Genomic DNA, 136,636 nt, shown 5'->3' on the forward strand with positions numbered 1-136,636 from the left:
TGAATTGGAGTCACAATCGTGATGTGAACTTAGCCTTATATAGATTCTATTTTGTTTGATTATTTTTTTGTAGAGGAGTAAATTAGAGCACAAAGCTCCAGCTAGAGATTTTTTTCTAGGAACCAGGCAAAAAAAAAAATAGAAGAAAACTGCTTGTATTGACTACCTGACACCTAGTTTTATCTAGCCCTGTCATAGAGGAAAGGGGTATGAGCCGTATGCTGGACACTTCGGGCCTTTTACACGGGTTGATTATGGGCCAAATGAATGTTTGGAGGAAGGCTTGTACCCAATAATTCACCTGTATAAAGGTGGCGGCAGTGAACTGACAAATTAGAAAATGCTTGTTCATTGGCTGATTGTATTGTTTATGCAGCCTCAAAAACCATTGTAAATTGGCTTATAATGTGGCCTGGTCTGCACAACGATTCATGTAAAAGGCTCCATTAAAAAAAGGATCAGTCTACTAAATGATTCTTGTTTCTTGCACACATTGGCCCTTCCTCACCATTTCAGATTAGGCAAGAACAAAAGCTAGCCCCTGAAAGGCAACACAGAAGTCTTAGTGGTCTTTTGGCACCTTTGATTATTTTATGGGTAGATCCTGTCAGAAATGTGTTTTGGGTTAATCTTCTAGCAGGAAATTAATGGATACTAAAGGGCTTTTCCAGGTTTTCAGTTGTCTAATGAGAAAAACTAAAATACATATTATTTACCTTTTTGTACCTTTAAAGGGGTTATCCACCATAAGGCGATTTTAGTACATACCTGGCAGACAGTAATGGACATGCTTAGGAAGGATCTGCACTTGTCTTGGGGCTAAATGGCTATGTTGTGAGATTACCAGAACACTCTGGCTAGCTTTTTGTGAACTGGTATTTCCTGTTTGAGTTTTCCCCACATCAGCCACCCCACCCATTGAAACATAAAGGAGCTGCATCCATTCAAAAGACCTGTGGTTTTCAATCAGGTGCCTACAGCTGTTGCATTAGTTGCAGATTGATCTCTCTCCCACCAAGCGATCCCTCCACCCATTGAAGCAGACAGGCTCCCTGTCATCAGTTGACTAGTAAGTCAGATCTCGGCCGCATTGCAAGCTGGGAAAAATCTGAGACAGCAGTCATCTTGTATGCTGTTAAAAATAAATATTGGGGTGAAAATCACACAAGAATTGTGAGAAAACCGTCACACACAGGTACAGACACTATATTATGAACTTCACTAACTTTACTGCCCCTGTAGCATAGTCAAATAAAAAAAACTCCTGGAATACCCCTTTAACTCACCTGATTCCCCTGTTACTCCAGCACCATTGCATTAGTACTGCTCACTGGTTTAAGTTCAGTTGGCTGCAGGGTTGACATGCCTGTATGCCCACGTGATCTCAGCAGCTGAGGACAGTGATTGGCTGCAACTGTGCATATACAGGGAAGTAAGCAAAGTACCGAAAAAGAAGAAAAACTGTAGAACCGGAGCAGTTGGGATAAATTAAGAACTTTAAAAACCCCATTAATGTGTGTTAGAATCCTTAATGGCAAATTAACATAGTTATGTGTCAATACATTACTTGCTGGATTCTTCTTGGCAGTAGATAAAGAAATAAAAAAGTATAAATACAGTATTTATACTTTTTATTTATTAACTCCTCTTAATTCCCCCCTCTTTAAGAGGACCTGTGGCTGAATCAGAAATAGCTGTTTTTTTTAGTATGTACAGATAGGTTAGTGGGGGGCACTTATCACATATACCTGATTACAGTAGGTTGACCAGCCCCTCGTTCCCAAGATATGGGGGGGTCTAATTTCCATCTGGTGGTCTGCCAATCTGTCAGGTGGACAGGCACTTTATTACAATATGAGCCGTCTGTGCAGGCCATAAAAAAAAAAAAAGGGGGGGGGGGGGGCGTATTCCGCTTCTAACTCTGTGCGATCCCCAGGTCTGCTTAGTCCACAGCGCTGTATGGTCCCCAGATCTTCTCCACAGTGCTGTGCAGTGCTCTTTTGTCACCACACAGCGCTGCGGACCAGGCAGACCCAAGGACCGCACAGCACAGGCAGCAGAGAACCACTGTGACCAGTATGCCATATGGTATGATGAAGAAGGTGTTAATGAATGGGAGTGTGTCAGCAGCTGCTGTGTGTACGTATATAGGGTCTCAGTACAGGCAGCTCTGATACATCCCCACATGCATGCCTCCCCATGATCTCACATATTTGCAGACCATCAGTTGGAAATAAGCCCCCCCCCCCCCCCCATATATTTGAAGGGGGGTTGGGCTGATCCTCATAATGTGATCAGTCAACCCCAAACCTATCTGTACATCCTAGAGTTGGAATTGTGGCCATATTTGTTGTAAAACAGCTTCTCCAAAATAGTCATAGAAATTACTTAAAGGAAAGACTCATTAAAAAGTTTCTTCTAAAGTATTTTATTGACATGAATTTATTCTTGGTTTTACAATATTTACATTTAAATTCAGAATGTTCTTTTTACAGATAGCAGGAAGCGGTTATGAAACAGTATACACATTTTATTATACTTGATTAATCTCCACTTATATATCCGCAGATAGAAATCCTCTTATTGAAATGAATTTTGGCTTTTGCTCAATATGATTGTGTTTTCTTCTTTTTCTTGTAAGAAGGTCTCATTCTTTTCCTCAATCCTGAGTGGAAACAGATTTGCATTTTTACTATATCATCATGTAGAATTCTTGAAGAATAGAAATTCTCATGTACGTCTGAACCCCATTCTGCTTACAACTAGTACATAGTCATTGAAATTCGGGCTTTGAGTGAAGTTTAAGAAACATTTTATCTTCTCTTAATATGGAAACGGAAAATATCATACTTAAAGGGGTTGTCCGAAGATAGACACTTATCACATATACACAGGTGTCTGAACCCATGTCCCCCGTTTAATGGAGCGACAGCTAAGATTGCATGCTGCCGTTCCATTTCTCCTCTATAGAGCTGATGGAGACAGACAGACAGACATATCTGAGCACTGTATCCTGCTATCAGTCCCATAGGAATTGAATGGAGTGGCAGTGTATATATGCAATTCTACCACAATTCCATTCTTGGGGAACTGAGAATTCCTGTTCTTATGATCTGTGAAGGTCCCAGAGCTGGGACTGCCCTAGGGGCATACATGTTAGTGCCTATCCTGTTCATAGGTGATTAAAAGGGATGTTCTAAGATATTCCCTTAAAGGGATATTCCGGCCAAATACATACAAGCTGTCTGAACGTGGGGGGCCCACCGCTGGGACCCCCCGGCGATCTGTCATGCCATGCCCCCTTGAGCCGCCACACCCCCTCCATTCATGTCTGTAGACATGAATGGGGGGCATGACGTCACGCGGGGCCGGGGCGTGATGTCCGGAAACGGAGGTTTCTGAGACTGGAGACGCAGCCCTGCATATAATGTGGGTGCTGCACGGCTGCTGGGATCAGACATCTTATTCCCCCCATCCTTTGGATAGGGGATAAGATGTATTTGGCCAGAATACCCCTTTAGTTTCCAAGTTGAGTGATGACAAATCCTATACTAGTACACCACGACAACATTCATGATATCATTATGCTCCAGTCCCTGAAACGCCCGTCATTGCACACAGAGAGAGTTTGCTCTGTTGAGTAATGACAGCGGGGTGCAGCAGCTGAGATCCCGGGGGTCCCCAGCAGTGGGATCCCCACAATTAGACATGTCTAGGGACAGAGAAGCTCACAATGCTCTCTGAAATAATCTAAACTGACAAAAGTAATAATGAATAAAAAATTTACTGAAAATTACCTGATGAAAATCAGACATTGCTTTAGAATTGTAGTTCAATTTTAAATTTTTACAAGGGGTAATAGAAGAAATGGGGTTAAATGTTTGGGGTCATTTTCTCCTGAGTATGGAAATAGCCCATGTGTGGACGTCAAGTGCTCTGCTGGCGAACTACAATGCTCAGAAGAGGAGGAGTGCCAATGAGCTTTTGGGAAGAGAATTTGTTTGGAATGGTAGTCAGGAGCCATGTGCATTTACAAAGCCCCCCCGTGGTGCCAGAACAGTGGACCCCCCCCCCCACATGTGACCTCATTTTGGAAACTACACCACTCCCAGAATTTAATAAGGGGTGCAGTGAGTATTTACACCCCATTGGCATTTGACAGATCTTTGAAACAGTGGGCTGTGCAAATGAAAAATTTAATTTTTCATTTTCACAGACCACTGTTCCAGAAATCTGTCAGACACCTGTGGGGCATAAATGCTCAATGTACCCCTTATTACATTACATGAGGGGTCTAGTTTCCAAAATGGGGTCACATGTGGGGGGGTCCATTGTTCTGGCACTATGGGGGCTTTGTAAACACATGTGGCCTTCAATTCATGACAAATTTTCTCTTCAAAATCCCAATGGCGCTCCTTCTGTTCTGAGCATTGTAGTGTGCCAGCAGAGCACTTTACATTCACATATGGGCTATTTCTATACTCAGAAATGGGGTTACAAATTTTAGGGGGATTTTTTCCTATTTTACCTTGTGAAAATGAAATATTTTGGGTAACACCAGCATTTTAGTGAAAAATATATTTTTTTCTTCATTTTCCCATCCAAATTTAATGAAAATTTGTCAAACACCTGTGGGGTGTTAAGGCTCACTATACCCCTTGTCACGTTCCGTGAGGGGTGTAGTTTCCAAAATGGGGTCACATGTTGGTATTTATTTTTTTGCGTTTATGTCAGAACCGCTGTAAAATCTGCCACCCATGTGCAAATTACCAATTTAGGCCTCAAATGTACATAGTGCACTCTCACTCCTGAGCCTTGTTGTGCGTCCGCAGAGCATTTTACGCTCACATATGGGGTATTTCCGTACTCAGGAGAAATTGCGTTACAAGTTTTGGGGGGGCCTTTTTTTTCCTTTTACCGCTTGTGAAAATAAAAAGTATGGGCAACACCAGCATGTTTAGTGTAAATTTTTTTTACACTAACAGGCTGGGGTAGCCTCCAACTTTTCCTTTTCATAAGGGGTAAAAGGAGAAAAAGCCCCCCAAAATTTGTAGTGCAATTTCTCCCAAATACGGAAATACCCCATATGTGGCCCTAAACTGTTTCCTTGAAATACGACAGGGCTCCGAAGTGAGAGAGCGCCATGCGCATTGTAGGACTAAATTAGGGATTACATAGGGGTGGACATAGGGGTATTCTACGCCAGTGATTGCCAAACAGGGTGCCTCCAGCTGTTGCAAAACTTCCAGCATGCCTGGACAGTCAGTGGCTGTCCAGAAATGCTGGAAGTTGTTGTTTTGCAACAGCTGGAGGCTCCGTTTTGGAAACACTGCCGTTCAAGACATTTTTTTTATTTTTTATTGGGGGGTACAGTGTAAGGGGGTGTATATGTAGTGTTTTACCCTTTATTATGTGTTAGTGTAGTGTTTAATGGGTACATTCGCACTGGCGGGTTACGGTGAGTTTCCCACTAGGAGTTTGCGCTGCGGCGAAAAATTTGCCGCAGCCCAAACTTGAAGCAGTAAATTTACTGTTAACCTGCCCGTGTGAATGTACCCTGTACATTCACATGGGGGGGGGGGGCAAACTTCCAGCTGTTTCAAAACTACAACTCCCAGCATGTACTGACAGACCGTGCATGCTGGGAGTTGTACTTTTGCAACAGCTGGAGGCACACTGGTTGGATAACCTTCAGTTAGGTTCTGTTACCTAACTCAGTATTTTCCAACCAGTGTGCCTCCAGCTGTTGCAAAACTACAACTCCCAGCATGGACTGATCACCGAAGGGCATGCTGGGAGATGTAGTTATGCAACAGCTGGAGGTTCGCAACTTTAACTCCCAGCATGCCAAGACAGCTGTTTGCTCTCTGGGCATGCTGGGATTTGCTGTTATGCAACATCTGGAGGGCTACAGTTTATAGACCACTGCACAGTGATCTCCAAACTGTGGGCCTCCAGATGTTGGAAAACTACAAATCCCGGCATGCCCAAACAGCAAACAGCTATGTGGGCATGCTAGGAGTTTTGCAAGATCTGGGGGGATATAGTTTAGAGACCACTATATAGTGGTCTCAAACTGTAGCCCTCCAGCTGTTGCAAAACTACATATTCCAGCATGCCCGAACAGCTGTCTGGGCATGCTGGGAGTTGTAGTTTTGCAACATCTGGAGGGCTAGAGTTTTAGAGACCACTATGTAGTGGTCTCAGACTCTAGCCCTCCAGATCAACTTACCAGCTTCCGTAGGATCCAGGGAGACGTCCTCTTCTGCCGCACGACATTGCCACCGGCCGATCACAGTCGCCCGCTGCCTCCAGATGGGTAAGTGGACTTCAGCATTCGGTCCCCTTCGCTTCCCCATTCTGCCCCGCCTATTGTGGGTGGGCAGGACGGGGAAAACGAAAGTTAACCCCCCCCCCCCGCCCCCGATCTGCTATTGGTCGTCGCTTCTGACTAGATATCAGCAGTCACCCCGGTCTGGTCCCCACCCGGCGCGCGGCGGGGGCCAAAATTCCCACGGGCATATGGATACGCCCTGGGTCCTTAAGTACCAGGACGTCAAGGCGTATCCATAGGCCCCAGGTCCTTTAAAGGGGTTCTCCGGTGCATAGACATCTTATCCCCTGTCCAAAGGATAGGGGATAAGATACCCCTCAATGCAAGTCTATGGGAGGGGGCGTGACAGCTATCACGCCCCCTCCCGTAGGCTTGCATTGAGGGGCGGAGCGTGACATCACATGGGGGCAGCCCCGTGGTCGCCGGTAATCAGACCCTGAGCGAACACGCTCCGGGGACTGATTACAAACGGGGTGCTGCATGCAAGATCACGGGGGTCCCCAGCGGCGGGACTCCCGCGATCAGGCATCTTATCCCCTATACTTTGGATAGGGGATGAGATGTCTAAGCAACGGAGCACCCCTTTAAGTGGTTAAAGGAGTACTCCAGAGGAAAACTATTTTTTTTTTTAAATAAACTGGTGCCAGAAAGCTAAACAGATTTGTAAATTACTACTACAGTGAGGATCAAAAGTTTGGGCACCCCAGGTAAAAATTTGCATTAATGTGAATAAAGAAGCCAAGGAAAGATGGAAAAATCTCCAAAAGGCATCAAATTACAGATTAGACATTCTTATAATATGTCAACAAAAATTAGATTTTATTTCCATCATTTACACTTTAAAATTACAGAAAACAAAAAAATTACGTCTGCAAAAGTTTGGGCACCCTGCAGAGTTAATATCTTGTACTGCCCCCTTTGGCAAGTATCACAGCTTGTAAATGCTTTTTGTAGCCAGCCAAGAGTCTTTCAATTCTTGTTTGAGATATCTTTGCCCATTCTTCCTTACAAAAGTCTTCCAGTTCTTTGAGATTTCTGGACTGTCTGTCACGCACTGCTCTTTTAAGGTATATCCATAGATTTTCAATTATATAGAGGTCAGGAGATTGTGAAGGCCATGGCAAAACCTTCAGTTTACGCCTCTTGATGTAATCCCCTGTGGATTTTGAGTTGTGTTTAGAATCATTATCCATTTGTAGAAGCCATCCTCTCTTTAACTTCAGCTTTTTCACAGATGGCATCAAGTTAGCATCCAAAATTTGCTGAAATTTTGATTCCATTTTTCCTTCTACACATGAGATGTTCTCTGTGCCACTGGCTGCAATACAACCCCAAAGCATGATTGATCCACCCCCCCCCCCCCCCCCATGCTTAACAGTTGGACAGAGGTTTTTTTTATTAAATTCTGTTCCCCTTCTTCTCCAAACGTACCTCTACTCATTCCGGCCAAAAAGTTAAATTTTAACCTCATCAGTCCACAGAACTTGTTTCCAAAATGCATCAGGCTTGTCTATATGTTCATTTGCAAAGTTCAAACGCTGATTTTTGTGGTGAGGACGTAGAAGAGGTTTTCTTCTGATGACTCTTCCATGAAGACCATATTTGTACAAGTAGTGTACCACAACTGCAGTGTCTGCCAGATCTTTCTGGAGGGATTGTGCAGTCAAACATGGGTTTTGAATTGTTTTTCTCACAATTCTGCGAGCTGTTCTGTCTGATATTTTTCTTGATCTTCCAGATCTTGCTTTAATTTCCACTGTTCCTGATGACTGCCATTTCTTAATTACATTCCGAACAGAGGATTTTGACATCTGAAAACGTTTTGCCATCTTCTTATAGCCTTCTCCAGCTTTGTGAGCGTCAACTATTTCTAGACAACTGCTTAGAAGAATCCATGGTGCTGATTGTTGGGGCAAGGTCAGATGAGTCTGGGCATTTAAAACCTTTGAGATTGACATCAACTGGTCTTCCCAGATGATGCTTGAGAACAATCCATAACACTGGCAGGTCTGAGCTTTGCAAAGGGGGCAGTGCATGCTATAAATTCTGCAGGGTGCCCAAACTTTTGCAGATGCCATTTTTTTTGTTTTGTTATTTTGAAAGTGTAAATGATGGAAATAAAATCTAACTTTTGTTCACATATGATAAGAATGTCTAATCTGTAATTTGATGCCTTTTGGAGATTTTTCCATCTTTCCTTGGCTTCTTTATGCACATTAATACAAATTTTTATATATAGATAAATATTCTTGTTAAGACACAGGCATATAGGTCAGATAGTCCAGCAGGGGTCACGTCTCCTTCATACTTGAAAATAAAGCACAAACCATACCTCGTTTCAGCATGATTATAGATCTTACACATTCGTAGAGGATGTCTATTTTGTATATATTACTCACAGGTCCGTTCCCCATAGTTTAGTTTCCTAGGGAAAAAAAAATTTATACATATACGGACCTGTCAGAATTTGTACTCCGGTACCTGAAAAAGGACAACAGACCGCTATGCGGTACTTACGATTCCTTTCGCCTGGTCAGGATCCTTGGACAGAGCAACACCCGCAGTGGCGGGGAGCTGGCTTGTTTTTGTGGCTTCCTGTGCCTCCGTGCCAGGGATCCCGGTGTCTGTCATCATATCAGGTCGCACGGTCATGACGTCACTGTAAAACGCCCACCCGTGATGATGCAGTTGGGCGTGTTAGTTGTCAGGACGCGGCACTGTTGCTAACCAGAGACTAACTATCACGTGATTTCTGGCCAGATAGAAGTATACTGGTTACTATTTATATTTTTAATAGATTTAACGTACTGTCTAAGAGCACGGAAGTATGGCAGATAAATACATAATTGCATCTAAAAGATGCAAGACACATCGGGACAAATTAGATAACCCAAAGATGAACACGGAGGGGACGGGGAAGGAGGAGGCTGGAGAAAAGAGGAGGGGAGGGGGAAAAGTGTTGGAGGGAGGGATTAACTAGGGCGATGTGAACTCAAGGTATTCACTATTCTCAGACGAATACTGGGTCCCTGGAAGTAAATAAGATCACATAGCCCATAAAGATATTAATATTGAACCCCTTCCTACATGTGTCCCCTATCCCCCATAGATCAGGATCACATCAGTAACTCAATCTCTTCAGGTGGTTAACCTCTCAAGTGTACAACTGACGGATGCACAGGTGAGGGTCCTTGGTAGGGGACTATCATTTGTACCAACAGTGGATTTTGACCCCTTTGTCTGGACCAAGGACCTCCACCTGTTCATCCGTAAGTTAAAAGGGCACAAATACCATGTATTAAAGTCTAGGAGAGAATGTCAGGAACTGGGTATAGGGTTAAGTAATCTACTGGCTGTCCGGGAGTTAACATCACTACTCGGGGATAATGAGAGATCGAGAAATGAGGGACCCTTCTCTGACTGTAAAAACAAGAACAAATCAATTCCCCCAGTGAGTGATGCATCCTATATGGATGTATTCCTTGAGCTGGTACTCCAAGAAATGAAAACCTTGTCTGCCTCTTCCATATCAGGGATGAAACAGAATCTCCCGAATGATGAACTAATAGCGATGAAACAGCTATGCTCAAATGAAGAACTAATTATTAAAACAGCGGACAAAGGGGGAAACATTGTCGTGATGGACCGGTCTAATTATGTATCGATGTGTAAAAAATTATTAGATGACAGGGCTACATACGAGATACTATCACAGGACCCCACACATAGATACAAGAAAGAACTGACTGATATCATTACACAAGCCAGAATGAAAAAAATTGTGAGTGATCAGGAATATGACTTCTTGATACCCCGTAACACAGTCGTCCCAACCTTCTATGCCTTGCCCAAGATACACAAGGGAACAGTTCCCCTAAAGGGATGACCTATAGTGGCAGGCATAGGGGGGTTGGGACAGAATATAGGTATATACATTGACAAATGCCTGAGAGACTTTGTACTAGCTTTACCGTCGTACACTAGAGACACTACAGATCTTCTAAAAAAATTAGAGGGACTGACAATAGAGAAGGACACATTATTAACTAGCATTGATGTAGAATCACTATATTCTTCAATCCCACATGCAGTGGGGCTTCAGGCAGTATCATATTTTTTTATCTTTTCGAGACACATTTGTATGAAAACAATCAATTCATTATAGACCTGTTAAGATATGTTCTAACACATAATTATTTTCTGTTTAAAATCTTCCACCAGCTTAGGGGTACTGTGATGGGGAGCCCGTGTGCCCCCACGTATGCAAATTTAACCCTAGGCTGGTGGGAGGCAACTACCGTTTTTGCCGGCCCCAGAGAGATATATAGCGAATCTGCCCTTGTTTGCACAAGGTTTATAGATGATATTTTGATTTTATGGCAAGGTTCTTCCACGCAGTTTAAGGACTTTATTTGTTCGCTAAACCAAAACAAACTAGGATTATAATTTACCTTTGAGATTCAAGATCATTGCTTACCCTTTCTGGACATCAATATATATAAAAACAGTGATGGTTCCTTGCGAACTACGATCCATCGCAAGACTACAGCTACGAACAGCCTCCTGAGGTGGGAGAGTTGCCACCCGGGCCCCCTGAAAAGGTGCATCCCGCGGGGGCAATATCTCCGCCTCAGGAGGAACTGTTCTGACAAACAAGATTTTGTCACTGAAGCCAGAGATATGAAGAACAGATTTCAGGAAAGGGGTTATCCAGCGTATATATTGACAACAGCATATAAAGATGCACTATCCAAATCAAGGGAATCCTTATTGAGGCCTAAACCAAGAGTAGAAGACAATACAACACGTATAATAGCCACGTACGATCAAGGCTCGTTTTCCATGTGCAGTATCCTGAGCAAATATTGGGATATATTACGCATGGACCAAGATATTCGAGACAAGCTACCAGAAAGTCCATTAATAACATCGAAGGGGACGAAACCTTGCAGATTTACTCACACAGAGTCACCTAGGCCCAATTAAATCGAAGGGAGGCACATGGTTAGAAAATATCCAAGGGGCTGTTGGGAATTATTACTGTGGACATTGCAAGGCCTGTTGTAATATCTTACAATCCAAGGTCATTAAGAATGAATATACAGGGGAAGTTTTCAATGTACGGGACTTGCAGCACTAGTGGTGTAATCTATATTGCAATTTGCCCATGTGCTTTAAAATATGTGGGCAAAACAAAAAGGGCATTGAAAACTCGCATACTGGAACACCTGGGAGATGTCAGACATAAGAGGGATAAACCCCTTGCACGACACATAAATTTGAGACATCATGGTGATGTGAGGAATCTCAGATTTATGGGTATGGAGAAAGTATGGCCCTCACCTAGAGGGGGAGATATGGACCAACTCCTACTACAAAAGGAATGTCGTTGGATTCACAAGCTGGACACAGTAACTCCGAAGGGCTTAAACGACCATCTCAACTTTGCTTGTTTCTTATAATTATACATCTATTGACACCTTCCCCCCTCACAGCGGTATAATTAGGAAGTTTAGTGGAGACTGTAGCTAGTCTTGAGGTAGAAATACCGCTTACGATAGGGTCAAGTTTGAGGCAAGTAGGAGGCATCCGAAGCGGGGCCACCCTTTTTAGGGCATCATACTCCGCCTAGGTAGTTAGGATCATTATAGTTAGAAATAGGTACAGAGGTAAGGTTCACTAGGTCCATGTCTGATATCGCCCCTCCTCATTTTCTCAATAGGGATAACCTCCTTGGGGGGACAGGGTCTTCGTTTAATTATCTAAATAGCAACCTCGGATATATATGTGTATATACAAATATAATATTTAATGCTTCTAACAAACAACTCTATTCCATACTGAGATTCACCACATGATATAACCTTGTGTCGCTGCTATCAACTAAAATCATAGAACAACAATTTATCTATGGGGAATAGGGGACACATGTAGGAAGGGGTTCAATATTAATATCTTTATGGGCTATGTGATCTTATTTACTTCCAGGGACCCAGTATTCGTCTGAGAATAGTGAATACCTTGAGTTCACATCGCCCTAGTTAATCCCTCCCTCCAACACTTTCCCCCTCCTCTTTTCTCCATCCCCCTCCTTCCCCGTCCCCTCCGTGTTCATCTTTGGGTTATCTAATTTGTCCCGATGTGTCTTGCATCTTTTAGATGCAATTATGTATTTATCTGCCATACTTCCATGCTCTTAGACAGTACGTTAAATCTATTAAAAATATAAATAGTAACCAGTATACTTCTATCTGGCCAGAAATCACGTGATAGTTAGTCTCTGGTTAGCAACAGTGCCGCATCCTGACAACTAACACGCCCAACTGCATCATCACGGGTGGGCGTTTTACAGTGACGTCATGGCCATGCGACCGGATATGATGACAGACGCCGGGATCCTTGGCACGGAGGCACAGGAAGCCGCGAAAACAAGCCGGCTCCCCGCCACTGTGGGTGTTGCTCTGTCCAAGGATCCTGACCAGGCGAAAGGAATCGTAAGTACCGCATAGCGGTCTGTTGTCCTTTTTCAGGTACCGGAGTACAAATTCTGACAGGTCCGTATATGTATACATTTTTTTTCCCTAGGAAACTAAACTATGGGGAACGGACCTGTGAGTAATATGTACAAAATAGACATCCTCTACGAATGTGTAAGATCTATAATCATGCTGAAACTAGGTATGGTTTGTGCTTTATTTTCAAGTATGAAGGAGACGTGACCCCTGCTGGACTGTCTGGCCTATATGCCTGTGTCTAAACAAGAATATTTATCTATATATTTTTGCATACTATGAATTTGATAGGGGTATATCTATCTCTCCTGAGGACGTCACATTATTGTGATAGAAACGCGTTGAGAGTTTATATGAGATAATTATTAAATCCACATTCATCTGAATATTGCTCACATCTGTGGGTATACAGCCTTAAATGGATAACTGATTTGAAGCTATATATGTTGGTGTTCTAAGTCGTCTGAATTGGTCGATGTAGTAGATCTACCTAATGCTTATATATAGGTTGCTATAGGCAACGACCTATGTTTGATTACTGATAACCTGGTCAGTTTTAATAATTTGTTTTTTTTTTGGTGAGAGGATATTTCGAGCACTAATTGGTGTTATTTTATGAGATCTTATTAAAAGTTAAGTATTCGGCACTCTCCTTTTTAAGTTTATACTTATATTTTTGATTAGTGTGGGGGGGGAGAAAGCTGACAGTTTTCCTTTTAACCCCTCAGATGCCGTGATCACAACATCTACAGCACTGTGGTCACTAAAATGGATTATCGGATTGCCCGCAGCACTGCCGCGGAGATCCGATCATCCAGAACAGCAGACGGAGGTCCCATCACCTGCCTCCGCTGCCTTCCACGGGTGTTCTGCTCTGGTTTGAGATCGTGCAGACTGGAGCAGAAGATGACCAATGACACTGATCAGTGCTGTGCCCTATGCATAGCACTGAATAGTATTAGCAATGGAATGATTGCTATAAATAGTCACCTATGGCGACTATTTAAGTGTAAAAAAAAAAAAAAAGTTAAAAAAATGTGAAAAATCCCTTCCCCCAGTAAAAATGTAAATTGTCCCATTTTCCCCATTTCACCCCCAAAAAGTGAGAATAAAAAAAAAATAAAAATTTATAAACATATTTGGTATCACCACGTGCATAAATATCCGACCTATTAAAATATAATGTTAATGATACCGTACGGCAAGAACGTAAAAAAAAAGTCCAAAATTGCTGCTTTTTTTTTTTTTTATTATAACATTTTATTTAAAAAAATTTGATAAAAAATGTATTAAAAGTTTTATATATGCAAATATGGTATCAAGAAAAAGATCATGGCCCAAAAAATGAGCCTTCATACCGCTGCTTATACGAAAAATGAAAAAGTTGTAAGTCTTCAAAATAGAGGAATTTTAAGCGTACTAATTTGGTTAAAAAGTTTGCAATTTTTTCTACAAGTGCAACAGTAATAGAAAAGTATATTATCATGGGTATTATTTTAATTATATTGACCCAAAGAATAAAGAACACATGTCATTTTTAACCGTAAATTGGATGGCGTAAAAACAAAACCTTCCAAAATTTGCAAAATTGCGGTTTTCTTTTTAATTTTCCCACACAAATAGTATTTTTTTGGTTGCGCCATAATTTTATGGTAAATTGAGGGATGGCATTACATAGACAACTGATTGTGCAAAAAACAAGCCCTCATACTAGTCTGTGGATGAAAATATAAAAGAGTAATGATTTTTTGAAGGCGTGTAGGAAAAACGAAACCTTTTAATATAAAATTGAGTCCTTAAGGCCAAAATGGGCTAAGTCCTTAAGGGATTAATAGACATGTTGAAGTGGACCTAGCACTGACCCCTCTGGTACCCCACTTGTAACTGTCACCCGATTGGAGTATGTTCTATGGTTAACCACCCTCTGTTTTTATAAGTCTTTGAAAAAAGCCGGATACTTATGCATATTCTCTCTCTATATAATGCTTATGTTTTTCATCTGTATTTAAACTGGAATAAAAAAAAAAAAGTACTACCTGCAGGAAATCCAGTAAGCATGTTTATTGTATTATTATTATTTTTTTTTTACTTTCTGTTTTTTTTATTTTTTATTTTTATTTTTTAAGTATAGAAAAACCTAATCTTTTAGGAAGCAATGACCTCTTTACACATGAAGGACAGAAAAAATGTCACATCGTGACAACTTTACAGCATGTGGTTCAATACTGTTAACAAGTGACAGACCCAATATTAGCATTTAATCGGAAGAATGTTTTCAGGATCTCTCCTGCTGAAATGTATACATTGTGTAATGCTTAACCAGTTCAAGATCACGTTCTGCAAAGCTACAGCATTAGGTCCTGAACTTTAAACCTGCACTATTGTAAATAATATTACTGGTTCAAGAGACAAACATGACTTACAAAAGACTGATGAAATCAGTGGAGGACTTAATGAAATCCATCCATACCTAACGTTGAATTGGTTGTTACATTCAGAATTGTCTGCCATGTGTTCTTCCTTTGTCCTAATAACACTACACTAAAAGGAGTCCTCGCACATGAGAGCCCTGAATGGCTCCTTGGTGCCGGTCATTCAGGGCTCCCGGCGGGGGATTTAAAAATGAAGGTTTACACAGTAGTATATACATCGCAGTGGAGCGGAGCATGCCGCTCGCTCCCCTGAATTATAACTGCTGATCGCATTGGGTCTCAGAAGTGAGAACCGGCGCCATCCCTTATCCCCTGTACTACTACCCCCAACATGGAACATACTCTGTTCCATGATGGGGGTAGTAGTACAAACACTAATGTAGCCTCCCCAGCCACCTGCAGACTCCCGCAGCCAGGGAACTACTACTCCCATCATGGAAAGAAGTATGTTCCATGATGGGAGTAGTAGTAGTCCTGGATGCGGGAGTCTGCCGATGGCTGCTACTAACGGATGAAAAACTGATGCAAACGGATGCCACTAAATGGCATCCCTTTGCATCAGTTTGCATCGGTTATTAGAATGGTCCGTTTAGGAGGCAATAACAGAGAAAATATGAACGGGGGACAACGGCCGTGTGAACGTAACCTAGGTGATGTGAATTCTATTCACATCACTGGCCGGCTGGAGTATAGTGTAGTGATGCAAGCGCAGGAGAAAGCTGCTCCATCTCTGCAATAGAAAGGACAATCGCATGGGGCATCAGGAGTGATACCTGCTGTGATCTGTCCTCAACTGCAGGTACTACTGCTCCCAACATGGAGCACACTCTGCATCATGCTGGGAGCTGTAGTACCTGCATTAATAGACAGATGGCAGCAGGTGTCACTTCTAACACCCAATGCGATTGTCCTGTATAATGTATAGATGCAGGCGGCCGGCCGCTCTTCCATGGTCCCACTGTAGTATGAGTATATGATGTGTATGTATGTATATATATATATATATATATATATATATATATACGGGGTCAGTACTTTCCTCAGGGAGAGGACACCTCTTCAGGTGTAACGGAGATTCAGGTTAGGCCATTTAGCACTCCGCAGGCATTCTGGGTAGGGGAATATGCAAAGCAGCTCATTACACAACCTTTTCAGGTAGTGTTCCCTGGTATCAGCTTAGCTCCTGTTAAGGAATATAAAAAGCTGACCGGGAGTTATGCCAAGCCAGACTACTCCCCAAAAGGGAAGTTTCGACCCATCTGCAGACAGCTGTTTCGGGTGATTGAAAGCGCTTTATTGTCCGTTCAGTCATTACAAGTCATACAATAAATTACAGTCACACAAAGCATGACAGTACAATACACAATGTCCCAGGGAACAGACTGTAAAGCACCGAATGGTACGATAGGCAGCTCCTGGGTACAGAGTCTCTGAGTTCATGTTCCAGGGCGTCCAACAGACCCTGTGCAAAGGGGCACTGCCAAAACATGTGAAAAGATGTTTCCTCCACGTAGGGGCACCGGGGGCAGTACCGGGTTGTGCACAGGTTGCGGGCGTGCATGAATGACCTGAGAGAGAGTTCTCCCTTGACGGCCATCCACGACAAGTCCTTGTGTCCATTTGTAAGCCGCTTTGAGGCCACATTAGTCCAAACTGTCTCTACAGTGGCTGCGGGGAGTCCCGGAACCAGCTCGGTCAAGTCCTTAGCTCGGATGAGCTTGTAGATTGTCTTCGGCTTCCATAGGTCGGGTTTCAGTCCTTCCAGCTGGTGCTCCTTCACAAACCGGACAACATCCCCATAGAACCAGGGAGTGTTCCAGTTGTAAGGGATGGAGCTGTCCCACTTGTTCCAGCCCAGCTGTCTCCAGAGGGGCATGAGAAACAAGCGAGACATGGACCTGCCCGCTGAGCCAGTCTTTTCAACAAGAGTCCGCTGCATGGTGACACATGCAAAGGAGGCCCTCAGCAAAGTGGGGATATCGGGTATTCCCTTCCCACCCTTTCAGGGCTCCTTGTACATCACAGTCCTCTTGACTCTGTCCATTTTGCCCCAGATGAAGCAAAACACTGTCCGGGTGATGGCCTTGCAAAAGGTGGTATGGGGAGGCCAGGCCTGTGCGGTGTACTGGAGCACAGGCAAAACTTCACTCCGCAGGACAAGTGCCTTGCCTTCAATTGAGAGCTTTCTGGAGCTCCACAGTCCGATCTTCGAGTTCATCTTTCCTAGTCGGTCTTGCCAAGACTTAAGGGCCGCTCCTTCCTTCCCGAACCAGACTCCAAGAATTTGAATGAAGTCCGGCTTAACAGTAAAGGGGAAGGGGGCGGAAGAAGCCAGGTGCCATTCCCCGAAGAGCATGGCCTCCGACTTCCCGCAGTTGACTTTTGCCCCCGAAGCTCTGCCGAAGTCCTCGCAGGTCTGGACGAGCGCAGTCACCGTACGCTGGTCAGCGCAGAAGACGGTCACGTCGTCCATGTAGAGCGTCTTCTAGTGCGGAGATGCAAGTGCATTAGAAAACTGCTCCATCTCTGCAATTTGAAGGACAATCGCATCGGGTGTCAGGAGTGATACCTGCTGGGATTTATCTATTAGTAGAGGTACTACAGCTGCCATCATGGAACAGTCTGTTCCATGCTGGGAGTAGTAGTGCTACCTAAAAAATATATAAAATAGAGAAAAAAAAAGTGAAACACACACACACTTTTTATTAAACACAATATTAAAATGCATTACTAATAAAAAGTAAAAAAAAATGTATTAGAAAAAATATATTATTTTTACATTTAAATGGCCCCTTTCTATCTTTTTATTATTTTCAGCTACATTTTTAGGTCCCTGCCTGCCCACATAAATTGATCCCTGTTTAAAAATGAACATTAACATTTCTCTTTTTGTCTTTCAATTTTCGAGAGCGGGCAGGGACCTGTAAATTAAACGCTCAATATTAAAAATGGGCCTAAAAAAGTACAGTGAAAACAAAAAAATTATGATTTAGAACTAAAACTAGAAAAAAAAATTATGAAATGCACTCCTCATTCATTTTTAATATTGAGCGCTGAATTTTCGGGTCCCTGCCCTCTCCTGAAAATTGAAATACAAAGAAAACTTACAAATCCGTTTAACTTTCTGGTACCAGTTGGTTTAAAAAAAAAAAAAAATGTTTTCCACCGGTGGGGTACTCCACCCCAACATCTTATCCCCTATACAAAGGATAGGGGATAAGATGTCAGATCGCGGGGGTCCTGCCGCTGGGGACCCCAGGGATCTCGGCTGTGGCACCCTGATTTCATTACTGCACAGAGCAAATTCGCTCTGTGCGTAATGACTGGCGATACAGGGGCCGGAGCATCGTGACGTCACGGCCTGCCCCCTTAATGCAAGTCTATGGGGGCATGATAGCCGCCATGCCCCCTCCCATACACTTTTATTGAGGGGGCGGGCCGTGATGTCACGAGGGGGTGGAGCCGTGACGTCATGATGTTCCGGCCCCTGTATTGCCCATCATTAGGCACAGAGCGAGTTTGCACTGTGCAGTAATGAAAGCGGGGTGCTGCAGCCGAGATCCTGGGGGTCCCCAGCGGCAGGACCCCCACGATTTGACATCTTATCCCCTCTACTTTGGAGAGGGGATAAGATGCTAGTGGCGGATCACAGCAGGTATCACTCCTGACACCCGCTGCAATCGTCCTATCTATTGCAGAGATGTGAGCGCAGGAGAAAGCCGCTCACATCTATACATTATACAGGAAGAAATTCTAATGAAGAAATTCCTTATTTCAAATTGAGTCCGGATTCGGTCTGAATCTAATTTTTCATGAAATTCGGAACGAGTTCGACTACGTCCGATTCGATTCGCTCATCTCTAGTGCCTAGATCAGTCCTACATATCCAGTTTGGTATCCAAGGAGGAAAGAAATTGACAACCATTGGACAGTGATACCACCTGGAAAACTTTGTAGTTACGTTCCTGAGCTCACACAACAGGAAGAGAGTGAGACAACATAGAGATCAATATGTTTGCCAGTTATGTTGAGCTTTAAAGGATTGGATTAGTCAGTTGGAATAAGAAAGTATATTGGTAAAGAGGTTTGGTCCAGAGGAGTGGAAAAGAAGGGCTTCAAAATCTGTGAAGAGTGGGAAATAAGATGTCTCTGTAAACTGGAAGCAGAAAACATAGCAACTGTTCATGTTCCAGAGTTAAAAAGATTCAGACATTTAGTCATGAAAGCCTAGGCACAGCAATCCAGGTACATTCCCACTCCAGGTAAGTAAATAGAGAAGTCTACTATAGTGTGACCATTTGCAGATCATATGATCCCATAAAGGATCAAAAGGATAACAGCAAAGAATGAGTTCCATCTACTTAAGCTAAGGTACATATTGTACTGTAGTCTTCTGATGTCACCCAAGGTTTATCAGCTAAAATCGGGATTGTCTAGAAGAAATATGAAAAATGAGGATAAACCAACTATCTTTTAGTAAAGTAATTCCAGAAGAAGACAACATGGCTTTAAAGAAGTACTGCTGCCATAGAACGCTTATCCCCTACAATCTCCCATACAGGAACCCAGCATTGCTGCGGCTAATGCTCATGCAGTTGACCTGACCAACAGTTCGACAGACACGCTCCCTCCATTCAGCTCTATGGGAGAGGTGGGGATGCACGAACGTTGCATCTCCGCCTCTCCCATAGAGATGTATAGCACAGGGCACTGTACAGGAGATAACGGGAAGCCCCAGCAGTCAGACGGGATAAGTGTTCTATGGCTACATTACTCCTTTGGAGGTCAGTGGATAGCTTTCAAAGTATGATGAGGTAGTTTAGTAAGTAAGTCAATGTTCACACAGTGTATTTTGGTCATATTTAGAGATGAGCGAAGTTACAGTGATTCGATTTGTTACGAACTTCTCGGCTTGGCAGTTGCTGCCTTTAGCCTGCATAAATTAGTTCAGCTTTCAGGTGCTCCGGTGGGCTGGAAAAGGTGGATACAATCCTAGGAAGCATTATACATAGAGGAACAAGCATTTGAAAGCCACAAGCAATATAGATTGTATTACACCAACCACTTGGTTGTGCCAATAACATCACAATTGTCTCTCCTTCAGCATTTATGGGAACCTGTGGGCAAATGGATTCTAGCAAGGCAAATACTGTATGGATCAATATGAAACTTATTTTCTTAAATGGCCACTGACATTAAAGGGGTACTCCGGTGAAAACCTTTTTTCTTTTAAATCAACTGGCTCTGGAAAGTTAACCCCTTAAGGACTCAGGGTTTTTCAGTTTTTGCACTTTCGTTTTTTCCTCCTTACCTTTTAAAAATCATAACCCTTTCAATTTTCCACCTAAAAATCCATATTATGGCTTATTTTTTGCGTCGCCAATTCTACTTTGCAGAGACATTAGTCATTTTACCCAAAAATGCACGACGAAACGGAAAACAAAATCATTGTGCGACAAAATCGAAGAAAAAACGCCATTTTGTAAATTTTGGGGGCTTCCGTTTCTACGCAGTGCATATTTCGGTAAAAATTACACCTTATCATTATTCTGTAGGTCCATACGGTTAAAATGATACCCTACTTATATAGGTTTGATTTTGTCGCACTTCTGGAAAAAATCATAACTACATGAAGGAAAAGTTATACGTTTAAAAATGTAATATTCTGACCCCTATAACTTTTTTATTTTTCCACGTACAGGGCAGTATGAGGACTCATTTTTTGCGCCATGATCTGAAGTTTTTATCGGTATGATTTTTGTTTTGATCGGACTTTTTGATCACTTTGTTATTCATTTTTTAATGGTATAAAAAGTGACCAAAAATGCATTTTTTTAATTTGGAATTTTTTGGCGCGTATGCCATTGACCGTGCGGTTTAATTAATTATATATTTTTATAGTTCGGACATTTACGCACGCGGCGATACCACATATGTTTATTTTTTTTACACTGTTTTATTTTTTTTATGGGAAAAGGGGGGTGATTCAAACTTTTATTAGGGAAGGGGTTAAATGACCTTTATTAACACTTTTTCTTTTACTTTTTTTTTGCAGTGTTATAGGTCCCATAGGGACCTATAACACTGCACACACTGATCTCTTGCACAGATCACTGGCGTGTATTAACACGCCTGTGATCAGTGTTATCGGCGCTTGACTGCTCCTGCCTGGATCTCAGGCACGGTGTAGTCATTCGCCGATCGGACACCGAGGAGGCAGGTAAGGGCCCTCCCGGTGTCCTGGAAGCTGTTCAGGACGCCGCGATTTCACCGCGGCGGTCCCGAACAGCCGGGTCACTTTCACTTTCACTTTAGAAGCTGCGGTAAGCTTTGACCGTCGCTTCTAAAGGGTTAATACCGCACATCGCCGCGATCGGCGGCGGGTCCCGGCCGTTGATGAGCGCTGGGACCGACGCGATATGATGCGGAATCTCGCTTGATATCGTGGGAGCCGGCGCAGGACGTAAATATACGTCCTGCGTTGTTAAGGGGTTACACAGATTTTTACATTACTTCTTTTAAAGAATCTTAATCCTTCCTGTACTTATTAGCTGCTGAATACTACAGAGGAAATTCTTTTCTTTTTGGAATGCCTGATGACATCACGAGCACAGTGCCTTAGTGGGATTTGAACCCAAGGCCCCAGCACTGCAAGGCAGCAGTGCTAACCACTAAGCCACCATGCTGCCCTTAGCATACATCTGCTATGCACGGTTGCTAAAATGGACGGAGATGTCAGCAGAGAATACTGTGCTCGTGATGTCGTCAGTGTTCCAAAAAGAAAGGAATTTCCTCTGTAGCATTAAGCAGCTAATAACTGGAAGGATTAAGATTTTTTAATAGAAGTAATTTACAAATATGTTTAACTTTCCGGCACCAGTTGATTTAAAAGAAAAAAGGTTTTCACCGGAGTACCCCTTTAAAATAATTATTTGTACTGCATTCCTTTATTAAAAGTATTAAGGTTTTAATTTTTTTTAACCTTTTATACATTATTGAAGCAGAGCTGACAGCTTAACAACCCCCCCTCCGCAATGTCCCCACATTGGGGAATGATTGATATGTGACCCACGGGCGCAGCTCTGCTTCTCCTGCCCCCGCAAGCGTGATCCACATAACGGGGAATGAATGAACTGTCGGCCGCAGCGCCCAAAAGTTTCACCCCCGATCTCGGTGCACTCTATCCCTCTGAGTAGTGGGGATCTTGGGGCCAAGTAGCAGCGCTGCACATATTTCACAGCGCTGTTCTGGCCACATTTGTGTTTTACAATACCTGCTGCTCCCATGGTATAGGTAATCACGTGACATGCGCACACACATCCCCCCAACCCCCCCCCCCCCAAGAACCAATGGTAGAGGGCGGGTGTGTGCGTGTCAGCCAATAAAGCAGCCTTTGCCCAGCACTGGAAAGTGCTGAGTCATGTAACACATTCCATGGCAAAACACAAAATATGGCACTACACCGGCCTCATTCTGTGTCTTCAGCAGACCTGAGTTTGGTCTCATGTCTGCCGGGCATGAGACCAAAGTCAGGAAGTGTGGGCAGATCATCAGCTGTACACTGTTCGCTCTCTGCCCTGTCAATCATGCAGGGTAGAGCGAACGCTGTGTGCAGCTAATCGATGCAGGTCTGCTCTCATCCCCCCTCCTATCCCAAAAATATAAGGCAGTATGGGTGATACATAGACATGGATTATAGTCTGATTACCATCTACCATAGGTGTGTACATACAAATATGCAAGAACTATCCTCCCCATGGTCAAAGTAAAGCTATAATTGACGCCGTGTAGGGAATAGTTGTTCTAATTCACACAATACATTAATCTGTATATGGAGATATGGAGTGCTAAGGGCCATGTAAACTGTTCACTCAGTGCTCCTATTACCCATGTCTCAAAATGTGCCTTCTTGCTCCACTATGCATGTTTTGGACAAGATCCTTTCTCTCTTTCAGTAGGAAATGAGACAGAAAGGAAATAAACTGTGATAATTCTGTTGGCATCCTAATCCGGCACACATTATGTGAGTTTTTGCACTTTATTAAAGAAGATTTTCCACTGTACCGGTGAGTGCTGCCAATTGTTTCTACTTACTGGATTTTACTTGTGGATATGCTATGCTCCGTTGGTCCAGCACCCATGGTTTGACAGCGTGTTAACCGGCAGACTTTATGGGAATTGTTCTATATCCACTGCTATCATGATATATACTGCTCTTGAGTTACGGGCTTTGTGCCGACCACTGTGACTATCTTTGCTATACATTTTTAAGCAGCACTTTTTGTCAGTTTCAAGTTATTTTGGGGAGCATTGTGGAGATTTCTATCTTTAACAGAAGGATACCAACAATTTTGTCTATGGCTGTAATTCCTATTACAGTGGCACAAATATTAGATTATTTCAATCTGTGACCATTGGGTGCAGAATCTGCCTTACTAAGCATGAGTGTTATTTTAACCATATCTCACAAGTTGATAGGTTAGGACTAGTAACATTATTTATATTTAAAACTAAACTGTTAATAAAAAAATTACAAATACATACTACAGTCCTATCACATGGGGCTATTATTTTAGTTAAACAACTCTTCATGAGACTCCTTTTAAACTGTCTAACAATAGTTTATCAGTATCTAGTTATGACATTGTACTCATCCATAACACATACTTCATACGTGACATTTTGGAAAGCTTTTAATTACTGCTGGAATATGCAATAACCTGTGGTCCAATTTATGGATTTGGAGAAATTGTTCTAATCTGAGCAGCAATGCCTGGCAGCATTTTATTAGCAATGGGGTCATTCATTGAAAGACAGATGTATGAGTGCATTACTGTATTGGGCTGTCTCAAGACATTCTGCAATGAGGATGGATTGCTATAATGAAATGAACAGAGCATATAACACTTACATAAAATGGCTTTGTGATGATCTTTCTCTTTTCTCCATCTGTGATCTTTTCCATTAGTGGCCGATACAAGCAGCATAAAGTCAGGATTATAGTGCAGAGAATGTACAGAAAAGTGCACAGGAAAAATATTTATATCCAAAAGTGGACTATTTGTATCGAAGCAGCTTCTTTAAGGGTGTAATTTCCGAAAGATTTCTTGCCTTGGGTTGTAAGAAAAAAAGGTAACAAGGTAACAAATAAGAAGTTAGAGTGAAATAATACTTTGCAATGACTCACTTAAGTTTTTTTTTTTTCTCTCATTAGGACGCGAACGTTATATATTTCCCCTTTATTGAAAACATTAACCTTTAAAACCTAAATTAACCTCATTGCAGCCAAAATGGACACTGTAATACAATAGATTAGACAGCACTTTGTTACCAAATTGGTAGCATATCAGCTAAGTTTCGTTTGGACAAATTGAACAATTTAAATTAAATTAAAGGTCAGTTTAGGAGCAGTATAATCTTTTCTTTTTCTATTCTTTCTGGCTGCTACACACACTCTTATAAGATTTAGCATTCTCAATGGAGAGTTCACAGTATTTGGTATGGTTGAGAGCCCCACTTCTATACATCAGTGGTTTTATCTATATTCTAGATTGTGTTTCTTTTAGGAAACATATTAAAGATCATTTATGAAACATGTACAGAGATAATTATTCTATTGCATTTTAATGCAATGTTAAAAACAAAAAAAAAACAATGCAAATAATAAACATACCTTTTTTTTCAACTGATTTCTGATCAATCTATATTTCTATTATTAATTTTACTACATCTTTTCACAAAGAGTCTCTTTGATTCCCAAATACAAATTAGCTCTTACTTTTGGAAGGTTTGATATGATATTATAATATATTTTTCCAGTAGTATTTAGTTTATACACTATATAACCAAAAGTATGTGTACATCCCTTACTTGTTGAGTTCAATTGTTTTAGCCACAGTCATTGTTATCCAGCATATAAAATCAAGCGCACAGTCATGCAAATGCAGTTTTCATAGACAAATAGTAGTAGTAGTAGTAGTAACTTGAAATTTGTGTCACCTTTTGCCTTAGTAAGTTTGTGAAAATGTTGATTTGCTGGATTTGCCCCAATCAACTGTATAGCTACTAAAGTGAACAAAAGTCTATCAGTAACATTAGCTTAGCCACAAAGTGGTAAACCATTTAAACTTACTTATGGGCCCAATGAGTGATGAGTCTGTAGCATGTAAAAAGTGACAACAGCACAAAAACTGTATATTGGTAGTTTTATTAAATTGGTTTCCATGGTTGAGCAGCTTCAAACAAGGTTAAGGTCACCAGGCCAATTGTTAGCTGGAGTGGTGAGAATATGCCATACTGAACTCTAAAGTAGCAGAAACCTTTTTTCTGAGTGATGAATCACATCTTATTATCTGGAAGTTCAATTAATAAATCTAGATTGGGACAGATGGCCAAGAATGCGACCCACTAGAATGAATAGTACCTTCTGTAAAACTTGATGAAGGAGGGGTATCGTATAAGGCTGTATGTAAGGGTTTGAGCCAGGCTTCTTATTTCTAGTAAGGGTAATATTATTGCTTTCGCATACAAAGGAATTGTAGAAAATGTTATTGCTCCCAACTTTTGACAAGCAATTCAGGGAATGCATTTTCCTGTCCCAGCATGACTGTGCCCCTGTGCACAAAGCAAGGTCCAAAAGGCATAGTTTGATGAGTTTGGTGTGGAGGGACCTGAGTGGCCTTCAAAGAGCCCTGACCTTAACCCCACTGAATATTTATGGGATAAAATGGTACTCTGCTTGCTGGCCAGCTCCTATTGTGGGCACATATTCCAATGAACACACTCCAAATTTTGCAGAAAACTATTCCAGAAGAGTGTAGCCACAAAGGCTGCCTAAATACATATAAACATTTTTTTTATAAATATAAAGTAGGTGTCATGGTCAGTTGTTCATGTCCAATGGTTTCATAAAAAATATAGTATTTGTATGCAGAGGCATAGCTTGTAGCTTCTTGGCCCCGATGCAAAATCTGCAACAGGGCCCCTTATGCCAATTATATTATTGTTCTATAATGGGGCAGATGTGCTTTGGAGCCCCCTTAGGCACCAGGGCCCAGGTGCAACTGCTACTTCTGCTACCTCTATAGTTACGCACCTGTTTGTATGATATATATATATATATATATATATATATATATATATATATAATATGTAAACAATGGAGAAGAGTAAAAAAATAAAATAGTTAACAGTCCAGCTCAGTGCTTCCAATAAAGCAGTTCTTTATTGAAGCATAAAATAAAACAGCAGGTATATCATGGAAGGAGAATATGGCTGCTATATACATTACATTATTTGGTAAATCTATGTCCCTACACTGTCATCCAAATAGACTTATTTGGATACAATAAAGTGATTTTTTGCAGATAATATGAACATCTTTACCGTTTTAAATGCCCAAAGTTTTCAAAGTCTATTCTACCCATGAATCCGTACATACTCCAGAAGGGGTTAATTGTGTTTAATGTGACTTTTATTAACCTGTTTTATTACCATTTTTATGTTAGGATGTGCTATGATTATTGCTTGAAACAACATTTAATAATGTAGAATGATTTTTTTATCCTATGTAGTGTTCTGTATGGTGAAGCTGAATCGGCAGCGCCGTACATTGTCTGTAATTAGACTGCAGTCACTTTCCCACTAGCTCTCCAGATGGCCGAAATTATTCAGTGGAGTTTTAGAGCTCATTATTTTTTTAATCTTTTAGCTATTACTCACAAAGAATGTGGCTACGTGATGCTATTCCCAAGTGCTAGGCTCACAGCATTGTTGTCGCTGGTACATATAATATCAATAACTAATGATTTGTCTCTCCAAGAGTCGAGTCCAGTTATATGCTACAGTACGGACGCCGCTGGTCTGACTGAACAGAAAATGTGATTTCTCTTTTCCATGAAGTAATTAAAAATGTGCAAAATATATAGTTGTTGAACATTCTGTTATAGTTATTGGACAGCTCTATAAGTTCTCACCTACTTTGGACAAAGACATGTTTCTTCACACTTTTGCAATAAAATCTACTAAAATAAGGACAAAATAGTAAACTATTTTAAACAGGAGAAATAAAGTTATGTGAAGCTTATACACAGGGCTGCACAGTTGTGTACAAAGTCAGTGAGTGCTGTAAACTAATATATTTAACCTTTTATGTTCTGCAACATGTTATTATGTTTTTCCGGGGTTATCCATGTGGTTTGGAAACATGGTGACAGGGTGACGCAGTGGCTATAGATAGTTAGCAGGGGCTACGTGGTGTATGTGTGAACACCCTTAGGGGCAGTCCCTTTGCTAGCCTAAATTAGTGGGTTGATGATGTCTTGTTGATGAGAGCTGTTAGTAAAAATGACAGTAAGGACATGTGCACACGGGCATTTTCCATGGCCGTGTGGTCTGTTCGTCAATGTACAGAAGGAGCCTGTCCATTGGTTTATGCTTCCCATGGTTCTGATAGCATGAAACTGATGATAAATTCCTTTTTATTTGCATAATTTCATTTAGAAAATGCAAACAGTAGGAGACGAGGGGCAAAAATGTGCTCTACTGTAGATTTGTCAGAAAGACTACACCGCCACACATGCAGAGGACTTAGAAAATGCATGCATTGGCCAAACCTAATGCCAGAACGATCAGATTATTTTCAACTACTTGTGTTACCTATGTGATAATGCAACATATATATGTGACAGAAGTGGCTTGTACTTGATAAGCCAAAACATGCATACTTTAAACTATTACTGGATTCTTGAAGCTTGGAAATACAGTACATATAATTCCAAGATCTTGCCACACTGTGTTCATATAAATAGTCCCATACAGGCACAAGTCACTGACACTCAAGTAGTTTTACATAGTGTATCTAGTGCTTCATTGGTGCCATGATAATACATACAGTCCCTGGTGAGTGCCAGAGTGTACTCATTGAAATTACAGCTCTTGGTCCTCCGGAGGCTGGTTAAATTGGAGATTAGCAGGTTAAACCCCACTTACTGATCTGTGTCTTGGTAACCTGCAACCAACGAGCACATTGTAAACATTGAAAAAGGAAGCAAGGATTCCTATGCACCTTATAAAGTTTAAATAAAAAGCAAACAAACAAAAACACTTCTGTGGGTAGCTGAAACCCCCCTATTGATGTTCCTGCATGAATTTCTAATATGTTTTTCTGTCTCTCACAATCCTTTCCTTTCCTAATCCATTTCCTTTTTTGTGGGCAAAAGGGATCAGAGACAGCTGGAAAAAATGTTTCACAGCTATTAACACTTATTTCAAATAAAGCATTTGAGACAAAAAGTAAGTTTGAAATTCCATTAAAATACATGGAAAATACTTAAAGCTCTAAGGCAACCTAAGTACAGTATTTTTCTGTCCTATTAGTACACATAGACGGTGCCGCAAATTAATATTATGTATTGTGAGACAGTGACAGGTAACAGAGTTTCAGGGAAAGCTAAGTGAGCTTATGGAAATCCAGAAATAGTTAAAGGGGTATTCCAGGAATTCTTTTTATTTCACTATGCTACAGTGTTAGAGTGGTTTATAATATAGTGTCTGTACCTGTGTTTCATGGTGGTCTCGCGATTGGTCTGTGATTTTTGCCCTAAGATTTATGTTTAACAGCATACAAAATGAAAATTGTCTCAGGTTTTCCCAGGTTGCACTGCAGCCAGAGACATTAAATCACTACTCGGGTGTTTAGAGGGAGCCTGTCTGCTTCAATGGGTGGAGCGACAACTGGGCGGGAGGGAGATTATTTTGCAAGAATTGTTGCATCAGCTGGAGGCACCCTGGTTAGAAAACACCGGAAAGGATTACAGGTGCGTTTCAATGGGTGGGGTGGCTGATGTCTGGGAGGGAGAAAAGTGACCTCACACTTACAAACAAGGAATCATGGGACTTGTAGTTTAAGGCAACAAACTCAAACAGTAAATAGCCAGTTCACAAAAAAGATAGCTTCCGCTATATGGTAATCTCACAACATAGCCATTTAGCACCAAGACAGGCATGGATCATTTCTAAGCATGTCCATTACTGTACTAAAATCACCTTATGGTGGATAACCCTTTAAATCCCTGGCAAGATTCAGCTTGCTAGAACTTTGGTAACTCATGTTATCGAGCCTTGATTTTTATGTGATGAAATCAGGTTTGGTAGTGGGGTCTTTCATCCCCTTTTTTTGGGGCCACTCCATGGTTTAAGACTAGCCCAGATCAGCACTTGTGTAGAAGACAGCTTGTCACTGGGCTTTAAAGCATTACTTGACATTTGGAAAAAACTTTTAGCATGTTGTCCAGAAATATAAAAAGTTTAGATCACACCAAGTCTCAGTCCTGAGACCTACTGTGATAGGGAATTCAATGGATTTCTTCATATGTCGTTCGATTTCTAATCAGTAATTAGGCCTAGGAGAAGAATGAATGAATGACACAGACTCCAAAGCTTTATACAGACTCTGTACTGTATACTCTTTACTGACATTTACTACAAAATACATGATTCTTATACAAGAAAGGATGGCACACTGCCAAATTATACATGGCTACAAACAAATGTCTTATCTCTAAGTAGGAAGGACGAGATGTATGAAAGTCTTCAATCTAGGTAGCCTTGAAGCTTGCTACCACTGTGGCCTTGAATCACAGGTTTCCTGGTTATAATTACTAATGAAGTTCATAATCAGTTCATAATGAAAGAAATACAGACAACATGGCGGGACTATAGACAACATGGCTTATGATATACAAGATGGAGTATAAATTATATAAGGAGTATATAAAAGAGTATATGAAAACGTATATAAAAACGTATAACAAGCTGACTTCCCTCACAGCTGCGATCGTGAGTTATAACCCTGCGAAATGCCTTGCAGCACTCCTTACTTCATCTGATATATTAACTGCATTAGAGACTATGGGAATGAGTCGGTTTTGAGTGACAGCCAGTGAGTAAGATGTGTGCTGCTGAGCACTTCATTCTACTGTAATTTGCAATCACAGCGGGTTTTAGGACTGAGACCCGATGCAATCAGAATTTTTGACATACCAGAAGTTTTTCCAAATGGCAGTAACAATTTAAAACTAGAAGATAACCTTTACCACTGATGTGAATTTGAATGTGAAGGATTGCAGCCTTTGTGAGTAACATATTTTTTGTCTACTTTGTTGGGTGGCTGGTAGTAAGTGTAATGGGTAACGGCAGGTGGTGGATCCTCTGGGCCTGTGTGGAAGATGATGTGAGCCATGCCAGGGAGCGAAGTATAAGGTGCCACTGGTTTTCACCAGAGCTCGCAGCAAAGCACCCAGGTCGCTACCCCTGGCACGACTCGTCCACAAAGGTGGGGTGGCACAAAGGAGACTGGCCGGACGTGGCAAGATGGCAGTAGGTCAGGGCAGGTAACACAGGTGCAGGGTAGGTAAGGTAGCAAGGAACAGGTACACAGTAACTGAGACACAGGACTTTCACAATGACAATAGACAACCAAAGATCCGGCAGGGAACCAAGGGTGGAGCTGATATTTAAGGACCAGGGTGCAGGTGAAGACATTTGACTAAATGAGCTCTGGCCCTTTAAGAGTGAGAGCGCCGGCGCGCGCACGCCCAAGGTGGTGGGTGCACTGGGGCTGCGAGGACAGGGAGGTGAGTGATGGGCTGGGATTTGCATGCAGGCGTGCGCTCAAGGTGGTGGGGGCACGTGCACCAGGGCTGCAAGGACAGGGAGGTGAGTGACTGGCTGGGATTCGCATGCAAGTGCGTCCCGCGATGCAAATCCCAGCCCCGCCTGCAGCAAGAGCATCCTTGATTCGAGAAGAAAGTCCTTTTTTAAAGGTAGCACACAAGGCTTCGTCGTTCCAAGAAAGTTCAGAGGCAAGAGTGCGGAACTGAACCGCGTAGTCGCCAATGGAGGAGTTCCCTTGGCAGAGGTTCAGTAGAGCCATCTCAGCAGAGGAGGCTCGCGCAGGTTCTTCAAATGCATTGCAGAATCCTGCAAGGAAGGCTGACAGGTTCACAGAAACCGGATCTCTATGATCCCAGAGAGGAGTAGCTCAGGCCAAAGCTTTTCCAGACAGTAGACTGAACACAAACGGCACTTTAGCACGCTGCGTTGGAAACAGATCCGCCATGAGTTCAAGATGGATAGAACATAGTCATAAAGCCTCTACACAGCTTGGGATCTCAGTCATACTTTGAAGGCAAGGACAAACGAAGCTTGGTCCCGGAGGAAGCTGCAGACACAGGAGGAGGCTCAGGAACAGGTGGCTACTGCTGTTGTTGTTGCTGCTGAGCAGCAAGGAGCTGTTGCACCGTGGCTGAAAGTTGATTCAGTTGTTGCGCCTGACGGACTAACTGCTGCGACTGCTGAGCCACGACGGTGAAAAGATCTGAGACATCTGGCAAAGGCACCCCAGCGGGATCCATGGCCGGATCTTACTGTAACAGGTAACGGTAGGTGGTGGATCCTCTTGAGCCATGACTTGAGCCATGCCAGGAAACATTGTCTAAGGTGCCTCTGGTTTTCACCAGAGCCCACCGCAAAGCGGGATGGCCTTGCTGCAGCAAGTGGCACCAAGGTCGCTACCCCTGGCACGACTCGTCCACAAAAGGTAGCTGAGGGGTGGTGTGGAGCAGAAGGAGACTGGCAGGACGTGGCAAGATGTCAGTAGGTCAGGGCAGATAACACAGGTGCAGGGTAGGTAAGGTAGCAAGGAACAGGAACACAGTAACTGAGACACAGGACTTTCACAATGGCAATAGACAACCAAAGATCTGGCAGGGAACCAAAGGAGGAGCTGATATTTAAAGGGGTACTCCGCCCCTGGCATCTTATCCCCTATCCAAAGGATAGGGGATAAGATGTTAGATCGCCGCGGTCCCGCTGCTGGGGACCCCGGGGATCTCCGCTGCGGCACCCCGCCATCTTTACTGCACAGAGCGAGTTCGCTCTGTGGGTAATGACGGGCGATACAGGGGCGTGAGCAGCGTGACGACATGGCTCCGTCCCTCATGACATCACGGCCCGTCCCCTTAATGCAAGTCTATGGCAGGGGGCGTGACGACCGCCACGCCCCCTCCCATAGACTTGTATTGACGGGGCGGACCGTGATGTCACGAGGGGTGGAGCCGTGACGTAACGATGCTTCGGCTCCTGTATTGCCCGTCATTACGGGCAGAGCGATCTCGCTCTGCGCAGTAATGATAGCGGGGTGCTGCAGCAGCGATCCCCGGGGGCCCCAGCAGCGGAACCCCGGCGATCTGACATCTTATCCCCCATCCTTTGGATAGGGGATAAGATGTCTATGGGTGGAGTACCCCTTTAAGGACCAGGGTGCAGGTGAAGACATTTGACTAAGTGAGCACTGGCCCTTTAAGAGTGAGAGCTCCGGCGCACGCACTCCCTAGGAGGCGGGGCACATGCACCGGGGCTGCGAGGACAGGGAAGTGAGTGACGGGCTTGGTTTCGCATGCGGGCGCATCCCGCGATGCGAATCCCAGCCCCGCCGGCAGTGTGGACATGACAGAACGCTCACGCCCATCGTGTCTGTCTGGAGCACGGATGTAACAGTAAGCCACCTGTGACAAGTGAAGAGATCTGTGTAGTTAGTTTAATCATTGTTTAAATGTTAATTAATATTTATATAGATAAAAGAAAGCTGTTGCAGCACTCAGTTCAGGTGAAAAAAGATGGTAGCTTTACTCCGTTAAAAATACAGATACAACGTTTCAGCTGCCAGTGCAGCCTTTCTCAAGCATTCAAAGTGACTAAACAAGGTAGTATATAGTTGGTGTTCAATTACAATCGTTAATATACAGTGTCAAAAATCAATTAATACAAAAACATTAAAATCAAACATCTCATAAAGTGCAAGTGACTCAAAGTGCAACATATAAGGACAATACATGATTGCCGGAAATGTACAGTGATAAATATTGCAGTGATCTTAAAAACAATTGGTAAAAACCAAGAATATTGACAACATATATATTCAAATTCATAACACCTGGAGGGCAAGAAGTAGCGGCGGGACGCTCACCTGTACATGCTGTAAAAATGGAGGACACATGCTGAGACCACGTGTGTGTAACAGAGGCTGCGAGGCAGCTCAGGACAAAGGAAACTGAGTCCACCAATCAGACTATGGAAAAAAATCACATGGGTCGCATCGGAGTTGCCGAGCAGTGCATGCGCATTGCGAATAAAAGATCGCAATACTCCATATAGTAGAAGGGCAAGCTGCATAGCTGTTAACAGTAACGGCCAACAGCTCACAGATCGCTGTTATAGAGTAAAAGTGAAAGTGAAAAATAAATAAAAAAGCAAAAATAAAAACATTTTTTAATTAAAATGTAACAAAAATTTTAAATTGAAAGATAAAAAATATTTAAAAAAAAAATAAAAAAAAATAAAAAGTATAATTTGATAATGGTTAAAGGGAGCATCACACTGTGTTGCAACAGTTTATCGGTCTAATATTATGGGTTCCCAACATAGTGCATTCACAGAATTCAGGCATGCTGGGTAATGTTGTAGCCCAATGTTAGGTGGCTGTTCAGATTAGTGCAAGATAGCAGCTGCACCTGTCCAATTAGCTGGTGACAGACAAGATGCATCAATTGCACTGAGTCTGTCAACCAGGTAGTGACCAACACTCAACGGCTTCATATAAAGTGACTCCATTTACACAACATAACAGACAACGTGGGAACCCAGTTTCGGACCATTGCGAAAATCTAAACATTTCTTGAGGGACTAAAAGAAAAAAAGGGGAAAAATAAGAAAAAGGAAAAAAATATAAAAAAATAAAAGAAAAATGGTATAAAGGTATAAATTGGATTAGTGATAACTTATATAGTGTAGGTGTACAAAAATATCAATAAGACAAAAGCCTTACTGAAAAGAATCCACCTCCCAAGAGTAGTAGCTATTAGTGAAAGAAGTGAAAAATATGTGAACATTTTTATTATTTTTTTAAGTTTTTTTTTTTATAAAAAAGATATATTACGGTATATAAAAAAAATATAATAATTTTAATTTTTTTTTAAAGTCTCCTTTATTACAAAGAGGAACAATCTATAGCGGTAATCAAAAATCATTATCTGACTGGGGAACTTGTCTCTGTAAACAAGAAATATTAACAATTACTGATTATAGTACGGTGAGGGTCCTAGCCGCCATCCCACTTGCCGTCCTAGAAAAAAGAACAAAAAATGACAACGTTAGTATAGTTCGCCACCTTGGTAATCTTACTCAAAGGGGGGCACATAAGGATTACATTCAGGCATTATATATTTGGGGGGTTACTGCAAATTCAACATTGAGTCCCTTGGGTCACAGGGACTGGAGATTGAAAATCCATTTAAGTTCCCTACGTTTGAGAATGCTCACCCTGTCACCCCCTCTTCTCAATGGTGGAATATGATCTAATAACATAAATTTCAAATCTTTTTCACTATGTTGGGCTTCCACAAAGTGTTTGGATAACTGAAGGTCCATACAGTTTTTTTGTATCGTATACCGATGCTGATTGAATCTCGTCTTGAAATCCCATGTGGTCTCCCGCACATACAGGAGGCCACATGGGCAGATCAAGACGTAGATAACAAAATTAGAGAAACAGGTCAAGTAATGTTTTAAATGGTAGATTTTTCCAGTTTGTGGGTGTGTAAAGCAGGAGCCCCTGATCATGTGACTGCAATTGACTCATTGTCTACATGGGAAGGAGCCCTTATTTGCCACAGTTAAATACATTTGAGTATCTGGTTTGAGCGACACATCCGATTTTACTAGTTTGTCTTTAAGGTTGGAGTTCCTGCGGTAGGACATTATCTATATTTATATAGATAGATATATGTATATTGTAGAGATTTCACGTACTGTAAGGCAGTACACAGACATACAACCTCCAACCATACACTGTATATAGCTGAAGACTGTATGTCTGTGGGGGAGCTATACTGCACCTAATGTGGGGGGACTGCAATCTAATGCAGGGGGACTACAAAATAATGTAGGGGACTACAACCTAATGTGGGGGAGCTATACTGCACCAAATGTGGGGGGAACTATACTGTACCTAAGATGGGGGAACTATACTGCACCTAATGTGGGGGAACTATACTGCACCTAATGTGGGGGAACTATACTGCACCTAATGTGGGGGAACTATACTGCACCTAATGTGAGGGAACTATACTGCACCTAATGTGGGGGAACTATACTTCACCTAATATGGGGGAACTATACTGCACTTAATGTGGGGGAACTATACTGCACGTAATGTGGGGGGACTATACTGCCAACCTAATGTGGGGGAACTATACTGCCAACCTAATGTGGGCGAACTATACTGCCAACCTTATGTGGGGTAACTACAACCTAATGTGGGGGAACTATGCTGCCAACTTAATGTGGGGGAACTATGCTGCCAACCTAATGTGGGGGACCTATACTGCCAAACTAATGTGGGGGAACTATACTGCCAACCTAATATGGAGGAACTATACTGCCAATCTAATGTGAGGAAACTATGCAGCCAACCTAATGTGAGGGAACTATACAAAAATTTTAAATTGTACTGTTCTGATCTCTATAACTCTTATTTTTCTGTATATGATGATGTATGAGGGTCATTTTTTGCGCTGTGATTTATTGTTTTTATCGGTACCATTTTTGTTTTTGATGGGACTTTTCAATTGATTTATAGATATTTTTTATGGTATTTGAAGTGACCAAAAATGTGCAAATCTGGTTAGTGCACTATTACGACTTTTGGGGCCCCACTTTTGATTTTGCCCAGGGCTACGCTAAGCCTAAAACTGGCCCTGCACACAGCATTTGCAGCCTCTTGCTGTATGTACTAAGACTCCTTGTCTGTGCACTTCACTGTTGGGGTCACTCACAGCGCCTGGCTGTGTGCTCCTCACAAGGACCCTGCCTCCCCCACAGCCACCTTGCTGTCTTCTGGGGAGAGCCCAGACTATTCTGTTTCCTTTCCTTATATGCAGACTTCCCACATTTCTGCAGGCCTCATTAATTAGGCACCTGATGAGCATCTCTGCTAGCTCACCTAGGATAAAGGTCTTGGAAAAACACCCTTTCGTTGCCTTAAAACCTGCCTCAGTGTCACAATATATATGACACAACATATCTAGTTCTCAGCATATTCTTATAACCTCCAATCACTCTTTCTCCTTACAAGTAACATAAAAACAAGTTTTCTGTAATTGACTTGTAATGCCTACACAATGATCCTGCTCAGTGATAAGCTTAGAAGGCTGCCAAACTAGTAGGGGAGAGCCTCGTTGTATTCATACTAGAAGTCTGGCCACCCCAAACGCTTAGGTACTGGTATTAAGAAACACTTTCAGATAGTTTGTACAGACTGGTGCCAGATCACATGCATATATATATTAAAGGGGTACTCCGGCCCTGAGACATCTTATCCCCTATCCAAAGGATAGCGGATAAGATGTCTCACCACTGGGGACCCCCGCAATCTTGTATTCGACACCCACCTGTTTGAGCTGCACGCCGCAGCGCCAACTCACAAACAGCCGGGTGGCGACCACGGGGCCGGAGTATTGTGACGTCACGCCCCCTCCCATAGACTTGCATAGCGGGGGGGGGGGGTGACATCACACAGGGGGGGAGTTGTGACATCACGATACTCCGGCCCCGTGGTCGCCACCCGGCTGTTTGTGAACTGGCACCATGGCATGCAGCTCAAACAGGTGGGTACTGGCGAATACAAGATTGCGGGGGTCCCCAGTGGCGGGACCCCCGCGGTGAGACATCGTAAGGATAGGGGATAAGATGTCTCAGGGCCGGAGTACCCCTTTAAGAAACTGTAGCAGATTATATTTCACTCTGCCACCTTTTGTTAAACATACATTTTTCAAAGCACTGTACTAATCCGTTTAGGTTACCTGTAATAATTCTTCTTTGTCAAGGTGTCACTAAAACTGTGGATTCTTTGCAGAAAACCTGAGAATTAACCTGATAACATTGAGTTAATTTTCCTGACGATCCATGGCACTGCAAACTGCACAATTCCAGTACAAATTCGAGGGTCAGCCTCTGCCATGAATGTACATGTCAGATTGCTACAAATGTATGAATGTAGCCAGGAATAGATTTAAATGAATAGGAAATATAAAGGAAGCTTGTATACTTCTAATTGTTGATAGGTCCTTGTTCACGTTTGGCTTTAGTGAAGAAGTGAAATTCCCACAAAAGCTCCACCATTTTTTCCATGTGCATGAAACTGCTCTTAGGGTAGTACACAACTTCCTCTGCAGTATACAGCAGCTGATAGGTACTGGATGGATTAAAGTTTTTATATAGCAGTAATTTACAAATCTGTGTAACTTTCTGCCACTAGTTGATGTGAAAACATTTGTTTTCCACCGGAGTACCCCTTCAAGCATCCCATAACATAGCTCCATTATCCATGGCTGGAGGTGCTCAACCCCAAATGCAGTTGTGCATTTATACTGGGGGAGCAGATCCTGCCCTTGTAGTCCATTGCTAGGGGCGATCCCCAGCATAAAAATGCATACAATGGAGGGGGTTAGGGACAGAAAAAAAAAAAAGGATGGTGGGAGCTACTCTTTAAAGGGGTTCTCCGGTGCTTAGACATCTTATCCCCTATCCACAGCATAGGGGATAATATGCCTGATCGCGGGAGTCCCGCCGCTGGGGACCCCCGGGATCTTACACGCGGCACCCCGTTTGTAATCAGTCCCCGGAGCGTGTTCGCTCCGGGTCTGATTACCGATGACCATAAGGCCGGTGGCGTGTGACGTCACGCCTCTGCCCCCATGTGACGGCACGCCCCCTCCCGTCGGCTTGCATTGAGGCCGGAGCATGACGTCATACGGGGCGGAGGCGTGACATCACACGGGGGCGGAGGCGTGACATCACACGCCGCCGGCCTTTTGGTCGTCGGTAATTAGACCCGGAGCGAACACGCTCCGGGGACTGATTACAAACGGGGTGCCGCGTGCAAGATCCCGGGGGTCCCCAGCTGCGGGACTCCCGCGATCAGGCATCGTATCCCCTATCCTTTGGATAGGGGATAAGATGTCTAAGCACCGGAGAACCCTTTTAAAGTCTTCCTCATATGCAGTGCATGGCGGTAGGACCTTACTTATGTGCCCATGTGATATCACCAAAGGTCCTCCTCCATCTCTTTCAGTCACTGTTTTACTGTTTGAAGGGTTTTGTTGCAATTTAAATAGAACCTTCCCTGAAACAATGGAATTGTTAGCAAACTTCTATATTTCAGTTTTTGTTAGGATTTTCTGTGAATAATGTCAAATTAGCTGAAATCTGCAGCATCTTTTTATTAGCTTGCTGGCTCTGCAGCCAGAGAAGAGCATTGCCTGAGGCTCTTGGATAGTGCAGCCCTGCCAACTAATGAAGCATTAAAGGGGTACTCCAGTGGAAAACTTTTTTTTTCGTCTTAAAATCAACTGGTGCCAGAAAGTTAAACAAATTTGTAAATTACTTCTATTAAAAAAATCTTAATCCTTCCAGTACTTATTATCTGCTGAATACTACAGAGGAAATTATTTTCTTTTTGGAACACAGACCTCTGCTGCTGAATCACGAGCACAGTGCTCTCTGCTGACATCTCTGTCCATTTTAGGAACTGTCCAGAGTAGGAGAAAATCCCCATAGAAAACATATGCTGCTCTGGACAGTTCCTAAAAGGGACAGAGAGGTCAGCAGAGAGCACTGTGCTCGTGATGTCAGCAGAGAGCACTGTGTTCCAAAAAGAAAATTATTTTCTTTGTAGTATTCAGCAGCTAATAAGTACTGGAAGCATTAAGATTTTTTTAATAGAAGTAATTTACAATTCTGTTTAACTTTCTGGCACCAGTTTTCCCCGGAGTACCCCTTTAAAGGGGTAATCCAGGATTAGAAAACATAGCTACTTTCTTCTGGAAACAGCGCCACTCTTGTCCTCAGTTTGTGTGTGGAAATTGCAGCTTAGTTTCATTGAAGTGAATTAAAGGGGTACTCCACTGCTAGACATCTTATACAGACCACTTCTCAGTTCCTATGCTTCCTGGCTGATGCTTTAATCACTTTTGAATGCTGGCGGTGCTTCCACTCTAGTGGTAGCATGAGACGGAGTCTACAACGCACACAAGTGGCTTAGGTAGTGAAGCTCATCCAGGATGGCACATCAATGCAAGCTGTGGCAAGAAGGTTTGCTGTGCCTGTCAGTGTAGTGTCCAGAGCATCAGGAAACGTGGAGGAGGGCGTAGGAGGGAAACAACCCAGCAGCATTACCGCTACCTCCGCCTTTGTGCAAGGAAGAGCAGAAGGAGCACTGCCAGAGCCCTGCAAAATGACCTCCAGCAGGCCACAAATGTGCATTGTCCACTTAAATGGTCAGAAAAAGACTACATGAGGGTGGTATGAGGGCTCGATGTCCACAAGTGGGGGTTGTGCTTACAACGTGCAGGACGTTTGGCATTTGCCAGAGAACACCAAGATTGGTAAATTTACCACTGGCACCCTGTGCTCTTCACAGATGAAAGCAGGTTCACACTGAGCACATGTGACAGACATGACAGAGTCTGGAGACGCTGTGGAGAACGTTCTGCTGCCTGACACATCCTCCAGCATGACCGGTTTTGTGGTGGGACCAGTAATGGTGTGGGTTGGCATTTCTTTGGGAGGCCGCACAGCCCTCCATGTGCTTTCCATGGCTGCCTGACTGCCATTAGGTACTGAGATGAGATCCTCAGACCCCTTGTGAGACCATATGCTGGAGCAGTTGGCCCTGGGTTCCTCCTAATGCAAGACAATGCTAGACCTTATGTGGCTGGAGTGTGTCAGCAGTTCCTGCAAGAAGAAGGCATTGATGCAATGGACTGGCCCGCCTGTTCCCCAGACCTGAATCCGATTGAGCACATCTGGGACATCATGTCTCACTTTAGTCCAGGTCTGGGAGGACATCCACAGGAGACCATCCACCACCTCATCAGGAGCATGCCCAGGCATTGTAGGCAGGTCATACAGGCAAAACCAGAGGCCAAACAACACTACTGAGCATCATTTTGACTGTTTTAAGGACATTACATCAAAGTTGGATCAGCCTGTAGTGTTGTTTTCCATTTAGATTTTATGTGTGACTCCATATCCAGACCTCCATGGGTTGATAAATTTGATTTCCATTGTAAATTTTTGTGTGATTTTGTTGTCAGCACATTCAACTATGTAAAGACAAAAGTATTTCATACGATTAGTTAATTCATTCAGATCTAGGATGTTTTATCTTAGTGTTCCCTTTATTTTTTTTTTGAGCAGTGTATTTTATCATAATAGTGCTGTCCTTGTTTCTCAGAGCAAAAAAGTCCCCATAGCTCAAGCATTGAACATGTCAGGTCGTTCACATTTCTATATTCTGGTTCACAATTGCTATGTGTAAAGTCGTCTCTCCTGGGCACAAAGAATGATAAGAATCATAAGTCTTTCATTTAAAGCCCATAACATTACTAAGTAACCTTTCACTTGCCAGGTACATCTGATCTGCCTCGAGGAGGAATAATTGTCCATCCCTAACTCTAGATTTATGAAGCTCTATTATACTTTTTAATGTCATGTTAATCTCTAGAACACTATATTCAGTAAAAACAGATAATGTGATATTAATATAAGGTAATGTTGCAGCAAAGGCAATGAATGGGGCATTTCAGGGATTGATGGAAATGATTTGCTAATAAGATAGAATCACAATTATCCTATTCATTAGGCTCCAGGGTGATGGTGCCAGCAAATGGGTTGCTGGTCTTTAAGTCATGTTTAAACTTGCACCCATGCATAGATTTGAATTAGCAAGTTATTCCCAGCCAACGGTTCAATAATAGCCCACATTTCATAGGCTGCTATGTACTTCACAGAATTAGATGGGCATGACACATTGCCAAGGCGGAGGCAACCGTCACTAGCACTATAATGTATTCAGCGTTACAGTAGCTTATAGTGTCAGTGATTCAAATTCCAAAGAATATAAATATTTACCATCAATTAAAGGGGTTTTCGGTTTCTGGAAATAAAGCATAATAATATGCAAGAGTAAAAAATATGCAAATATTTCATATACTTTGTGTTTCAAATCTCTGTCAGCTAAATATAGCAGCACAAATCTCTTTCCTGTCTTGGTAGTTTGCTATGATATATCAGTTAAAGGGGTACTCCGCTGCTCAGCGTTTGGAGAAAACTGTTCCGAACGCTGGTGTCGGTGGCGGGAGCTCGTGATGTCATAGCCCCACCCTCTCATGATGTTACGCCCCACCCCCTCAATGCAAAATTGTTGCATCAATGATTTTTGCGTCTTTTTGTGCTGAAGTGATTTTTGTCAAACTTCTTTCCTTGAACTATTTTGTACTTTGGCTTTGTAGTGGTTGTGAATTTATCGTGTACAACTTTTCTAAGAATGTCGCAAATTTGTCGCAGAGGGCTCAAAATATTGCAAATCATTGACAGCAATTTGTTTGCTTACATGTCTTAATTACTACAGCAAAAATCCCACACATAAGTGTGTGTGCCAAATTTATCGCACTACATGCAACTTTTGCTAAATTAGGTGCACGTACACCTAACTTGAGCCTGCTAAGTAAGTAAAAACGTGTAGCTAAACACACATTGATAAACCACCCCCAAAAACTATATCAACTATATAAATTGAGAATTGCTGTCCTTGTACTAAACTTCAGAGTAATGTCATTTATACTGCAGAGTAATCACAGGAAAAATGAAACCCCACAAAATGGCAGTAAGGTGTTATTTTCTATTTATTTATTTTTTTAATTCACGGTACATTACAATTAAATAAAGGTTGCCGTACAAATTTACAATTCATCCAACAAAGACAAACCCACATATGGCTCTGTCAACCGAAAAATTAAAAAAAGCTTTTAGAAGGCAAGGAGAAAATAATTAAAAAATTAAAATAGCCTGTGTCTCCAAGGGATTAAAGGGGTATTCCTATCTTCATAATCCATTTTTAAATTGTAGGGCATATTAAGTTATAAACTTATAGAAATATGTATATAGAATTTTCAAACTTGCCTCCCTTTTATGTTACTGCATCCCCTCTCTGTCTCTTGTTTACAGCTTGTCGTCTAGGTGACAGACTACCTCTTCACTCTGGGCTGCTGTCACTGTCACATCCTCCTACACATACATGCTGACTCCCCTGCTACCTTATTTGCCAGGAACCTTATCTTTATGTAAGCAAAATCACGAACACTTCAGGCACAAGCTCTACTGCTTGTGTGCAAGCTGTACTGAGTCAGTGGGTCATGCAAAGTGCTAGTAGCTGAAACTTAACCTGCGTAGCCTCTATGTTTGAAGTTTTAATCACAAAGCCAGATACCTCCCCACTGAAAGGAGGAAGTGAGAGGAGGATCAGCTCTGTGTATAGCTAGCTGAAAAAAAAGATGAGAAAACCCTTTAATGGCATCTGCTGTAAGTACACTATCTTAAAATGAAGGTTTTTGTCAAACATGACTTCCACTAAGATGCAGTTCCTGGTATTACATCATAACCAGTTTTTATGGAATGGTGTTGTGTGGCTCGAGAACTTCTAGCCAAAACAGGTGCTGTCAGACATAATGGGAACTTTACTATGCCCCATTATTGTATAGAATATTGTTAGTCGAGATGTTGGTTCTCCAACAATTAGATATTGATGGTATAACCTAGCAACATGCTATCAATGTCCCTGGAAATCCACTTTAAGCTAGCTTTATATGCATAAACAGGTACACTTATGAACAATACATATATGTTTTAGACTTGCTAGAATAAGTAGGGATCTAAATACTGGTATTTACACCAATACCCTCATTACATTTACCCCTGTCTTTGGTTAACCCCTTAAGGACATAGCTCATTTTCACCTTAAGGATGCAGGCCTTTTCTGTAAATCTAACCACTGTCACTTTAAGCATTAGTAACTCTGGGATGCTTTTACCTTTCATTCTGATTTCAAGATAGTTTTTTCGTGACATATTCTACGTTATGTTGTGGTAAAATTTTGTTGATACTTGCATCATTTCTTGGTGAAAAATTCCAAAATTTGATGAAAAATTTTAAAATTGTGCATTTTTTAAACTTTGAAACTCTCTGCTTATAAGGAAAATGGACATCCCAAATAAATTATATATTGATTCACATATACAATATGTCTACTTTATGATTGCATCATAAAGTTGACATGTTTTTACTTTTGGAAGACATCAGAGGGCTTCAAAGTATAGCAGCAATTTTCCTTTTCAAAATCAGAATTTTGAAGTGGATTTGAGGGGCCTTCATATTAGAAATACCCCACAAATTACCCCATTATAAAAACTTCACCCCTCAAAGTATTCAAAATGACATTCAGTAAGTCTGGTAACCCTTTAGGTGTTTCACAGGAATAGCAGCAAAGTGAAGGAGAAAATTCAAAATCTTCATTTTTTACACTCGCATGTTCTTGTAGACCCAGTTTTTGAATTTTAACAAGGAGTAAAAGGAGAAAAATCTTCCTAAAATGTGTAATCCAATTTCTCTTGAGTAAGGAAATACTTCATGTGTGTATGTGAAGTGTTCGGCGGGTGCACTAGAGGCCTCAAAGGGAAGGAGCGACAATAGGATTTTGGAGAGTGAGTTTTTCTGAAATGGTTTTTGGGGGGCATGTCACATTTAAGAAGCCCCTATGGTGCCAGAACAGCAAGAAACCCCCAGCATGGCATACTATTTTGGAAACTACACTCCTCAAGGAACGTAACAAGGGGTCCAGTGAGCCTTAACACACCACAGGTGTTTGACGACTTTTAGTTAAAGTTGGATGTGTAAATGAATTTTAATTTTTTTCTCACTAAAATGCAGTTTTTTCCAAAAATTTTACATTTCTAAAAGGGATAATATGAGAAAATGCCCCCCAAAATTTGTAACCCCAATTCTTTTGAATATGGAAATACCCCATGTGCGGACGTCAAGTGCTCTGCTGGCGCACTACAATGCTTAAAAGAGAAGGAGTGCCATTGAGATTATGGAGAGAGAATTTGGTTGGAATAGAAGTCAGGGACCATGAGCATTTACCCCCCCCCCCCCCCCCACATGTGACCCCATTTTGGAAACTACATCCCCCACAGAATTTAATAAGCGGTGCAGTGAGCATTTACAGCCCACTGGCGTTTGACAGATCCTTGGAACAGTGGGCTGTGCAAATGGAAAATGTTATTTTTCATTTTCACGGACCACTGTTCCAAAAATCTGTCAGACACCTGTGGGGCGTAAATGCTCACTGCACCCTGCCTGCATGGGGGGGGGGGGGGCAAACCTCCAGCTGTTGCAAAACTACAACTCCCAGCATGTACTGACAGACCGTGCATGCTGGGAGTTGTACTTTTGCAACAGCTGGAGGCACACTGGTTGGAAAACTTTCAGTGTTAGGTTCTGTTACCTAATTCAGTATTTTCCAAGCATGGTGCCTCCAGCTGTTGCAAAACCACAACTCCCAGCATGTACTGATCGCCAAAGGGCATGCTGGGAGATGTAGTTATGCAACAGCTGGAGGTACGCAACTACAATTCCCAGCATGCCGAGACAACTGTTTGGGCATGCTGGGATTTGCAATTTTGCAACATTTGGAGGGGTACAGTTTAGAGACCACCGCACAGTGATCTCAAAACTGTGGACCTCCAGATGTTGCAAAACTACAAGTCCCAGCATGCCCAGACAGCAATTGGCTGTCTGGGCATGCTGGGAGTTGTAGTTGTGTGCCTCCAGCTGTTGCAAAACTACAACTCTCAGCATGCCCAGATAGCCAATTGCTGTCTGGGCATGCTGGGATTTGTAGTTTTGCAACATCTGTAGGACTACAGTTTGGAGACCACTATGTAGTGGTCTCCAAACTGTGATCCTCCAGATGTTGCAAAACTACAACTCCCGGCATGCCCAGACAGGCATTGGCTTTCTGGGCATGCTGGGAGTTGTAGTTTTGCAACATCTGGAGGATCACAGTTTGGCGACCACTACACAGTGGTCTCCAAACAGTGGTCCTCCAGATGTTGCAAAACTACAACTCCCAGCATGCCCAGACTGTCTGGACATGCTGGGAGTTGTAGTTTTGCATGGTCTTGAAGGCCACCGTCGACCACTCACCGGCCAGTCAGATCCCTCCGAAGCCTGCTGGATCCTCACTCATTCGGAGCTGCCACCGGGTAAGCAACGAATTCCCCTTCCCTCTCACCCCACTGTGCCCCGCTCTCCCCGGACTTCCACACGTGGGCGGAGGTCTGGCAGCGGCGACGGCGGGTGCGTGGCGATGGCGGGGGCACTTACCCCCGCCATCGCCACGCACCCGCCGCCCCTGCACACCCAATCGCTGATCGGGTTAATAAAATGGGATCCCGGGGTGTCGGCGGGAGTGATCTCCCGCAGACACCCCGGGGCTTTAGCTAATTAACCCGATCATCACTGCGGGAGCGCGCACTTAATGAACGCCGTGGAATGAATGAAGTTATTGCGTTATCCGCCGTATAAATGCGGCGTTCAGCGCGAAGTGGTTAAGCCGAACTCCTCACCTGCCGGAGGCAACCGGGGGTGAAAAGTTCAGCCCCCGGGATGCAGCAGCAGCTGCAATTTTGTGAACGACGGGTTTGCGTTAAGGGGTTAACTACTGGAAACCACCAGCTTTCAACAATTCTATTGCAGGGCAAAGGTAGTTGTACCAGTCTGTGCACACTTTTCGCTGCAATCTTCTAAATTACATGAAAGATTTTGATTCTAGACATATGAAATGCCAGAAAAATATGGTCTAAGAAATATGGTATATAATCATTAGTCAGAAGAACCATAGTAAAAAGCCCTAAAACAGCCTGCAGTGCTTTATATTATACACAGATGCTGATATCACCCTTGAAAATATGTGTTTGGATGGATATACTCCAGATTGGAGCCACTAGTATATTGACATCTTTACTAGCAACAGGGATTATGTTTTACATCATGCACCATCTGAATCCGCCAGAACTACTAGCCATAAGTATTTTTGATGACCACTCTCTCTCTGCAAAGAGACTTTACATACAAACAGACTTCTCAAAAGCAGCTATACAAGGATCAGAAAGATTAAATAGAAAAAAAACAATAAAAAAAAAAACAATAAAAAGATTGTAAAACTATTGCTACCAACCCAGTCAGTCAATGGAAGTGCCCTCACAAGGTCACTGTATGTTCTACACAGGACGCTGTAGCCAATCATTGGGCTCATTACTCACATGCACTTCATCTTATACAAGACTTTGTGATCGGCCGCAACGTCCCATGGAGAGGGTATGGGATGCAATTGAGTGCAACACTGATGAGTGACGTCCTTTGCATGGCTCCTTAGTGGGTTGTCAGGGACGTCACTTATCAGTCGCAGCAGGCGTTGCAGGTGACTGATTTAAAGTGGCTGTGCCGCCAACTGCTTGTTCAAGATCAGCACTTCGACTGTGGGTACCTTAGAACAGAGACCAGCGGCGGCTGCAGGCCCAGAAGCGACACCTTTTGGATTCATCAGCGCATAATACACAGGTAGAGTTTCTGCCTCATAATTTAATTTTAAAAGTGCATGTTATACGCCGGTAAATACGGTATTTGTCTGCAAAGTAGGAGTAGGCACCAGTCTGCATGGTCGAGCAGCTCATTGACACCAGAATCCCAATTTCCCAACATACCTTTCAGAAATGGATCCCTATTATCTCCAATTAGCCTTTTCAGAAGTTTGACATTATTTTCCGTTGCCGCTTTGAATAAAAAAAAATAAAGATTTCTCTTCCTGTCGATGTGAAATGAGATAAGGCTTTAAAACTCTTACATTCTACTTGTTGATGTTGAGGTGAGCGAACTCTTTTCTTTTTTGTTGTTGATGTTGCTATATACAATGTAACCGAGCATTTGAGGAGAAAGATTGCTATTAGGAAAGATCACCTATGGTGAATTTGTACAGACCTGAGGTAGCAAATCGGGAATTTCTTCAATAGCAATCCTTCATACAGTGTTCTTACCAGAATCACTGCCTTAAGAAGTAGGAGCATTATGATTAAATGAGCTTTCTGAAATGTTTTGAAAACATGAACAAAGCAAGGTTATAGTATAAAATATCAAAAGAAGCTATACTCACCTGAGACCTCTCCCCACTACAGCGATGACTTCCCCCACGTGACTGCTGCAGCCAATCAACATCCTCATTGGTCTTTCACCAAATGGTGAGTCCAATGATTGGTAAACAGGATATGATGCAAGGTTTTTCACATCTCAGAAACATGTAAATGTTCTGCAAACATGGTATTCTAAAAATGCTATTATGCTTACAATTGGCCAGCCTTCGGCTCTCCGGGCACGCTGGGAATTGTAGTTTTGCAACAGTGGGAGGCACCCTGGTCGAGAAACACTGTTTGAATCACTGGCCTGCTCACTATAGACAATACATCAGCAGGACCCCCCTTTTTGCTTTGTTTTTATTTTCAAAGCATACAAAGTGTGGAGGCTAAACCTCGCCACTGTGATGGGACCCATGGTGAGAGTGGGCCCAAGCACTGAACGCTTGCTTCCCTACATAGTCCTCTAGCATTTTCCTACAGCCACCACTAGGAGGAGCTCAATGCGTAGAGATTTGTACAGCTTCCATTGAGTTTATTGATAGCTGTAGCCCAGGAAGAAGGGTACTTCTCTTTACTGGAGACCCAGCTGACTACAGATGGGGGACTTACACAAGGAGGCTCTGGGTTGACTAGAGTGAGATAGTTGTCTTCCTTCTGAAAGAAAGCAAGTGTGCATACTTTCTTAAATACTCCCACAAAGCATTGACTGTTAATAAGTCTCCATCCACCACTGATTCTTTCTAATAAGAGTCAGTACCCTTCCTGAGCTGTGTCTAAGGCAACCAGTAACCTGTTTTGTAATGATGGGGGCAAGAACCCTTAAGGGATACTTCCTTGGATTTTTTTTTAAATCAACTGGTGCCAGAAAGTTAAACAGGTTTATAAATTACTTCTATAAAAAAATCTAAATCCTTCCAGTACTTATCAGTTGCTATATGCTCCACAGGAAGTTCTTTTCTTTTTTAATTTATTTTCTGTCTTACCACAGTGTTCTCTGCTGACACCTCTGTCCATTTTGGGAACTGTCCGGAGCAGGAGAGGTTTGCTATGGGGATTTGCTCCAACTCTGGACAGTTCCTTAAATGGACAGAGGTGTCAGCAGAGAGCACTGTGCTCAGACAGAAAATAAATTAAAAAAGAAAATAACTTCCTCTGGAACATACAGCAGCTGATAAGTACTGGAAGGATTAAGATTTTTAAATAGAATTAATTTACAAATCTGTTTACCTTTCTGGCACCAGTTGATTTAAAAAAAAATGTTTTCCAGTGGAGTACCCCTTTAACCCCTTAAGGACTCAGGGTTTTTCAGTTTTTGCACTTTCGTTTTTTCCTCCTTTTAAAAATCATAACCCTTTCAATTTTCCACCTAAAAATCCATATTATGGTTTATTTTTTGCGTCGCCAATTCTACTTTGCAGTGACATTAGTCATTTTACCCAAAAATGCACGGCGAAACGGAAAAAAAATCATTGTGCGACAAAATCGAAGAAAAAACGCCATTTTGTAACTTTTGGGGGCTTCCGTTTCTACGCAGTGCATATTTCGGTAAAAATTACACCTTATCATTTTTCTGTAGGTCCATACGGTTAAAATGACACCCTACTTATATAGGTTTGATTTTGTCGCACTTCTGGAAAAAATCCTAACTACATGCAGGAAAATTTATACGTTTAAAAATGTCATCTTCTGACCCCTATAACTTTTTTATTTTTCCACATACAGGTCGGTATGAGGACTCATTTTTTGCGCCGTGATCTGAAGTTTTTATCTGTATGATTTTTGATCGGACTTTTTGATCACTTTTTATTCATTTTTTAATGGTATAAAAAGTGACCGTGCGGTTTAATTAATGATATATTTTCATAGTTCGAGCATTTACGCACGCGGCGATACCACATATGTTTATTTATTTATTTTTTTTACACTGTTTTATTTTTTTTATGGGAAAAGGGGGGTGATTCAAACTTTTATTAGGGAAGGGGTTAAATGACCTTTATTAACCCTTTTTTTCCCTTTTTTTTGCAGTGTTATAGGTCCCATAGGGACCTATAATACTGCACACACTGATCTTTTACACAGATCACAGGCGTGTATTAACACGCCTGTGATCAGTGTTATCGGCGCTTGACTGCTCCTGCCTGGATCTCAGGCACGGAGCAGTCATTCGCCGATCGGACACTGAGGAGGCAGGTAAGGGCCCTCCCGGTGTCTTGCAAGCTGTTCGGGACACCGTGATTTCACCGCGGCGGTCCCGAAAAGCCCGACTGAGCAGCCGGGTCACTTTCACTTTAGAAGCGGCGGTCAGCTTTGACCGCCGCTTCTAAAGGGTTAATACCGTGCATCGCCGCGATCGGCGATGTGTGGTATTAGCCGCGGGTCCCGGCCGTTGATGAGCGCCGGGACCGACACGATCGCTTCATATCGCGGGAGCCGGTGCAGGGCGTAAATATACGTCCTGCGTCGTTAAGGGGTTAAACATCTGTCTATAGATAGGGGAAAGGAGTTCCAGATATCTCCACTCTGCTGTGGGCCTTCTTTGCGTTTGACACTGATTAGGACTATGACGACAACAGGAGGAGGCTTGGCAACCTTGTTCATGTCACCCTTATTTCTTTTGCCTTTCTGGAGAAGGCTGGAATGAGTAAAGTGGGACAACTTCTATCCTTACAACTGGGAACCCCCCTGGTACTACTAGGAAGTTCTCAGGTTTGTCTGAAGCCCGACTTGTGGAAACCTAAGACTGTCCACAAAATCATCCAAGCAAAGGATTCAATGGAGTCTATTCTTGGGGCCAGAACTAAGACTGTTTGAAATATCTGGCACCTAGCAGGCTTATCAGCTGGCACAAGGACCTGGCATGGATGGCCGTTCAGGAAGCCCTACCTCTAAGAACTTTCATGCATGCCTGAAGACTTTGCAACACCAGGTACTGCCCTAAGTGTCCATTTGCTGAAGAAACAACTTTGCACCTCTTTTGGCAGTGCCCATTTGTCTTGCCTTGCCTTGTTTTTGCTCTAGAATATAAATATCTTCCCAAGAGAAGCCTATTGCATTGCTCGGTGCTATATCGACTATTTCCTGGAGATCGCATGGTTGGGGCTATCCAGGAGGCCTGGCACCTTAAGAACTGTTATAAGGATGCTTTGTGGTTTGATAGGAAACACCTTGTTATTAACTCGGAGAGGATGTCCGTCCAGGACTGCCTCAGGCTTATCCATAGCCTGCTTAGGAACTATTCCATTAGGGACAGTCTAGACTTCCCTCTTTTGTGTTTCGTCTCTCAATAAAGCTTCAGGTCTATGATCTCCCTGCTAGCCTATCACTGTCTGTACTTGTCACGCGCTGCCCTCCGGCTGCGAACTACGGCCGTGAGCGCAGGCCGCGAACTCCGGCTGTGAGCCGCAGTGTCCCGGGGTCCCCGTCTGTCGGCGGGACTGGGATTCGCATTGCGGGACGTGCCCGCATGCAAATCCCAGCCCGTCACTTACCCCGCTCTGCTTCTGGCACTAAGCTCTGTAATTTAAGGGGCCAGTGCGCTCTTAATTAGTATGTACACCTGACAACACATTATATGTTTCTGCACCTCCCACACCCCCCTGCCGGATCTTCAGTGCCTATTGCCTGAGAGAAAGCGTATCCTATTGCCTGTTTGCCAAACCGATGTACCCAGACCTTCCCGCTATGTTTTTTGACTACGAACCTTTGCCGCCTGTCCTGACCTTCTGCTACGTTGACTACGCCTCTGTCTCATCCTCCTGTACGTCGCCTTGCCCGGTTACCTGTGTGGTCGAGCCGTATTGGGGGTAGCGACCTGGGTGTCGCCTGCCACAGCAAATCCATCCCGCTTTGCGGCGGGCTCTGGTGAAGACCAGCGGCACCTTAGACTCCGCTCCCCGATACGGTCCGAGTCATCTGCCACACAGGTAGAGGGTCCACTACGTGCTCCGTGACATCCGCATCCAGGTGCGTGACAGTACTGCTTAACTGTTTCACTTTGTTTTATAATGTGTGCAATGTTAGTGTAGCATGTGGATAATGTATAGTGTGGGGACACCTGTCATGCTATGTATGATAATTCAATCAATTTATTCTGCGCTGCTTCCTAACCTGCGTTGCAGTACATGGTATGTATGTGTAATGCTGTTTGATGCTAATAAACTTATTTTCAATAAAAAAAAGGGACTGTTCCTAATAGATGAAACTCCAATTTTTTAGCTTGAGAGAGCTTTCTTCTTTCTGGAGGAGAGCTAATATGTATACAATAGTAGCTGTATAAATTCTGGAACACTAATCTCCCCTTAGGCTTAGTTCACACCAGCATTGAAGTCCCTTCAGAGGAGCTCTGTTTGCTGAGTCCCTTCAAACTACGGGACTTTAGCAGAGAAAAAAATACTGCAAGCAGTATATTTTTACTCTGCTCTATTTCTGCGACACAACTGTCTCCTGAAGGAAACTCATTGAAAGTCAAAGGGATCTGTCGGGATCTGGCAGTGTCCGTTGTGCTCTGATCTGTTCAGGGTCTGTTTGGCACAAAAAAAAAGAATCTAAGTGGACCCTAAACAGGTCAGAGTACAATGCTGATGTAAACCTAGCCTGTGTCCTAGCTACAGACACCCAGCTTTATTGCGCACTATATGACGGGAGGCAGGGATTTATGAGGACATTTTATAGTACATTTTTGCCAATTGTTTAGTGTAAAAGCATTGGAAAGTGTTCTAAAACTGGGCATCATAGTCTTACCAATTAATTTAGTATTTTTAACTGAAAAACATATACACTAGGAAAAGAGTTGGAAAAAGTCTCACCTGGAGATTTAACCTTGGCCAGATTCTCCAACTTAGTGTACCCTTTGTTATTAAATGTATTACGTGACACACTGCTTGTTCTGTGCATCATTAATAACAGAGCCTTTTCTGTTAGGATCTATTAGAAAAAAAACTGTGAAAATTAACTTAATAAAAGATTAGTAAATTTTTCGGGGCTCTCTGTGGGGATAGAGCCCATACTAAGTCTTGCTATGGGACCCTATGATTTCTTTGTAGGCCCCTTGTTGGGTTCCAAAAGCAAAATACTGGTATGCTTAAAGGGGTACACCACCCCTAGACATCTTATCCCCTATCCAAAGGAAAGGGGATAAAATGTCTGATCGTGGGGGACCCCCGCAATCTCCCTGCTGCACCTGGAGGTTCGTAAAGTCATGGCTGCGCCCTGCTCATGATGCCCCCTCCCATACACTTGCATTGAGGGGGCATGGCCATGATGTCACGAGCGAGGCGTGACTGTGACCTCACGAGCCACTGCCCCACATCGAGAGTCATCCGGCATGGAGCAAAGTTCGCTCCGTGCACCAGATGTCTGGGATGCAACAGAAGAGATCGTGGGGGCCCCCAGCACCTTTTCTCTGCCTAGAAGTCCAGTGGGCTGTCCTACCCAGTGTTTGACAATCTTTCCTATATGACTCTGCATACAGAGATAGCTGTAAACCACTGAAAAGACCACCCACTGGACTTCTTTCTATGCTTAGGTGTCCAGTGGGTGGTCTTAAAATATAGAAACAAAGAATGTGTTGACAGCCGGCAGATAAGAGCCATGTGGTCCATCTAGTCTGCCCAATATTCTGAATATAGTCCCTGGCCCTATCTTATATGAAGTTTTCCATCACATATCTGACCTATAAATCTGCACTATTGCTATACATCAATGTTAACATGTATATTTTTGCACAACCAAGTGCATTCTGCAGTTATTTTATGTAGCAGATTATATTCATCATTTATATGTCATCTAAACATTGGCCTAGCATACTGTTTAGAAGCCAAAATTTCCTCCAACGTGGCGACGAGATTGAGAGGCACTGGACACACAGACTAAAGGGATCTCAAGTTTAATCAAGCATGATGCAACGTGTTGCTCAGTAAAACTGCTTCATCAGGCATAATGCCTGATGCAGCAGTTTTACTGTTAAACACGTTGCATCATGGGTGATTAACCTTGAGATACCTTTATTCTGTGTGTCAAGTGCCTCTCAATCTCGTCGCCACATTGGAGGAAATTTTGGCTTTTATGTTTGAGGTTGGACGTGGAGCGGCTGCAGGCACTCAAATTACTACTTTGCTCCATAGTTACACTTGGTGGAGTGTAATGCTATGTGGTAAGCGCCACTTTTACTATAACAATCCTGGTGTTAAACGTTGTCACACTACGGAGAGTTGTCTGTCTTGTTTTAGTTAGCATACTGTTTGGCCTATTGTGGGGTTCATCCTGTTTACATAATTAATTATTCGCTTATTTGCACATCAATTTTTTCCACTCAATTACACATTCATTTTTTTTTTTCATACTGCCACTTCACATCTTCATTATTTTGGCTTATCAAGCATTTGTTGCAGTGTTTTGTGTTTTTTGCTGCTATTTTATGTTTATGAGCACATTCTTGCTACACCACATGCATTCTGTCATTCATTGGCATTACACATTGCTTACTCATACATCATGTACTTCATTTATCTTTTAGATATGCATTATCTGCAATTTCTTCAACTTTTAATAATTTTATTTTCACATGCATAAAATATGATCTTTTTGCAATCAATTTCATAATTATGAATTTCTGTGGTGTATCTATTTTATGTACATTCTGCATAGGGCAACTTGCTCTTGCATTCATCTTGTCCCCCCTACTTGCTCTTTTCTAATTTTCTTTTTACCATTCTCTCACTTTCTCTCATATACAGTCATGGTCGTAAATGTATATGAGAAAATGAAGTATTTCTCACAGAAAAGGATTGCAGTAACACATGTTTTGCTATACACATGTTTATTCCCTTTGTGTGCATTGGAACTAAACCAAAAAAGGGAGGGAAAAAAGCAAATTGGACATAATGTCACACCAATCTCCAAAAATGGGCTGGACAAAATTATTGGCACCCTTAACATAATATTTGGTTGCACACCCTTTGGAAAAAATAACTGAAATCAGTTATAACCATCAATAAGCTTCTTACACCGCTCAGCCGGAATGTTGGACCACTCTTCTTTTGCAAACTGCTCCAGGTCTCTCTTATTGGAAGGGCCTTTTCCCAACAGCAATTTTAAGATCTCTCCACAGGTGTTCAATGAGATTTAGATCTGGACTCATTGCTGGCCACTTCAGAAATCTCCAGCGCTTTGTTGCCATCCATTTCTGGGTGCTTTTTGATGTATGTTTGGGTCATTGTCCTGCTGGAAGACCCAAGATCTCGGACACAAACCCAACTTTCTGACACTGGGCTGTACAGTGCGACCCAAAATCCGTTGGTAATCCTCAGATTTCAAGATGCCTTGAACACATTCAAGGCACCCAGTGCCAGAGGCAGCAAAACAACCCCAAAACATAATTGAACCTGCACCATATTTCACTGTAGGAACTGTGTTCTTTTCTTTGTAGGCCTCATTCCATTTTCAGTAAACAATAGAATGATGTGCTTTTCCAAAAAGCTCTATCTTGGTCTCATCTGTCCACAAGATGTTTTCCCAGAAGGATTTTGACTTACTCAAGTTCATTTTGGCAAAATGTAGTCCTTCTTTTTTATGTCTCTGTGTCAGCAGTGGGGTCCTCCTGGGTCTCCTGCCATAGCGTTTCATTTCATTTAAATGTTGATGGATAGTTTGAACTGACACTGATGCTCCCTGAGCCTGCAGGACAGCTTGAATATCTTCGGAACTTGTTTGGGGCTGCTTATCCACCATCCAGACTATCCTGCATTTACACCTTTCATCTATTTTTCTCTTCTGTCCATGCCCAGGGAGATTAGCTACAGTGCCATGGGTTGCAAACTCCTTGATAATGTTGCGCACTGTGGACAAAGGCAAATCTCGATCTCTGGAGATTGACTTGTAACCTTGAGATTGTTGATATTTTTTGGGTTCTCAAGTCCTCAGACAGTTCTTTCTGTTGTCCATGCTCAGTGTGGCACACATAGACAAACAATGCAAAGACTAGTTGAACTTCTCTCCTTTTTATCTGCTTTCAGGTGTGATTTTTATATTGCCCACACCTGTTACTTTCCCCAGGTGAGTTTAATGGAGCATCACATGCTTGAAACAATCTTATTTATCCACAATTTTGAAAGGGTGCCAATAATTTTGTCCAGATCATTTTTGGAGATTGGTGTGACATTATGTCCAATTTGCTTTTTTTCCTCCCTTTTTTGGTTTAGTTCAAATACACACAAAGCGAATAAACATGTGTATAGCAAAACATTTGTTACTGCAATCCTTTTCTGTGAGAAATACTTCATTTTTTGAAAATGTCAGGGGTGCCAAAATTTCAGGAGTGCCAAACTAATAGAGTACAGTACAATATCTTTCTGTCTCTCTCTTTCTTTCCCTCTGTCTCTCTCTGTCATTCTCTCTCTCTCCCCCCCCCCCATCTATCTATCTATCCAATGTCAGATTGGGGTGCTGAGGGCCAACCATTGAATTCTGATATACTGTTGGCTCCTTTCTCTAAAAGACGTGAATATAATAGAAGGCCATGGATATAGAGTTTGTTCTGCATTTACACTATTAATAATAGAGGTATATACTTTATGTGCCTGTTTTCTATTACCAACCTGCACAGGTGGCAGTGCTCGGGTACTACTAGCTGAATGCTTGAGCAAACAATGATGAATTCTTTGATAAGAAGACACATGGCTCTCTGGACAACGGAAATGACGGTATGTTACCAAGTAACAGATATTCTCCCTGGGGAAACTAGATCCATGGAGTCTTCCTAAAGATCCCACAGTCATTGTACAATGCCGGTAGCAGCGGGTCCGCTATGGTGAGCACAAAGGACAAAGAAGTTCTGCAAATGAATATCACATTGAGGGATACAAAGTAAAGGAAGGAGACATGTCAGAAAGGTAAGAAAGAGAGTACAGGGAGATGTTCTTATTTTGCTTCCATCAAATGGGAAAGCAAATGAAAGACAATCTACTGTTACGGGATTAAGTGTCTTTTGCAGAGACCTGAACAGCTGATAGTGGCTGAAATGAATAGAAAAAATTGTCTCTTTAATTGAATGTTCGATCTAATTAAATTAACCTTAAACTTTAGATGGCAGTGTATTTAGGAGGGTTTTTACACGGGCAGATTGAAGTGCCTTTGGAAATAGATTGAAATAATTTCTTCAGTTCAAGCACCATTTAAAAGTCCTTGGAATGAAGTTTTTATTTTACAGCTAAATCTATTTTGTATGGCCTGGCCCTGCGAGCAGCATTATCCTTAATAACAGCTAATTGCTCCCTGGAATGTAAAAATACAATGTTATCATTTTGAGCTATGCAATTCCATTACGTCTCATTCAGAATGGCCTTGAAATAATGTAACATTAAACGTGTATAATAAAATCTGCATTACGTATAATTTGACACCAAATGCACAACAGCGCCATACGTTGCCTTCTAATTGTGTGACTCCTGAATGCAATCACTAATACTTGTTGGAAAGCCTATATCATACGACTTATAACAGCAATGAATGTAGATTATGGTTGGGAAATTCTTTGTCTGTCTTTACACGGGAAACACTCAGCTATAAAATGTAAACGTACAAAGAGCGCGGACTGAAAGCAGATCAACAATAGCAATGTTGAAGGTTTACATGGCCAGTCTAATCTCATAGATCACATTATTTGCATAGGTTAGTAGACATTCACTTTAAAGAGGACGCTTATGAAAAATGCATGCTGGAGTACAGGACAGAAACTATTGTATTGCTGTAGTTGGGAAGAGTCGAGTACTCTATTTATCACAGTCACAAAGACTTGAAAGGCTGCGGCCGAAATACAAAATATCTAAACATTTTAGAATGAAGAAGAAATGCACTTCCCTGTATATGACCGAAACAGGAGACTGGAAACTCCTCTGAGTACTAGATTTTATTTCAATTGGATTTTTCGGAGAAAGACTAAGGGGTAGATAAATGTTGTGCAAGAGTAAATAAAGGTGTGTATGTGTATTATATTTGTTTGCATGGTGAGGCCAGAAGTAGGCAGAAGTGGCACCTGGACAATCTTCTTAAATGGAACGTGTTAGCAGCTTCACCCCCCACTAACCTGCTGGTATTGTCTGTTGGGCAGTTGATGCTGACCATAATTGGGGTTACTTTATCCTCCTATGTGTCCCCATTCTCGAGATACGTTTACAAATTCTAGTATGTAAATGAGGGTCTTGGTGCACTGGGGGCATTCCCTAGCCCTAAAGTGCACTGGTTCTCTTTCCCGTGTTGTGCAAATGCCCTCAGATCTCCAGCAGGGCCAGCCTTATCATATGCAGGATCGCAACACATAACAACTAAGTATAGAGGAAGAAGAGGATAAATGTTCTGCACATCATATGTCCTTTACATATATAAACAATTAAGGCAGATATTTTTCAGGAGTTGCAGTTGGTAATCCCATTGAAGAGTGGTGCTGCCAGCTTCTCCTTACCCAGACATGGCTGCTTACACACAACAAAAGATTACATTTGGCTAGGATTGTTGTCTTGCAGTGCTGGCATCTGACAAAGGGAAACATTTGCTTATTGTTTAGATGTTCGTATACACAAAATAATTAGGGATGAGCGAATTGAATCTGACGAATCCGAGTTCATTATGAATTTCAGGAAAAATACGATTCGCTACGAATGTGAATATCGCCTCAATTTGATCACGCAATTAGCTTAATTAAACTCCATTTAGTGCGCTCCAGGCTCCAGGGCATCTAAAATGGCGGATCCACATGTGAGGACATGGGGCAAGGAATCCTGGGAAGGAGGGAACAAGGGTCGGGGAATGACCCTAAATCACATGCAGCATGCCACCCAGCCACCCCTGTGATGTCACAGCCCTATATAATCGGCAGCCATCTTGCGGCAGTCACTTCAGCCATTTATTGCAGAGAGAGAGAAGGACAGACAGCAGTGTGTGTTGCACAGAAAAGCATTTGTCCAGCAGCGATTCACGTTCCAGTCCAGTGTTTGTTGCAATTTTGGGTGTAGTACACAGTGACTGTGTGCGGCAACACTGGTGTGTACAACAACTTAAAAGCTAATTGTAGCCAGCCAGTTAGGTGAGCAGAGCACAAAAAGCATATTGTCCTCTATTAAAGGGGTTATCCAGGAATAGAAAAACACAGCTAATTTGTTTCAAAAATAGCTCCACGTCTGTCTCCAGGTTGTGTGGGGTTTTACAACTTGGCTCCATTCACTTCAATGGAACTGAGCTGCACAACCACACCCAGCCTGGAGACAGACGGGGAGCTGTTTTTAAAAGAAAGTAGCTGTGTTTTTCTATTCCTGGATAACCCCTTTAAGTGTAACCTGTGCGTACATCTAAGTCAGGGGTCTCTATGTTCTTCTCATGCTGCCGCAAACTCTATGCTGCGTCATTCAGCCACTTTGTGGTCTCCTCATGCTGCCACCAACTCGATGCTGTGTCATTTAGCCACTATATGTACTCCTCATGCTGCCGCCACCACCGAGCTGTGTCATTCAGGCACAATATGGTCTCCTCGTGCTGCCCCCACCTCCATGCTGGGTCATTCAGCCACTATGTGGTCTCCTTATGTTGCCGCCAACTCCAGGCTGTTTAATTCAGTCACTATATGTTAACCTCATGTGGCCGCCTTCTCCACGCTGTGTAATTCAGCCACTATATGGTTTCCTCATGCTGCTGCCACCTGCACGCTGGGTCATTTAGCCACTATAGGGTCTCCTCATGCTGCTGCCACCTCCACGCTGTGTCATTCAGCCACTATATGGTCTCCTCATGCTGCCGCCACCTCCACGCTGTGTCATTCACGCACTATATGGTCTCCTCATGCTGCCCCCACCTCCATGCTGGGTCATTCAGCCACTATGTGGTCTCCTTATGCTGCCGCCAACTCCAGGCTGTGTCATTCAGCCACTATATGTTCTCCTCATGCTGCCGCCACCTCCATGCTGTGTCATTCAGCCACTATATGGTCTCCTCATGCTGCCGCCATCTTCACGTGTTGTCATTCCGCCACTATATGGTCTCCAAATGCTGCCGCCACCTCCACGCTGTGTCATTCAGCCACTATATGTTCTCCTCATGCTACCGCCACCTGCATGCTGGGTCACTCAGCCACTATATGTTCTCCTCATGCTGCCGTTACCTCTACGCTGTGTAATTTAGCCACTATATGGTCTCCTCATACTGCCGCCACCTCCAGGCTGTGTAATTCAGCCACTATATGTTCTCCTCATGCTGCCACAAACTCCAGGCTGTATCATTCAGCCACTTTATGCTGCCGTCAACTCCAGGCTGTGTCATTCAGCCACTATGTGGTCTCCTAATGCTGCCGCCAACTCCAGGCTGTGTCATTTAGCCACTTTATGTACTTCTCATGCTACCGCCACCTCCAGGCTGTGTCATTCAGCCACTATATGCTCTCCTCATGTTGCCGCCACCTCCACGCTGTGTCATTCACGCACTATATGGTCTCCTCATGCTGCCCCCACCTCCATGCTGGGTCATTCAGCCACTATGTGGTCTCCTTATGCTGCCACCAACTCCAGGCTGTGTCATTCAGCCACTATATGTTCTCCTCATGCTGCCGCCACCTCCATGCTGTGTCATTCAGCCACTATATGGTCTCCTCATGCTGCCGCCATCTTCACGTGTTGTCATTCCGCCACTATATGGTCTCCAAATGCTGCCGCCACCTCCACGCTGTGTCATTCAGCCACTATATGTTCTCCTCATGCTACCGCCACCTGCATGCTGGGTCACTCAGCCACTATATGTTCTCCTCATGCTGCCGTTACCTCTACGCTGTGTAATTTAGCCACTATATGGTCTCCTCATACTGCCGCCACCTCCAGGCTGTGTAATTCAGCCACTATATGTTCTCCTCATGCTGCCACAAACTCCAGGCTGTATCATTCAGCCACTTTATGCTGCCGTCAACTCCAGGCTGTGTCATTCAGCCACTATGTGGTCTCCTAATGCTGCCGCCAACTCCAGGCTGTGTCATTTAGCCACTTTATGTACTTCTCATGCTACCGCCACCTCCAGGCTGTGTCATTCAGCCACTATATGCTCTCCTCATGTTGCCGCCACCTCCACGCTGTGTCATTCAGGCACTATAAGGTCTCCTCATGCTGCCACCACCTGCACGATGGGTCATTTAGCCACTATATGTTCTCCTCATGCTGCCGTTTCCTCCACGCTGTGTAATTCAGCCACTATATGGTCTCCTCATGCTGCCGCCACCTCCAGCCTGTGTAATTCAGCCACTATATGTTCTCCTCATGCTGCCACAAACTCCAGGCTGTGTCATTCAGCCACTATATGCTGCTGCCAACTCCAGGCTTTGTCATTTAGCCACTATATGGTCTCCTCATTCTGCCGCCACCTCCACGCTGGGTCATTCAGCCACTATATGGTTTCCTCATGCTGCCGACACCTCCACACTGTGTCATTCAGCCACTATATGGTCTTCTCATACTGATGCCACCTCCATGCTCTGTCATTGTGCCACTCTATGTTCTTCTCATGCTGCCACAACCTCCAGTCTGTGTCATTCAGCCACTATATGGTCTCCTCATGCTGCCGCCACCTCCATGCTGTGTCATTCAGGAACTATATGGTCTCCTCGTGCTACCCCACCTCCACGCTGGGTCATTCAGCCACTATGTGGTCTCCTTATGCTGCCGCCAACTCCAGGCTGTGTCATTCAGCCACTATATGTTCACCTCATCCTGCCGCCACCTCCACGCTGTGTAATTCAGCCACTATATGGTCTTCTCATGCTGACACCACCTGCACGCTGGGCCATTTAGCCACTATATTGTCTCCTCATGGTGCTGCCACCTCCATGCTGTGCCATTCAGCCACTATATGGTCTCCTCATGCTGCCGCCGCCTCCACATTGTGTCATTCAGGTACTATATGTCTCCTCATGCTGCCCCCACCTCCATGCTGGGTCATTCAGCCACTATGTGGTCTCCTTATGCTGCCGCCAATGCCAGGCTGTGTCATTCAGCCACTATATGTTCTTCTCATGCAGCCGCCACCTCCATGCTGTGTCATTCAGCCACTATATGGTCTCTTCATGCTGCCTCCATCTTCACGCGTTTTCCTTCCGCCACTATATGGTCTCCACATGCTGCCGCCACCTCCACGCTGTGTCATTCAGCCACTATATGTTCTCCTCATGCTGCCGCCACCTCCACGCTGTGTCATTCAGCCACTGTATGGTCTCCTCATGCTGCCGAATCGATTTTTTCCAAAATTCGCTCATCTCTAAATATAATGATAGGCAGGGATTATTCTAGCTTTTCTGCTGCCCAAAACAAGAAAGTAAGAAATGTTTGTACGCAGAAAATCTGCAGTATATAATAGTACCAGCAAAGTGTACTGTATACCTCTCGGTAAATCTTACAGTTACCAAATAATAATTTAATTACCAATCTTGATTACCTTACATTCCACATCTGTGTCCAGCCATCATTTGCATATCATTAGGAAACATGGAGGCAGCAGTGCAGAATGAGAGAGAAGAAGGGAGCAGAAGATAGATAGATAGTACGATTTAGAGGGGTTATCCAGGAAAAAAAAATTAAATATCAACTGGCTCCAGAAAGTTAAACAGATTTGTAAATTACTTCTATAAAAAAAAATCTTAATCCTTTCAGTACTAATGAGCTGTGGAAGTTGAGTTGTTCTTTTCTGTCTAAGTGCTCTCTGATGACACCAGTTTTGGGATCTGTCCAGAGTAGCCATAGCAAACCTCTTCTACTCTGTGCAGTCCCTGAGACAAGCAGAGATGTCAGCAGAGAGCACTGTTGCCAGACAGAAAAGAACAACTCAACTTCAGCAGCTGATAATTATTGGAAGGATTAAGATTTTTTTTTTATAGAAGTAATTTACAAATCTGTTTAACCTTCTGGAGCCAGTTGATATAAAAACATGTTTTTTCCTTGAATACCCTTTTAAGACCACTCCATTGGACATGCTGTCCCTCAGGCACTCTGCAATCTTTCATCTGCTTTCTATGAAGTAGTGAATTTAGATGATGGGCTTCATTGCAACTGATGTGACTGTTTATTATCTCTGTACCACGATGCTGAACACAAAAGTAGCACTATAGCAGAAATAAGCGTGTTAGAATGATGTATAATGTTTAGGCAATGATTAATGGGAAACTAAAAGGCTGTTCATCTGCACTATATCCAATAAACTGAATTATAGTGCAGATGAACAGAAATAGAATGAGGGGTCAGTTACAGAAATTTGTCCAGTACTTAAGACGTTATGGCCCCCAGTAGCTTGAATGCAGAGAAGCTTTGCTGCGCAATGGAGGTTATGTGCTTTTCCCAGCCCCCCTCATCTGTGCCAATCTTCATTGCGCAGCAAAGCTGCTCTGCATTCAAATTATGGGGCCTGTCCGTTTCCCTTTAAAGGGGTACTACTGTGGAACACGTTTCTTTTTAAATCAACGTGCCAGAAAGTTAAACAGATTTGTAAATTACTTCTATTAAAAAAATCTTCATCCTTCCAGTACTTTTTAGGTGCTGTATACTACAGAGGAAATGCTTTTCTTTTTGGATTTCTCTTCTGTCACGACCACAGTGCTCTTTTCTGACACCTCTTACCATTTTAAGAACTGTCCAGAGCAGTAGAAAATCCTCATAGCAAACATATGCTGCTCTGGACAGTTCCTAAAATGATAACCTACAATACGCCACCAAGGCGTAACCCTTTAGCCCCAATGAATGTGAATAACAAATAATTAATAAATAAAAATATATGTAATTTTATTAGATACAAGGACATGTATTAAAAATATGTATATAGGACGGAACAAATAATATACAATCAGTGTAAGTACATTAATAAAAATTCATCTCAAATTTACAACAATTAATAGTAATAAAAGCAGGAAAGAAGAGGGTGGAGTCCGTATAGGTAGAGTATAAAAATATAAGTATATAATTGAGACGGTAGAGCAGGTATATATAACAAAATAAATATATAGATATAAAAAGTGGTAGGGTCCAAAAAATTGTAAACAAGGACCCAGCACAGCTACTGTGGCCCAAGCTGCCAGAAGACAAAAGGGAGGAAGAGGGAGGAGTTGTGGTGAAATGCAAGTGCTTGCAAACAAAAAACATTCACTGCAAAAGTGAAAAAATGAATCACAGAGTGCATAGCAAGGCAAAGTGCAACGTACTGACTATCAGTGATAACAGAAGATAGTATATATTTATTTTGTTATATATACCTGCTCTACCGGCTCAATTATATATTTATATTTTTATACTCTACCTATACGGACTCCACCCTCTTCTTTCCTGCTTTTATTACTATTAATTGTTGTAAATTTGAGATGAATTTTTATTAATGTACTTACACTGATTGTATATTATTTGTTCCGTCCTATATGCATATTTTAATACATGTCCTTGTATCTAATAAAATTATATATATTTTTAATTATTAATTATTTGTAATTCACATTTATTTGGGCTCAAGGGTTACACCTTGGTGGCGTATTTGTGGGTTATTATTTGGTCTCTCTCTCCAATAGACCCCTTTTTATTTATTTCTGTTAGAGCCAATTCTTGGACTCTCTTTTAGGTTGTTGCAGTTCCTAAAATGGACAGACGTGTCAGCAGAGAGCACTGTGCTCGTGATGACAGAAGAGAAATCCAGAAAGAAAAGCCTTTCCTCGGTAGAATACAGCCCCTAAAAAGAACTGGAAGGATTAAGATTTTTTAATAGAAGTAATTTACAAATCTTGAGTATAGAAAAAAAAGAGGATTGCAGCAGCACACTTGGTCAAAAAATGGAGGCTCTTAGCACACTTCTTGATCAAAACATGTCCCCCTATCCACCACGCGGAGGTGGTCTCCTTTTGGATGGGACCCTAACACACATTCTGAGCCTAACACTCATAACACTCTACTGGGCACATAGCCTTTGACTGGGTGACATACTGTATCCATTATCAATTTAAATTAAGATACCTCCTGTGAAAAATTGGAGGGGTGCACGGCTACAGAGGGTGCCATTCCCCCTAAGTTGCAAAAGAAGAAGAAAAATAGTCAGCACAACTACCTAATACACGGGTGCACGTTGCTATGGCAAATACAGAGTATACAAAAAAAGAGGATTGCAGCAGCATACTTGGTCAAAAAATGGAGGCTCTTAGCGCACTTTTTGATCAAAACGTTCCCCCCCCCCCATCCATCACGCGGAGGTGGCCTCATTTCGAATGGGACCCTAACACAAATTCTGAGCCTAACACTCATAACACTCACCTCTACTGGGCATATAGCCTCTAACTGAGTGACATGCTGGATCCATTATCAATTTAAATTAAAATATCTCCTGTGAAAAAGGGGAGGGGTGCATGGCTACAGAGGTTGCCATTCCCCCTAAGTTGCCAAAAAACAAAAAGAAAAATAGCCAGCACAACTACCTAATACACGGGTGCATGATGCTGTTGCAAATACAGAGTATACAAAAAAAGAGGATTGCAGCAGCACACTTGGTAAAAAAATGGAGGCTCTTAGCGCACTTTTTGATCAAAACGTGTCCCCCATCCACCACGGGGAGGTGGCCTCATTTCGGATGGGACCCTAACACACATTCTGAGCCTAACACTCATAACACTCACCTCTACTGGGCATATAGCCTCTGACTGGGTGACATGCTGGATCCATTATCAATTTAAATTAAAATACCCCCTGTGAAAAATTTAAATTAAAATACCTCCTGTATTTGCCACAGCAGCGTACACCCGTGTATTAGGTAGTTGTGCTGGCTATTTTTCTTTTTGTTAATTTACAAATCTGTTTAACTTTCTGGCACCAGTTGATTAAAAAAAAAAGTGTTCCACAGTAGTATCCCTTTAAGCCTTATTTGTATGAAGAAATTGAGGTGGCTTCAATCCAGAGGCTTATCCAAGACATATCTGGCTATGTGGGAGATGAGAAAAGTTCAATACAACCTCGGTATCTGAAAAATATAATGAGGCAGCCCACTAAATACAGACATGTTAGATGCCCTGAGCAATGGAATCCCAACACTTCAGTTCTGATCCGCTCTGGCTTGTTTTTTTCTGTAATTAAGGAAACCAGAACTAAAATCAATGTGTAGCCAAGGGTAGACACAGATGAAGCCGGCACTAAGGACCTCGGGGATGAGTTCACACAATCAGGAGGAGTAAGTTGAGCTGTGGTCCGGATAGTAAGACACTGTGACAGGTGGTACTCAGTCAAGGCATGTGTATAATCCAATACAGTAAGAGATAGGGACAGCACTCACCATTAAGCTTTTCTGCCCTGTGCCATTCCTGCTCCTACCTGCTTTGTGATGTTGTGAAGTAATAAAGAAGAAAAGCTTACTGGTGAGTGCCGTCCCTATCTCTTACTGTATTAAAATCAATGTGTATAACATAAATCTGAAGCTGAACACTAGAGGCATTTCTATTTATAGAGATTAGGGCATTGGTGGCCTCTCAACTCCTGGAACATCATAAATGTAATCTTCTGGAACAAGATTTACATAGACAGAATTGTAACCTGTCAATGAAAAGTATACTTTTTTATGTTTTATTATCTACTTTGGTCTATTTCCATGCAGGCAGTACATAATGTTAAATAAAGCAACAGGAGTTATAGTGTCCTCTGAAATTTCCAGAAGAAAATCAGCCACATTTGAGCCTAAGCCCGTAGTGAGGTGCCCATTATGCTCTTCACTCCGCTACAACCTGCAAATCAGTTTGTACCTTTTATGGAAATAGATTACTTCTGAAATACATCAGGGTTTTACCTTAGTCTATTATGCTGGGAATAATTTTATATTAAACATTCCTATCCTAATCTTTCTCCTCATTTAAATTTGTGGGCATTTTAGATATTTGTCAGTTTCACTAACAATATTTTTCAGAAATAATGTGTAACTGTTCTATAGAGCAGTAAAAATAAAATAGGATATGAGAAAAAAACGTATAGACACGGAACCACTATAGGGAAGGATTGCTTGAGTATCTGGACTGTATATTAAAAAGTATTAGGATCTATTGAAGAGGTTGGGTCAGTACATTTGCATACCATGTTTCCCCAAAAATAAGACATACCCATAAAATAAGCCGTAGCAGAATTTCTAAGCATTGGCATAATATAAGCCATACCCCGAAAATAAGACATAGTGATAGACGTGGCTAAGCATACTGGTGTGGAGAAATACCGGTGTAAAGAAGACAGGCTGCCCCATCGTGACAGCTGCTATCTTGTGACCGGAGAGGTGTCGGCAGCCCCATCAACTAGGTCGGCTCCCCCTGTCGGGCTCCGGTCCTTCTGTTCGTGCTGCCAATCGAGGCATAGAGGGAGACAGAAAGTGAAAGTAAAAGTCTCCTCAGTGAAGTGAGGAACAGAAAGTTCTGCTTTGTGGGTCCCTAGGGAGAAGAATAAAGCTGTTGCTGCCGTTTTACTCAGCACTGTGGGTCTCCCTCACCCAGCACCAACCAGCAACAGAAAATAAGCCATAGTGTGTCTTCTTGAGGAAAAATAAATATAAGACACTGTCTTATTTTCGGGGAAACACGGGTAGTTATAGTGTCAAATACCAACTAAAACACACATTTATCTTTCTATGTGCATCTCTTCCTTTGAGTATTTCAATGTAACATTCTGCACAGTGGTATAGATATACTGGATGCTGAGGTTCCAATTATACCAAGGTTCTGGTACCAAAGTGGGCCCAAGGTCTACCACATAAGAGTAAGCCCTGGAGCCTGAGATGGTCCAAAGGCTTCTCTGCCATATCAGAGGACAGCAGTATTGTCAATGACAAGATGGGGGGGGGGGGGGCGTATTCTGCACTGAGGAGCCACGGCAATTGTCAGTCATGTTTGATCAATTCATAACCTCATGCAGCAGGAAACCATGGTCCTTTTCTATTACAAATTTCAGGAATAAATAACAGGGCTTGGAAAAGACAGTTTTCAGCTTCCATTTTCTCCAGTAGCTTATACTTTTCAAATTATGTGCTTGTTGAGATGAAATATTATGCATTAGCGGAGGCTGACATCTGTCTGAGAGACAAGCCTGTTGACTAGGAATATAATGTTGAAATGAAGCATAGCTTGTGATTTCCATGCTCTGCTTATAATATTATCTCTTCAGCTCCTCAGGTGTGAACACAAGCAGTAACAGTTTCTCTAAATCCTATTCATCGCACTGCTCTGAACTAAGCGAAACCAACACATCTTTACCAGTCTTGTCAAGAACCAGGCGAGTATTGCAGCAGAGCCGTGATTCCGGCATCTCTTCTCCAGTGAGTATTTTTCCCATTTCCATATGTATACTTATAATGACATGGGCCATGCACAGCCGCTAAACATCTCGTTACTTTATTCTGTATTCATCTCTAGCTGAATGCAATCTCTATTCCATAACCACAGAAAACTTCCCCTCTAGGTCTGTTTGTACAATTTACATTTAAATTTTGTTTCTATATCCTAGTGTTCTAGTAATATAAAGTATATACTGGTAAAATAAACCTTCTTTATAAAGGATAGTATCACTGTCAATTTAGTTACTGGGATAGAAAATTACCTCCAACTGGACCTTATGGCCGTACATATTTTCATTTCTTTGTTGGAAATTGTTGTGGAGGCTGAGTTTTTTGTGTATTTTAGCCATTTATCCTGACAAACATTATTATGCGGTTTTTTTTTGGCACTGATACAGTTGCGGTATCATTAAAACTTGATTTAAAATCTACCTGGGACAGCAGTCTACCTTCTTTCTTTTAGTCAGTGCATCTCACTAATCTCTGTAAGGTTTTCACTCTTTTAAGTGTTACTCAGGCACTCCTTATCATTTGTGCAAATTTACGTAATGACGTGCTGATACATTGTGCACAGAAATTTTGGGTCATGATACCGATACCCCCTCCCCCACACCCTATAGTCTTGATATATTGCGGCTAACAAATATTAACCAGTTTAGTACACATTTTGATTGACCAATACAAATCCACATGACCATTGGGCCAAATATTAACCTCTAGACGATGCAGGGTGTACATGTGCCCGCTCCCCTTTTATCACGCATGCTCAGGAGCTGAGGGCACATTATAGCGGGATGGTCCCGACAGCTATCAGGGACCTGTGGCTAATGCCGGACATCACTGCTCGCAGTGATGCCCAACTTAAACCCTTTAGATGGCGCGATCAAAGTTAATTGCTGTGTTCAAAATGTTTAAAAAAAACTTATCTCGGCTGCTCAACTTATTAGGACCACAGTGGAGAAATTGCGGCGTCCCAATACGCTGAGAGGATGACTAGAGGGCCCTTACCTGCCTCCTTGCTGCCCTATCAGAGCTCTAATGCTCTAGACGGCTCCAGACAAGTCAATAACCTAAACTACAAGTGCCAAGTAGACCTTAGAGCTTTAATATCTGCAGACTGTAACATGGTGCATGATGGCCAATGCTTCCATGACACAGCACCTGCAGTGGAAGTAGGCCAGCAGTTTAGGCTTGTACTTTTTGTACAATGAGGCCCAAATACTTGGTTACCATAATGCAAATAAGTAACAGCCTTTACATATAACATTTGTATTTAAACAATGTCAAGAACTGAGATGGGGATGATGGGCTCAGTCACAGACATCCTGCCTTTGAGGTAAAAGGAGCTGGCAAGAATGGCACTATTACTGTGAAACAAAGAAGAGATCCTTTTTTTGTGATAGGTGTGCTGCAATATTTTTGCTGCAAGGGGGCATGAAAGTGGACACTATTGCTTTTTGGGGCTTAAAGAGGGCACTGTGACTGGTTTGGCCACCAATGGGGACCACTATTACTCTGTGGGGCCAATGAGGGTAGCAGCATAATAAAGAGTGGTTAGGATCTAGAAAGAAAAGAGGAAAAAAGTGATTGAGTTGAGAAATTGTCACCTGTAAGTCAATGGATTTGAAGGGTTTAGCCATGAACAGAACTTATTATCTATCCCCCATTTTAATATAGTGGTGGTAACAAATTTAAAGGGGTACTCCGGTGGAAAACTTTTTTTTTTTTTTTAACTTTCTGGTGCCAGAAAGTTAAACAGATTTGTAAATTACTTCTATTAAACAAACTTAATCCTTCCAGTACTAATTAGCTGCTGAATACTACAGAGGAAATTGTTTTCTTTTTGGAACACAGAGCTCTCTGCTGACATCATGACCACAGTGCTCTCTGCTGACATCTCTGTCCATTTTAGGAACTCTCCAGAGCAGCATATGTTTGCTATGGGGATTTTCTTCTACTCTGGACAGTTCTTAAAATGGACAGAGATGTCAGCAGAGAGCACTGTGGTCATGATGTCAGCAGAGAGCTCTGTGTTCCAAAAAGAAAAGAATTTCCTCTGTAGTATTCAGCAGCTAATAAGTACTAGAAAGATTAAGATTTTTTAATAGAAGTAATTTACAAATCTGTTTAACTTTCTGGAGCGTGGAGCGTACATGCTACATTTAGACAGGGGACCATAATTCTTGTGATCATTGGGGGTCCCAGTAGTTAGACCTCCCCCCCCCCCCCCCCCCCCCACTGATCATGCCTTTGTTTCCAATCCTGTAAATTGGTAATACATATACATATTGTTCATGGCACAGCCCCCTTTACTATGGTGTGGTTACATTTCGCTGTGTAGAGCTGGTATTACATGCTACTGTAATGTTTAGAGGTGTATTATCATACATAGAGCTGTGTGCTGTATGCTGCCACAAAGTATATCTTTTAGGGTAGTTAGGTCAAAACAATCATCTTGGGGCTTCTACTCCTGTTTTTTTTACTACTATAACAACTGGCCTGGCTGCTGTAACTATTTCAATGGGTCACAACAGCTACTCCTAGTTATTTTTCTTATGATACCTTCCTCAAGCGATACAGCCGAACGCTGCAGACAGGCTGTGGTCACCTGGCATATAGACAACATACATGGTGGTGGGGTGAAGTTGAACTTTTTCACCAAGGCCCAAGAGCCTTTAGCTACACCCTTAGGTGGGCCGCTTTGTGTCTCCTTGCTGTCCTGCTCTTATTGTTGAGTAAAATTGCTTCACATTGATAGATTATGTTAAATATCCAATGTGCATATCATCAAATGCAATAACATTTAATATATTGTGCTGGAGCTTATTTAACTGTGCACAAATACTTTATATGAATGTTAATATGTAAGCAAAAGCAGCAAAGGTCTCGGGCTATGATCCTGAAAATGGGACACATTTTGAGATGATGTGTATTACAACATATTTTGTGCCGTTTATAGAGTTATTTTAAGCCACATGTCAACCTCAGCTGTCTATAAACACAAGCTTGTTCTGCCTAATGATACATCTGTTTCTGTGTGTCTTGCTTTAAAGATTACCCCAACATGGCGCCACTTAAAGAAACCAAGGGTAACTACCACATTGGTGCCCTTTCTTGACCATATAATTAGGCAGCATTATCTAGTCACTAGTATGAGTAGTTTAGCGGAAGGCCTGGTGGGCACAGGGCAAGTGTCCTCTTCATATTTACTTCAGTTCTTGGTTCATTTCCCCTTCATTCCTTACAAATAGCTGAAATGTAGTAAACAGGCGTCCCAAGAGTACTGTTGATTAAACATTAGAAAACCTTTCGACATTTAATTTGCAGACAGCAGACATATGTCGAAAATATAAATAAAATCGCTAAGTACCATCTTGTTTGACACTGCAGGGTACACTGAAATTTCAATGCACATGCCAGAGAGAAGCCTGAGACAATATCTCTGAACTTTCATAGTATATTAGCATTCTTCTGTTTTTCTGATGTGATATACCTATCATTATACCTGTCAATCAGTGGGACATATTAGGCTGCAAGTGAACAGTCAAATCTGGATGATGCATTCCAAAATGGAAGATTTTATTGAGTATTTCTACTAGCACTTAAAGGACAACTGTATTGCAAGACTTTTAGATATTCCTGTGCCCGGGCCTAAAAAATAAACAAAATAAACTTTAACTCACCTTCCTACGTTCCCCCGTTGGTCTGGTACAGGCCTCACGGTCCAGCGGTGCTAACCTTATTCAACTTCCTGGGATGGGGATGCTGCAGAGCCATCGGCGTATCACCGTCCGCAGCGATGTCCCGCCATGGCCGGTGATAGGCTGAGCCCACTGTCATGTAAGGAGCCGGCCAGAGCTCCTTACATGACAATGCTCTCATCCTATCACCGGCCGGGGCGGGACATCGCTGCGGACGGTGATACGCCCATGGCTCTGCGGCATCCCCGTCCCCAGGAAGTTGAATAAGGTTAGCACCGCTGGACCGTGAGGCATGTACCAGACCAATGGGGGAATGTAGGAAGGTGAGTTAAAGTTTATTTTGTTTATTTTTGAGGCCTAGGCACAGGAATATCTAAAAGTCTTGCACTACAATTGTCCTTTAAATGACAACGAGTTCAAGGTGTTGACTAGGCCTACAAATTCCTCAGATCTCAATCCATTAAAGCATCTGTGATATGTGCTGAAAGATCAAGCCTAATCCATGGAGGTCCCCTATCAAGGACATAAAAAGTATCTGCTACTAACATATATATCGACAGCCCAGGCCTGGCTGGAAATAACAGCAATGGAGCAAAACTTTGTTTTAAGAAAGATAGTGTTTTACGGACAGATAAAACAGCATGTACAAGATACATTAATTACGGGGAGCTTACAATTAATATGGAATAGGGAATGGTAAGAAGAAGCCATTATTAATATGTTTGTGTATCTTGTGTTCTCCTTAAACCTTTTGTTATGGTAATATTACATAGTATACAAAATATGAATGAATAGAAAATAGACGAAGGTTGTACTAAGCTCATGCATTCGGTCTGCGTGTTATGTCACCGTGTTAAGATGGCACAGAGTCTAGTTCGAAGAGTAAGTGATAGTTTCACAACCTATTTTAAAGTCTCCAACCACATATAAGGGGTTTGCAGGTTGATTTATGTGAAATGCCATAAGGATGCACACATGGAATGCTGCGATAGTTTTTCTTTAAATCACAACAGAGGTACTATAACTTTTACTTGCATATTTAATCTCAATTGTCCTTCTGTGACTTTGGTGATTTCAAGGTGTTGCTTTCCGTGGTTTAATCATTTTCAAGTGTTCCGTGAATGCACATGAAAACACTTCAAAACATAATTAGCTCTCTTTCTTCTCCGCATTTAAAGCTTCCATGTGATGCGTTCAAATATCTAACTTGGCACAAGTTGAAAGAACATGATGTACAGGGGACTCAAATTCGTTGTCCTAGAGTGAGAGAAGGTAAAGTAAGAAACCTCTTATCTGCAAAAAGCATTTGCTAAAGCCTTACTAAAATGTTTATCCACTCAACCCAAACCATGTAATGTTTCCCTATTATTACTGTAAGCAGATGAATACCTTTCAGCTGTTTATTCTTTTAACACGTGCATACATTTTATATGAACAAAGGGCCGGCGGAGGATGAACTTGTAATAAGAGGAGAGTCTCATCTATTCCAAGAAAGGACACACACAAATGATAAAGAGATATGGAGGCAGAGACTGCAAGAAAACTGGGAGAATTGTCTGGTAAGACTGAATACTCAACTCTTTTTTTCTTTTTTTTTTTTCTGGACATATTGGCCTTCATGTACTAAGAGGGGAGTGTAGGTTTCTTTGTGGGTTTTAATTCCCTACAATTTAATTTTTCACGGTATTTACTAAGGTTTCCCTACATTTTCCACTTCCCCTACACTTTGTTTTTTTTACACATGTTCTGATCTGTAAGGTTTTCCTCATTTTATGTGGAAACCTTAGTAAAGATGTTGGGTTTTTGTGAAAATGTCGGGAACACGCCCCCTTTCGGAGACCACGCCCCCTTTCCCAGCGGACACGCCGCTTTTTCAGGTTTTCTTAGCAAAATGCTGAGTTAGTTGTTTTTTTATTTTTTATTTTGGCGCAAAATCTGGCGCAGACAGAATTTCTGGCGCAATGCGACAGAATCTGGTGCACAACCTGACAAAACATGTCGGGTTTACAATAGTAAATTATACCTACTGTGCTACAGTACATGTTGTATTAGCGACACAATATATGTCCCCATCATCAAATTCCAGCTCTTCATGCTCCAAGAAATCCTCATAAATGACATAAATTCAAAACAAAATGAAATCTATAAATGATGATTCAAAACAGACATTAACAATCCTGGTAAATTATTTTGTAAATATTTCATTTTCTTTAGTATTGTGTCATCAAACGATTTTCTACTTTCAAGATTTTTTTTTTTTACTTATCTACAACAAACGTGAAACCCAGTGTTTGCTTTCTACTGTTTACATAGGTATCATACAATTATCTTTTTGTTATTAAAAGAATATTCAACAGTAACAATAAAACCACAGGTATATGACATCTATATGAAAGGTCAATGAAAAGCAGAAAAATTCTTCCTAACATTTTGTATAATGACACCTGTCACCTGAAATAACTCACATAAACCATGCACATTCCCTATTCTCCACTTTCCAACTATATCTATATTATGTTGCTTGCACTAAAAGGGATTCTGTCATGAGCATCACTTGCACTAACCTGTTGTAGAGACTTGTAATAGAGGTAACACTAATGACAAGTGTTTTCCTTTCATGGCTCCCCTGTTCTACATGCCTGTTTTTCCTAATATACTAATCAGATGGCTTGGTGCACTCAGGGCGTTCCCAAGCCTCAAGTGAACCCTGACATCCAGCCTGCTTCTTCTTCTGCCTTGCCCACCTTATGAATATTCATAACCCTACCCTGTGAAATCTAATTTTCTGCCTCCTTTTGGTGAGTTCTGTGCATGCACCTCTTCTGGTGTCCCCAAATATTAGGAGTGAGCACTCCTAGGAACACTTATTGGCTTGATAATCGCCCATGTAAATGGGCCTTTGCAGACTCAATGTAGATGTTACCTCTGTTCAGATTCAAAACCAGGCCTTCAATACTGTAACAGTCCTAAATTCTAAGCTTTACCTGCTATCTTTGCTACTGAAAACCCCTTAACTGTGTGCTGAAGGGGAGGAGCTATAAAGAAGGGTTAAAGGGGTACTCTGCTGCAAACATCTTATCCCCTATCCAAAGGATAGGGGATAAGATGTTAGATCACGAGGGTCCTGTTGCTGGGGACCTCGGCAATCTCTGCTGCGGCCCCCTGTCAATCGCTGCACAGAGCGAACTCTGCTGTGTCCGATGACAGGCGATGCCGGTGGCCACGCCCCCTCCATTCACCTCTATGGGAGGAGGCGTGACGGTTACATGCTAGCCATCATGCCCCCTCCCATAGATATGAATGGAGGGGGCATGGCGTGATGTCACAAACGCGGATGCTGAAAGCTTCCGTGTTCCAGACGCTGCCACTGCTGGCAAGGAGATAACGGGGGTCCCCAGCAGTGGGTCCCCCGTGATCTCTGCATTTGTCAGGATACTTGACGTTGGGTAATATTGGTTGGCTCCCCTTGGGTGTTGTCCCTTAGTGGCAGGTTAAAGGGTCCTTAGAGGTAGTTTTTAGGTATTCTGAGTGTTGTGACAAGATATGGAGAAGTGATTATTTAAAAGCTGATTTTGTTGTCTTAGCTGGAATAGGCCTCCTGGTGGTGGTTCTTGTCTCAAGAAGGCCGCTCATTTTACCACATCTTGTGTGCTCTTGTTCTTGAGAGGGTATTGTTTGGGTAGTTGGGTGGACGGTTATAGGGAAAGGGGTAAAGAGTAGTTGTGGGGCCTGAATCTTAGTCAATAAAGGATGGATTCAAGATTTCTTCATCTTTATCTTCATACTTTTATTACATGACCCAAATTTCCATGACATTAAGGGTACAAGAAGTAGGATTTAAGTTGATATGTTGCATCTTTTTGTCCGGCTAACATGTCAAATTAAGGTTATATTTAGACACGGAAGGATTGTTTTGCCAATAATCTACTGCACAAATGTTTGTGTTCCCGGTGGATTATGCTATTGATTTGCCACATACTGGATTTTACCCTTTGTAAAGATGGAAATCCACACAAAAAAAATCCCTCCACGGTGATATTGGACTCTGTTTACAGAACTCTGTGATTTACCTAAACAACATAGCTACACCATTTGTGTGAGTCACATTAAAGTCAATGGGAGTTACACAAATTTGTAACTTCCCTGGCTCGGCTGCTTTCGGCACTACCTCCTGCAGCTGCAAACAGGCCAGAAAAAGCAATTTGACAAGGTAGGAACAGCCGATTCAAGATGTCTTGGCAAAGATATATGCACATAGCAATTCCTTATGCAAAAGTTTCTTATTTGCATAGCACCATTGTTACGCCTAGCGCTCCAGGTCCCCGCTCCTCCCCGGAGCGCTCACGGCGTCTTTCTCCCTGCAGCGCCCCGGTCAGTCCCGCTGACCGGGAGCGCTGCACTGTCATGGCCGTCGGGGATGCGATTCGCACAGCGGGACGCGCCCGCTCGCGAATCGCATCCCAGGTCACTTACCCGTCCCGGTCCCCTGCTGTCTTGTGCTGGCGCGCGCGGCTCCGCTCTCTAGGGCGCGCGCGCGCCAGCTCTCTGAGACTTAAAGGGCCAGTGCACCAATGATTGGTGCCTGGCCCAATTAGCTTATTGGCTTCCATCTGCTCCCTGGCTATATCTGATCTCCTCCCTTGCACTCCCTTGCCGGATCTTGTTGCCTTGTGCCAGTGAAAGCGTTTAGTGTGTCCAAAGCCTGTGTACCTGAACTTCTGCTATCCATCCTGACTACGAACCTTGCCGCCTGCCCCCGACCTTCTGCTACGTCTGACCTTGCCTCTGCCTAGTCCTTCTGTCCCACGCCTTCTCAGCAGTCAGCGAGGTAGAGCCGTTGCTAGTGGATATGACCTGGTTGCTACTGCCGCAGCAAGACCATCCCGCTTTGCGGCGGGCTCTGGTGATCCCCAGTAGCCTCTTAGAACCGGTCCACTAGCACGGTCCACGCCAATCCCTCGCTGACACAGAGGATCCACTACCTGGAAGCCGAATCGTGACAGTAGATCCGGCCATGGATCCCGCTGAGGTGCCGCTGCCAAGTCTCGCTGACCTTACCACGGTGGTCGCTCAGCAGTCGCAGCAAATTGCCCAACAAGGACAGCAGCTGTCGCAGTTGACCGCCACGTTACAGCAACTTCTGCCTCTGCTACAGCAGCAACCATCTCCTCCGCCAGCTCCTGCACCTCCTCCGCAGCGAGTGGCCGCTCCTAGCCTCCGCTTGTCCCTGCCGGACAAATTTGATGGGGACTCTAAACTCTGCCGTGGATTTTTGTCTCAGTGTTCCCTGCATATGGAGATGTTGTCGGACTTGTTTCCTACAGAACGGTCTAAGGTGGCGTTCGTAGTAAGCCTTCTTTCAGGAAAGGCCTTGTCTTGGGCCACACCGCTCTGGGACCGCAATGATCCTGCCACAGCCACAGTCCAGGCCTTCTTCGCTGAAGTCCGGAGTGTCTTCGAGGAGCCAGCCCGAGCTTCTTCTGCCGAGACTGCCCTGTTGAACCTGGTCCAGGGTAATTCTTCAGTGGGCGAGTACGCCATCCAATTTCGTACTCTTGCTTCCGAGTTATCATGGAATAACGAGGCTCTCTGCGCGACCTTTAAAAAAGGCCTATCCAGTCGCATCAAGGATGTGCTGGCCGCACGAGAGGTTCCTGCCAACCTGCAAGAACTCATCCATTTGGCTACCCGCATTGACATGCGTTTTTCTGAGCGACACCAAGAGCTCCGCCAGGAAAAAGACTTAGATCTCTGGGCACCTCTCCCACAGCATCCGTTGCAATCTACGCCTGGGCCTCCCGCCGAGGAGGCCATGCAAGTGGATCGGTCTCGTCTGACCCAGGAAGAGAGGAATCGCCGTAGGGAAGAAAATCTCTGTCTTTACTGTGCCAGTACCGAGCATTTCTTGGTGGATTGCCCTATCCGTCCTCCACGTCTGGGAAACGCACGCACGCACCCAGCTCACGTGGGTGTGGCGTCTCTTGGTTCTAAGTCTGCTTCTTCACGTCTCACGGTGCCCGTGCGGATTTCTCCTTCAGCCAACTCCTCCCTCTCAGCCGTGGCCTGCTTGGACTCTGGTGCCTCCGGGAATTTTATTTTGGAATCTTTTGTGAATAAATTCCGCATCCCGGTGACCCGTCTCGTCAAGCCGCTCTACATTTCCGGGGTCAATGGAGTCAGACTGGATTGCACTGTGCGTTACCGCACAGAACCCCTCCTGATGTGTATCGGACCCCATCGCGAAGTGATTGAGCTCTTCGTCCTACCCAACTGTACCTCTGAGGTCCTCCTCGGTCTGCCATGGCTCCGGCTTCATTCCCCCACCCTTGATTGGACCACCGGGGAGATCAAGAACTGGGACTCTGTCTGCCATAGGAAGTGCCTCTCCCCCCCTCCCAGTCCTGTCAGGCAAACCTCAGTGCCTCCTCATGGCCCCCGTCCTGGTGTCACACTGCCCCGTGCCAGGCTTCGCCCTCTGCCCTCCCTCCCCATTCCCACTCCTGCTGTACTGCCTGCCGTTGAGGAAACCCTCCATTCTTTCCCGGTGTCCTCATCCCAGGGGAGGCAGTTACCGGTCAAAGAAAAGGGGAGACCTAAGGGGGGGGTACTGTTACGCCTAGCGCTCCGGGTCCCCGCTCCTCCCCGGAGCGCTCACGGCGTCTTTCTCCCTGCAGCGCCCCGGTCAGTCCCGCTGACCGGGAGCGCTGCACTGTCATGGCCGTCGGGGATGCGATTCGCACAGCGGGACGCGCCCGCTCGCGAATCGCATCCCAGGTCACTTACCCGTCCCGGTCCCCTGCTGTCTTGTGCTGGCGCGCGCGGCTCCGCTCTCTAGGGCACGCGCGCGCCAGCTCTCTGAGACTTAAAGGGCCAGTGCACCAATGATTGGTGCCTGGCCCAATTAGCTTATTGGCTTCCATCTGCTCCCTGGCTATATCTGATCTCCTCCCTTGCACTCCCTTGCCGGATCTTGTTGCCTTGTGCCAGTGAAAGCGTTTAGTGTGTCCAAAGCCTGTGTACCTGAACTTCTGCTATTCATCCTGACTACGAACCTTGCCGCCTGCCCCCAACCTTCTGCTACGTCTGACCTTGCCTCTGCCTAGTCCTTCTGTCCCACGCCTTCTCAGCAGTCAGCGAGGTAGAGCCGTTGCTAGTGGATACGACCTGGTTGCTACTGCCGCAGCAAGACCATCCCGCTTTGCGGCGGGCTCTGGTGATCACCAGTAGCCTCTTAGAAACGGTCCACTAGCACGGTCCACGCCAATCCCTCGCTGACACAGAGGATCCACTACCTGGAAGCCGAATCGTGACAACCATGTTTTTTGGAATGCAACATTCTGCAGCAGTAAAAAGGCCTCCTATACTTTGGCTTTTTATATATTATGTTGGGTTGATACATTTAAAAGGTGAGAAAGATACATTGGAAAGTTTGCAAGCAGTAATATAGGAGGAATAGGAGGAATTGTGTCGAAGTACTGTAGCAATGTTTGAGAACTGCCAGACTTTGCAGATTTTTAGCCTGTTAAACATGTTCCCAATGCGTTCCAAGTGATATTTTATCATGTTTTAGCACTCCATGGAGAAATAGATTGGCCTTTGCTGGTCCGAACACAGTGAAATATTCCTTGAAGTATATATATGTATAAAACAAAGAGCTGCCTGGCATCTCTGAAAACTTGAAACCATTAGAGACAATAACGCCAGTATAACATGCTTCAGTGGTTGGTTCCCTTCACTGGTGCATATAGAGGTTGCAAAGCTTTGTACTACAAGGTGTTGTAGACTGCCCCAGGGAGCCGAGGAGACTCCAGCTTCAGCGCTGCCTGCTTACAATGAATTCATACATAACAAACTATAAACCATGACTGACTATGTGCAAATGACTTGTAACGTAAGCCGTGATTGTTATAAAGAAATCCAATTTTCTCTGAGAGCAGCTGAAGTGGAACTTTTAACAGCTTGTTAGGGAGTATGATAAATTTCAGAAATCTCCCAGAAATAATATATTTCCATGAAAATTATATATTGCTGTTTTTCATAGTATAATACAATTCCAATTTCTCTGGGAATCATTTTTTCCCCCTCCAATTTTATTTATGGCTGGTGTATAAATTCCTCATAAGGAAGGCAAATTGCAAAACATGAGAAATGGCTAAGCCTGAACACTGAACATCAGGAATGGGGTGAGGAAGGTCATATGATGGGCATTCAAACCTGTGATTGATTTATTTCTGTTCATTTGTAGAATCTAAACCTGTCTTATCAAGATCTTGGAGATCCTTACCAAGAAAACAACTTTCTGCGTATTCTGCGTCGCCTGATAAGAGTAGAAAGGCTTTGGTTGGTTGACAACTCATCGAAAGACTTGAGTGCCATTCGTTTGCCAAGGTACAGAACTTATACCAGTGCATTTTTGTATAACTAAAAAGAGAGAGTAAATGCTGATGAATGCTCAAACAGGTATAGGAGTGATTCCTAGCAAATGATACCGAGCAGATTTATAAAAATACCAAGCAGATTTATCCTTGGCCAAATGGTTGCCCAGCAAAAAATATTTATGTTCTACAGTGTTATTTTAGTCACAATCCACTGTAAGGGTATGTTCACACTGCGGAGTTAAATTCCGCACAGTGAACGTTAGCATTTGTGTGAATGGGTCTTCCGCGAGACCCGTTCACACTGCGGAATTTCAGCGGCGGAAAATTCTGCCGCTGAAATTGTACCGCGCAAAGAAAGAACATGTTCATTCTTTGCGCGGAAGTCACTGAATAGCAGTCAATGGTGACGGCGCAGTGAGGCGCGGTCCTACCCCGCCGCCGGCTGCCAGGCTGAATCTCCTCTCGCTGAATTCCACGAGCGGAGATTCAGCTACAAATCGGTAGTGTGAACATACCCTAATTCAAAGATACAGCAAGTAGCAAGTTCATCTAATAGTTTAGTGTACTAGTCTGGATGTGAGAGTAGAAATAAACCTCAAAATAAATTTGAGTATTTATTTAGTTTTGTGACATTATGTTTGTGTTTGTTTGTTTGTTATTTACTTATTTGTATATATTTATTGTTTATCTTTTTATACACTATGGAGGGAGCCTTATCAAAACCTATGCATGGGGGAAGTTGCCCATAGCAACCTATTAGATTGCTTCTTTTTTTTTTTTTTTTTTTTTTTTCAGATGCGTTTTTAAAATATAAACAAAGTGATGTGATTGGTTGTTATTAGAAACTATTCAACTTTTCCCCATACACAAGTTTTAATAAATCTTCCTTCATGGAAGATTATCATTGCACTTAGAACTTTTTTATTTTATTTTATTTTATTTCTTTTCCTTACTCAATGATAAAACAATGATAAAAGTCTTTGAAATGATTCCAAAACCTGGTATAGTTTATAATTTTGTAAATCTTTTTTCACACTATAGCTTTTATTCAATGTAACTTTTGAAGCCATATCAGCCCCAGTTACAAGGCATCATTGTGACATTTGTCAGAATAAGGCTAAGTTTCCACTTGTTTTTTTTTTTTTTGTGTTTTGCACCAAAAAACACCAAAACGGCCCCATGGTGTTTTTTCATTGAAAAACGCTGCGGCCAGATGTTAGCTGTGTTTTGTGTTTTTTCAGTTTAGCATTTATTTTAAAGCCTTTTGGCGTTTTTTCACTCTTTTTTGGCGTTTTTTTTTTCAGCTCCTTGGCAGTTTTGCAAAGTCGCAGCATGTTGAGCCTATGGGAGAAAAAAAAAAACGCCAAGAAAAACGCCATGTGGGTTTTAACTTTGGCATTTTTGCAGGCTGTTTTTATTCTTTTTTGGACTATAGCTTCCAAAAAAGTGATGGAGATACATTTTTAATAACATTTCATAGGGTACCGTTAAAAAAGAATAATAAAAAAAAAGATATAGTAGTCATGGAAAAGTTGTATTTAAGGAAATTCATCTTTTTTATAACAAAATGTTTATAAATTTTTAAACAGGGATCAATTTATGTGTGCGGGCAGGGCACTAATGTGTAATGTGTATATAGATGTCAGTGCAGGGGACCGTAGAAGAGCGGCCACCCGCATCTATACATTATACAGGAGGATCACAGCGGGTGTCAGGAGTACCTGCATTAATAGACAGATCGCAACAGGTATCAAAAGTTACATTCGCTGCGATGTCTATTAATGCAGGTACTACAGCTCCCAGCATCGAGCAGAGTGTGCTCCATGTTGGGAGCAGTAGTACCTGCAGTTAAGGACAGATCACAGCAGGTGTCACTCCTGGCACCGAATGCGATTGTCCTATCTATTGCAGAGATGCGGAGCGGTTTTCTCCTGCCCTCGCATCTCTTCTCTGTACTCCGGCCGGCCACTCACTCATTCATATTTTCCTCTGAGAGTGGAAAATATGAATGAGTGAGGTGAATTTCTATTCACATACCTGGCCGGCTGGAGTATAGTGCAGAGACGCGAGCGCTATATATAGCCGCTCCGCATCTCTGCTATAGATAGGATGATTGCATCGAGTGTCAGGAGTGACACCTGGGGCAATATGTCTATTAGTACAGGTACTACTACTCCCATCATGGAACAGTGTGTTCCATGCTGGGAGTAGTAGTACTACCTAAAAAATATAAAAAATTGAGAGCAAAAAAAAAAAAAAATGAAACACACACACACACTTTATTAAAAATTAATAAAAATGTAGTTATAAAAGATAAAAATTTCATTAAATACATTTTTCCCATCCCTATTGCATACTTTATTATTTTTTTTGGTCCCCAACACATTTTTGCCAAAGGGGCCAAAAATGCACTCAAATGCAAAAACGCCAGAAAAAACGTCAGACACAGGAGATTGCACTGGCGTTTTTCCCGGCGTTTTTTTCAGTGAAAAGTTAGCCTAAAAGATTATAAAGATCAAAGAAGATCCATAAGCTCTCATATAGTGAAGGATGCCGGGTGATCACTTGATCAATGCCGTGACGGCTCTGCCTCTGTAGCTCTGTAGGGTCCAAGAAGAAGCAAGGGTTAAAATCTGTTTCTCCTTTTCCCTCAAGTATCTAGTTGTGATATCCAGACATCCTATCTTGTGTCTATAGTATTGTTCATGCAGTTACATTTCCATAGCCCCTATAATAGCCAGCGGGTGGTCTGTAAGGACGTAATGTCCTTTCGCAGTTGTCATTTTGGTTTGTCAAGTAAATTAACTTTTTATGATTTAAACTAACAGTCTACACATATATGAATTCTATTTGAAATAATAGACTGAGTTTGGTTGTTACAGGTGCAAAGAGTTAAATTTAAGCAAAAATCACTTTAGGTCCTTTAAGCAGCTGCCAAAGCTTCCTGCAATCCAGCACTTATCACTTGCAGAGAATAACATTGAATCTTTAAGTGGGCTTGAAGACTTAAAGCATTCTCCATTAGAGTCACTTGTTCTGAAGTCCAATCCATGTGAATTTTTAGAAGACTACAGACTACGGTAGGTTACATCCATTTGTTGCTGTCATGTTGTCGAGTATTTGTGCTTTTATATTCAGGACATCAAAGTTATTTTCAGGAGCACATAGAGATTTATCAAAACCTTTATAGAGTAAAAAGTTATCCAGTTGCCCATAGCAACTAATCAGATCGCTTCTTTTATTTTTACAGGCCTTTTTTTTAAAATGAAAGACGTAATCTGATTGTTTGCTATGGTCAACTGGTCAACTTTCCCTCTCCAGAAATGTCCAGCACCTGATGGGCCTGATGACGTTGAGGCCCAACATGCTGACCTCTCCTCTCATTTCCTACATTTTACTTTAGACGCCATATTGTACACTAGAAGCCCATTTTCTGAAAGTGTAATTTTTCCATAATTGCATTTCCTGATATCTCAGTGCCTGAACACTACAGTGCCCCTCTGCATGTTGTTCCAGGAGCATTTTGTTGGTTGTTAGACATTATCTTATCTTAGCATTTTTTGAAACTTGTAAACTATTATGCTTTATTGCATACTGTAGCATGGTACTGTGTTATTATGTTTGCTATGTACTTTGTTGTATTCTGCTGCCACATACTGGTAAATGTTGTAAGCTGTGGGTGAAGGGGTCCATTGTACATCTGGGTCCCATTCACTTATATGAGCAAAGTTCTGGAGGCTGAGAGACGCATGCCTTGCTCAGCCTCACTTTCTTTCAATACATGAGGCCCAGTTACAGAGATTCTTGTCTAGAGTAAGGAACCTAGTGGCGTGCCCAATTTCCTTGTTCCCTTAGTTTCTCTTGTGGCCGCTTTTGACCTGCATGGGTCTCCCAATACATTATTGCTACCAATTGTCCCTTTATTCTCTAGCACTAGGATTATTTTCCGATTTATATAAGCTGGGGGATAGGAGGATCCAAAGATGGACCCTTCTGTTCTAAATATCAAATGTCTTCAGGCACTATTTTCTAAAAGATCGTTTCTTGCTGAAGAATGGGAAGATTCCGTTGATTTCTGTTGACCCTGTCTGATTTGACCGAACTGTCTGCTATAAGGAGTAACAACTACAGGTTTCCTTTCCCTATTCAGTCGCCTCATTTTTTAGAATTTGATTCAATATAAGCTAATCACTGTGCACAGATGAGGCCATAGACTGATCCTGGTCCAAAGGGGTACAATGGGTAGACTGACTCAAATGCTTAGGCTGAGATGTAATAGCAGCATCATCTGAAAAGTTGCATCTAAGTCTAAGCCACTTTCCATAAGGGATATTTCAGGTCACATGTTTGGGATGGCAAGCTGTCTAATAGGATAAAATGGGTGACAAACTGTGAGAATGATTCATTATATGCTGGAACTGTTGTTAGTACGCAAACCATCTCTGCTGCGAATGTACAGACTGTCTATATTTGATGACCACATTTTATATTGGAGCACTATGGAGATGCAGCACAAATTTCTTCTGTTGATCAGTGATCTTCATGGTTAATTGAGCAGAAATGATCCTGAATCAGAACCTGGAAGAGATCAGCATCACTGATTGATAGGCGGCTAAATGTAGCTGGAGATTTGAATGTCTGGCAGCCTCCATAGCAGATCACCAGACAGGGAGGGATTAGAGATGCCGGCTGAGACTGCCTGGAGGCCTACAGCGAACAAACAGCACTGCTCTGGCGCAAACTAGAAAATTTACAATTTTCTGGTGGAATCCATTTACTTATTGGAACATCTAATGTGTGAACAGAGCAGCAGAATCTCATTGAAACCAATTAACTATCATGTTGGTCATATTGTATTTATTCTTGTACTGTTTTGTGAAGTAATTAGGATGGCTTAATATTGGAATTTATGTAGATACAATTTTTGCTGCAGGGGCCCCACAGGAGGTGACTATTGATAACCGAATAGCCAAAGATTATTTCATATTCAAGAGTTTTTATTTTATATATTCTATGGTGTAGTGCTAGAACTAATAAATCTTAGATTAATTATAGCACTTTTTTGTTATACAGTAGAATCTCCCAATAGTAGCCACTAGAGATGAGCGAACTTACAGTAAATTCGATTTGTCACAAACTTCTCGGCTCGGCAGTTGCTGACTTATCCTGCATAAATTAGTTCAGCTTTCAGGTGCCCCGGTGGGCTGGAAAAGGTGGATACAGTCCTAGGAGACTCTTTCCTAGGATTGTTTCCCCTTGACCCTCCCTGTGCCTTTTTTATTCTCCCTTCATTACCCTCTGTGTAAATTCATCAACCCCCTCTTTATAAAGTGGCACAGCTGGATAACAGGGGAATAAAATTGCACAATGGTGGTAAAGAGAGGGTGATGAATTTGCACAGAGGACAATAAAGGGAGAATTAAATAGCACAGGGGGGATCAAGAGGAAATAATATGGCACCGGGGGGGGGGTTAATAAATGGGGGGATGATTTGGCACAGGGGAATAATGTGGCAGAGGGGGATCAGGGAAAGAGATGATGTGGCTGGCGGACGTACAGAAGCAGGAGACCACTGCTTAAACATTGGTCTTCTGCTTCTGTGCTGTAGCTTCTGCAGGGGGTGCAGCAGGGGCCTGGGCCCCTTACTGAGGTGTTGGCTGTACCCACTCATGGCGGCCCTGTGTACAAGGTAGGGCCGTCACATACGAATGGTTGTACCCTATAGAGTGTGTCCGCTATTGAGAATGTCCCCTATTCGGAGACTGCAAATAAATTAAGTCTTATAGGACTCAGCCGGGAATTTAAGAACTGTCTGCTTTTGGGAGATGTCCACTAATGGAGATTTTACTGTATTTGCTTTGAACTTTGAAATTGAGTATAGGAAATTTACACTCTATTTACACTCTGTTATATTATCTGTAGGGAGATGCACTCCACATTGTGTGTCTGCCTGAAGCTAAGTTTCCACTTGGTTTTTTTTTTGGTTTTTTTTAGGGGGGGGCATCTTGCCCCCAAAAAATGACAAAACGTCTGCATGGCTTTTTTCCGTGGGGAAAAACGCTGCTTCCAGATGTTTTTTTCCCCTGATCCCGGTGTATTGCTGTGATCTGACAGTTTTTCCAAATCTCAGCAATACTGAAACTATGAAGGCAAAAATGCCAAAGTTTCAGCATCCTCGGAGAGAAGGAGTGATGCATAGCATCACTACTTCCCTCTGCAGCCATACAGCAATTTCCAGTACAGCATGCTGCGCTGGAAAATGTTCCTGCAAAGATCGTGACTCAGCTGTGCTTGCGGCTACAGAGCCAGGAGAACAGCTGATGCTGAGCAGTAGATATACATTGTATATCTACTGCCCAACGAGAACTTACAGTGAGCCTGCAATGTATATACAGTATACACATTGCTGGCTCACTTAACCCCTCGCTGAGCTGTTCTTTATGCGCCAGACCAACAAGGAAAGAGTTAACTTACACTGCTGGACAGTGTAGGTTAACCCTTTGGGCGGTATACACTATATACAGCTATCTATAGATAGCTGTATATAGTGTATACAGAAGATGAGGTCCACTTACCTCCCTCGCTCCTCTCACCTCCGTGTCCGTGTAGGGGGCGGAGCTACAGACAGGAGCCAGGCTGGTAAGGGAGTGAGGTTCTGTTCACATTGTACATTTTGTACAATGTGAACAGACCCTTCTGCCAGTGTCTTCCCAGAAAGGAAGACCCCAGCTGTTGGCTGGACAGGGGGGCGAGGACCATTGTAACCGACCCTCCCCTGCCTAAATAATGCCAGCCTGTTACCACGCCATTTGATATGCTCCGGGCCTGATGGTACCGGCTCTTCCCGGCACCCCTGTGGCGGTGGGTACCGGGGTAATAATTGGGGGTTAGTGCTAGCTGTTTTCAGTGCTAATGCTAAGCCCCGGCTTAGTAATGGACTCCATCTATAAGCCAGCTTACACTACTATGCATAAGGCATTCTGTGTGACATCACGCCCCGCCCCTCGTTAAGTCACGCCACACCCCCTCCATTCATGACAATAGGAGGGGGCATGGTGGCCATCATGACCCCTCCCATAGACATTAATGGAGGAGGCGTGGTGTGACATCACAAGGGGCAAAGCCGTAACGTCACATCTTGGAGGCAGCGCTACTCTTGGAGGCAGCACCTGGCAAAGAATTCCAGGGGCTGCACAAAGATCGTAGGGTCCCAGAATCTGCAATCATACATCGTATCCCCTGTCTTTTGGATAGGGGATAAAATGTATAAAGCCGGAATACCCCTTTAATGTGTCAGAGGAGGTGTTTGTCCTGCGTAAGCTGTTGTGAACTACAGGATGACATCATCACTTATCAGAAACCTCCCACCCAGATGTTTATGCTAGCTGCTATGTCTATGGTAATAGACTACAGGGTGGGCCATTTATATGGATACACCTTAATAAAATGGGAATGGTTGATGATATTAACTTCCTGTTTGTGGCACATTAGTATATGTGAGGGGGGAAACTTTTCAAGATGGATGGTGACCATGGCGGCCATTTTGAAGTCGGCCATTTTGAATCCAACTTTAGTTTTTTCAATAGGAAGAGGGTCATGTGATACATCAAACTTATTGGGAATTTCACAATAAAAACAATGATGTGCTTGGTTTTAACGTAACTTTATTCTTTCATTAGTTATTTACAAGTTTCTGACCACTTATGACATGTGTTCAATGTGCTGCCCATTGTGTTGGATTGTCAATGCAACCCTCTTCTCCCACTCTTCACACACTGATAGCAACACCGCAGGAGAAATGCTAGCACAGGCTTCCAGTATCCATAGTTTCAGGTGCTGCACATCTCGTATCTTCACAGCATAGACAATTGCCTTCAGATGACCCCAAAGATAAAAGTCTAAGGGGGTCAGATGGGGAGACTATGGCAAGATTGCTCAAAAAAATTCATTTTGAATAAGAAAATGCAAAACTGAGCATAGGAGATAACTTGTGTTTGTGGGCAGACCCCTTTAATATAGAAGCAATAAAGGTTTAAGCAATAAAGTTTGAGTATCGCTCACCTCCCCTCTGTGCGTGTCACCGATCTTCCTTCGCAGTCTTTAAATAGAACTCAAAAAGGGATCACAGCACTGGTATTAAAATCCGTAAAGTATAAGGCTAGGTTCACACGAAAAATTCCATCTAGAGATCAGGGGGCGCTAGGACCACACAAACATTGCCATCCCCAACAGACTGCTATGTTTTCTGCGAGTAGATCCGTCTGAAGAATGAGTACCACCATTCTTCAGGCAGAAATTTGAAAGCAAATTTTCCACTAACAAATTCTGCTTGTGAATTGGTGAAAGGTAAACCTATTGACTTGCATGTACATTTTATTAAGCAGAATTTTTGTCTGCAATTTCAAAGTGGAATTGCAGGCAGAAATTCCATAGTGTGAACCTAGCCTAAAAGTACAGTGCAAACATCCAAGACACATGAGGTAAAACCTCCCCCTCTGACGCATTTCCGCCCTACTGGGTCTTAGTCATCTAAGGAGTTCTATACCTCTTTAATATAGTAACACAGATATTCACCTGTTTGTAGCTCATTTATCTTTCATGGTAATATATATGTTTTTATTATTACAGAGTATTCTCCATTTTGCCAAACTTGAAAACTTTAGATGGAATTCCAAAACTTCCAGAGGATTGGTCTGTGGCAGAGGAAAGCCATTTTATAACAAGCAAGTGCACAATTTTGTAATGATTTCCTGCATTGGTGCCTGATGTATTCAAGCTAAGCAGAACTGACTGGTAACAAGCAGCTTATTTTCTCAAGGTGCTGAGCACACTGTATTTTTGATAACAATAATAAAACATATATAGGATATTTAACTTTGTTCTGTCATTTATACTTTCGATGACTAAAACAAAAACACACAACATGGAAATTGAAAATGCAATTCTCATCAAGTCTTATCATACCACATGTTATAGGACAAAATATGCCTCCTTGCTTTTAAAGCCTTACTTTTTTGTTTGCTTGCCGTTTTTAACCCAAATGGGACATGATGACTAACTAAATTTTTTTGTTTTTGCCTTTATATATTTCAACTGCCAATACTTGTTTTTTTTTTTTTTTTTTTTTATCACCTATTTATAGGCTTACAGGGATGTGGAAATCCTATCGCTCGACGCCCGGGACATGTAGTTCCAGGTCCCGGGCAGGTGAATTTTTCATAGCTTTAGCCCTGTATCGGGCAAGCAGGGCCAGACCGACTCCCCACCCCCCCCCCCCCTTTTTTTTTTTTGACCACAAGGTGAATGGCGAAAAAAAGAAAACCCCAAAATTTGCATTTTTTTCAATTTCACCTCACACATATTATTTTTTTTGTTTCAGAGCATAAGTTATGGAAAAATGAAAGGTGTTATTACAAAGAATAATTGGCCCCGCAAAAAACAAGCCTCATATGGGTCTGTAGATGGAAAAATAAGAGTTATGGCTATTATAGGATGAGGAGGTAAAAACAAAAGTGCAGAAACTAATAAAGACCTAATTTACATTCTATTTTGGTTGAAATTATTTTATCTTCCAGGGAAAGTGGATTTTCTTGAGGGACAAGTAGATTGTGTTCCGCTTTAGTCCCTTGGACAAGTATTTTTTTTTTTTAATTTCCACAGCCCTGGGCTTATAGTATTTTATGAAATGAAAGTGTATTGAAGATCTCACTGCAAAAGAGTTCCAAACAGTAATGCAGTATTTTTTATAATATGTCAGTTCCATTAGGTGATAACTGCCATTCCTACTTACACAAAACGTCCAAGGTCACAGCACCAAAATACAAACTCTGGATTTGATCAAAAGGCTGTTGTTTATTGGTTCCCCAACATGTAACATTTTGGTTATATGTTAGCCATTGTCAAGCATAACAGAGGCTAACATATAGCCAGAATGTTGTATGGTATGTTGGGAACCAATAACCAACATCCTTTTGATCAAATCCAGAGTTTCTATTTTGGTGCTGTGACCTTGGACTTTTTCGTGTTTGGGAGTCCTGTTTGGCTGTTCAGACGGTCACCTGCACAGTGGATAAGTCTAGTGCTCTCCTTCTGTTGTCATTCCTACTCCATAGTCAAGACTGTAGAGACCCATTTAGCTCTTTCCTGTTAAGCATCCTCCCCTATTACCCAATCTTACCTGAATAAATAATTGAAACCACAACAATATTCAACTTTGTGTGGGTGAGGATCAGCCACAGCTTTATTTATAAATATAAATAACTATAATAAATAACCGTAAACTGTAAACATCAACTGGAACCAAAGGCACGTTGGCTTCTTGCCAACCCAGGAGGTACTGTCACACCGACCTGTGTGGAGGTCTACCCCGGGTTGACTCCGCTCTCTCCAACTTCTTCTGCCAAGCTGTGACTTTACAAACAGACAAACAAAAGGGAGGGAGGGAGGGATGGATGACAAAACTCCGGGTCCGAGGGGGAGGTTAGGGAAACAGACACAATATATACCCAGGGGAGGAGTCTCCGAAACTCGGGAAAAACCTTTCTCAATGATAGGGTGCTCCTAGCCCCCACCCTTGGGACCTACCATCCCCAGTTGCTGGGCAGACTTAACAACAAGAGAGGGATGCACTGCTGATCTAAGTTAACCCCTACAGCTCTCCAGTCAGGGGGCAATGCTGTTACTTCACAGCTTGCCCCACCAGAACTAGGTTTAGTAAAGGACATTTGAGCATTAAAGATATGGAATGTCCAGTGAGACCAAATTTAATGACAGTTCCAGAAAATGCGGATATCAGTTGTGATACTAGCCAAAAAAATGTCTCCCAAAAATACAGCAGAACCCTGAGAACATGCTGAGAATGAGTAGGCTACATTATTTACGAGGTTTTAGACAAAAGAAAGCTCTGGATCTATATGACCAAACAACAATGCAAAGAATTTGCCCATAAAAGTTTAAGACACGGACACTAACAAGCAAGGTGTTAGCATCTCTGCTGGGACAAAGATGGAATTTTGTTTGTAAATTTCCTCGAAAAGGAAGCAACTATCATTACATTTAAAAAACTGGAGCAGAAACTGGTCTTCAAACACTGCACAAAATGGCAGATTGAAATGTAATTTTTTTCAGGACAATTCTGTTGTTTAGAAAATGGCCATTATTCACCAAAAGCTGGCAGATCTTTATACAGAAGTTCAAAAACTCTCAGCCCAACTAATCTCACAACTTACAACTATATCTACTCTGGAATGGTGCATTCAGGGTGAATCATATAAAGTATCATCTGAAATGGGAGCCGGTCCATGTTTAATACTGCTTGTGGATTGGGCAGCATAAAACTGGTAGCAGGTTCCCATTCAGAAAAAAGATCTGCCAGTTGATGCATCGCTAATATATTTTGAGGGCCTAGTTTAATATGCAAAGGGCAAAAGAGTAAAATAGAAAAACAAGAAATGAGGCCTGAAAGTAGATCCACTCTATGGAAAAAAAAGTATTGGACCCCACATGTTAATCAATGAAATCAAGTGTATTATTCAGTCCCATAATCATAGGTGTATAAAATTTGTCCTGTGCCAATGCAGTCTGCCTTTACAAAAATAATAATCCTTCGCTCCTAGATCTTCATTATTATTATCATCATCATCCTTATTATTAATAATGATATTAATAATAATTAATAATAAGTAAAAGCCTGTAGGAACCACAGCATCTCAGCTGAGGCACATAAGGGGAGATTTATGAAAACTTGTGCAAATAAGAAGTGGTGCAGTTGCCCATAGCAACCAATCAGCTTGCTTCTTTCATTTTTGAAAAGGCCTTTGAAAAATAAAAGAAGCACTCTGATTGGTTGCTATGGGCAACTGCATCACTTTTCCTTTGCACAGGTTTTGATAAACCTCCCCCAAAGTGCCTAAAATTCAGCAATGCTCTATCGACTTAATGCAGAGTTCCGACATTATCTGTGCACTAGAAGCTTCTGACATAGGTTTCCATAGATAAGCAACTGCATGCAAGCCTTACATTACTAAGCACAATACCAAGCATTGGATGGAGTGGTGTAAAGCTGGATAAGGGAGCAGTGGAAACGTGTACTGTGGATTGACCAATCAGGATTCGCTACCTGTCTGTATGATGTATTGGGTTTGGTTAATGCCTGGAGGATGTTACCTGCCTCACTGGATTGTACCAACTGTAAAGTTTGGTGGAAGAGGGATAATGCTATGGTTATTACTTCAGTTTATATGTTACCATATACGTTATTATAAAATATTTTCTTTTCTGACATGACCTCAAGTAATGGCTTGGCAACTCGAACTCCCACACTACAGAGTATTTAAAAAACTAAAAATCTATACTGCCAAGGTACTCTATGAGTATATATAATTGCCACAATGGAGTTATGCCCCCATCAGCCATAACACTAAAACCACCGGCATAAAATCATCTAGGCCCCCTTCATGCCACCAAAACAGCTCTTTAATGTTCTATAAGTTCAAAAGGTGGCACTTACATAGATCATACTAGTTTTTCCAGCACATCCCACATAACTTGATCATACAGAATTTTAAGCAATTTGGAGCCAAGTCTACATCTTTAACACCAGAGGCGTAACTTGTAGCTTCTGGGCCACAATGCAAAATCTGCAACAGGGCCCCTTCCCTTGTGCTAATTATAATACTGGTCTCTTATGGGGCATATGTGCTTTGGGTCCCCCTAAGGCACCAGGGCCCCTATGCAACTGCTACCTCTGCACCCTCTATAGCCATGCCCCTGTTTAACACTTTACCATGTTCCTGAAAGTATTTCTGAACATTTTTATAGGAGTGTGGCAGGACACATGAATAGAGGCCGCTTCCATTAGGGAATACTGCTGCCTAACAGAGATGTACTTGCATTGCAATGTTTAGGTATGTGGCATTTGTCAAAGTAATAGCCACAAGAATGTTAATACCGTGCCGTCACGCCCCCTCCCATGGACTTGCATTGAGGGGGCATGGCCGTGATGTCACGAGGGGCGCGGCTGACCCCCGCAGTGCGAAAACAGCGTTCGGAACATTTACTTCTGAATGCTGGCAAGTGGAGTACCCCTTTAATATTATGGTTGATCCATGTATATATTCATTACAGTATGTGCACTTTCTTTTGCTCACAATTATTTTTTTATATGTTAATATTTAAATATATTTGATTACCAATTTACCAGCCTTTAAATCCAAATCAGAGGAGGTTTTAAGCTTCACCCTTGTTCCTTCAAATGCACAGAAATGGTGATGAAAATTAGCATAAACATCCCCTTTTTTTTGCCCTGAAAGGTAAACTGCTAAAGTATGCTGTATTATATTACATTACACAGTATTATATTACATTACACTGTATTATATTACATTACACAGCATCATATTACATTACACTGTATTATATTACATTACACAGTATCTCTACAGAAAATGATGCTGCTGGACCAGCTATGTGCCCATTCACTGAACGTGCCTTCCTGAGTATTAAGATGTGTCAGATATGTGTAGGATCGGTTATAAATAAAGCACGCATGTTTTCAAGTAGTAAAGTGCGTTTCAACAAGCACAGCTGATGTCTTATGAAAAAAATGAAGGTCAAAAATGGGTAGCTATGTCATTTCTGACAAAATCAATATAGATTCGTAAATGAAGCAGCTAGCAGTGCCCGGTCCACTCGGTGCCACCGAATGACTCTTGTTGATTAATACTCTTCAGAGCTCCAGTCTCATTTCTGCATTCAGCATTGACTTCAGCCTGCAAATGAGTTACAAGAGCATCCCAACACTGAGTACATTGCTGTAATCTAGCCTTGAGGAGATTAATGTAGGTGCCACCGAAAACAGCTTATACATTGACAGGGCACTGCAGATGAAGAAATCGGACACGATAAAACCTATTCTTAAGTGCTAAAGACACCTGGGACGTTGTAGTGGCTACATATAAAACAGTTCATTTCGTTCAGGATTTTCACCGCTTACTGCCGGGTTACTGAGGTTAAAAAAAACAACTGTTCATTTAGAAAATCACAAAAAAAAAAAAAAAAAACTCAAGTAAAATTAATTAGAAAAATTTATTTGGTGTGTGGTAAATTCACTACACACATCTATGCACATTTTAGCACTAAATCTCCTTGTCAACATGCTGAGTTATTATGTATTATTTCTTCCAAACTTAATCTGGCTTTCTAGAACTATATTGGACGGTGATTGTCTCCATTTAAATGGGCACTGTCATTAAAACAAATTTTTGCTATTGCACTCCTTATGATAAATAAGGAAAGCTTTCAAAATGTACTTTGTTTTAACAAAAATGAAGTTTTTTTTCTATGTTTTATTTGTGTTTAGAAAGCTGACAATAGGTGTCTCCCAACTTGTCCAGAGCACATTTCCTCCCCCATCTCTTGCACAGACTTTGGACTCCTGTTGGCCTGGCAGAAGTCCAAAATCAGGAAATGCAGTCTGGAGTGCCAAGGGGTGTGTGTGCAGCCTTATCCAATCATAGCTCATCTCACAGTGAACTGCTCTGGGCTGTGTGGAGCAGAGTGAGGGAGAAAGTTGTCCCCTGTATGGCTTCAGATGATGTCACACCTGCTGGGTAACACCCCTTCCTATTCTGACTGAGCAGAAAATACAGAGCAATATAAAGGTAGAAAACTAAACAATAATAAAAAATAAAGGAAGGTGGTGGTTTATTATGATGGGGGCAGTGAAATGGGAGGATTATAAAATTTAACAAGATCATGACAAGTACTCTTTAAAGAGGAACCACTTAATTAGCCCTACATACCAGAGGCCGGCCATTCATGAGGATGTCTGACACATACAGCTTACCTAAACATTGCTGCAGCCAAGCAGGGCTCTGTACACTGAGGACAAGCAGGGCTCTGTGCACTGAGGACAAGCAGGGCTCTGTACACTGAGGACAGGCAGGGCTCTGTGCACTGAGGCTCAGTGACACACCCCTGGCTCACATAGCAGGATGATTGAAAATTCTGGAGCCTGCACACTGGTAATAGCTGCAGAGACAGCTTTTTATCGCCCAAGAATATACACTTTTTTTTGTTAACCAATGTATATTACAAATATACATATAATGGTATTATCAACATTATATAGAAAAAAAAATTGCAAACACTAAAGGTTTTATTATGCACTATAATGCTATTCAAGTCCTTTAAATGTTGTATTTGCCTATTTGGACACCACAGCGGAAGGGCGCTAAGGTCTGAAAAATGTTGGCTTGTTTTTTTCCTGTTTTTTTGTTGCACACATATGTTTTAAAACATTAGTCAATACAGATGGACTGTATTTATTAGCATCTTACACCAATGTCCAGTGCGGGAGCTATCTGTCTTTCTTCAAAATATTGAATTTATAATAATTTTTTGCATTGCAGTGCTCAGATCCTAAGCGTGCTTCATATATCGGGAGCCGGTGCAGGACACAAATATACATCCTGCGTCGTTAAGGGGTTAAAGAGAGTGAAAAGAACGCATTCACCCATGATGAACTTGCTTGTAGAACTTTATTTCATAAAAGCAAACATGGTGCAGCGGGTAGAAACAGAGGCGCAACGTTGCAGCAACACACTGTTTCCTGCACCCTGGTGCACTTCCTTGGGCCGCCAGCAGGAAACAGTCTGTAGCAGCCAGGTTGCTCCTCTGTTTCTACCCGCTGTACCATGTTTTCTTTTATGGAATAAAGTTCTACAAGCAAGTTCATCACGGGTGAGTGCGTACTGTTCCCTCTGTTTAAGTTACTGGACATTTACACTCTCAGAGAACGGCACCCCTGCGCTAGTCCTAATATAAGGGGAAGCTGCAGCCATCTATCTAAGACGTGTTCACACACCAGCGGGGCCGGGTGTACCTTCTAGTTTGCTTGGATACATCAAAATACCTTCAAAATATTCCAACATCATTGTGACCTTAGACTTTAATAGACCAAATGTAGCCTCACAGTGACAATGTTTGGTCTGTTTCACAAACCTACTTTGTTTGGAGTACACAAAGATTAATCTGTTATGTTTTTGGTGTACTGCAAACAAATTGTATATGCTTATGTGGTGTCCCAGTACCGCATCCTATCCGGTACCTTTGTATATAAGTCCCCATAGCCAGAGTCCCTAGGATGTCGGGGGTTCTTCTTAACTAGCCCACTCCTAGTCACCTCTCATCTAGGTATTAGTTATCTGATAATTCTTCAGGATTTGTGTATATGTGGGATTGTACAAGTGTATATAAATGGTTAATTACCTATGCATGGTGTAACAGGACCTGCGGGTCACATGACCGGGTGAACTCTATGGTTTTATGCTTGAGGACCTTTGAAGGTTCCTGTGATGTTTATCTCCCATCACTCCTTGTAATGGTGAGTGACAGTTGATTGGACCAGTAAAAACGGCCCTGCCCCTGCCCATGTAAGGGAGCGGCGGCCATTGCTCACTCACTTTCCTCGTGGGCTGTTGATGGAGAAGGATCTGCGCTGCTGTCATCAGTGAGTTTAGGCCTGAGCCTTTCGGCGACGGCTGATATCTGCTAAATTGTGAGTGTGTCAATCCCTAAACACTCTGCAAGATCACCGGACCTTATCTATCCCCTAAATCCGGACGGATCTTCGCAATATTCCCTAATTCAGAGACTTTTATGGGAAGTCAAGGTTCGCAACAACTGTTAGTCATTGCACTAGATAGAGACTGTATTCCTGAGACTGTTACTGTTCATTGGATGTATCGCAAGCATTTAAGTAAAGTTATCCAAGTTCAAGTACCTTCAGTCATTTTATGCATGCACCTATCGTTACTGGGAAGGGCGGCGATAGGCCGGAGAATTACCTCAGCATACTAGCCCTCAGCCTGGCGTCACGAACTATAGGGTTAACCTTAACCCCTCATCTACCTAAACAACACCCCAACTACCATACACCCCCCAAGGGCTACCACACTTGTAAAACAGACTAAATGTAGGCATTGTCGGACTACATTTACTCTATTCAAGTCTATAGCTACAGTGTGGAATATGCCAGATTAACATTTTCATGGTATCCATAAGTATACAGACATCAGGGCCCCAAAATGGGATATGAATGGAGCTTTCTGATGAAAAGTTAACTAGTTGCCCATAGCAACCAATCAGATTGCTTCTTTCATTTTTGAGAGGCCCTTTTAAAAATGAAAGAAGCAATCTGATTGGTTACTATGGGCATCTGGTAAATTTTTCCTCTGCACAGATTTTGATAAATCTCCCCCATGTCTACTGTCTATATATGTAAACACATAGATTGCCTCTTTTCTACTCTGTGCGGTTAAGTAAAATAGAAAAGTAAATAATATCAATCTTTTTTATTGAAATAATGCATTAAGCCAGTCATCCCTTACCAGAGCTAAATCCGATTAAAATAATGAACACTAAACAGAACCAACATGGAAGATCCGCAACAGATTATCTGCAAGAAAAAAAAAGATGTAAAATTTTAAGACTGTGCCAGGAAACTTCAATGCAGGACAAACAAACAACCTACCATAACAGGATTATTCTCAATAGCTGAGGAAGAAAAAAATGTAAAACTCTTACAATATAGATATACACAAAGTATAAAAACATAGAAATACTTAAAGGGTAGTGTTAGTGTAGTTCATAATATAGTGTCTGTACCTGTGTGTGACGGTTTTCTCACAATTCTTATGTGATTTTTACTCCAATATTTATTTTTACCAGCATACAAAATGACTGTTGTCTCAGATTTTTCCCAGGTTGCAATGCGGCCGAGACCTGACCTCACTAGTCAGCTGATGGCATGGAGCCTGTCTGCTTCAATGGGTGGAGGGATCGCTTGGAGGGAGAGAGATCAAGCTGCAACTAATGCTACAGCTGTAGGCACCCTGATTGAAAACCACAGGTCTTTTGAATGGATGCAGTTCATTTATGTTTCAATGGGTGGGGTGGCTGATGTGTGGGAGGGAGGAAAATGGAATTGTGGGATTTGTAGTCAAAAAAAGAAATATCAAACAGGAAATACCAGTCACAAAAAGCTAGCCACAGTGTTCTGGTAATCTCACAACATAGCCATTTAGCCCCAAGACAAGCGCAGATCCTTCCTAAGCATGTCCATAACTGTCTGCCAGGTACGTACTACAATCCCCTTATGGTGGATTACCCCTTTAAATTCACATAAAAAAAGTAAATACATCAATATCCCCCTAGATAAAGAAATAATGAAACGCTTGTTTGGGTAAAATACACTGCCATACAAGGTTTCAGTGCATACATATAAATGTATTGCATTATTCAGACCACCCTTCACTGGTCTATGTAAATGCATCATATATTTTTGGGATTTTAATGTGTTTGGATTATTATGTGAATAATAATCCAAGATATTATGATATTAAGATATTAAGATATTATGCTGTGTTCACGCGGCAGAAGATGTGCGGAATGTCCACACGGAAAACAGATGCGGACACACCACTCTCAAATGTGTTATCTTATAGACGGCAATGCATTTTCGAGCGGAATCTGCAGAAAGAATAGACATATCTATTTTTTCTGTGGACGCAGGAATCGGAATTTCTGTGGCAGAAACATCCGGCATGGAGATTCTGCTATGTGAAGAGTGTAGCTGAATTCCACTAAAATCAAATGGGACTCTGCTGCAATGTAATGTCCGTGTGGAATTCTTCTGCGGAATTCCACTCGGAAATTACATGTGTGTGAACCTGACCTTATATTTATATTTTTTATGCTTTGTATATATTTATAGGTTTATGCATTAATTACTCAGTACACTTCATGTTTTTATAATGAGCCCTTTAATAGGTGTTTAAAAGCTAGTTTAGGGCTACTACTTGTAAGCACTGCACATATACTAGTAAACGTTACAGAGGGAAGACATGTCTTGTATTTCCCAAGTCAATTGTGGTTGTAGACTTACAAATCCCAAACATTAAAATGTTATGTCTCTTACATTTTCTGAAAACAATTACATTTTTTAGAGAAGCTATTTGTGCTTATGAACCACTTCTAAATTGGGATAGAATGTTCCAATTATAGTCGCCTACATTGGAAGTTATGGAGAACCGGTTTTGGTCACTTAGGTCTAGGTCACTGATGACAACATTGACATTTGTGAAAGTCATTTCCATTAACATTTGGAATACAGAGATATGTAGGGGCTACTTACTACAACTGTAATATAAATAAAGAGCAGAACCCTAATAATATCCTTACTAATGTACTTGCATTTGTATTAATGTGTTAATTCAGAAAAGTTTGCTTCATGGCAAACTAGATTCTGTTTCAATATATAAATATGTACTGGCTAGGATGGCTCACAAACATTTGTTACAGATAAATGAAGTGCTTTACCTATAGAATGCAATTCATCTTTCCATTTATCTTCCAATATTAAAGGGGTATTCCAATAAAATATCTTATCCCCTATCTCACATCTCAATAAAAGGGACCTAAGTATTTGTTTTGAATGGAGTGGCAAGTCGCGCATGTGTGCTGCTCCTCAATTCTTTGTCTGTGAAGTTGCCAAAGACAGCAGAGTACAGCGCTCAGGAATATCCGGCAGCTCCAGTAGAAAACGAATGGAGAGGTAAAGCACACGCAAAACTCAAAACAAACACTCTGGATAAGGGATAAGGTTAAGGGATAAGGGATAAGGTTTCTGATTACGGGGGGTCCACTGCTGAGACCCCCTGCGATCTCCCTGCAGCACCTGCTTTCTATGCGGGTGCTGAATCTCCAGTTTCGGAAACCTCCAGGTTTCCGGGACTGGGGACGTGACGTCACGCCACGCCTCCTCCATTCATGTCTATGGGAGGGGGCGTGATGGCCATCACGCCCCCTCCCATAGACATGAATGGAGGGGGCGTGGCGTGATGTCACTTCCCCAGTACCGGAAACCCGGAGGTTTCAGAAAACTAGAGACGCAGTCCCAGCAAAGAATGCGGGTGTTGCAGGGAGATCGCAGGGGGTCTCAGCAGCAGGCCCCCCGCGATCAGACATCTTATCCCCTATCCTTTGGATAGGGGATAAAAGGTTTTTTTGCCTGGAATACCCCTTTAACTTATAATACCTCTTTAATTTTTGTAAATTTGCAAACAGAAAGCACATAAAAAACGGAGCATCGCCTTCATTCATTTTTCCCACTCCTTGTAGGACAGACTCTTAAGGTGCCCATGCATGTTATGTGAATCCACCCCAACCCACTGATTTTACCAGGATTGGGTCATTATTAAAACTACATGATTGTTTTCTGACTCTTCCCAAACAGCAGCTGTCAGGGAAAAGAGGGATTAGTTGTGTTACGTTTCAACATGCCCGAGGTGACTGGCAGTGGCTTACCTTTTCTCTGCCTATTAAGAACACATGCATGCATATATGAGGGTCGAGTGGTCTAGCTGCCTGCCAAACTGGCATTAGGCTGGCAGCTATCTAAAGCAATGCTTCCCAACAAGGGTGCCTTCAGCTGTTGGCTGTCTAGGTATGCCGGAAGTTGTAGTTTTGCAACAGCTGGAGGCACACTGGTTGGGAAACACTGATTTATAGATCTAAAGCTTATGTCCACCTTTAAACAAGTGGCAGCCTTCATTGTTCAATATCTTTGTTGAGCCTGAGGACACATGGAGTTTTATATAGGCTCACATTGGTAGTGGAATTAGGTGAATTGCAGGTGGCTGACATTCTCCATGAGACCTTTTGCAGGGTTGTATACATGGTATCCTAACATCCTGTGTGGTGTCCCGGTACTGGATTTGGTCACGTACCTTTGTCCTAAGTCCCCACAGTGAGAGTTCCTCCATGCTGGTAGGGCTTTCCTGGTGGGTTCACCCCTAGTTGCCTCCTAAATCCATTCAGAAATGTATATATTAAATATATTTTATAATGTAATTTATGTACAGGACCTTTGGTCACGTGATATGAATTGAGTTATGTGATAGGTCATGTGATGTACCATAATGCCTTGATTTAGGACTGCAGGTTTGGGGACCAATAAGCTTTGATCCTGCCCCTTCTGTATATAAGGGCACTGTATGCAATAATCTTATCTCTTCTCTCTTGTATCCTGGATATGAAAGAAAGCAGATCTGTTATCAGCTACAAGACAAGCTAGGCCTGAAGCCTTCCACTCCAGCCGCATTCTAAACCGTAAGTTAATCCAACTCCATCCTACAAATCCTACATGACTACTGAACCTAAACATACGGTAAACATCAAAGCTTATTAGCGACAAAGTCCCAGCCAACCTGTGTGTAGCCTAAGTCCCGGTCCTCTGCAAAAGACTGTTTGTTATTCATCCTGCATAAAATCTGCAGTAAAGTTATTTCAAGTTTATTATAAATCCGGCTGTGGACAATCCTTTATTCTTCCCTATCGTTCTTGGGACGGGTGGCGGTAGGACATATATATCTAGAGGAAGCCCTCACCCTGGCGTCACGGCATTCAAGAGTTAATCCTATACTCAGCAACACTACATTGCAACACCCCTGTTCTCCCTTCATTCCCGAGCGCCACACATGTTATAAACTATGTCCAGCAGTATCCTGCGGATAGGGGATAAGTGTCTGATCGCGGAGGGGTCTGATTGCTAGGACCCAGCTCAGCTCCACGTTTCGCACACAGCAGGTCAGCTGGTTGAAACATGCCCCCTCAATTCATCTCTATGGGAGAGGCAGAAACACAGCGTTTGTGTCTCCGCCTCTCCCATAGACATGAATGTTTCAACCAACTGATGTGTTGAGGACAAAGCTTGCTCTAACAACGCAGAGCCGGAGCCCCATATGGGAGATCGTGGGGGGTCTCTGTGGTCGGACCACCACAATCAGACACTTTTTCCCTATCCTGCCGATAGGGGATACGTTTATTACCGTTGGACATCTTCTTTAACTCATCCATGCAAACCTTGCGTATGCAAACCAATGTAGTACAATGTGTCTTTTTATTCTATCTAAACAGATGTAAACACAACATAACAATATAATATTTTGTGAAAGCCTTTTTGTTCCAATTATTACTAAGACACAAGTAGTAAAATATAAAAACCTAATGTCATTATTTCACTGGAAGGCTTTGCTTAAACTGAGTCCTGTGCTGCTGAGATGTTCTAAACATTCCATGTATATTGGGTATATACAGAGTATACATTATTACATATGCAGGCCTTTTACCTTCTGAGTCCTTATTGAAAATTGGCCCGGCATTTTAAATCCTCTGGCAAAGTAGATTGAATTGCACCATCCAATTATTAGAGCCAAGGAAAGTGGAATTGCTTCTCCCTCGTGTTCTAGAACTCTCTATATTTCTGCAGAGAAAATGAACAGTGACTATACCACCCTATGGAAAACCCCATCTTAGTTAATAGGCAGGTAGATGATTCTGCAAAAACCAGACAACATAATACTAAGATCTGACAGAAGATTTATGCATTTGATCTGTCCGTGATTTGCTTTTTGAACTGTTCACTATATGTTACAGTTTCAGTATTGCTGTGTAAATTAATCAAAACTGATGGAAACAAATTAATCTAATAGGCCTCGGCCTAAAGACATGCGTGTTACCAGAGCAACCCCCAGGCTGCCAATTCATTATACAGTCTTGTCAGTCTGGAGTCGATTAAGTCCCGCTGACAGTAACTTGCCACTATGACAACGTGCCAGACAGCTTGTCGTTCTGATATATTTATAAGCGAAAAGAGATGTGTTACTACTTTGGATTAACATAGTAATGGAACGGACTGTGGATGATGACAGACACTGTGCTCTTTATTAGGGTTAATAGCGTCAACTCTGAAAGACAACCGAGTTATTTGCTTATGTGAGATGATAAACATTGCTTGCTTTGTTGGGAAAAAACATAATGCTCTTTGATTATAAGAATAAAATGTTTCTTTTATATGTACAGCTGGCACTACAAGGCAGAAACGTCACTAAATAGTTGGCATAGCAAAACAACATTACAACACTGTTCACAGAAAAATCCTACCTGTCAGTAGTAGTGCTCCTTTACCACACCCTACAGAGCATCTGGAAAAATGTCAAGACTTTGCCCTAGGAAGCTAGAAAAAGAATTCCCTACCTAGTATCACGTGACTGGCCAGGCCCACTTGACTGAAGATTTCCAATGCAATGGGCCGATTGCTTCACTAATGTCACTTAAAGGGGTATTCCAGGAATTTTTTTTTTATTTGACTGTGCTACAGGGCTGTTAAGTTAGAGTAGTTCATAATATAGTGTCTGTACCTGTGTTTGATGGTTGGTCTAGGAATTCTTACATGAGCTTTGCCTTGAAGTTCATTTTTTGAAGCATATAAATAAGGTTTTCACAGGTTAAAGTGCAGCCGAGACATAAAATCACTGGTCAGGTGTTGAAAGGGAGCCTGTCTGGTTTAATGGGTTGAGCGAATGCTGGGTGGGAAGAAGATCATTCTCCACAGGGTGGAAAGGAATTGTAGTTTCATGAACAGGACACATAGCTCAGCTGTGCTTCAATGGAAGGGGTGACTGATGTGTGGGAGGGAGAAAAGTGAACTCACGCTAACAAATAAGGGATCCTGGGACTTGTAGTTGGATGGAGGAAACAGGAAGGAAATAGCCATTTCACAATAAGAAAGCAGCAGCATTATAGAGGACTCACAACATGGCCATTTAGCCCCAAGACTAGCATGGATCCTCCTTAAGCATGTCCATTACTGTCTGGTAGGTAAGTACTAAAGTCAACTTATGGTGTAAAACTCCTTTAAAATATCTAATTTATTTTTCCTAAAAATGGCTTTATATTTGTCATGAACATTAGGTATGACATGGATATTCTGTGTTACTGTACATTAATAAGGAGAAAGGACAACCAGCTGATGCATTTCCAATATATTGTGAAACCTATTTTTAATAAGCAAAGGAATCTGAAAAAAGCAAAACATGAACTTACGCTTCATAGGACCTTCGTGTCCCTCTTCTCTAGAGTCTGTTGCTATGTATAGCCAATTAAGGAAAATTTGAAGTCTGACAAGAATCAAGATTGGTCCACACAGTGTAATTACCTCCCCCGCCAGCCTTGTAAAGTCTTTTGTTACTCTTATAGGATCCCTTAAAGAACGTGAAATACATTGTGTTATTTGAAAAGGCAATTATTATACTTAGTAGTTCGGCTTCTAATGTAATAATTTATGATGATTAATTTAAAAAAAATCTTTAACTACTTACGGGAATACACTTTTGTTTCATCACAGCTTTATTAACACCCTACACCAGGTGGCAAATGTTGAAAGAGACTGACGCTCGTGAATATCACCACCCATGTTAGATAGCTGGACATCCAAACCAAAAAACCTATATCCAAACGACCTCCATTTGTGACTTAGTAGTCTTTTGGTGTAACATTCACAAATTTACTTACAGTACCTAGAATAAATGTAAGACATATACAGCATTCAATTAAAAAACATAAAGCTATTTACGCTATGTATTAATGTACAATCAGGAAGCTAATGCAAATGTAAATTGTCACTGTCAGGCCCACGGCCTGATTATAGAATCATACATGTGTTATAAATGTATTTGTGTATAATGAATAATCTAAGGCATGGGTGAGGATTCATTCAGACTGTGTATTTGTTTTTATGTATTCCAGTTTCGTCGGGGCCCCTGTCTGCCTGTGTTATACTTCTTTTGAAGTAAAAAGCCTTTGGAGCAGCAGGATATGAGATTTCTCTGGTCCCATCATAAAAACAAGTTTGAGATAAGGGACCAGGAACAGAAATGACCCTCACCTGGTGGGATCAGAGGGGAGGGGGATGGAGTTTTCCCTCCAGAAAAACCACTATAAGACTGAGATGCTGGACAAACCTCACTGTTTTCTTCCTCGAGTATGCGAATATTCACATAGTTACATAGTTAGTACGGTGGAAAAAAGAGATATGTCCATCAAGTTCAACCAGCATATGCGAATATATGCGAATATAATGAATATTTGTGAAATATCGCAAATTCGAATATGGGCAATGCCGCTCATCACTGTTGCTGAACTCTGTTATATATTTTTGGACCTGCATGTCATTTGTTTATTTTATACGTAGAACTGTGATGCCTTTTATCAGATTAAGGCCCACATTTATCATTGCAGTGAAAGTGAAGCATTTTTTTACACCTTTTTTTTTGTGTGCTGATAATGTGTAGGAGCACCAAATTTATTAAAAGGTAAAACAGCTTTGATAAATTTAGTGCAGGTACACATTTTCTGAAATTTCTGTCTACACATGCACCAAAAAGCTACACCATGTCTGGGCTGGTGTAGTTTTAGAAACTTTTCAGTGGCTTTGTGCCTTTTTTTGCTCCTTTTTACAAAAAGGCGCAATGATAAATCCCTTCCATATCATGTGTATTGCCAAAATCAGTGGATTGCAACTCAAAATCAGTGGATTGCAACTCAAAATCAGCAGAAATGTGTAAACAAAAAGGGGCAAAATAAGGCGCAAAAAACCCTGCTTGCCCCTTTTTTGCCCCTTTTTTAGACACAAAAAACTGTCTAAAGACAATGATAAATGTGGGCCTAAATGTTTCATTAATCAGCTCTGGTCTTTGATCTCTAAATATAGGAGCTCACCGTTCTGAAGGAAGCTCAGGTGAAACACATTTATCAATGGGTTAATTTGGTGACTTGCTAGTACTAGTAGTGGATACCCAGAGGTCTGGTGGCTTTAACCCTTGCACCACGACACTCGCTGGACAGCATCTTCGCTGGACGATAGGGTGTGATCGTGACAAATAGTGGCAGCGACGGGATATATTTTAGAGATTTTTAGTGCTTGCTGGATTTTACCTGTAAGCAAATCTTAGCAATAAATTGCATACATCTTCTTGTGTGTAAATTCCAAAGACAGAGCTCAGTGCTGGTTTAAAAGACATACAAAAAGAGTGCAAGACAGTTCTGTCCTTCCCTTCACCTGTTTTACCTCCTGTGTCTCATCTCGGAAATATGGAGGCATATCACAAGAAGTCCAAGCCTGCACTGGAGCTAATGTGCAAAGAAAAGGACATCCCTACTGCAGGGAAGAACAAGGAACAACGTATTGCTGATCTTGTGGAGTATGATGCCCGTGCAGAAGAGCTGAGTGACATGAGACAAAGTCCTACAGCTGGAACAGCCATCCAAAGACTGATATCTCTGGGGGAACGCAGCAACATTACTCCCTATAAGGACAGTACTCCACATGAGGCCTTGGACTCTTATATGCGGACTGCCTTACAACACCTTGGGAATGTGAATGCTATTATGAAACTCCACCTGCTTCTCCAGTACCAAACTGTAGAGAGAGAGGCACAGACACAGGCCACAGCGAGAGAGGCCCAGTAGAGGCATGAATTGGAGGTTCTGAGGCTGAGAGGGGATGCTTCATTAGCACGGAGTGATGTGCAGGATCAAGGAGACCACAAACCTCACTTGGAACATTTCCCCATGTTGGAGAAAGATGGTGATCTGGATGTGTTCCTGAGGGGATTTGAAAAGGTTTTCCAGCAGTTCCATATACCTAAGGTACAGTGTGGATGATATCTAACCCCACGTTGCAAGGGAAAGCTTTGGATGTATTTGCTTCTCTTCCCTCTGAAAGTGACCAGGACAAAGAGGCAATAAAATCTGCCCTGCTAAAAAGTTTTAATCTGACTCCAGAGGCTTATCGGAAAAGATTTCAGACTTTGCAACAAAGCGCCACAGAAAGCTGCACTAAACATGCAGGTCAGCTAAGGACTGCATTCAGGCAATGGACTGGTGGCCTACAAGTCACTACCTATGAGGCCCTGGAGGACTTGATGGTCTTGGAACAGTTGCCAGTTGCCAAAGACAGCAACGGAAGCAGCAGAACTAGGAGATGACTTTGCCAATAACCGGGCGCCAGCAACAAAGCGTGGATCTGCACAAGCTGGAGCAAGTACCTGGAGGGGAGCCACACAATTAAAAAGCACCACCTGGCCAGCTAGGAAATTCTTGCCATAATCACCAAAAGCTACAGGAGCCACATTGGGTCAGGGGGACACCTGCCGATGTTACAGATGCAATAAGATTGGGCACCTGAGTGCCACTTGCCCTAATAAAAAGAATTCTCCACCGGCAGCTGGAGGACACACAGCTGTTCTTCTGGTGTCCAGAGAGGTGGAGAAAAGAGGGGATAACCTACAGAGTGTAACTGTGGGTGACCGGATGACAATGGGTTTACGAGATTCTGGAGCCTCATTAACCTTTGTGCGGCCTGAAGTGGTGGATACAGAGGACAGCATCCCTGGAAGAACCATGGCTTTAAAAGGAATTGGAGGTGTGCGACCTTCTGTGCCCATGGCCCGTGTGTACCTGGATTGGGGTATAAAGGTTTGCGGGAGGTGGCGGTCTCTGAGGACATTCCTGTTAATGTTCTCCTGGGGAATGATTTAGGTCGGATGTTCTGTTATTATGCTCCGGAGGACACTACCTGCACACCAGATGGGCTAGGAGAGAGCCCGGTTCGTTCTGAGGTACTGTGCAAGACTTTGGGAGACACTGTGAAATGTGATAACTGGGAGGGAGTGCAGGGGATTGATAATTGTTTACCTGTGACTGAATCAGTGATGACAATGAATTACCAATGCCAAAACCTAGTGGACATGGGCTAGGAGGAGGGTTTGCTGTGCCCCTGGTGACATGTAAGGATGAGGGACCAGCAGTGAGTGATATGTTCCAATCCTGTGAGCCTAAGATGGAGGAGGAGGAGGGAAGGAGTGATGGGCCTGTATATGATGCCTGTAACATTGTTATGTCTGCGACTGAGGGAGAGGAAGCTAAACCCCAGGGAGGCATACCAATGGTGGCAGTGGCAACATGTTAGCAATGTGCCAGGGCTGCAGCTGTAAAAAGAAGGGAGGATGGTGATGAAAAGGGGAAAGCTGTGTGACTTGCAAGCCAAAGCAGAGGAAGGTGGAGATGCTAGTTCACCTAGGGAAATGTGCTCCCTGATGCCATGAGATGGGGGAGGGCAATGAGTATTTCCAGGAAGCTCTGCACAGTGACCCTTCTCTTGAAGGGCTGAGACAACATGCTGAACAGCCAGGTGCTGACACAAATGGGCATTGGGTATATTGGGAAAACAATATCTTGTACTGGGAGTCCCTTTCCAAAGGCATGCTAGGGCTCCAAGAGAGATATAGGCAGTTAGTAGTTCCTAGGCAGTACAGGAAAGAGCTGCTGAGGTTAGCCCATGAGACCCCCCGGGCAGGACATTTGGGAATGGCCAAGACAAAGTCCAGGTTGGCACACAGGCATGGGTACTGCTTTTGCAAATTACTGTAGATCCTGTCATGTCTGCCAGAGGGTGGGTAAGTCTGGGGATGTTACTCATGTTTCCCTAGTGCCCCTACCAGTCACATCTGTACCATTTGAACGAGTGGCAGTGGATATTGTGGGGCCTCTAGCTATACCCAGCAGCACAGGGAAACAATGTATTCTTACTTTGGTGGATTATGCAACCGGATACCCTGAGGCTGTTGCCTTATCCTCCATACGGGCAGATAAGATGGCAGATGCACTGATCAGTATATTCTGCAGGGTGGGGTTCCCCGGAGAAATGCTCACTGATCAGGGCACACAGTTAATGTCCAATCTCGTGCAAAGTCTCTGTAAGAAGGTGAATGTACAGCATTTGGTAGCAAGCCCATACCCCCCCCCCCCCCCATCCGTCCCCAAACAAATGTTCTCTGCGAGAGGTTCATTGGGACCTTGAACAAATGCTGAAAACCATTGTAGAATCAGAGGGCAGAGACTGGGAAAAGTATTTACCCCATCTTTTATTCGCTTACAGGGAGGTACCCCAAGAGTCTACAGGTTTCTCGCCTTTGAATTATTGTATGGTCGCAAAGTGCGGGACCCCTAGATTTTATTACGGGGGATGGGAAGGGGGGGTTACATGGCCCTGAGACTTCTGTGGGGGAGTATGTTCTGCGATTCAGGGACAGGATGTAGGCATTGACTGGGCTGGTACATGACAACCTCAAAGCAGCACAGTCCAGGCAGAAGTACTGGTATGATCGCAATGCAAGGGATTGGGTCTATGAAGTGGGACAGAAAGTAATGGTTCTGAACCCCATCAGGCAGAATAAGTTGCAGGCTGCCTGGGAGGGTCCCTTCTGCATTTTGCAGCCCCTAGAACCCACCACATATGTAGTTGCCCTTGATGAGAAAGGTAAGAGGCAGAGACAGTACCACATTAATATGGTAAAGGCCTACTATGGCCCTGAGGAGGTGGTACTCAGTGTATGCAGTGCACCAGAGGAAGTGCTGGGTAGTGATCCCTTACTGGACCTAGTGGAGGAAGCTTAGGGCCTGGGATCCCTTCAGGATGTGGAGATCAATCCACAGCTCTAAGGGGAAAGAAAGAGGCAGCTAAGTCAGGTACTAGGCCACTTAAGTGCCACCTTTACTGGGAAGCCAAGGCTAACTACTCTAGCCACTCACCATGTTGATACGGGGGACCAGCCACCGCTAAGACAGGTAGCCTACCGGGTATCCCCAGAGGTAAAGGCCCATATACAGAAGGAGATTGAGGACATGTTAAAGCTAGGGGTAATTAAGAAGTCAAAAAGCCCTTGGGCCTCCCCAATAGTTATGGTGCCCAAAAAAGACAAATCCACAAGGTTCTGTGTGGATTACCGAAGGTTAAATGCAGTGACTACCTTTGATGCTTACCCCATGCCCAGAATAGATGGACTACTTGATCAGCTAGCAGGTTCCCAATATGTGACTATCATGGATTTAAGTAGAGGGTACTGGCAGATCCCTATGACCCCAGAGGCCTGTGTCATGTCTTTTGGGATGAAAAATGCCCCAGCCACTTTCCAATGACTGGTTGAATAGCTGCTAGAGGGCCACAGGGAATATGCTGTGGCATACTTAGATGATATTGTCATATTCAGTAAGACCTGGGAGGAGCACCTGATTCCCCTGGGCAAGGTGGTAAAGAAAATAGCTTACGCAGTGCTTACCATAAAACCAAAAAAGTGTCAAGTTTGCATGACAGAAGTGCAGCATCTAGGACATAGGGTAGGAGGAGGGTCCCTACACCCTGGGGCCAGTAAGATGGAGTCTATTATGGCCTGGCCAATTCCTAAGACCAAAAAACTGGTCATGTCCTTTTGGGGACCTCAGGGTATTATCGTAGATTTGTCCCAGACTATAGTAAGATAGCAAAACCTCTCACAGACTTAAATGGGTACTCCAGTACTTACACATCTTATCACCTATCCAAAGGGGATATCCTTTGGATAGGGGATAAGATGTGTAAGCACCGGAATACCGCTTTAAAGAAGGTGTGTCAAAGCAAATTACCTGGACTGAGGATTGTGATAAGTCCTTCATTGCCCTAAAGACAGTATTGTCCAACTCTCCGGTCCTCCAGAGAGTTTTTTAATGTATAACTTTAAGTAAGAAACACAAAAAAGTGATCATGTTCTTAATATGTCTTCCTATTACAAAGCTGGTTGGCTTTGTGCAATGGAGGTGGGACCTGGCATAGCCAGCATCCCTGCTTCCTTCCTCTCTGCAATGATATGGCCACCCACTTCATGAATATTCATGCAACCTCCTCGCCCATGTGAGAATATAAGTGCAAAGGGGATGAAGACAAACTGGATATGCCAGGTTCGGCCTCCATTGTGCAAAGCCGGCCATTGCCAGATTAGCAATGCCAGCTAATACAATGAGAATCTCTGGAACTGGATCTCGGATACCTCATTGTAATCCGGCTCACCCACACTATAAACCCGTCTATTGAGTTAAGTGTGGTTGAACCTGCTGTCAGTTTCCCTTTAATTATAACTAGAGGTATAATGGCTGCATTCGAACAAACATAGATCTATAACACAATATTGTTCGATAGTTTTAATGTTGGCAGGGTCCCTCTAAAAACAGTTTAATAATTAGCTCACTAAACCACATTGCAGGAGCCATATATGTGGCACCTAGAATGGGATAGAATGCTGCTCTGTGATATTAGGAAGTCTTTTCCCAAAGCATTCTTTGGAAAATAATTTTCCGATCTATAGAGGGGAAGATATATCTCATATTAGCATCTACAGATACACATTTGCAGGGAGATGTAATATGGTTCTATAAAACCAGCCGAAGACCTGTGCTAATATCGCTAGGGATGAGCGAATCGAATCTGACGAATCCAAATTCATTACGAATTTTAGTAAAAATTTGCTTTGCAAGGAAACTGAATATCGCCGTGATTTGATTAAACAAATAGCTTCCTTAAACTCCATTTAGTGCGGTCCAGGCTCCAGGGCATCTAAAATGGCGGATCCACATGTGAGCACATGGGGCAAGGAACTCTGGGAAGGTGGGTAGGCGGGATGACCCTGAATCACATGCAGCACTATCAGCAGCCAGCCCTGCGATGTCACAGCCCTATATAATTGGCAGCCATCTTGCGGCCAGCCATTCCAGTGTGAGAGAGAGAGAGAAAAAGTACACTCTAGGGTGTACTACACAGCGACTCTGTACTGCTGCAGTGTGGTGTATAGTAACTCTAAAGCTAGCAGGGGCCAGTTAGTGTGAGCACTAAAAGCCATTGTCACCTGCTATTAGTGCATAATAATACTGTACTGGGCTGTACTACACAGCGACTCTGTGCTACAGCACTAGTGTGTACTGCAACTCTAAAGCTAACAGGGGCCAGTTAGGGTGAGCACAAAAAGCCATAGTCACCTGATTTCAGTGCCTTATACAGGTTGCGTAGCGGAGCATGTTGTCCTCTCATAAGTGTAACCTGTGCGTACATAGGTGGTGTAGGTTTTTTTTTCCTGACAAACTAATTTGGCCCTACTTACTATGAAAGGCTAGCGAAAGCTACACACTTGTTTTTGTAGCCTAGTTCAGTTTTAAGTGGAATGTATTGTCCACCTCTCATAAGTGTAAGGCTGGATTCACACCACGTTTTTGCAATACAGTTTTAATGAAAAACTGATTCCTCAAAACTGGACTAAACTGGACTAAAATGTGTGTACAAATTTTAACCCGTATACGGTTGAAAACCGTATACGGTTTGAAAAAATTATATCCGGTTGCATCCGTTTTTAAGAAAAAAAAATTATACGTTTTTAACTTTTCACTCCAATATGAATAAAGTTTCACTTGTTTGATTAAAATTCCAAGTGGTAGGCTAAGGTTTTGGGTATGGGAAAAAAACGGACAAGACCGTACAAGATGGACACAACCGGATGCATTGCTTGCCATACGGTTTTCAATGCATACGGGTTTCAATACGGTTCCGTAGTTTTCACATTGAAAACATATACGGGAACTGTATTGCAAAAACGTGGTGTGAACCCAGCCTAAACTATACATACACCTACGTGGTGTACGTTTTTTTCCCTTTTGAACAAATTTGGGCCTAGTTACTGTGAAAGGACAGCCAAAGCTACACACTTGTTTTTTTTAGCCTTATACAGTTTGTAGCGGAGCATATAGTCCTCCTCTCATAAGTGTAAACTGTACGTACACCTACGTGGTGTCCTTTATATTTTTCCTGTTAAAATAATTTGGGCCTAGTTACTGTGAAAGGCCAGCCAAAGCTACACACTTGTTTTTGTAACCTTATACAGTTTGTAGCGGAGCGTATGGTCCTCCTCTCACAAGTGTACACACTTGTTTCTGTAGTCTAAAACAGTTTTAAGCGTAATGGAGCGCATGGTCCTCCTCTCATAAGTGTGTACTGTATGTACACCTACGTGGTGTTTGATTTTGTTCCTGTTAAAGTCATAAGGGCCTAGTTACTCTAAAAGGCCAGAAAAAACTAAACACCTGCTTTTGTAGGCAAATAAAGTTATAAGCGTAGTGGAGCGTATTGTCCTCCTCTCATAAGTGTAACATATACGTACTCAGTTGGTGTATACATATGTCAGGCAGAGAAGTGCCAGGACATGCACATAGGAGTGGCTAATGCATAAATTCATAAGGTGCATAAGGTCGCAGTAGGTAGGGGCGTGTTGCAGCAGTAGTTGCAGCGAGAGGTCTGACCTCCCATTTAGCAGTTGTGTCTCTACCAGCAACCCAGCAGCTGTGATTGATTGGTTCACTCGGTCATCCACTTCATCCCAAGTGACATCCGACACCCCCAGTCAACAGTCGGTGGGTTACTCAGACTCAACCCTCAATTGGCATGGCCCTCATGCTGATGCTGCCACCTCCAGGCTCTGTCATTGTGCCGCCATATGGTCTCCTCATGCTATTGGCACCTCCAGGCTGTGTCATTGTGCTGCCATTTGGTCTCCTCATGCTGCTGACATATTAAATGAAACTTTTTAAGTTAATATATTTGAAATCTTCAATTTAAATAAAAAATATCTTTAATCTTTTCAATTGTGAGGCCCTATGGTCTGGTCAGGCTGTTGCCACCTCCAGGCTGGATCATTCTGCCACTATATGGTCTCTTCTTGCTGCCGCCAATTCCAGGCTGTGTCATTCTACCACATTATGGTCTTCTCATGCTGCTGCCACCTCCAGGCTGTGTCATTGTGCCACCATATAGACTCCTCATGCTGTTGGCACATTAAATTAAACTTTTAAAATGTTATTTAATTTAAAATCTTCAATTGAAATTTAAAAAAATCTTTTCAATTGTGAGGCCCTATGGTCTCATTGGGCTGCTGCCACCTTTAGGCTCTGCCATTGCGCTGCCAAGTGATTCCTTGTTAGTTTGGGTTTTGTGGTCACACAGTATTAGTTCAAAGTAAACGCTTCGGGCACCCGGGACATTAAACTTGTGAATCTAATTAAAAAATCTTCAATTTAAATTGAAAAAAAATCTCTTCAATCTTTTTAATTGTGAGGCCCTATGGTCGTCGTAATATATTACCCCGGCTGCCACATCCAGACGCTCTGCAGCAGTGATTCTGATAGCGATGCCTTTAATCTGCATGTCCTACTGAATAACAGTATTATCTCACTAACACAGCACACTCCCTATGCGTGTTACAACAAGGCAAAGTGTTCTACACCCTATTTTTAGCCATTTTTAATAGCAATTTGCCGCAAATAAATTCAGACCGAACCAATTTTTTTCAGAAAATTTGGCGAATCGGCCGAATCAAATTTTACAAAAATCTCTAAATATCACATAAAAGCCCAATCTTAAATTCAGAGATCCATTCCCAATAGCCAAAACATTTCAGTGCATAGTCTATTAAAATGGAAATCTGGCCTCCTATTCCACAGCCCATGTCCAGTGTCTTGTGACCTTCTATGTTCTTGGTCAGTAATGGCACACAGAGAGAAGAAATGGCACAATTTACATAACAACACCATTTTTTTTTTTTACATTCCAGCAGATATAAATCTCCTGCAATGTGTTGTAAATCTTGAACTCATTAAATAGAAATAATGAGCAGGTGTCCAGTAATTCAAAAAGGTTACAGGAAATTAGGCAGAAAAGTCAGGCTGTGGACTAGTAGAATATCACACTTTCCTCCAACTAGTTAATTGCATATTTTTGGAGTAATATTAAAATTCATATTTAATTCATTTGGATATTATTAGCATGGCTTTTAGATAGGAATAATTGATGACACAAACTGTTTTACTTCAATTTAAAAAAATAAATATTTATGATGCGCGTTTATGTTCGCTCTGCGCCTTCTGAGAATTTGGGATCCTTTAGTTAATGGTGTCTTAGGAACTGGTAAAGGAAAATATGCATAAAGCACGGCTTTTTATTAAATTCTGTACTATAGCTAATCCTCTTTCAGGAAAGTATTTTAATCCTATACTGCTTATACAGTACAGGTACTCGAGAAATGGAAACACCAATTAGCTGTGAAGAGAAACACAATTGCAATGAATTGCAGACAGCGAGCATTTATGTCAACATGTGGAAAGTGAAAAATAGCTAATAAAGAGCATTCTGAGGAAATAATGGAATGAGATAACTTGCAAAGAGCACATGTTCGTTTCTCTTGGTAGCTAGTGAAAGTATTAGCAATAAAAGGATAATAGAGGGCAAATCTGAGTCCTCGGAACTAATACGATGATCTTAGTGGGTGAGGGAAAATTTATGTATTTTAGTTACATACAAAGGGATGACAAAAAACTAGATTTCTTCATCAAAATATACTAAATATCAGTATGAAGACTATAGAATGTTATTTTTACTTGATATGAAAATTAGTGGAAACCACTACTCACATCCATTGCAAATTTTTGGCTGTGGTTTTTCTGTTGCTACAAAACTACAAGTCCTATGATGCTATCTGTATTTTAACACTCCAGGTCCTGGCATGCTGGGAGATCTAGTTTTGCAATTGTGGGGGCACCAGAGTAGAGGACAGGATAGGGATCCCACAGGACCCAGTAAAATACTTAAGATTGAAGGTGGTAATCAGTCTGTTGCAGGCAGGAGGTCACACAATACACTATAGGTCCTGCTAATCCCACATGGCATCTTTAAAAGTAAAAAACTGTGCTAGTGTAATCAATAGAGTAAATCTTATCATGTTATATGAGAAAATGAAAAACTAACTACGGAAAGGAAATATAGGGTCCTTCAGCCACTGATACGTATACCCTTGGAGATAAATTATAATAGATCAATCAACTTAAATCTACCAATGAGGCCACAGATGTATACACAAATGAGCTAAAATGTTTATTTTTATTAAAGATTGTAATAAAAAGACATTGCCTCACAATAAAGTGCTCAGAAAAATTGCATCATATATATATTACAGAATGAAAGACAAATAAACCAGGGTGGGGTATAGGATACAGGTGATTAACCTGGTCTAACCGACCCTGCCTAGTCTAACCCCTTGCCCTGACTGGAATAAGTGTGGACAGGGACAAGGGATATAAATGATGTACAGAACCAAGAATACCAAACATAGAAAAATAGACAATAAAATGACACAATATGTCTAAACTCTTACTCCTTATAACCTACGCGTTTCACCCTAACTTGTGATTTGGGGTTCATCAGGGCTCGGAGGAGCAGTCAACATACCTTTGTATATATTAATTAATAAACAAAACACCACATATATAATTATAAAAATACCAAAGATAGTGAGGCACATATAATAGATAAATCACACGTAATAGCTGCACGATGATGCTGAGTCAAAAATAGACACTGCAGATAAATTAGATGAATTCATCCACATAGGCCACAGATGTAGGAATGAGAATCCTTGATTTTGCTTTCAATAGATGTGGCAATACATCCCTTGCCCAAATAGAAACTTCACATAGAGTTGTATGTACTCAAGATGGCTGAGTGATGTACTATTAGGATACACAATCCTCAATTACCGGTACTACTGGAGCCCTGGTTCAAATAGTCCACGGGTACCAAATGGGATTAATAGCTGATATAGCACAGAGGTCAGACGCATCACAAAAACTATAGACTCCTATTGATAATCACGCAAAAGGTAACAGATAAATGGCAGTTCCGCTTCCCTAATATGGAAAATCCCGGGAGATGATACACTCCCGATCTCTGGTGTCCATTGTATGGACTCAGCGTGCGGCGTGAGATGGACACCAGAGATCGGGAGTGTATCATCTCCCGGGATTTTCCATATTAGGGAAGCGGAACTGCCATTTATCTGTTACCTTTTGCGTGATTATCAATAGGAGTCTATAGTTTTTGTGATGCGTCTGACCTCTGTGCTATATCAGCTATTAATCCCATTTGGTACCCGTGGACTATTTGAACCAGGGCTCCAGTAGTACCGGTAATTGAGGATTGTGTATCCTAATAGTACATCACTCAGCCATCTTGAGTACATACAACTCTATGTGAAGTTTCTATTTGGGCAAGGGATGTATTGCCACATCTATTGAAAGCAAAATCAAGGATTCTCATTCCTACATCTGTGGCCTATGTGGATGAATTCATCTAATTTATCTGCAGTGTCTATTTTTGACTCAGCATCATCGTGCAGCTATTACGTGTGATTTATCTATTATATGTGCCTCACTATCTTTGGTATTTTTATAATTATATATGTGGTGTTTTGTTTATTAATTAATATATACAAAGGTATGTTGACTGCTCCTCCGAGCCCTGATGAACCCCAAATCACAAGTTAGGGTGAAACGCGTAGGTTATAAGGAGTAAGAGTTTAGACATATTGTGTCATTTTATTGTCTATTTTTCTATGTTTGGTATTCTTGGTTCTGTACATCATTTATATCCCTTGTCCCTGTCCACACTTATTCCAGTCAGGGCAAGGGGTTAGACTAGGCAGGGTCGGTTAGATCAGGTTAATCACCTGTATCCTATACCCCACCCTGGTTTATTTGTCTTTCATTCTGTAATATATATATGATGCAATTTTTCTGAGCACTTTATTGTGAGGCAATGTCTTTTTATTACAATCTTTAATAAAAATAAACATTTTAGCTCATTTGTGTATACATCTGTGGCCTCATTGGTAGATTTAAGTTGATTGATCTATATGAGAAAATGGCAGCTATTAGGGAAGATGCGGTGGACCGATTTTATATAGTGTGGGAACCATGGCTCTCTTCACCACATAGCCCAGATTTGCACCATTGTTTTTCTTTGTATTGAAAGGGACAGTCTCCTCTTTGCTCCTGGAGGTCGGCCAGCCTCCTCATTATTTCACCATTTCTCTTGTCTTGATTATGTTTTCTCAGATGATTGGAACTTCTTTTGTAATTGTGTCTTATATTGTACACCTGTTTTGGGGCTTTTGTTTTGGTCATGTTGACCATACCTCTCCATTTTGTACTCATGTTCTTGTGCAAACTTTGTTACAATAAAAACTTCTTGGTTTGACCGTTAATAGTAAAAAAGCTGCCCCAGGACCTAGGAGCTTTCTCTTCTGTCAAACCCTAAGCTGCACTAGCATTCAGAGGTGCCTGCTAGCTATGCCAACAGATCCCTCTCTGCAGTGGCAGCCTGGGCTGTAATGATGCTCTCCTCCAGCAATATTGCATATGACTGCTGGGAGAAAATGTTTTATGTTATTCTGAGCGTTTGGCATGGCCCTAACATTTAGGTAAATCCTGTAGGATAGAATGTTGCGGTAGCAGATGGGAATGGACACACATTGGGGGAGCAGGTGGGATTGAACATAGATGTTGTCAAAGCTGGCAGGACTTGACACACATGTTGTGGGAGTGGGTGGTAAAGGTCAGAAATTCAGGAGAAGTGGGCTTACAGGGGTACTCCGGGAACTAAACCAATAGCCCATCCTTTTCCTCTCATTAACCTATTTTATTGTCTAAATGTCATTCATTAGCTATATAGAGCCATTTCCCCTCTTTGGTTGTCAGTTACATGCATGAAGTGAGGGAATTACATCATCCAGCCATCTATTCTGTCTCTGTTCAAATCACTCTCTAAAAGCAGCCCCCACCTTCCTAAGAGACATGGACCACATGGTGGGGGCTGCTTTTAGAGAGTGATTTGGAAAGAGACAAAGTTTCTGCCTTGCACTGATGAGTCATGCTCTCTTTAGTGCTGAGAACTGGGAGCAGCCTCAGCCAATCAAACACTGAACCTCATTCTGCTGCTCAGAGAAGGAGGGTGAGGGTTGGCAGAGCAGAGCTGCAATGATTGCAGGAAAATGTAGGGGAGAGAAGGGCGGCAAAAAATATCAATCAGCCAAAGACCACAACAGAGGCCACAGGAGCTATGCATATCAGGAAGGATGGTTTACAGGAAACATATTCAGGAAATGTGGTGGCTTTGGAGCTATACATGATAGATATATACTTTCCTGGAGTACCCCTTTAAGAAACTGTCCCATACAGGGCTGTACACAAGAGAACATTTTACGTTGCCCTCTCCAAGTCGATAGGACTTAGTGTAAAGTGGGTAGAAGTGGGTGTAGCTTCCCACACGCGACTGATGACCTACAAATTATGCTGGCTTTCTAGCTCAGGTCTAGAATAGATAATAAAGGCCCAGCACACGGAATTAAAGAGAGAAATAATTGTGCTGTATGCCATTGCATGCCATTTTACATTACATATCAAGTTTGAATAAAAGTCAATAAAATTGGAAATTGAGCCATGTAATTGATATTGCCTGGGGTTCTAACAATGCCTGAATATATCTTAATCTGGTGCACAGGTCACAAATTGTACAGCCGTATCGAAAATCACAGAGCAGCCCATACACTAATAGGAGGGCACTTGACAATATTAAGGAGTCCTGGAAGTGAACACTTCACTAATACACTGACTTTTATTTAAAACGTAATTCTCGCTGCTAGCAATGCCCCATGAGCCTATGAAATACTTTCAAGTGTGGTAAATAAAACTAGGGAGTAGAAAGGCTGTAAAATTGGGGATTTGGAATTACATTAAATACGTTTTCTACATATTTTTCATTAAATCACAGAAAGGATGCATGGTTTTTGAATTATAAATAAATATCTTTAAATGCTCCTCGGTGTCAAGATAATTTTCCTTCCAAACATCTCGCACACATCTCTCGTATGTGGCGGCACACTGCATTATTTATGGTCTCACAAGAAAATTGGATTTCTGAAAGTTAACAAAGTAGGAAAACAGCCAATACTTATAGTCAGGATAGAAGATCAGATGAATAATTGAAGAGTTTAGTGACTTCCATGTTTCCCTCATTGGCTGCCAACTTTAATGGAGTAAAGCCATCATTATTTTCTAGATCCTCTGCACACTGAGCTTTATTGTTCGGCACAAGGTCTAGGATCAAGTCGTACATGTGATAGGTCAGCTGTTTATTCTACTGCTCAACCACCGCGTTTCCCCAATAAAATGAGTGGAAATGTAAAAATGCATTTACTGTATTTTACCTACTGCCTTCATTATGGAAATGAATGCTAACAGTTGTCATGTCTTAGTAATTGATGGACAGGTGTGAATGTACAAGTAACAAATGCTGCTTATAATGAGAAACTCAATTGTGTTATTTCCTCTACCAGGGACATAGTAAATAAACAAAGTAAGAAGAGAATTTAGGACACTGAACCCAGCTTAATGACAACGTTACTGGAATGAATTCTTATGGTCTCTTGGTGAAGCCTCCAATGTATCAGAAGATCTCCCAAGAACCAATATCCAAAGAGAGGACGTCTACAGATGGCGCTCATATGCTATAAAGTGAATGTACTGTATTATCCCAAACAAACAGGACTATACAAAATAATAAAAAGCGAGGTTTATGTGTAAAGACAACACATTTTGAGAGCTTGACCGCTCTCTTCCTCAGGTCCTTAACAGAAATGTTTGTTTGGTATTTATTTAAGTTTTGCAATTTTAAATACAAACACTGCCAACATGGCAGAACAAGAGCAACATGAACAATAACACTCTCTGAAGGTCCCAGAAACCAGCACTAAAACGGTAACAAGGGTTCAAGTTATACCAGAATGAGCACCAGGGAAAGAGAAGGGTATATCTGAGACCTGACCAGAGGAAGCCCAACACAGACAAACACACAAACATACCGACATGCACACTTCCCGGCAACCCCCCCCCCCCATCTCCCTCTCACCAAGGACAGCTGTACACCATAGCAACCATCTGAAACGTCTAGCAAAAGCCAGGGGATCCATACCCTGTCAAATTTCTTAGGGCACTTACGTCTCACATATAGAGTCTGGTACAACGGGACATATTTTTTTTTCCAAAGTTAACCAACGAGACAGCACGCGGGGGGGGGGGGGGGCGCATATATGTATCTTTCCATGTCATTACTACCACTTTTACGGGCACAAAATTGCAAGAGACGAATCAGCAAGCGTCTGTGAACTAGGAACCAATTCATCAATAACTCTCAGCAGACACACCAAAGGGTTAAATATAAAAGGAGAATCTAGCTTATCAGCTAGAAATCCCATCATCTCCCTCCAGAAGACAGTAATGACCGGACAGTCCAACACTGCATGCAAAAAGGTGCCAACCTCTGAAGAGCATGTAAAACACAGATCAGACAGAGAAACTCTGATGCACTTAAGCTTAGCAGGGGTATAATACAATCTAAATACATATCTGGATTGGATCAGCATATGTCTACTGCTAACCACAGTGGAATAATAAGAACCTTCAACCTCCTTCCACTGACACTCGGACAAACCCAGGATATCAGCCACCTATTTAGGAATGGCTTAAGAGAATGGGTCAGGCCCCAGTGACTGGAGAAGGGCATAGGACTGAGTAAGAGGTTTAGAAAGATCCATGGTGCCCAGGAAAAGCTCCACATCAGAAAACGCAGGTAAAAACATCAGGGAGCCAAACTGCGCCTGAACGGCATGCCTGAGCTGAAAATACCTATAAAAGGCACTTCCAGGGATGCCATAATGTTCCTTCATGTCCAAAAAGGATAGGAAAACGTTATCCTCCCATAACAAGTGGATAACAAATTTGACACTGTGAGAACCCCAGAAACTGGCCTCCTGTAACCCGTGTAGGTGAGGTAAATGTACATTCCCCCACAAGGGTGCCCTAGGAGATACCAGAGGCTGCGTAAATTTACTCGACACCACGGACCACACTTTAGCTATAGTTAAAAGAGGAATGGGAAAAGAAGAACCAGAGTGATACATGTAGAGTGTATTAGTGAGAGCTTCATAGGAACCCATAAGTGCACCAGCCAAGGCCATCGCCAAGTTCGATAGGTCCGGATCGATCAAACACGCTGCATAAACGAGTTGGGAGGCAAGAAAATATTTATATACATCAGGGACAGCTAAGCCGCCATGCCGCTTTGGAGCCTGGAGAAGGGCCCGACCAAGTCTAGGAGGTTTTCACTGCAAACAGAAGGATCCCAGTGCACCACATAGTGTATTAAAATATTTCCTGGAGGGGACAACAGGTGCTAAGTGAAAAAGATAAAGAAATTTAGGAAGGTAAATCATTTTAAATATATTGATCCTACCAGCTAGAGAGAGAGGGAGTGACGACCAGGCAGTCAGTCGCTCTACAGTTGAACACAAGAGTGGTTCCAAGTTCAGGGGTAGATAATCTAACAGGGACAGAAATACCTCCACTCCCAAGTATTTGAAGTGAGAAACTACCTGCACCCCAGCCAGAAGAGAGGGAGGGAGAGGGACCCCAGATGAAAGTGCCATTAGGGAGGATTTGGCCCAATTAACCTGCAAGCCCGAGATCACACCAAATTGGTCAAGTAGATCCATAAGGGACAAGAGGGAACCCCCAGCATCCACCATGTACACCAGAGTATCATCTGCATAAAGAGAAACATTCTCTACAATAGACCCCCTGGGAATACCACAGATATCCGGATCCCTACAAATTGCTGCCACCAAGGGTTCTATCACCAGCACAAACAGGAAGGGAAAGAGCAGCAACCCTGTCTCGTCCCACAACCCAGAGGAAAGGGAGCAGAAACATCTAAGTTAATGTGTATTCGGGCCCTAGGACTATCATAGAGCAAACAACCCCAGGCACAGAATCGGGGACCAAACCCAAACGCACCCAGCACCTCCCAAAGATAGGGCCACAATACCGAAGGCCTTATAAATATCAAGAACCACTCCAGTAGGAAAGCCCTCCCCCAGTGCTGCTATGTTGAGCTGCAGACGCTTCACATTCACATCAGTAGCTCTACCTGGCATAAACCCCGTATGATCAGGATGAATGATAGCACTGATAACCCCGTACAGACGGGTGGCCAATATTCTAGCCAAAATCTTGAGAGAAATGTTAAAAGTTTACATTTAAATTCTTGTGTAATGTCATTTAAAAGTAAATCTTTACTAGTTTCATTTTACTTACATAAAGTACCTATTTTGTTAGAAAATGCATGAATTCCAAAGTAAATGTGAGCAAACTAGTTATCCAAAGCATAATAAATCTTTCTGGCCCTGTTTTCTCCATATTTCTGCCATGGCTGCCAAACTAGTACTCTTTTGGCTATCATTGGGTAATAGGCTTTATAGATCATTTGATGTCTGCGATAGGAGATTTCCCATTGCATGCAGCAAATGTATAATATATACACGGTATGAATACAGCCTTAGCTAAACAGTTTCTATGCTATTTTCCCATGCAGCAGATTTCTCACATGGGCACTGTATTTCCTTAAAGATACAACGTATTGTTATTTCTCATTTAGCCTTTCCGTTTCTTAGTTGTAGGTGAACCTGTCACGATGCCGGCTGGCAGGAGGTGGATCCTCTGTGCCAGAGAGGGATGGCGAGGACCGTGCTAGTGGACCGGTTCTAAGACACTACTGGTTTTCACCAGAGCCCGCCGCAAAGCGGGATGGTCTTGCTGCGGCGGTAGTGACCAGGTCGTATCCACTAGCAACGGCTCACCTCTCTGGCTGCTGAAGATAGGCGCGGTACAAGGGAGTAGACAGAAGCAAGGTCGGACGTAGCAGAAGGTCGGGGCAGGCAGCAAGGATCGTAGTCAGGGGCAACGGCAGGAGGTCTGGAACACAGGCTAGGAACACACAAGGAACGCTTTCACTGGCACGATGGCAACAAGATCCGGCAAGGAAGTGCAGGGGAAGTGAGGTGATATAGGGAAGTGCACAGGTGAAGACACTAATTGGAATCACTGCGCCAATCAGCGGCGCAGTGGCCCTTTAAATCGCAAAGACCCGGCGCGCGCGCGCCCTAGGGAGCAGGGCCGCGCGCGCCGGGACAGGAGCGAGGGAGAGCGAGTCAGGTACGGGAGCCGGGGTGCGCATCGCGAGCGGGCGCTACCCGCATCGCGAATCGCATCCCGGCTGGAAGCGGAATCGCAGCGCCCCGGGTCAGTGGATCTGACCGGAGCGCTGCAGCGGGGAGAGTGTAGCGAGCGCTCCGGGGAGGAGCGGGGACCCGGAGCGCTCGGCGTAACAGTACCCCCCCCCTTGGGTCTCCCCCTCTTCTTAGAGCCTGAGAACCTGAGGAGCAGACTTTTGTCTAGGATGTTGTCCTCAGGTTCCCAGGATCTCTCTTCAGGACCACAACCCTCCCAGTCCACTAAAAAAAAAGTTTTCCCTCTGACCTTTTTAGAAGCTAAGATCTCTTTGACAGAGAAGATGTCCGAGGAGCCGGAAACAGGAGTGGGAGGAACAGATTTGGGAGAAAAACGGTTGAGGATGAGTGGTTTAAGAAAAGAAACGTGAAAGGCATTAGGGATACGAAGAGAAGGAGGAAGAAGAAGTTTGTAAGAGACAGGATTAATTTGACACAAAATTTTGAAAGGACCAAGATAGCGTGGTCCCAACTTGTAGCTAGGGACACGGAAGCGGACATATTTAGCGGAGAGCCATACCTTGTCTCCAGGGGAAAAAACGGGAGGAGCTCTTCTTTTCTTATCCGCGAACTTCTTCATGCGTGATGAAGCCTGTAAGAGAGAATTTTGGGTCTCTCTCCATATGATGGAAAGGTCACGAGAAATTTCATCCACAGCGGGCAGACCAGAGGGCAAGGGGGTAGGGAGGGGGGGAAGAGGGTGACGGCCGTACACCAGGAAAAATGGGATTTGGAGGAAGATTCAGAGACTCTGAAGTTATACGAGAATTCGGCCCATGGAAGGAGATCTGCCCAGTCATCCTGGCGGGAGGAAACAAAATGTCGCAAATAATCACCCAAGACCTGGTTAATTCTTTCTACTTGTCCATTGGACTGGGGATGATATGCAGAAGAAAAATTTAATTTAATCTTGAGTTGTTTACAGAGAGCCCTCCAGAATTTAGACACGAATTGGACGCCTCTATCCGAGACGATCTGCGTAGGCAACCCGTGAAGACGAAAAATGTGTACAAAAAATTGTTTAGCCAACTGAGGCGCTGAAGGAAGACCAGGAAGAGGGATGAAATGTGCCATTTTGGAGAATCGATCAACGACCACCCAAATAACAGTGTTGCCACGGGAAGGGGGTAAATCAGTAATAAAATCCATACCAATCAGAGACCAAGGCTGTTCGGGGACAGGCAGGGGATGAAGAAAACCAGCGGGCTTCTGGCGAGGAGTCTTATCCCGGGCACAGATAGTGCAGGCTCGCACAAAGTCCACAACATCCGTCTCCAGAGTCGGCCACCAATAGAAGCGGGAGATGAGTTGCACAGATTTCTTGATGCCCACATGACCTGCGAGATGGGAGGAGTGACCCCATTTGAGGATTCCGAGGCGTTGGCGTGGAGAAACAAAGGTCTTTCCTGGAGGAGTTTGCCTGATGGAGGCTGGAGAAGTGGAGATCAGGCAGTCAGGTGGAATGATGTGTTGCGGAGAGAGTTCAACTTCTGAGGCATCCGAGGAACGAGAGAGAGCATCGGCCCTAATGTTCTTATCGGCAGGACGAAAGTGAATCTCAAAATTAAATCGGGCAAAGAACAGAGACCACCGGGCCTGGCGAGGATTCAGCCGTTGGGCAGACTGGAGGTAGGAGAGGTTCTTGTGGTCGGTGTAAATAATAACTGGAAATCTTGATCCCTCCAGCAGATGCCTCCATTCCTCAAGTGCTAATTTAATGGCTAGAAGCTCTCGATCCCCGATGGAGTAGTTCCTCTCCGCCGGAGAGAAGGTCCTAGAAAAAAAACCACAAGTGACAGCATGCCCGGAAGAATTTTTTTGTAGAAGAACAGCTCCAGCTCCCACTGAGGAGGCATCAACCTCCAATAGGAAGGGTTTGGAAGGGTCAGGTCTGGAGAGCACGGGAGCCGAAGAAAAGGCAGACTTGAGTCGTTTAAAGGCGTCTTCCGCTTGAGGAGGCCAAGACTTGGGATCGGCATTTTTTTTGGTTAAAGCCACGATAGGAGCCACAACGGTAGAAAAATGCGGAATAAATTGCCTGTAATAATTGGCGAACCCCAAAAAGCGTTGGATAGCACGGAGTCCGGAGGGGCGTGGCCAATCTAAGACGGCAGAGAGTTTGTCTGGATCCATTTGTAGTCCCTGGCCAGAGACCAAATATCCTAGAAAAGGAAGAGATTGGCATTCAAACAGACATTTCTCAATTTTGGCATAGAGTTGATTGTCACGAAGTCTCTGAAGAACCATACGGACATGCTGGCGGTGTTCTTCTAGATTGGCAGAAAAAATTAGGATATCGTCCAGATATACAACAACACAGGAGTATAACAGATCACGAAAAATTTCATTAACAAAGTCTTGGAAGACAGCAGGGGCGTTGCACAGGCCAAAGGGCATGACCAGATACTCAAAGTGTCCATCTCTGGTGTTAAATGCCGTTTTCCACTCATCCCCCTCTCTGATGCGGATGAGGTTATAGGCACCTCTTAAGTCCAGTTTAGTAAAGATGTGGGCACCTTGGAGGCGATCAAAGAGTTCAGAGATGAGGGGTAGGGGGTAGCGGTTCTTAACCGTGATTTTATTAAGACCGCGGTAGTCAATGCAAGGACGTAGGGAGCCATCTTTTTTGGACACAAAGAAAAATCCGGCTCCGGCAGGAGAGGAGGATTTACGGATAAAGCCCTTTTTTAAATTTTCCTGGACGTATTCAGACATGGCAAGAGTCTCTGGGGCAGAGAGAGGATAAATTCTGCCCCGGGGTGGAGTAGTGCCCGGGAGGAGGTCGATAGGACAATCATAAGGCCTGTGAGGAGGTAGAGTCTCAGCTTGTTTCTTGCAGAAAACATCCGCGAAGTCCATATAGGCCTTAGGGAGACCGGTTACTGGAGGAACCACAGAGTCACGGCAAGGGTTACTGGGAACCGGTTTTAGACAGTCCTTGGAACAAGAGGGCCCCCAACTCTTGATCTCCCCAGTGGACCAATCCAGGGTTGGGGAATGAAGTTGAAGCCAGGGAAGTCCAAGGAGAATTTCCGAGGTGCAATTGGGAAGGACCAAAAGTTCAATCCTCTCGTGATGAGATCCGATGCTCATTAGAAGGGGCTCCGTGCGGAAACGTATAGTACAGTCCAATCTTTCATTGTTTACACAATTGATGTAAAGGGGTCTGGCGAGACTGGTCACTGGGATGTTGAACCTGTTGACGAGAGAGGCCAAAATAAAATTTCCTGCAGATCCAGAGTCCAAGAAGGCCACGGTAGAGAAGGAGAAGGCAGAGGCAGACATCCGCACAGGCACAGTAAGACGTGGAGAAGCAGAGTAGACATCAAGGACTGTCTCACCTTTGTGCGGAGTCAGCGTACGTCTTTCCAGGCGGGGAGGACGGATAGGACAATCCCTCAGGAAGTGTTCGGTACTAGCACAGTACAGGCAGAGGTTCTCCATGCGGCGTCGTGTCCTCTCTTGAGGTGTCAGGCGAGACCGGTCGACCTGCATAGCCTCCACGGCGGGAGGCACAGGAATGGATTGCAGGGGACCAGAGGAGAGAGGAGCCGAGGAGAAGAAACGCCTCGTGCGAACAGAGTCCATACCTTGGCGGAGCTCCTGACGCCTTTCGGAAAAACGCATGTCAATGCGAGTGGCTAGGTGAATGAGTTCATGTAGATTAGCAGGAATTTCTCGTGCGGCCAGAACATCTTTAATGTTGCTGGATAGGCCTTTTTTAAAGGTCGCGCAGAGGGCCTCATTATTCCAGGATAATTCTGAAGCAAGAGTACGGAATTGTACGGCATACTCGCCAACGGAAGAATTACCCTGGACCAGGTTCAACAGGGCAGTCTCAGCAGAAGAGGCTCGGGCAGGTTCCTCAAAGACACTTCGGATTTCCGAGAAGAAGGAGTGTACAGAGGCAGTGACGGGGTCATTGCGGTCCCAGAGCGGTGTGGCCCAAGACAGGGCTTTTCCAGACAGAAGGCTGACTACGAAAGCCACCTTAGACCTTTCAGTGGGAAACAGGTCCGACATCATCTCCAGATGCAGGGAACATTGGGAAAGAAAGCCACGGCAAAACTTAGAGTCCCCATCAAATTTATCCGGCAAGGATAGGCGTAGACCAGGAGCGGCCACTCGCTGCGGAGGAGGTGCAGGAGCTGGCGGAGGAGATGACTGCTGAAGCTGTGGTAGTAACTGCTGTAGCATAACGGTCAGTTGAGACAGCTGTTGGCCTTGTTGCGCTATCTGTTGTGACTGCTGGGCGACCACCGTGGTAAGGTCAGCGACAACTGGCAGAGGAACTTCAGCGGGATCCATGGCCGGATCTACTGTCACGATGCCGGCTGGCAGGAGGTGGATCCTCTGTGCCAGAGAGGGATGGCGAGGACCGTGCTAGTGGACCGGTTCTAAGACACTACTGGTTTTCACCAGAGCCCGCCGCAAAGCGGGATGGTCTTGCTGCGGCGGTAGTGACCAGGTCGTATCCACTAGCAACGGCTCACCTCTCTGGCTGCTGAAGATAGGCGCGGTACAAGGGAGTAGACAGAAGCAAGGTCGGACGTAGCAGAAGGTCGGGGCAGGCAGCAAGGATCGTAGTCAGGGGCAACGGCAGGAGGTCTGGAACACAGGCTAGGAACACACAAGGAACGCTTTCACTGGCACGATGGCAACAAGATCCGGCAAGGAAGTGCAGGGGAAGTGAGGTGATATAGGGAAGTGCACAGGTGAAGACACTAATTGGAATCACTGCGCCAATCAGCGGCGCAGTGGCCCTTTAAATCGCAAAGACCCGGCGCGCGCGCGCCCTAGGGAGCGGGGCCGCGCGCGCCGGGACAGGAGCGAGGGAGAGCGAGTCAGGTACGGGAGCCGGGGTGCGCATCGCGAGCGGGCGCTACCCGCATCGCGAATCGCATCCCGGCTGGAAGCGGAATCGCAGCGCCCCGGGTCAGTGGATCTGACCGGAGCGCTGCAGCGGGGAGAGTGTAGCGAGCGCTCCGGGGAGGAGCGGGGACCCGGAGCGCTCGGCGTAACAGAACCCAATATTAAATCAGGCTCAGACGTTAGAAGAACATTCATTTCTATGTGCTATTTAGACAGAGATACTTTTCAAGGTGACCCTTCCCACAACCCAGGGGACTATGCATGTCCATCACAGATGTAAGTCATATGGCAATCTGCTGCTTGAAATATATAATCAGTTTATCTTTTCATTGTAACTGTCCCATTGATACAATATCACAGCTTGGAAACATAACCTCAGAAAATTGCGTTTGGCATTTCTCCTATCAAAGACATAACTTTGACCATCCTTCTGTCACAGCAGAGAAAAAGACACCTAAATCTGAAATGGAGCAAGGGCTTGAAAGCAGCAAATGGCACAATGATGAAGAGCATTCTACACACTAATGAACAATCATTTGGACAAGTAATGTGGAAGCTGATTGCCGAGGATCTGTGTAGCATTGATCTAAGTATATCTGAATAGCCGAAATTATTGCACACTTTACTCTGCCTAAATGCAACTCGTGAACTTGGCACAAACGCAGAAGAGACAGAAGGCACATTTGTATGAATATTTATGGTGGCTGAAAAATGAGACATGATTGCCAAAGTCATTTCTCCCAGTACAGAGAAGACTTTGAACAGTTTTAATATTGTCACCTCAAGTACGTTTAAAGAACAGGTTTGTGATACTTCCCAGGCCAGTAAAGTGTGATCGCTCATATGGACAATGTCACATGATAAATTAGGTGGATTTTTAACATTTTCAGTTTTGATTTATTCTGGTTCAGACTAAACCAGAGAGAGAGGTACAAACTCTAACAAAAAGCACATGGTTATTATACCTAGCTGAATATTGTTTAATGCTTAGTTTGGCCTTTGGAATGTGGAAATTTATTTTGCTATTGACTTTTTTTTTAATCTCTTGCCATTCTGCAATATTTGGGTGCAAATTAATTACATTTTAAATTTATCATGTGTATCATTACAGTTATGACGAAACCAAAATTATATTGTTTCATAGTTCTTTTTTATACAGTGGTCCCTCAACATACGATGGTAATTCGTTCCAAACGACCCATCGTTTGTCGAATCCATCGTATGTTGAGGGATCCGTGCAATGTAAAGTATAGGAAGCTGTACTTACCTGTCCCCGCCGCTCCGCACCAGGTCCTCACCGCTCCCGCTGCTGTTCCAGGGGCTCCCGATGCTGTCCCGCTGCTCTGGTGTCTTCTTCGCGATCCTCCGGTGTCTTGCACATCTTCTGCAGGGTCCGGGCCTCGCTTTCTGGTGACGTTATTACGCTGCTGCGCCGGGGCGGCGTGCGTAGTGACGTAATAACGATGCCGGAAAGCAAGGCCCGGACCCTGGAGAAGATGCGCAAGACACCGGAGGATCGCAAAGTGGAACCGGAGCAGCGGGAATAGGTAAGCGAACCTGCCAGGGATGCTTAAACTGCTATCCGACAGCAGCTTAAGCATTTTGCGCTGTCGGATAGCAGTTAATGCGATGGCCCCGACATATAAAAACATCGTATGTCGATGCTGACATCGACATGCGATGGCCTCTGAGAGGCCATCGTATGTCGATTTTATCATATGTCGGGGCCATCGTAGGTCGGAGGGGTTACTGTATTTACTCCTACTTGTTCACTACTTTTGCACAATAAAAACATATGTTTTGTGTTGATGTGATTACTTATTTTTTTGTGGGATAAGTTGATTTTTTTTATTGCTACCATTTTGAGGTATTCTTTAGGTACTAAATATCCAACCAGGAGTTTAGAACTCAACTAAAGGTACCCATCCACCTTCAACAGCTGCCAACTGAGTCTTAGTTAGATTGAAGGCTATTCTTCCTAACTAGAGATGAGCAAGTTGAGTCTGGAGAAGTCGGTCTCACTCAGGAATTTAAGGGTGACAGCAATCTGAAGAACTTTGTAACATTGCCAGAAAGGAAGAGGAACACATGGCTTTTTGGCACATGAATGAAAGGAGGAAGTACTTGAAACATTGAAATGACATTAGGGTAGCCCAGCATACCTTGCAGCTTTAAGCAAGATCACATGACCTCAGGTTAACCAATCATTGCAGGCTGATAAAGTTCTATACACTACATTGTAGCTGCCCTTTTGGAAAGAGAAAGCTGAGAGAGGGCAAGAACTACTGATTACAGAAAGCCTTCACAAAGCCAATCTAATTCTAAAGCAAGTTCAACCGGTTGCCATCTAAGGACGAGCTGGCTGGTCCTGAGATGGCAACCTTTGTATGGCGCAGGCTCCCGACACGAGCCCGCGTCATACCGGCTGGCCCCCAGCTGATAACTGGGGTCCGGCATTAATAGCCGACATGCGGCGATTGCCGCGGCTGGCTACTAACCCTTTAGATCGCCACTGTCAAAGTTGACAGTGGTGTCTAAAGGGACATTAAAACCATCCCTGGTGGTCCAGTGGGGTGGATCACCCCCCCACGCAGTGTGATTGCGGGGGAGGCGATCCACCTCTTAGGTAGCCGGAGGGTTTACCTCTCCTTCCGTGCTGGCTGCTGCACTGAGAATGATAAAGCCTGGCAGGACCAGGCTTTATCAATCGAGTGCAGAGCACACAGATCAATGTGGTTCTATGAAAACACATTGATCTGTATGAGGAATCAAATGATTCCTCCTAAAAGTCCCCTAAGGGAACTAAAAGTGTGGAAAGTAAAAAAAAAAAACATTAACCCCTTCCTTATCAGATCACGGCCCAAAAAATGAGCCATCATACCACCCCATATGTGGAAAAATAAAAAGATGACAATTTTAAACGTATACATTTTCCTGCATGTAGTTATGATTTTTTCCAGAAGTATGACAAAATCAAACCTATATAAGTAGGGTATCATTTTAATCGTATGGACCTACAGAATATAGATAAGGTGTCATTTTTACTGGAAAATGTACTGCGTAAAACAGAAGCCCCCAAAAGTTACAAAATGGCTTTTTTTTCTTCAATTTTGTCACACCATGATTTTAATTTCTGTTTCGCTGTAGATTTTTGGGTAAAATGACTGATCTCAATACAAATTAGAATTGGTGGCACAAAAAATAAGCCATCACATGGATTTTTAGGTGCAAAATTTAAAGGGTTATGATTTTTAAAAAGTAAGGAGGAAAAAACGAAAGTGCAAAAATAGAAAAACCCTCCGTCCCCAAGGGGTTAAGGGGAGGCTCAGCTTCCGGCAATACATCCAAACCAAGTGGGCGCGGTATGGCGTGAAGATGTATAAACTTTGTGAGGGTAACTCTGGGTACACTTGCAATTTTATGGTGTATGAGATACAAGATTCCCATCTTGAACCCCCAGAATGTCCTCCCACTCTGGGTGTTAGCGGGGAAATCGTTTGGGGCCTTTTGCACCCATTGCTAGATAAAGGTTACCACCTTTACATGGATAACTTTTACACTAGTATCCCTCTCTTCACATCCCTCGCTGCCAGATCCACACTCGCTTGTGGGACAGTCCAGAAGAATCAAAGATTCTTCCTATCTTCTGCAGACTCCTATCCCTTGGGGTGAGTCCCATGCCTTTTCGCATGAAAACCTGTTGCTGGTCAGGTATAAGGACAAGAGGGATGTCCTGATGCTGACCACAATTCATGGGAATGGCAGCAGCACCCCTGTCCCTGTGCGAGGTAATGTGGGACCGGTCCTCAAGCCTGATTGTATTCTGGACTACAATCAGTATATGTGAGGAGTTGATCTCTCTGATCAAGCCCTCAAGCCATATAATGCCATGCGGAAAACATGGGTATGGTACAAAAAAAGTTGCGATTACAGGTTGCCATGTACACCTCTTTTGTACTGACCCAGTATGCTGGCAACCCAGGGACATTCCTGTAGTTCCAAGGGGAAGTTCTAAAGGCTCTAATCTTCGGTGACTGCCAAAGAGCGGGTCAGGGCACCTCTGGAACTTCAGTTCCCACGCCAACACTTTACAGGTGAAGTCCCTCACACAGGAAAGAAGGGACGACCCCAGAAAAATTGCACAGTGTGTCACAGGGCCTTTGCATTAAAAATTGCTTCAGGGAGTATCACACTTCTGTGGAGCACTACATTTTTGATCCTTTTCCCTCATTTTAATTCCCCAGTATTTGACTCCAGTGTACCAGTCCAGAGTACATTGTCTTCCAAATTTGAACCCCTTAAGGACCAAGGGCATACCTGTATGCCCTGAGTCCGCTCTCGTTAGGGGCCATGGCCTCTAACAATGGCCGGGACCCATGGCTAATAGCGTGTGGCACTGATTGTGGTGCCGCACACTTAATAGCGTGCAGCACCGCAATCAGTACCGCGTGCTATTGTCCACGGGTCCCGGGCATTGTTAGAGGCCATGGCCCCTAACAAGGGCGGACTCAGGGCATACAGGTACACCCTTGGTCCTTAAGGGGTTCAAATTTGGAAGACAATGTACTCTGAACTGGTACACCCTTTAGAAACAGCATTTAAAGTTGATCGCCGCGTCTAAAGTGAAACTAAACTTTAGGGGGCATCCCGAACAGCTGTAGGACAGCAGGAGAGTCCCCTTACTTGCCTCCTGGTGTCCGTGCTTTACCACCATATATGGGGTATTTCCTTATTCTGGAGAAATGGGGCTACAAATTGTGTGGAGCTTTTTTTCTCTTACTACTTGTGAAACTAAAAAAAATGTGGTTAATACCAGCAATTCAGTGTTAAAAATCACATTTTTTACTTTTAGGGCCCATTGTTCAAAAAACATGTGACGTGTAAGTACTCACTGTAACTCTTGTTACGTTCCTTGAGGGGTGTAGTTTCTAAAATGGTGTCACATGTGTGTGGTTTCTGCTGTTATTGCACAATGGGGGCGTTGTAAATGCACATGGCCCCCGACTTCAATTCCAATAGCCCAATGGCGCTCCTTCTATTCTGAGCATTGCAGTATGCCCACAGAGCACTTTGCATCCACATATGGGGTATTTTCTAAAATTGCTCTACAAACTTTGGGGGCCTTTTCCTCTATTACCCCATGTGTAAATGAAACATTTGGGGTAACACAATCAATATAGTGCGAAAAATCACATTTTTCACTTTTACGGCCCACTGTTCAAAAAACCTGTGATGTGTAAGTACTCACTATAACCCTTGTTACATTCCTGGAGGGGTGTAGTTTCCAAAATGGTGTCACAAGTGGGGGGTTTCTGCTGTTCTGACACCATGGGAGGTTGTAAATGCACATGGCCCCCGACTTCAATTCCAGCAAAATTCTCTCTCTAAAAGTCCAATGGCACTCCTTCTGTTCTGAGACCTATAGTGCGCCAGCAGAACACTTAACGTCCACATATGGGGCATTTTCTATATCAGGAGAAATTGGGCTTATAATTTTGGGGTAGATTTTTTCCTATTACACCATGTGAAAATGAAAAATTTGGAGTAACACCATCATTTTAGTATTAAAAATCAAATTTTTCACTTTTACGGCCCACTGTTCAAAAAACTTTTGATGTGTAAGTACTCACCGTAAACCTTGTTATGTTCCTTGAGGGGTCTAGATTCCAAAATGGTGTCACATGTGGAGGGTTTCTGCTGTTCTGGCTCCATCGGAGGTTTGTAAATGCACATGGCCCCCGACTTCAATTCCAGCAAAATTCTCTCTCCAAAAGCCCAACGGCACTCCTTCTGTTCTGAAACCTGTAGTGTGCCAGCAGAACACTTAATGTCCACATATGTGTTGTTTCCTCACTCAGGAGAAATTGGGCTTCACATTCTCTCCTATTACACCATGTTGGGGGGGGTTGCTGTTCTGGCACCATGGGGGCTACCTAAATGCAACATGCCCCCCAAAACCCATTTCAGCAAATGTCTCTTGCAAAAAGCCAAATTTTGCTCCTTCTCTTCTGAATATTGGAGTGCGCCAGCAGAGCACTTAATGCCCACATATGGGGTATTTCATAGAAATGGGGTTTTACATTTTGGGGGGCATTTTCTCCTATTACCCCTTGTGAAAAGAAAACTTTGGGGTAAAACCAGCATTTTAGTGTTAAAAATCTAATTTTCCATTTTTACGTCCAACTTCAACGCAAAGTCGCCAAACACCTGTGAGGTGTAAAAGCTCACTATACCCCTTGTTAAGTTCCTTGAGGGGTGTAGTTTCCCAAATAGTGTGCAATGTGTTTTTTTTTATTTATTTATTTATTTTTTTGCTGTTCTGGCACCAAGGGGGCTTCCTAAATGTAACATGCCCCCCAAAAACCATTTCAGCAAAATTCTCTTTCAAAAAGCCAAATTTTGCTCCTTCTCTTCTGAGCATTGGAGGGCGCCAGCAGAGCACTTAACATCCACATATGGGGTATTTCCATACTCAAAAGAAATGGGGTTTTAAATTTTGGGGGGCATTTTCTCCTATTAACCCTTGTGAAAAAGAAAAATTAGGGGTAACACCAGCATTTTTGTGTTAAAAATCTAATTTTCCATTTTCACGCCCAAATTCAACGCAAAGTCGTCAAACACCTGTGAGGTGTTAAGGCTCACTATACCCCTTGTTCATTCCTTGAGGGGTGTAGTTTTCCAAATACTGTGCCATGTGTATTTTTATTTTTTATTTTTTGCTGTTCAGGCACCCTGAGGACTTCCAAAATGCAACATGGCCCCCAAAATCCATGACTGCAAAATTCGCTCTCCAAGATCCCACAGTTGCTCTTTCCCTCTTGAGCCATGTTGTGAGCCCACAGAGCACTTTATGTCAACATATGAGGTATTTCCATACTTGAGAGAAATTGGACTACAAATTTTGGGGGCTTTTTCTCCTTATACCACTTTTAAAAAAAATTATAAACAAATGGGGCTACAAGAACATGTTAGTGTAAAAAATGCAGATTTAGATTTTTCGCCTCCACTTTGCTGCTATTCTTGTGAAACACCTAAAGGGTTAACAAACTTTCTTAAAGGAAAACTGTCACATGTTTTCTCCTGCACTATCCCCAGTTTGAAGTGGATTTGAAGGGCCTTTCTGTGAGAAATACCCCATAAATGACCCCATTATAGAAACTGCACCCCTCAACGTATTCAAAATGACATTAAAGGAAAACTGTCACATGTTTTCTCCCGCACTATCCACAGGCACTGATGGATAGTGCGGGGGACGCTGATTCCTATGAGCCTACCTTGCCCGGATCTGCCTGGCCGTTCGCCCGCAATCGTAGTTTTATTATATGTGGAAATCTGTCTGTAACTGGCACGGGTGGGGCTTCTGCTGCTTAACTGGCACTGACGTCAGTGCTGCTTATGAATATTCATCCCCCCTCACTCCAGTTAGGAGCGGCAAAGAGAGGGAAAGCTGGAGTGAGGGGGGGATGAATATTCATAAGCAGCCCTGACGTCAGTGCCAGTTAACCTGCAGAAGCCCCACCCATGCCAGTTACAGACAGATTTCCACATATAATAAAACTACGATTGCGGGCGAATGGCCAGGCGGATCCTGGCAAGGTGGGGATCATAGGTATCGGCATCTCCCGCACTATCCATCAGTACCTGTGGATAGTGCGGGAGAAAACATGTGACAGTTTTACTTTAATGTCATTTTGAATACGTTGAGGGGTGCAGTTTCTATAATGGGGTCATTTATGGGGTATTTCTCACAGAAAGGCCCTTCAAATCCACTTCAAACTTAACTGGTCCCTTTGAAGCCCTCTAATGTCTCAAAAAGCAGAGAGTTTCAAAGTTAGAAAAATGTTAAATTTTCATGGAATTTGAGGATTTTCCCCAAGAAAGGATGCAAGTAACAACAAAAATTTACCACTATGTTAAAGCAGAATATGAAAAAAAAAAAAATCTCGGAATCAGAATAAAAGGTAAAAGCATCCCAGAGTTATTAATGCATAAAGTGACAGAATTGCAAAAAAAGGCTGAGTTCCTAAGGGGTTAAAAGAGTTGAGAGTGAATGCAACATAGCCATGTAAGAACAAGTTACATGTATTCTCTGGGTATTATAATATTAATAAAAATAATAATAATAATAATTAGAAACATAGCATTTGTAACTGGGTTTAA

At 42.9% G+C, this 136,636-nt stretch overlaps 1 protein-coding gene and 1 long non-coding RNA gene across 3 annotated transcripts; both read left to right on the plus strand.

The window, feature by feature from the left end:
- The first annotated feature begins 42,644 nt into the window (after nt 1-42,644).
- Nucleotides 42,645-88,675, plus strand: LOC130360643 (dynein axonemal assembly factor 11-like). Its single transcript, XM_056563195.1, has 8 exons — nt 42,645-42,758; nt 56,028-56,313; nt 67,594-67,744; nt 72,642-72,735; nt 72,904-73,022; nt 79,709-79,851; nt 82,724-82,921; nt 88,470-88,675. The coding sequence occupies exons 2-8, from the start codon at nt 56,303-56,305 to the stop codon at nt 88,582-88,584; spliced, it is 831 nt and encodes a 276-aa protein (XP_056419170.1). The 5' UTR covers nt 42,645-42,758; nt 56,028-56,302; the 3' UTR covers nt 88,585-88,675.
- Nucleotides 88,676-96,264: 7,589 nt separating this feature from the next.
- LOC130360644 (uncharacterized) lies at nt 96,265-120,113 on the plus strand. 2 transcript variants are annotated; one of them, XR_008890744.1, is made up of 3 exons: nt 96,265-96,399; nt 100,943-101,012; nt 119,819-120,113. It is a non-coding gene; the product is annotated as an uncharacterized LOC130360644 (long non-coding RNA). The 2 variants fall into 2 exon arrangements; XR_008890743.1 differs by having other exon boundaries at nt 96,265-96,351.
- Nucleotides 120,114-136,636: the final 16,523 nt, after the last annotated feature.

Source organism: Hyla sarda, chromosome 3, assembly GCF_029499605.1.
Source record: "Hyla sarda isolate aHylSar1 chromosome 3, aHylSar1.hap1, whole genome shotgun sequence".
NCBI lineage: Eukaryota > Metazoa > Chordata > Amphibia > Anura > Hylidae > Hyla > Hyla sarda.

Coding starts and splice junctions, on each gene's coding strand:
- LOC130360643 (XM_056563195.1), top strand. Junction 72,736..72,903: donor TTGTCCTAGAGTGAGAGAAG/GTAAAGTAAGAA, acceptor ATATGAACAAAG/GGCCGGCGGAGGATGAACTT. Junction 79,852..82,723: donor AGTGCCATTCGTTTGCCAAG/GTACAGAACTTA, acceptor TGGTTGTTACAG/GTGCAAAGAGTTAAATTTAA.